Below are 105777 nucleotides of genomic sequence, written 5' to 3' on the forward strand. Positions count from 1 at the left end.
TACATGGAACAAAAAGAAAAACATAGACATTGGTGTTTTCTCCCTGTTGTTTGACAGAGAGCCTTCAAAATAATAGGATGCCAGAACCCAGGATATAGAGCTTTTCTGTGTCTACAAGAAATGAGGACAACAAAGGTGTCTAGTAATAAATACATTTCTCAAATATTGTTAGATGACTTTGGAGCTGGATTAGGAAGTATTCGATTCTAAATCTTTACCAAGCACTTCCACTTATGTCTTATTGATTATGGCCATTGGAGGTTGGGGAAATTTTAATTACTTAAAAAGCCATTTTAATCTGGACACCAAGGCAAGAAAGGGATGCCCATCATCCCTTTCATATCATTTATTTGGGGCAAGGTGGGCATCAGGACTGGGAAGAGGATGGTGGTGGCAGTGGGAGATTGGTTATATATGGGGAGGACTGATCGGATGAGTAAATATATTAAGCATAATGAGAGCCAGGTTTCTCACTGTTGAAGAAGTGAGCTGTGAATATGGGAAAGGGAGGAAAAACTAGAATGAAATCTGTGGATTGGAATTGCATATTGGTGTGATATCATGGTTTTAAGAATTTATAGATATAAATAAAGGTGCAAATGTACACAAATATATATGTACATATATCCATAAGCATAGTCTCTAGATCTGTCCCCTAAGAGAGCCAGGAGTGATGATGATGATGACACCCATGGTGGTGAAAACACACATCTAGTACCCAGAACTTGGTTTCTAAATACCAGGCTTTGCTAAAAGGAACCAAGAATGACAAATGGCTGATTCTAGAGTTGGAGCAGGGAAGGTGTAAGATGTGCTTGGTGTGAAATGCTCTTCAAAAAATGTGAGGAAATGCTCTTCAAAAAATGATGGGGGTCTGGCTGGCATGGCTCAGTGGTTGAGCATGGACCTCTGAACCAGGAGGTCATGGTTAGATTCCCTGTTAGGGCACATGACTGGGTTGCGGGCTTGATCCCCAGTGTGGGGTATGCAGGAGGCAGCCAAGCAATGATTCTCTCTCATCATTGATGTTTATATCTCTCTCTCCCTCTCCCTTCCTCTCTGAAATCAATAAAAATATATTTTTTAAAAATAATGGGGACCTATCAAAAGGACACAGAAGCCAGCTTGAAGTGGATCTCAGTGACTAAGTCTATGACCGCTTGAGCATCAAAATGAATAACTGTAATAATGGATTATAACTCACTGAGTAAAATAGAAAAATATGAGTTCATGCTCATAGAAATAAGTGGAAGTTTGATGAAGAGCAGAGTAAAAGCTGAATAAAGTCTGGAGCTTAGTTGCTAGGAATACACCTATGTTAATTTCTTCTCTTGAAGAAATTATGGACACTGTCAACATTAGGGGAAACTGAGTGAAGAGTAGCTGGGTACTTTCTATACTATCTAGGCAGGTTTTTTTTTTTTTTTTTGTAAATCTAAAAATATCCCTAAATAAATTATATTTCCAAACATATAAAGTCAGTGCTTTCTGGTGCTTACATTTTGCCAGACACTTTACAGCATTCATTGCATTTAATCCTCACAACAACCCCCCCTGCAGAGTGACTCCCAGTTTACAGAGAAGATGAATTAGGTTCTCAGGATCCTGTGCTCAGCAGGTGGTAGAAGTGAGATTTGAGCTCAGGTCTGTCTGACTGGGCCAAATAAATCACACAGCCCCATCTAGCCCCAGATAGGTCCAGTAAAGCAAATAGCTGAATAAGGACAGAAAGAACATCTTGATACCTGAAGAGTAAACATTAAGCAAATGAAATTGAATAGATAATGCTTGCTGTTTCCATTACATTCTGCACCCATGAACAGCAAAACGGGTTTAAAATTTCTTTCAAACACCTGCACAACATTTCAGGAAATAAAAATCCCATCAATTGACCTGATTGATTTTTCTGTTACACTAAGTTCGCCCAATCTTTTTCAGGGTACACCAATGATCGTATAACTTTAATTAGTATACATACTGATTATTTGGGGTTCTGCTTTTTTACTTACCATGATTTCATATACCTGTTTACAGGCATGCATTTAGTTCCCATAGTGATCATTTAAACAACCATATAGTATTACATGAAATGGACAGGATGTAGCTTCTTAACCATCTCCCTGTTGTGGGCACTTGGGATATTTTCAGTGTGTGGCTGATTGGAAAGTGCTGCTATAAACGTCTTTGCACAAATTGCTTGTTACAGTCTTTGGGACTATTGTGAGCAAGGGCATCTATGGGAAGCAGATGAAGGAAATGCACCTGGAATTTTCTTTGTTGTTGTTCCACTTGCTTATGCATTCATTATTTGATTCTTGTATGTGTCCTGACCCAGGATGAACCCACATGCTTTGTGTACCTGGATGATGCTCTAACCAACTGAGCTACCGGGCCAGAGCCTAAGGCCCTGGAATTTTCACTTCTCCTTGGGAAGGTGCTCTTTTTAGAGATTGGCTCTTGGCATCCAGTAATGCAAGAGCAGGAAGAGAAAAAACAGTGGCTGGAGATGGGGATGAGATAAGAGGTGCGACTGGAAAGCTAGGCAGGGACAGATCTTGAGGGGGAGGGGGATTTGGATTCAGTTAGCTTTGAGGCGCTGGTGTTATTTGAGCGACAGAAACAGCTGTCAAGATAGTCACCCAGAGTCAGAGGGCAGGAATCTAGGATGTTATTAGTTGCAGTACACGATGACAATGTGAGATGACAGGGCCTTCTCTGTGCTTCCCCGCCCTGCTCGGCGACCTTGATGGATAGGCAGTGTCAGTTCTAGCATTCCAGGCTGTTGGCTTTGGCTCAGACCAGGTAATGCTAAGAGATGGCGAGCTTTCACGTCCCCTAAATCGCCTCTCTCCCTCTCGACCCCCAGGCACCCCAAATAAACACAACCTAGTTAATCTAAATAAAAAAGTTCTGCAAATGCAGCCTGCGAACAAGTCCCCCAGCTCCAACTAGAAGAGAGATCCTGGAGGCGCAAACCCGTTCCCCAGGGGCCAGAGGCAGACCAGGCTAGCACCCGCCAAGCTCTCAACGACCCCGGACCAGCGCGCGGCCCGCGGAGGCGGAGCCAGGGGGAGGGGCTTGCGCATGCGCGGGGCCTGCCTCCCGGCGAGGGGGTGGGGCGGGCGCCGGGGCGGGTGCTGTGACGTCAGGTGCGCGCGTGGCTCCGGCTGCGCAGGAACAGCTGGTGCCTCTGAAGGCGGCCGGCGAGCGCACGGCCGTGGGGTGCTGGTGGCCCGCCGCGCCACGCTGCGGGAGCCGCCGCCGCCGCCGCCTCGCGCCACTGCACCATGTCCGGCCAGCTGGAGCGTTGCGAGCGCGAGTGGCACGAGCTGGAGGGAGAATTTCAGGAACTGCAGGTAAGGCCGGGCCACCTGGCCCCTCCACTCGGCTACCTGGCGTGCAGTACCTTCCCCTTCCTGCTCCCCCAGCCCGGGTGGTGGGCACCATCAGGGCCCAGGGGTGGCCCTGGCCCGGCCCTGGAGGCTGGTGGTCCGCACGGACCAGCCCCCTCCCATCTCCCAGCACTTCAGTTCTTCTCCCACTTGGGGCGCCCGGGCAAAGCCTCCGTTCCCCCTCCCTCGCACCGGCTCTTTGCTCTGAGCACCTCCGTCGCTGCAGAAAGTTGGTCTGTGGCCTCTGAGGGGAAGTTCCAGGCGTGTCCCTGTGGGGGAGGCCTGCGGGGACAGGTGTATGCTGGGACTCAGCGAGAACAGCCCAGCCCCCACCTCCTCAGGGGTCTCCCCTAACCCCACCCTTCGGCTTTGGGCCGCTCAACTGCCCCTCTGCCCTGGGGAGCAGCCCTCCGCTGCAGCTCTGTTGGGAAGATGTGCTTGGGAGACGTTCACCTTGAACTCATCGGCTCTGCTTCGGGACTAGGGTTCTCTGTTCTCCGCCTTCGGGGCGCTGCTGCAGGCTGACTTCGGCGTGGTGGACGGCATCTGTCAGTTCTGACAGCTGGGTTGCCTCCCTCAGGAGGGTGCCTCACCCTTCTGGCCCAGAGCCTGAGGAGGGCTGGGGTGGGGGCGGAGGCAAGGGAGGCCCCTTGAGAGAACAGCTTTGTGGCCTTGAGGTCCGGGCAGGGGGATTTGTTCCTGAGTCTCTGAGGCCTCAGCCCCCTACCCTGGTGACTGGAGACGCCCCGAGAAACCTTGGGGTTGGCCAAGGGGACTCCTGGACCATTTTTGGGGACGGGGCTGCGCCCTCTGCAGCTACCCTATTGTGTTTGTTTTCTCCGAGTTAGGCTCTGCTTGCCCGAGGTCCTATCACACATCTCTGCGCCCTCCTCCTTGTCCTCAGCCTGAGCAGTGACATTTCCCCTGAGCATGTAGCTTTTGTCTGCAGTTGGCTGGCCTCTTACAGTGTCCAGAGGAGGGGAGAAGTGATTGCCAAGGGTATTGTAATGAGTCCTCCTAGACCTGAGGCAGCAGGTCCGGATGAAGAGAGAGAGGGGTGCTGGAGAGACGGGACAGTTTTAGGCATGAGCAGAGGGTAAGGTACCCAGAACCAGTGGTATCCCTTTCTTCGCTTGTCCAGCGTGTGTGGGTTAGTGCCCTCTCCTTCAGGTCTGGAGCTTGGGTCCCACCCAACTCCCTGGGGACCCTTGTGGGTCCACTGCCATTGAGGAAACTCAGCCACTTTTTTATTATTATTAAATATATTTTATTGATTTTTTACAGAGAGGAAGAGGGATAGAGAGTTAGAAACATCGATGAGAGAGAAACATCGATTCAGCTGCCTCCTGCACACTCCCCACTGGGGATGTGCCCGCAACCAAGGTACATGCCCTTGACCGGAATCGAACCTGGGACCTTTCAGTCCGCAGGTCGATGCTCTATCCACTGGGCCAAACCGGTTAGGGCAACTCAGCCACTTCTTAATGCTTTGTCCTACTGGGCTCTCATGTCATGTCCAGCCTTGGAACCACGGAGGGGGTGTTAGGGTCCGGAGTGGGAGAAGAGGTTTGCTGTGTGGAGCTTTTGTTGTTCATCATTCCTTCCCCTTGTCCTGCCTTAGCCTAGGAGAAGGAGGAGTCTTCACACTTCAGAGCTATGCGATTAATGCAATTAACAGCAATTAGACAGCAAGTCTTGGCAGGCAGAGGTTGCAAAGGAGACAGTTTGATTTGTTGTGTTCTTATTTGGTGTCTCTGGGGCTCAGGTGTGTGAGGGACAGGGAGGCATTGGGCATTAATGCTGGATTTCATCCCTGGGTGCCTGGCAAGGGTTGTAGAAGGGCTCACCTGGTGGAAACTGTGACGTCCCTGCTTCGTTCTTCAGCAGCCGGCCACGGAGTGGACTTGGGGAAGAGGGAGCATCAATTCCCTACCTGACATGAGGGCATAACCCTTGCCCCAGCCCAGATGCACACTGAGGCATTTGGGTGACAGGTTGTGTGGCTGCTTTCACCCCTGCTGGCCACAGGCTTGGGTGGCAGCTTCTGGATCAGAGGTCAGTGATGGATGGAAGGCCACGGAGTCCCCCAGGGGCTGAAGGTGGAAAACACTGTGTCTTCAGTTCATAGATGGGGAGACTGCAGCTTGGGCATACTAATGTAACCGGGGTCACACAGCTTTTTAGTGACAAAGCTGGAGCTAGAGCTTAGTTCTCTAAATGTTCACGTCACATGTATGCCCTTGTGTTGGGAGGCCCCTCTCTGTCGTGTTAAATGGGAGAGCTCTGAACTCCTGAGATGAAAGCCTCTGGAAATACATGTGTAATAAGTAGGGTGTACCTTGTCATCGTGTATGTATTGGACAGACTTTCAGATGAGGCATTTATTGGGGAACAAGAGGGTTACAGCAGGTAGGCAGGTGGACAGAGGGGAACTAGAAAGTTTTTTTCTTTCTTTCTTTTTTTCCCACCAGAAAATCTCGGTCTATCTTAATTTTCCTAATCTACCTCAGAATCTGGGGTTCATGGATTTCATGCTTGCATCTCTCTGATCTCCTTTCTTGGGGCAATGTAGAATATCACTGGGTTTTCCCTTTCCTTCCCTTTTACACTTGAAGGGAGGAAAGAGGAAACCTAACTCAGGCCCTAGAGGATTTGAAAGGTCTTTTGAATTTCTCCCTCCCCCCCAAAAGTCATAATCTCTGGGAATTTCCAGAGGAAAAGATCTGATTTCTTTTGATTGTGGGGCCTCACTGGACTCTGGGGCAAGGTCAGGTCGCTATGGTTATTTTGTTTTTAGCTGTTTGGGATTTCAGCCTTGCTGGTAAATTGAGCGTGGCCCTGTGGCCGGTGGTGTGACCACAGAAGGTCACTTACAGACACGGTGGCAGGTGGTTTAAAGAGCCTTTCCTGCCTTGCCTTACATCACTGGAAACCTGACCTTACCCCTCCCAACAAGGAAGGAGATAGCTAGAAGCGGTATTTCCCTAAACTTTTTTTTTTTTTTTCAGAGAGGAAGGAAGAGGGAGAGAGAGAGAGAGAGAGAGAAACAAACATCAATGATGAGAATCATTGATCAGGTGCCTCCTGCACGCCCCCACTGGGGATTGAGCCCACAACCCAGGCATGTGCCCTTGACCGGAATCGAACCCTGGACCCTTCAGTCTGCAGGCTGACACTCTATCCACTGAGCAAAACCAGCCAGGGCTCTTTCCCTAAACTTGACCTCATAGTAGGTAGACCATTGTAAAGATTTTGGCTTTTGCCCTAGCCAGTTTGGCTCAGTGGATAGAGCGTCAGCCTGCAGACTGAAGGGTCCGGGTTCGATTCCAGTCAAGGGCACATGCCTGGGTTGCTGGCTCAATCCCTGGTGTGTGTGTGTGGGGGGGTGTGCAGGAGGCAGCTGATCAATGATTATCTCTCATCATTGATGTTTTTTTCTCTCTCTCCCTCTCCCTTCCTCTCTGAAATCAATAAAAATATTTTTAAAAACGACTTTGGCTCTTACTACCAATGAAATGGGCATCCCTCTAGCTGCTGTGTATGGAATAGACATCAGGGTGGGGCAGGCTGTAAGCAGGAAGATAGTATTATTTCATTAAATCCCTAAGAAATAGATCCCATTATCACCAATTTACAGAGGACAATAAGTTATACAAAGTTTCCTGGCTTGTAAGTGCTGGAGCCAGGATTCAAACCCAAGTTGTTGAACGCCAGAGTCCGTGTTCTGTAGGTCAGATATTTTCTGGGTTCCTAACATATGGACTCTGAACCCTTCTTGAGATGCTTAGCTCTAGAAGAAAACTTGAACTTGTGAGGTCTCATTTCATTTGCGTGGTTCTTTAAAACAATAGCATTTAGTCAGGACTCTTAGTTGCAAATGACAGAAACCCAATTCTGCTGGTTTAAGCCCAAAAAGGGGTTTATTGGTCATGTATTGGGAAGTCCAGGGACAAACGGCTTCAGGCAAGGCTGGATCCTGGGGCTCCAATGATGGCTCTGTGAGTGTGTCTCTCTGTCTCCTCTTAGTCATCTTTATTCTTAGGAGGCCATTTGCATCTCCCTTTTTGTGGTAAAGATGACCACGGGCGGCTCCAGGCTGACATCTACCATCTACTTAGCAAATCTGAAAAAAAACAACAACAGTGCATCTTTTCCCCAGTAATTCCAGTTAGGAGTCCCAGGGCTGATTCTCATTGGCTGGACTTGAGTCATGTGATTATCCCTTACCAGTCACTGGGGCATTGATTGGCCGTGCCTTGGTTACATGTCTACCCCTGGAGCTCAAACTGCAAATCAGTGCTACTTTAAACCACACGAAATAAGAATAGGGAAGGGGTGGTTTCATGAAGGAAAATAAAAATGCTGGTAGTAAAAACAAGCAAACAAGGGTTGCTAGACAGGCATCTTTGGGGGCTAATAGGAACAGCCTATATTTGTCATTCCCAAACCGTGTCAAGGCTTCCCCATGAAGCTGCAGCAAAGTCACAGGGGTTCTATGGTGTGATTGCATTTGCAAGGGAAACAAGTGACATCTGCCCCACGCCACTTACACTGCTAGCTTGGGGCAGTTCACAATTCTACATTAGGTCACGCTACATTCTTTCTGATGGTGTCCTGTCTTTGTAAAGTTGGATTTTCTGTGCTCTCCGACTAAAATAAAGTGCTATATGAAAAGCAACATGGAACAGGCAGTGATGGCAGCCACGTCTAATTTGATACCAAGGTTTGAGCATTTGTGGGGAGCCAACAGGCACACACATTCCCATTAGTAAATCATTTTGTTTTATTTTGTTTGTTTGTTTTCAGAATGAAAACAAATACTTTTGTCAATTTCAGAGTGTTCTCCCCCCCCCCCCCCCAAAAAAAAAAAGGCTACTAAGTTGTTAGGACATAAATACTTTTTAGTTATTTGGCCCGAGGACTCAGTGGAAAGTTTACTTAGATACTAAGGGTGTGGTAAACCAGAAAAGTTTAGGAACCTTTGTTTTGTTTGTTTTTTAATCCTTACTCGAGGATAATTTTCCATTGATTTTTTAGAGAGAGTGTAAAGAAGGGGGCCAGGGGAGAGAGAAAGAGACACATTGATGTGAGAGAGACACACGATTGGTTGCCTTGTGCATATGCCCCGACTAGGGCTGGAGATTGAACCTACCACCCAGGTACATGCCCTTGACCAAGAATTGAACCCGAGAGCCTTTGGTTTGCGGGCCAGTGCTCTAACCACTGAGAACACCAGCCTGAACAGAACCTTAGTTTTATGTGCTGATGGTGGTGGTGGTTACACAATTGTATATATTTGCCAAAATTCATTGAATTGTACATCTGAAAACTGGCAAATTGATATATAAATTATAACTCAGTAAAGCTGATTTTTAAAAACCAGTACGTAGCCTGTTACCTAGACCTCATCTTCTTGCCCAGTGGTCGGCAAACTCATTAGTCAACAGAGCCAAATATCAACAGTACAACGATGGAAGTTTCTTTTGAGAGCCGAAAACCGACTTCTGTGCATGGGCCACAAAGTTTCAATTGCACTGTACATGTGCGCCCGCACGTGGTATTTTGTGAAAGAGCCACACTCAAGGGGCCAAAGAGCCGCATGTGACTCGCGAGCCGCAGTTGGCCGACCACTGTTCTAGCCCTTTCACCACTGAGTAAACTGAGGTAAAAGAGATTACGAGAAAACTCAGCTAACAAGAGGCAGACTCCTGGTGTGAAGTCATTCTGACTACCTAATGTAATCATTTAGTTCTTACGTTATCCTGCCTTCCAAGTGCCTGATACGCATGCTGACACCTTCAGTTACTGCTCACGTAACAGACATTACTAATCGATCCTTGCACATGACTCAGCATCTTTCCCCATGTAAAGTTGATACAGTTGAGGTGAATTCAACTTGCCAACCTTGGTAGTGTTTCCATGGTGATGAGTCTTAGGTATACTCAGCATCCAGAATCTTTATTTGACATTGATATCTTGGAAAACTTACCACCAGAGAAGGACACAGCTCGCAGGCACCACATTTTGGTGGTGACCATGGCTCTGTTGAAATTTACTAGGTTGTCCATCAGCTCCTGATGCTCCTGGGCCAGAGCCCGATCTGAAAATGCCACGAGATTCCATTGCTGGCAATTCTTGCTTTAAATGTCGACTCATTTCTGGATCCCAGACTTACAACTCAGCCCAAATGCCTTGTGTTAAGAAGGCATCTCCTGGTCTCTCACAGCCGTGCTGGGGCCTGGAATCATTAACCTCTTCTTCCCACTGGAGCCGAGCGCGGGGCCTCAGAGGACAGGAGAGGTGGCGGATCTCGAGTCCTCCAGCAGAAACTCGCTTGTTTGTGTCTTCAGCGCATGGTATGAAAGGAGGGTAATCAGATGTGCAGGAAAGACACTATGGACATCTCAGCTCACAGCGCTAATGTTAGTGCTTCTCTGTCTTTTTTTTTTTTAATCCATTATACGTTTTTATAAGTAATACATATCCACATAGTTAACAATTCAAATAGGAAGTATGTCCAAGAATTTTCACATCACTTGTTTATAACAACTAAAAAATGGATAATTCCACTGAGCCATGGAGTGGGGTGTGAAGAGCAGAATGAAGAAACTTAGAGCTACAAGTATCAATATGGATACATCTTTTAAATAGAAAAGCAACACTGAAATGAAAAGTCGCAGAGAGATATATACACTATGACATGTATAATAAAGTAGAACATTCAGAACATCACTATGTATTACTGATACATATCTTTTTTAAGTTTTTTAAAAAAATCTATTTGTATTGATTTCAGAGGAAGGGAGAGGGAGACAGACATATCAATGATGAGAGAGAATCATTGCTTGGCTGCCTCCTGTATGCCCCCCACTGGGGATGGAGCCTGCAACCCAGGCATGTGCTCCTGACCAGAATGGAACCTGGGACCCTTCAGTCCGCAGGCCGACGCTTTATCCCCTGAGCTAAACCGGCTAGGGTGATACATATCTTTTTTTAAAATTGGTTTTGAGAGAGACAAAGAGAGACAGAGACATACATCAATTGGTTTCCCACTTATTTATGCATTCATTGGTTGCTTCCTGACGAGATTGAACCTGCAACCTTGGTGTATCTGGATGACGCTGTAGCTTCCTGAGCTACCTGGCCAGGGCCCTGATACATACCTTTATAGTACAAATACAAACACTTGCAAGCGAGTGAGATGGGCCAGATTCAGTGTAGTGGAGATTCAGGCAGGGCTCTGGCAAGAAACATCTCTCCCCAAAGGATCTCAGCGAAGAGTTTAAGGAAGGGGGTATTACTGAGGTGTGGCAGTTTAAGTGTGAGGCCTAAAGGGACAGAGGATGGGGTCAGTCACCAGAAGGTGGTCAAAGCTTGTTGCTGGGGAAGGGGAGCCACAGTGCTGGAGCAGAGGTAGTTGAAGGCTGCAGCCAAGCAGGGAGGAGACAGGAGGAACTACACCCCCACCTCTTTCTCCTCCAGCCTTCCAGTCTTCTGTCCTGACCCCCCCCCCCCCCGCCCCCGCCATGGGCCAAACCTCAGTAGGAGGCAGAGTAAGGGAGCCTAGGAAATAGAGTCCAAAAGGGTCAGCAGCAGCACAGAGAAAGACTAAGTTGATCTGGGGTGGGCGTGGGGGGCGGAAATAACCAGCATAGGGTTTGACCTCTTTGGGGAAAGGAGATGGGAATTCCACCTAGAAAGAATACACGCATGCACACACACACACACACACACACACACACACACACACACAGAATACACAAGGGCTTTCAACCTTATGTGCACTATTATTTCTTACAATGAGGGTGAGAATATGAGTGTTAATGTGTTTATTTTCTAGTCTATGATTCTTCTGTCCTTTTTTATATGCCTGAACTATTTCATAAAATGAGCAGGAAACTGGAAAGTAATCAATCAGGACCAAAAGGCTTGTAAAGGAAAACATCTCTCCAGGCTCCGTGTCAGCCATCTGAGGTGATTATGACCATGCAAACATCATTTACGGCAGAATTGAGTCGTGTGCTGTGGTTGTATTTTCTCTCTCGGAGAAATGAGTGTCTTAGCATTCGATTCTTACTGGCAGCGTTTGCCTTATACTTACCTCTTTTCTCCCCCCAGGTTTTGTCAGTACATATTCTAGCAAGCATGTTTCTTTCCTTGGATTGGTCTTGAGCTAGACACTTGGTGGTGGTGTGGTGGTGGTGGTGGTGGTGCGGGGGGTTGGGACTTACTTTGTGCTGCAGCACAGGTCCTTTCTTCCACAGCTGCCTGTCCGCTCTGGTGCCCCAGCACTCTGAGCTATTTTGGGGGTAGTGACTTGATGTGAGAGTCAATCACATTTAAAAAGCTGGAGTTCCCTGCGCCGCGTGCAGAGAACTGACTCCTGGTTTTTGGTGAGTGTCTCCCATGTTCCAATCCACTACTGCCAAATTTAGAAATAAGTAGTGGTTTGGCGGTTTGGCGTATTCTTTAAATGTGAAACATACATTTACCATGTGACCCAGCAATTCCATTCCTAGGTATCTACCCAAGAGAAATGAAAGTATATGTCAACACAAACACTTGTACGTAATACTCACGGTGACATTATTCATCAGAGGCAAAAAAGTGGAAATAACCTAATGTCCAACAACTGGTGAATAGGTAAACAAAATGTGGTAAATCTATACCAAATCTGTATTGCTGAGTAGCACATGCTACAATGTAAATAGATCTCAAAAAGTTATGCTAACTAAAAGAAGCCAGACACAAAACCCACATGTTGTAGGATTCTATTTATATGAAATATCCAGGAAACACAGATCTATAGGGATAGAAGGCAAGTTAGAGGTTGCTAGGAACTGGTGGGAGGGGAGAGTGGGGAGTGAGTGCTGATAGATCCTAGGATCTTATTGGGTGATGAGATGTTCTAAAACTGGATGTGGTGTCTGGCGGGCATGGCTCAGCAGCTGAGCATCGATCTAAGAACCAGGAGGTCACGGTTTGATTCCCGGTCAGGGCACATGCCCAGGTTTTGGGCATGCAGGAGGTAGCCAATCAATGATTCTCTCTCATCATTGATGTTTTTATCTCTCTCCCTTCCTCTCTGAAATCAATGAAAAATAAAAACTGGATGTGGTAATGGTTGTACAACTTGTTAAATGTATAACAATCACTGAATTGTGCACTTAAAATGAGTGAATTTTATGGTATATAAATTACACCTCAATAAAGTTGTTAAAAAAAAATAGTAGTTTAGGTTCTTAGTTTGGTAGAAAACTACCCAATATGGTTGTTCAATGGTCTGCATTTTTTTGGGTGACTAGTTACTGGCTTAATGAAGGATTCATTCAACCAGGCTCCAAGTCCTTGCTTTTGGCATCTTGAAGATGACAGTGTCCTGGGCAAGAGCTCGGTAATAATGAGCCCAAGATTTGTGGCTTCTCCTCTTACCTTGTGTGATTAACCTTGCCCGGAAGGAAAGCTGGGTTCTTTGTCATCTTAATCTAGATTGTCACACTTGCCTCTGAAATGAAGACACTCAAACCAATTGGCAAAGCCAAACAGAACAAATCAGAAGATGTTTACTTATATAATTGAAAGTCAAAGGTGAACTGCCTTCAGGTAGACAGAGTCTGATTCAGGGGCTCAAGAAAAATCATCAGGACTCAGCCTTCATCTACCTACCTTTCTGTCCTGTTTTCCTCTCTCTCGGGTTCATTCTCAGCAGGACAACCCCATTAACTTTGGGCTTACATCCTACTGCCTTCAAAACTAGTACAAAAATTAGTCTCTTTTTTTCAGCAGTTCTGATAAAAGCCCTACGACTGAGTCTCATTGGTTCTAAATGGCCCTCCCTGAATCAACCAGCTGGATTGGGAGGCTGATGATCTGACATGCGAAGCCTGAGTTATATTCTCTGGAGCCCGGGGGCAGGGTCAACCCCAAACCTAGGCAGATCTCATGGACTGAGTTTCCAAACTCGGGGATGGGTCTCCAAAGAAACTATGGGGACATTAACCAGACGGGGGCCTAGCTGCCCAGTTGGCAAACACAACAGAAGTTCTCCATCTGTCAACTAGTGCCATTTGAGGCCACAGGCCAGGATTGGATTGCCTCAGTGTGGTTCATCTGCCCCTGGAAAAAGAATCTCAAAGCACAGGTCCAATGAAGGGCTCGTTGGAGGTACCATCATGTGCGAGGGTAGCTAAGGACTCCAAGGGAAGGCAGCAATTGTATTGCCCCCACGTCCCAGAAGCACCCATGGACAGTGCATCAAGAGACAGCTGTTGTGCCCTGGCCGATGTGGCTTATTTGGTTGAGTCATGTCCAGTGCACCCAGAGGTCATCGGTTCGATTCCCCGTCACGGCACATGCCCAGGTTTCAGCCTCAATCCCCAGTATGGGGCCTGCAGGAGGAAGCTGATGGATGTTTCTCTCTCTCATCAGTGTTTTATTTCTCTCTCTCCCCCTCCCTTGCTGTCTCCCTAAAATCAATAAAAACATATTTAATTTGTTTAAAAAGTAAATGTTGATAGCATTGAGAGTTGGTGAGATGCGGACAACTGTCATATGCTGTGGGTGGGACTGTAAATTGGTACAGCCACTCTGCGGGCAGTTTGCCAAGATCTATTAAAACTAAAAACAAGCCCGTACCCTCTGACTCAGCAATTCCGTTTCTTTTCCCCAGAAAGAATCTTCCCCAGAGAGATACTAGCCTGTGTGCCCAGGGAGGCAGTGCAAGGGTATTAACCAACGGTGCATTGTTGGTTATAGTCAGAGACTGGAAACAACCTAAATATCCAGCAGTAGGGCAATGGCTTAAATAAACCGCAGTGTGTCTACAGCATGAAAAACTGCACAGCACTAAAGAAAAATGAAGTAAATGTATTCTTACCTGGGTAGATTTTCAAGGCATATTATTGAGTAAGAAAAGAAAGTTGTGGAATCGTGTATGTTCTGATACTGTTATATATATATTTTTTAAAAATCAAAAGTATGTGTGTTAGAGTATAAGCTATGCTGTTATAACAGAGAGATCCCCACATAAAAAGGCTGAAATGAGGTATCTTCTTTCTTTCCCACAGAACAGTCCAGAGGGAGGTGTGGTCCAGGGTGAATGGTATTCCAGTTATCTGTCACTGCAGAAAACAGCAATCATTGCTTTTTTGCTCATGGATCTGTGAGTCAGGAATTTAGTTAGGGCATAGTCTGGATAACTTGACTGTGTTCTGATGCCAAGAGGCCGTGGCTGGGAAGACTTGAATAGCTAGCAGTTACTCACATGGCTGGGGCTGGAGTCATCTGGAGGTTTCTTTACCTCTGTGTGCCTGAGCTGGAATGACAAGCAGGTTTGTCATTCCAGTGAGGACTATTTATCAGAGTGTCTGCCTGTGACTGCTCCATGTGATTAGGGTTTCCATACAGCATGGTAGCCTCAGGGTAGTTGAACTTTTTGCTCTAAGAGTGAGTGTTTCAGTAAGACAGAAGCATATGTCTTTCTACGACATGTTCTCAAATTATATAGTGTCACTTTTTTTAAAAAATATATTTTTATTGATTTTAGAGAAGGGAGGAGATAGAAACATCAATGATGACAGAGAATCACCAATCAGCTGCATCCCGCAGGCCCCCCACCAGAGGTCAAGCCCACAACCCGGGCATGTGCCCTTTCACCGGAATCGAACCTGGGACCCCTCAATCCACAAGCCGACGCTCTATCCACTGAGCCAAAACCAGACAGGGCTATATAGTGTCACTTTTGCCATTCTCTCTCTCTCTCTCTCTCTCTCTCTCTCTCTCTCTCTCTCTCTCTCTGTGGTCAAGCCAGCCACAAGCCTACGTATATTTAAGGGGAGAGAACAGAGACCCCCACCTCTCTATGTGAGGATTGCTAAAGGATGGACGATCATATTTTTAAACCATTACAGGTTGGAAGCTCCGTCATATGGAGTCACGTGGGATCCTTGTTGGTTTGGCGAGGGAAGGCACAGTGGGCTTTGCTATTTGTATCATGTAGCTTTCATCTCTGGTTTCAATGTAACAGGACCCGTAGTTGCCATATGCCAGCCAGGGACAGGGAGAGTGCAGGCCAAGCAGTCCCTTATAAAAATGTAATTCAGAACTACTACACATCACTTCTGCTTACATCCCACTGGCTAACTCTTAGTCATACTGCTCCCTCTAGCTGCAAGAGAGGCTGAGGAATGTAGTCTATAGGCCACATGCCTAGCTATAAGTCTGTGGGGTCCTGTTGCTAAAACGCAGCAAAGGAGAATAAATATTAGGGACAATTAGTTTTCGCAAGTGCTTTTTTCATATATATATATGTCTACATATTTATGTGTATATATAGAAATAGGTCTACATAAAATATAGAAATATATAGATACATAGAACAGTCTGGAGGAATACATAGGAAAAGGTCTAGAAGAAACTGGCAACTGTGGTTACTCCTGGGGATGGGGGAGAAGGACAGCGATGTGTTCAAAGCTGACTCCAGCCATAACTGTTGTGTTTTAATGTTTTATAAGGATAATGTCTTCACATTTTACTTTGAAATTAAATATTAATTCAAGCTGAAGAGGGCCTGGTAAGCATCTGGCTGCTGATGTTGTAGTCTTGGTCTTATCTCCCCGTGGTGGCACCCAACCCCAAAGAGTGCCAAGGAGGTCACATGGCTTTTATCTTCCAGGAACCACAGCTGGTGTTGGCCGGACACTCAGTCCAGTGGCCCCACCTTCTTGAGGACTATAGTCAGGCGGTCTCTGCCCCTGGCCTCCCCATGGAGACCCCCTGACTAGACCACAGTAGATGTTGGTTGTAAGTGGATGGCTGTTTTGGGACTGAAGAATTCAAAAGTGATTAAAATCCAGCCTGTCTCTCTCCAGATGGCTTATTATTAACTTCAGCTAGAAAGCTGGTCGCTGTACAATGGGGAAGGCAGGTGGCACCGCCTCCTCTAAGCAGTTAACATTAACCTCACGGACACTGTGTCCCTCCGGATGGGAGACACTGAGGACATAGTGTCACTTGAGTGACATTCTTGCTCCAACAGCATAACCCAGATCCAATCATGAAGAGACAACAGACCAACCCAGGTGGAGGTGACATTCCCCAAAACTAGACTCAGCTCCTTAAAAAACGTGGCTGTCACGAAAGACAAAGGTTGAGGAGCTGTGCTAGACTAAAGGAGGCTAAGGATGCAACCTGTAGTACAAGGCAGGAGACTGAGTCAGGCCAGGATCTGGGGGGAAATTGCCATCAGTGGACAGCTAGCAAGATGTGAGGTCATGGTATTGTGTGGTATCAAGGTTGCATTGTCTGTATTTGATCACTGTACTGAGGATGTAAGAGAATGTCGTCATTCTTAGGAAATGCACAGTGAAGGATTGCGGAGTAAAGAAGCGTGTTGTCTATCTGTAGCTAACTCCCAAATGGGTTAGAAAAGGAGGAGGCATTGCCCTGACCGGTTTGGTTCAGTGGATGGAGCGTCGGACTTCGGACTGAGGGGTCCCAGGTTCGATTCCAGTCAAGGGCATGTACCTTGGTTGCGGGTACATCCCCGGTGGGGTGTGTGCAGGAGGCAGCCGATCGATGTTTCTCTCTCATCGGTGTTTCTAACTATCCCTCTCCCTTCCTCTCTGTAAAAAAATCAATAAAATATATTTTAAAAAAAGAAAAGAAAAGGAGGAGGCAAACTTTTTTGGCCCAAAAGCCAAGTAGTGAGGACTCTAGGCTCTGCAGGCCATATGGTCTCTGTCATAACTACTCACTCTGCTGTTGTAGTTTCCAGAGAGGCCACAGACAATATGCAAATGAACGGGTGTGACTGGGCTCCATTCTGGCTACTGAAATTTCAAATTTCATATACTTTCACGTCACAAAATATTCTTCTGATTTGTTTCAGCCAAGGAAAAACCATTTTAGCTTACTGCCTGTACAAAAATATGGATTTGGTCTGTGGGCTATAAATTCCTGATGCCTGATATTGAAAAAGAACACACACACACACACACACACACACACAAACACACACGGTGAGGGTGGTGGTGGTGCGTAAAGCAAATATGGAAATATGGTGTAATGCTAACAGTTGGTGGATCTGGGTGAAGGGTAGAGGGGAGTTCTTTCTACTCTTCTTAGAATTCTTCTGCAAGTTTGAAGTTATTTAAAAATAAAAAGTTAAGTAGAGATAGGCTTTTCCTCTCTGCGGGGCCAGCAAGGAGCAATTTACGATACTGTTTGAATCCGAGGGACTGAGCCCTCTCGTCTGGGAGCCAAAGGAGACTTGCTCACAGAGTGCTTACGTTGCCCCTAATTGCTATCTACTCACCTCACTTTCTTCACTTCTCCCTTATCTTCTGGCTTACCCTGCATATTTAGGGACCTTCTTGGCAGGCATGGATGAGAATTAGGCTCTGGCCTCACGGTTGGACCATCTCCTTTTTCTCTCCCGCTAATAAATACACTTCTCCTCCAGCCACTTTAGATGTGTCCATTGGATTATTGTATTTAATGTTACAGTTCCCGCCCCTCACAGTGGCTTCTCCAGATTGTTACTGTTTGTCTTAGGTGATCAGATTAGAGGCAAGGGCTTGTTCCCGGCATCTGGCATTACCTGGGGGAGGTGCGTCGTGGCAGCAATGCCGAGAAGTTACTGTGTTCCTCTCTCCCAGCTTTGGGGCAAAGTCTCTTGTATTTCTTGTGGCCTTGTGGCCCTGACGGGTTATTTCCAGGAATGAGGTATTGAGTGCATTGGGGTGACTGTGCCTGGGGTAGGCAGGGTTGGCTGTAAGGGAAGGGGTAGGACCTTTCCTTAGATGATGTGGGAAGAACTCTCTTCATGGCCAGGATCAGAAACCCAACTCATACCGGCCTCACTGAAAAGGAATTTATGAATTCATATAACCAAGAGCATTGAATAGCGTCACACTTAGACGTGGTTAGATCCCAGGGCTGAAATGAGGCTATGAGAATTCTGTCTCTCACCGTGTCTCAGGTCTGTCTTCCTGTTTGGCTTTATTCTTAGGCAGGCTCTCCCCACTCAGCAACCCCGTGCGTACCTGCTATCAGATTAGCAAACCCAGGAGAAAGAGGGCATCTCTACACCAGTACTCCCGGCAGGGTCCCAGGGCTGACTCTCATTGGCCCATTTAAGCCTTGTGTCCATGTTCTGAACCAATCAGTTGCCAAGGGGTTGGAAGATACTGATTGGTCAGGCCTGGATCACATGACTACTCTTGGAATGAGGACGGTCCGCTCTACTGGAACCATCTGGACTAAGAATTGACAAGAAGTGGCCCTTCAAAGTCAGACCTAGTTGCTGTTACCATTAGGAAGGAAGGGACCCGGGCGAGAAAGAAAACAGTAATTCCTTATTACACAAGGGCTGCCCAGTTTTCTAAGCCACAAATTTGATAGTTGTACTTGTATCGTCCTCGCTGTCAAATTGTAAGCTCTGCAATCATGTCCCCTGACACAAACTATGAAAAATGACCTGTTGGTGTTCTCTTCTGCGCCCTGCCCGGGCTGCTCCACCCCTCAGGAAACTCACAGGATCTACAGGCAGAAGTTGGAGGAACTGACTGCGCTCCAGACTTTATGTAGCAGCTCCATCAGCAAGCATAGGACGCGACTGAAGGACCTGAAGCGCACACTCCAGAGGTAGGCGGGGCTGTGATTCAAAGCTCCCCTGGTTCTCAGGGTCAGAAACCCAGCTCAACACTGGCTTGAGTAGAGAATGGAAAAAATTTTAAAAAATATATATTTTTATTGATTTCAGGAAAGAAGGGAGAGGGAGAGGGAGATAGACACATCAATGATGAGAGATGATCATTGATAGGCTTTCTCCTTGTATGCCTCACACTGGGGATCAAGCCTACAACTGGGTCATGTGCCCTGACCAGGAATTGAACTGTGACCTTCTGGTTCATAGGTTGACGCTCAATCCCTGAGCCATGCCAGCCAGGCCTAGAATGGAAATTTTAATGGAAAAAAAACAGAAGTGGTTTTAGGATCCAGGGGTCAAAGGTTGTTTTTAGGAATCTGTTTTTTCTCTCTAAATTCTGCATTTCCCTAGATTGGCTTCACTCTATGGCTAGCCATCCTCTCCTGGTCACTGAGATGGCCAACCAGCAGTGCCAGGCTTATATCCTGCATCCTTTCTTCCTACTTGGCTTGGGCACCCCAGCCTAAGGAGAATTGTCTTTCAGCACAAGTTCTGGGAGCAGTTCTCATTGGCTGGAATTGGTCACGTGCCCATCTTTGAACCAATCAAATCACCAAGACTAGTTAGGCAAGACTAGGTCATATGTTCAGTTTATGGACCTTGGGAATGGGACAGCCCTACTTAAACCACATGGAGGGGGGGGAAGAGGATGACAGGTAGTTCCCCAGAAGAAAACTGTTATAAGAAGTCCTGCTGGGCAGGTAAACATTAACTACCCTTCTCAGGCACGTGGGGGCTCCCTCCACCAGGCTGTCTGATGTAGGGGGTAAGAGGTCTGGCATCCCTGGTGGAGATAAACTTGAGCTGAGGCCAGGATTACATGTTCAGTTCCAGTCCTTGTGTCTCTCTGGTTTCGGAAGTGCTCTCATCCCCCGTAGGCGAACAGGTCCAGTGGATGCTGTGGTCCCTCGGTCAGGCAGACCTCTGAGGCTCTGAGTGGCTTGTCCCAGGTCACTTACATGGGCTTCTGTTCCAGAGTGTGTGGCTCCGGGTCACTTTTCCCCTTCCCTCGTGGACAATTTTTGGGAAGGTTAGTGATTGTAGCCCTAACCTTAGCTGACCATTTGGGAAACGGAGGCCCATTAGTCGTGGGGTAAAGTGTAAATGGTTTAATGCAGTGACATCGCCACTCTTGGAAAAACACACCTTACCGATGGCAGGACTTAAGTCTTTTATATCTGTCGAGGGTTTTTCAGCCTTGGCACCAATGATAATTCTTGGCTGTCGGGGCTGTCCTGTGCATTGTAGAATGTTTAGTTTAGCAGCATTGCTGGCCTCTGCCCACAGATGCCAGTAACACCCTCCACTCTGTCTTGACGACCAAAAAGTTCCCAGACATCGCCATTGAGAACCACTGGGTAGAAGGTTGGCCCCTGAGTTAGGTTCTTACACTGAAGACAACCCCTGCTCCAAGAGTGTCTGTGACTTGTTTTTCTAGTCTTGAAAGACTAACAATTAGACCTTGATTACTTTACTCTTTATGCTGTTTTCTTTTTTTACTTTGTTTTTATTGTTGACACTCCTACAGATGTCCCCATTCCCCGCCCCACCCTTTGCCCACCTCTACCCAGCCCCTTGACTGCTTATACTTTTACTTTTATTATTTTTTATTTATTTATTTTAAAAATATTTTTATTGATTTCAGAGAGGAAGGGAAAAGGAGAGAGAGTTAGAAACATCAATGATGAGAGAGAATCAGTAATCGGTTGCCTCCTGCACGTGCCCCACTGGGGGTTGAGCCTGAAACTGGGCATGTGCCTTGACCGGGAATCGAACTGTGACCTCCTGATTCATAGGTCGAAGCTCAACCACTGAGCCACGCGGGCTTTGCTGGTTATTCTTTTAAAGTGCCATCCTGTCTCCCTCTTAGTAATCTTCAGCTTATTCCTATAGAATAGTGAGCAGAGCTCCAGTCCCTTTGTGTCCCAGCTTAGTTTGAAAAAGACATTGACATATAATTCTTCTCTATTGTAAACTTTCCATTTAGTTTACTCCCCATGATTAAATCAAAGTCATTTGGAAAAAAAGAATAGTGAGAGGAATAATATTGCTCGTAGATTTTCACTGTGCTAAATACTTTAAATTGCACGTACTCATTTACTTGTCGCAGTGGTATTTCCAGAGGTAGGCTTGATATTATTCCTAATTTTTTAGATAAGGAAACTAAGGCAGAGGTTAAAAGACATTCCCAAGGTCACAGGGCTTAGCAGGGAGCCTGCATCAAACCCAGGGAATACAGGTGGAGATTGAGGTTGCGAGAAACATTGAGAGGGAAGAGTGGGAGGGCAGTGGCCAGAGCTTCCAGGTTCTTCCTCCAGGCTGGTAATGCCCCCTGCTTCTCCCATGCCCACACTTCTGACCACAGGTATAAGCGCCGTGCCAGTGTGGAGGAGGCGGCGCTGGTTCAGCAGATAGATGTCACCATCAAGGAGCGGCAGAACATCTTCTTTGACATGGAGGCCTACCTGCCCAAGAAGAATGGGTAGGAGCTGGGAACTTACACACCCCACTCCCCACCCGCTGCTGGGGCAGACACCCAGGGCTAGGACACCTGGTCTGCATGATTCTCACCTTCCCATTGGGGCTTGAGGTGGCGGGGGAAAGGCAGACGTGAGGGCAGGAAAGAGAAGGAGGCTTCCTCACACGTTTCTCCATGAACACTGTGGGTCGGGTACTGACTGGGTGGGGCTGGGAGGGAGCCTGCTGGGGCTGGAAGTGTTTTATTCTTTGATCTGGGTGTTGGTTGCAGGGATGCATAAATATGTAAAAATCCATCATGTTGTATACTTAAGACTTGTGCACTTTTTTTAAAATTGAGTTTTAGAGAGAGAGAGGAAGGGAGAGGGAGAAAGAAGCACCAATTTGCTGTTCCACTTATTTATACATTCATTGGTTGATTCTTATAAAAAAATGTGCCCTGATGGGTTTTGAACCTGCAGCCGTGGTGTGTCTGGTCAATGCTCTAACCCAGTGGTCGGCAAACCGCGGCTCGCGAGCCACATGCGGCTCTTTGGCCCCTTGAGTGTGGCTCTTCCACAAAATACCACGTGGTGCGATTGAAACTTCGTGGCCCATGCGCAGAAGTCGGTTTTCGGCCTGGGCGAGTCTATTTTGAAGAAGTGGTTCTAACGCCGAGCCACACTCAAGGGGCCAAAGAGCCGCATGTGGCTTGCGAGCCGCGGTTTGCTGACCACTGCTCTAACCAATGGAGCTACTCAGCCAAGAGCAAGACTTATGTACTTTTGAAGGTTATGCCTTAATTTTAAAAAGAGCCTGCTTTAAATTGACGTAGATATTGTACATATACCTTCACCTCATTGGCTGGAGCTTAGTCACATGCTCACATTAGTTGCAAGGGAAGCTGGGAAATATGGGGAGAAAAATGGGTCAGTCATGACTGTCATGTGTCACAGTCCTCCCGTTCTCTAGTTAATCATTATTCGCACTCGAAGTGAGGCCCACTGTGCTGCTGAGTTTAGCATCGTATGTCCTGTGTTGGCTTTTCAATGCGTGCCCAGTACGTTTGAATATTTTTGGTTGGGGCTGCACCCAGGGCTTTTAGGGACATGGCGACTTCACAGGTCTTTCCTTCCAGGCTCTACTTGAATCTGGTCCTCGGCAACGTAAGCGTGACCCTCCTCAGCAACCAGGCCAAGTAAGTGTCCCCGACGCCCGCCTGGCCTTACAGAACCCAGGCGTTGAGCTTTCAGTTCAGGAGCGATGGGACCAGGCTGGATTTTTGCACAAAGGAACCAGCGTTAGTAGGTGGTGCTCTGGCTCTTGGCCTCTCTGACTAACCCCCTGGGAAAGGCTTCCTTCATGGGTTCCATATGCTGGGTGGACAGGACTGCCAGTTTCCCGTGAGAAATGGCTCTGCTCCATTTCACGTCTCGTCAGACACTTTTCTCCTGGGAAGCAGACCATTGTGTCCAGCCACAATCTATCAAGTTTCTAGGGAGGTGGAGCCGAGGCGTTTTGGGGGAGGGGACCTTGTCTCGCTCCCTAACTGACGTCACCATTCATTTAAGGTCCAGTCTCTCCTTTAGCGGGATCAGAAGGTCCTAATGGGATGTGGTTGGCAGTATGTCAAGGATCCAATGGGGCAAGGGTCCTGCCCTCAATGGGATGTAGTTACACTACCATAAATGTCGTAATAGTCACGTGACCTTTCCCGGGCATGTCTGTTGCCATAGATTTGCCTACAAGGACGAGTATGAGAAGTTCAAGCTCTACCTGACCATCATCCTGCTCCTGGGGGCTGTGGCCTGTCAATTTGTCCTTCACTACAGGTAACGCAGCGTGGCGGTGGGGGACATGCTGGGGTGAGAGGGGACCGGGAGAGAGGGATCCAGGGTCCCTCCTGCATCCACAGTGTTTGTGTGATGAGGTGTCGATAGAGAAGGGCCATTTCTCATGAGAAATAGCAGTCCTATTCTCCGTAATCCCTCCAATAATATCTACTAAAGGGCTGCTGCAGAGGCCTTAGAGTGCAGTCAAGAAAAAGCCCAGTTTGGCCATGTTCGCACAATGGAATATTATTTGGCCGTAAAAGGAAATGAAGTTTTGACACAGGTTATAGCACAGATGAATCTGGGAAACACTACAGGGTGAGGCAAAAGTGGGTTTACAGTTGTGAGTATGTGAAACACAGAGTTTATTCTTGTGTTGTTATTTATTAATGATGGTGTTATTTTCCATAAGAAAACCGTAAACCTCCATTTGTATGTTAAGTGAAAGAAGCTGGTCACAAAAGGTCACATAGTGTATGATTCCATCTGTGTGAAATGTTGAGAACAGGTCAATCCATAGAGACTGACGCTAGATTAGTGGATCCCGGGGGGGCGGGGGGGGGCAGGTAATGGGAAGGGACTGCAGATGGGTATGGGTTTCTTTGGGAGTGATGAGAATGTTCTGGAATTAGGTAGTAGTGATGGATGCACAACGTTGTGAATACAAAAAAAAAACACCCCACCAAATGTATGCTTTAAAAGGGTGAATTTTATGGTATGTGAATTACATCTCAATTGCAAAAAGAAAGAGAGGGAGGAAGGGAACAAAAAGAAAGAGAGAGGGAATAGGTCACAGAGAACCTTGGTTTGCTCGTGGCGTTGAGACTAACTGGCTGTTACCACAGGCAGGTTCCCTCTGGGGGCCTCCGTCTCCCCGTCTGTACGAGGAGGGTGACACCAGTGCCTACCTCACAGGGTTCTCGCGTGTTAACACTGCACATGGAGGGCTCTGTCCAGCACGTGACACCCAGCAGTGCATTGAGGACAAGGCCAGGGGCTGAAGCCACACTGCCCCGGGGGTTTCTGCCCCAGGGGAGGCGGCCAAGCACATTATTGTCTCACATTTGGCCCAGGTGTTAAGGGTTTATTTCCTAGCAGACGCTTGGCTGGGAGTCCACTTGCTGGTCTGGCCACTTGAATGTCCAAAACAAAGGCTCATTTAGGCCCTGGACCCGTGCCTGCCCGCTGCCTTGGGCCTGGCCCGTTTCCCTGGAGGGCAAAGGCTGCACCATCAGTAATGCCAGCTCACATGCCCCCCTGGAAGGGGGTGAAAGTTCTCCATGAGCAGCCAGGTTCCTATGCTGGGCCCTCTGGGCCCTCAGAGGGCAGACCTGTGGTGTGTTGTGCAGTCAGTTCCAAGGCTCACTGAGGGCCTGGATGTTCCCACTGCTCCCCACCCCTTTCCGTCGTCCTCTCCAAGGGGTGTCGTAACAAGCACCACACGCTGGTGCCTCGGAACAACAGAAACAGATATTCTCCAGTCTGGAGGCCCCAAGTCTGAAATAAGGTGTGGGCGGGACCGGCTCCCCCTGCAGGCGGAGTGCTTCCTTGCTTTTCCAGCTCCTGGTGGTCGCTGGCCGTCTCTCGCATTCCGTTCTGTGGCTTAAAGCTGTTTCACTCCGTTCTCTGCCTCATGTGCCTCAATCTTGCCACGTGGCCTCCTTCCCTGTGTTTTTCTGAGTCTCTCTCATGACCTTCTTAGGAGGATACCAGTGGTTGGATTTAGGGCCCACCCTAATCCAGTGTGACCTCCTCTTAACTAATTACATTTACAAGGACCCTATTTCCGAATAAGGTCATATTCTGAGGTCCTGATGCTTAACCTTTGACAAATAACTTAACCTCGCCCTGCCTTGGTTTCTTCATAGAAAGTGAGGATAACATGCCTGGCTGGCATGGCTCAGTGGCTGAGCATCGACCTATGAACCAGGAGGTCACGGTTTGATTCCCGGTCAGGACATATGCCCTGGTTGCAGGCTTGATCCCCAGTGTGGCCCATGCAGGAGGCAGCCAATCAATGATTCTCTCTCATCGCTGATGTTTCTATCTCTCTCTCCCTCTCCCTTCCTCTCTGAAATCAATAAAAATATATTTTAAAAGAAGAAAAAGAAAGTGAGGAAAACGGGAGCTACCTGGCAGCACGGTAGTGAGGATTAGGTAAGGTACACCTACGCGTTCAGATGTAACCTGGCACACAAGCAGGCGTTATTGCCACCGTTATTTCCCGCTACGCTGGGCAGGCAGGGAAAAGATCTCAGCCCAATATCCTGAGCATCCTGGGAGCAGGAGTTTCTTTCCTTACTTTGCCCCCTTCGGATCATTTCCTTGCCGGGTGCCCCACCCACAGGCCCTTCTGTGGAAGGGAGGCAGGTTGTCGTGGGCTGGGTGATCAGGGCAGGAGGGAAACCTCAGCTAGAGCCTTAAGGGCAGGTAGGATTCAGGTGGAGAGTTGAATAGGGGGGATGAGCATTCTAGGGGGAGAGACACCTCAGAGGCAGACCCCCTCTGCCTTCCCGGGCATCGGGGGGTTCCGGAGGCACCCTGTGTGAGCAGCCCTTGGCCTGGTTCTCTGTTCCGTTGCAGTGGGCCTGGGACAGCCGTCCCTGGTTCTCATGCCTGCTCCCCTCCGGGGGCTGTTTCTCCACACAGGGTAACGGACGAAGTCTTTAACTTCCTACTCGTGTGGTATTATTGCACCCTGACGATTCGGGAGAGTATTCTTATCAGCAACGGCTCAAGGTAAGTGGGGGCCTGGCTTTATCGGGGGGCTTAGGGGCAGCCAAAGGGAACTCTGTCATGGAGGGGAGGCCCGTGAGGGCTGTTACCCTCAGCTGCACTCCCTTCCTCCTTGGGGATCCGTGACATTTCAGACCCAGGGAGGAGGAAAACTGTGCCTGCTACTGCAGCGGCCTCACTTGCCATGCTCAGTCTCTTGTTTACAAGAAACCCCAACTCAATATAACAGGACATTATTTTCTCATATTAAGAAACAGGTCCTTTGGGGCTGACTTCAGGTAAGGCTTAATCCAGGTGCTCAATGTCATCAGGACCCACTTTCTCTCTGTCTCTCACCTCTGCCTTCTTGTGTTGTCAATTCTCAGGTTCTGGGTAGAATTATCAGTTCCAAGCTCACGTCTTTATTTTTAGCTTTCCCAGCAAAATAGGGCACATTCCTCTCTTGCAAGGTGTCTCACTGGGTCCTCTTGGCGTTCATTAGATCATGTGCCCATCTCTGAACCAATCACTGTAGCCAGAGAATGCACTTCTGTGATTGGCTGGGCTTGAGCCTCCTGCCCACCCCTCTAGCTGTCATTGGAAACCTAGAAGCTGAGTGTCAGGAGGGACTGGTTCCCCACAGGAAAACTGGGATGAGGTCACTGGATGGGTGGATGAGTGGATTCTGGTGAGAAGAGTGAGGGTCCCCCACAGGGAGAGGAGTCTCAGGACTCTGTTGAGATCCATGGCTTGCCCTCCCCCTTCAGGACCTGTTTCCCATAGTCCTGATTCCTTTTTGGGGTGGCCATTTGAACCTCTGCACACCATTCTTGTCCCTGTCGTTTCCCAAAACACGAAGGAACAACTTTCCAAACCCTTCCCCCACCCTCCCTCCCAGGGGCTATAAAGAACAGCCAGGAGCGTGTATTTAACTTGGGGCACCTGCCAAACCCTCAAATAATTTGCCACCTTCTCACTTTTCTGCCCAGTGGTCTCTCAGCCGGGCCTTACCCTGAGCGCAGAGCCAGGAGGTAAGGACAGAGGAACGGCGGTTCCTCTGTACACAGCCCTGTAGCATGTAGCCTGTTAGAAACATCAGTGTTTCTCACACTGCACTCATTCCTGTCCCATCCACGCCACTTTTGCCATGTCCTTGTATCACCTAGATCAGTGGTCGGCAAATCGCGGCTCACGAGCCACATGCGACTCACGAGCCGCGGTTTGCCACTCTGTTGACTAATGAGTTTGCCGACCACTGTCATATACTACCCTTTACCTCTTTGCACACAATATGCCACAATTGCCTAATCCTCACAGCTTCCAACTACACAGTAACATTTAGTCTAGTCCAGTGGTCGGCAAACTCATTAGTCAATAGAGCGGCAAACTGCGGCTCGCAAGCCGCAGTTTGCCAACCAATGACCTAGATGATCATTTTCCCACATTTTATTTTTTATTACATTTTAAAATTTTAAAAACTTGCTTTTTAAAGAGAGAGGAAGGGAGAGGGAGAGAGAGAAACGATTTGAGAGTGAAACATCGATCAGCTGCCTCCTTCACGCCCCCCACCAGGGATCGAGCCCACAACCCAGGCATGTGCCCCGACCAGGAATCGAACCTGCAACCTTTCTGTGCGCTAGACGACGCCCAACCAACTGAACCACACCGGTCAGGGCATCATTTTTCCCACATTCTAAATCAGCCGTCTCCTTTTTTTTTTTTTTTTACTTAAATAAATATTTGTTTTAAAAGGAAACTTTATTTCAACACTTTACATGGAAAACCAGCATCAATTACAGGAAAGAGGAAGTAGTGTAAAAATATCTTTTTGTTTTCATTGTCTCATTTATTGAAGGCTCTGGGCCTGAGGCCTGTGGTCTTTCTTATGTGTGTTTGTTCATGTGTAGAAAGGGAGACGAACAGATCTTGAGACGCATTAAAGATATACTAGCATCTAACCGAGACCATCTCCTCGACTTAATCAGGAGAACGGAAAGAGATATCATTCAGTATCATGTAGTGCAGGCATGAGTTGGACGTGCTTGAACTAGTGTTACACTCAAATGTCATCTAAAACTCAGTGATACACACCGCATGCTTTGGGAAACACTGAAGTAGAAAATCTTACCCGATAAGTAACATTCATCGTTTGCCTTAATTTCAGTGAATAGTGGCTTCCTGCTTTTAGGTGTGGTGGGAGGGGAGCCGGGGAGCACTTAGTGGGGAAATGGCCCAGGGCGGTTGGCAGGGCTTCCTGGTTACTAATGATCTTCCTGTACTTCGGTCTCGCCGTCCGTCTTGGAGTCTCACCCTCCTGATGGACCCATAGTAAGAGTGTTCGGGGCATGCTGTGTCTCTGATGGTCACTAATATTTTCGTAAGTTACTCTGGTCAGCTCTTCTTCTAGGGTGATAAGCCGTGGGTGGGAGCAGGACTGAGGGGAGGTCCCTGCAAGTGTGGGGCACTCCAGGAAAACAGGAGGGGACAAAAGGAGGAAGTGAGGTTCCGAAGCCAAGCCTAAATATTTGCCTAACGCTTTTAGCTGGGGCTTTTCCAGGGCTGCTCTGGGCTGCGTGCTCTGATGGGACAGCAGGAAGTGTTGTCGCTGAGCTTGTAATGCAAAGCTTTGCGTGTGGGTCCACGCTGCCCCTCACACTTGGCCCTTACCAGGGAATAGCTGAGAAACCCGTAGCTAAGAGAGCACAGTGAGGAGGAGGGAGGGGTGAGCTCTACCTTTCTCACCTCTGAAGCATCCCAGAGTCAGCTCAGGCGCTCAGCGTTGCTGCCCCATAAATGCCCCACGGTCTTTGTAGGAATGAATTCAGCCCCAGCTCTGTGAGGAGGCAGGGCCCTTGGGGCCTTACCATGTTCTAAGGAGAGGTAGAGCTGAGCCATATGGGCTTCCTGGAGACGGAGCCTCTGTCATCCTGTTCCCCGTTGCACTTGAGACCTGAATTAGAGGCATGGTCAGGGAAGCAGGGCTAGAGAGGTGGGGGAATCCCCCATTGTGGGATGGAGCCACCCTTGCTTTGTGTCTGATGCCTCCCATGTGAGAAGTAACTCATTAGCTGAGTTGGTGCGATAAGCAAGTCAGCTTCCCTTGCAGATTTGCGAATGATTGAAAACCACCTGATAGGAGTAACATGAAGGGGATTTATGGGAGCAGATAAATAGTTCAAGGAGGTAAAAAGGGTTCTATGTGAACAGTCCCTCCTCCTACTCCTTATTCTGTGGTCCCCTGCCCTGGTTCCCAGCAGTCTGATCAGCATCCTACTGGATCAGTAACCCCAGAGTTCCTTTCCTTCACAGATCTAGCTGAAATCTTGAGACAGACTTCTGATTGGCTAGGCTCAGGTCACGTGCTCATCCCTGAGCCAATCACTGTGGCTGGGGGGGCACAGAGCCCTGATTGGCTGGCTTTGGGGCATGTGCCCAGTTATATTACTCAGCTGCACCCAAGCTTCCAGACTGGGAGTAGCGGTGAATTGGTTCCCTGAAAGAAAGCTGAAGCCTGGAACCGGAATGGGGGTGATTGACAGGCAAAACAGCAGATGTCTGGGCCAGTTAGCTCTGGGCCAGAATACATCATGAATCAGGGATCATATTCATTTTTCTGGCTAGCCAGCCCTTGGGCACCTGGCTCTAACAAGCTTTTAAGGCAGAGTGGTAGCTGGCAAGGGAGAGGTCCTCAATGTAGAAGCCATTCCACCAACTGCCCAGATTACAGAAACGGCCTGCAGGTGAATAGTGGCTGGTGCGGCATCCTCTACCCACACGCAGATGTGGCCAAGGTGTCCTGTAGGGGGCTGTGGTCTTCCTGGGCACAGTCCGCAGATATCAGGACTTGAAGTCCCTACGTTCCGGCGGGAGTGCTCCAGGCTTCCTGAGGCGTCTACTGTCAGCCCTGCAAGCATCCTTCCTGTCCAAAACGGGCTCGGAGAGTGGCCGCTCCTGGGTGCAGGCTTCTTTCTGGGGTGACAAGCACGTCCTAAAACTGATGGTGCTGACAGTAGCACAGCTCTGCGAACCTCTGTGTTAAATGGGTGAGTTGTATGGGTCTGAACTGTGTCACAGTGAAAGTGTTCTATAAACACACACGTGCACAAAACCTGCCAGAGCCCTGGGCTGTGCAGATGGACGATGGGGCCGGGGAAGAAGCGACTTCTAGCCTCTCCCGGTGCCATTGAGTGGCAGCTGTCAGCGCTGGGCTGTGGGCACAGCAAGCTGTGAAATGAAAAGCTGCTGCTCAGATAGCTTCTTGCCCAGAGCCTGCGTCTGCTCAGCCACTCCCAGGTGGAGAGGGCATTTCTCCGTAGAGTGTGGAGAGTGGGACAAAGGAGCACGGGACTGGCCAGGACCCAAGGACTTGTGTGTGGCTTGGCAGAGAGCTGGGAAGGTTCCAGAGAGGTTCCCTGGGTGCTCTTCAAGCTAAAAGTCTGAGGGTGTGGCCCACTGCCTTTTCTATCAGAAAACCGGTGCCAGGGCCTCCTAGACTCTGACAGGCAAGACAGGGACACGAAGAGGGAGAGGCGGAACTGAGACGTGAATGGACGTCCTATCTTGTCCCATGAACTCCCGTGGCTCCGGCAACCATCTCCTGTCCCTCTGTGCTGGTGGCATCCAGACCAGCTGTGGCTTTCCCCAGCTGCACCTCCTGGGCATCACTTCATGCATTTCAACATTTATTTAGTTCCTACTGTTTACCTAGCGCTGTTCATGCTAGGAATAAAGGAAAAAGCCTTGTCCTTCACCATAACTAACCTTTGAGGGACCTGATTTCCACCCAGAACTATTATGGGACTGCAAAGAGAAGAAGGGGTGAGGAAGACCCAGTCCCTGCTCTTACGATGTCTACATTCTGGTCAGGAGGTTTTAAGGCCACTTAAACCCCCGTTAGGAGAATGCAAATGGAAATCTTAATGACACACTAATTTTTACCTAACAAGTTGGGCAGAAATTTTAAAATTTGGTTTCAGGCGTTGGTGAGGTTTGGGGAACCAAATAGTCTCCCCTACTGCTGATGGGAGTATGAATTGGGATTGAGATTTGGGGTGGCAACTTCTGAGCCAGTCATCCGCTTCTTGGAGAAGCAGTGCCATCACACCAGGGGACTTCCATGGGTGTCTTGGCAGCACCGAGGCTGGTAGTGACCGTTGAGGAACAACCACATGGACTATGGCGGAGCCACGTCCTGAAAAGCCATGTGGCATTTATGAAGTCAGTGACAGATCTATAGGTGCCAGCCTGGGAATCCAGATGAGAAAGCCAGTTGCAGGATGATTTAGTGAAAAAGAAAGTCTAATCCAGCAGCTCATCCCCCAAGCCAGCAGATCCTCGGGCTCCTCCTCCTCGTGAGCAGTGGTGCCCTGGACCCCAACTTCTCACTTGGCCCCCACCCCAGTGAGGAGAGAGAGAGAGAGAGAGAGAGAGAGAGAGAGAGAGAGAGAGATGGCTTGATACCTACTATGGATGCCTCTGGTGTCCCAGTCACTACAGCCCCATCCTTGGGAGGAAGGAGCCCCCTGCTCCCAGGCTGTTGGCAAAGCACATCCCTGCCACCCTGGGTTCGTTATCTGAGCTCCCAGAGGGGCAGGAAGGGCCAGCAAAGATCCAAGACCATCGCAGGGACTTTGAAGGGCAAAGGTGTTGGGCAAATTCCTCCTAGGCTGCCCCCCGACACACTGGGGAGGGAGTGGTAGCCAGGATCCCTCCCCAGCTGTGGAGTGAGAACCCTGAGCTGCGGGGAGGGGCGGGGCGGGGAACACTGGGTTCTGACAACAGGGTCCCCACAGCTTCTGGACTGGATGGGGTGAAGTCCAGGGCTGGATGAGGGCCTGCAGGGGTCGGAGGAGCAGATTCGCCCAGGGCGTGGGGTGCCAGGGAGCAGCTGCGGCTGGGGCGGTGTGAGATGCTGCACGTGCTGTTGGTGGCTGCAGCTCTGTGTCAGTGTGTGTGTGCTGTTTATTCAGCAAACTTGCTGAGCACCTGCTCTGAGCAGGTGCAGCAACGAACCAGACAGACAGGATCCTTGCGCTTCTGGAGTTGACATCTGAGCGGGGAAGGGGGCTCAGGACACAAAGGAGAAAACAACGATCATTTCAGGCAGCGGTGAGCACCGCGAGGAAGAGGCAGCAGGATGGTGTGACCCAGAGTGGGGCTGTCTGGCTGACTTGGATAAGTAGGTCGGGGAAGGTCTTGGAGGAGGTGACAGACAGAACTTGCATTTGGACCAGGAGGCCTGGAGGCCAAGGCCTGGGAGCAGAGAGCAAGTACAAAAGGCCCTCCCCATCAGTCTGCTCGGCTTCCATGACAAAATACACAGACCGGGCAGCTCAAACAGTGGAAATTCACTTTCTCAGAATCCTGGAAGCTCCGAATCCAAGACCCGGGGGCCAGCGGGTTGGTTTCTCCGGAGGCCTGTCCTTGGCCGGCAGACGTCCCTGTGACCTCACGTGGCCTTTGCTCTGTGCGCACGCACACTCCTCGTGCGTCTCCTCTGCTAAGGACTCCAGTGCTGTTGGATGGGGGCCCATCCTATGACCTCATTTAGCCTTAGTGACCTCTTGAAAGGCTCCACCTCCAAATGTGGTCACATTGGGGGCTAGGGCTTCAACCTGCGAGTTCTGGGGACACACAACTGAGTCCATAACAGGTGCTGAGGTAGCAGTGGTTCCGGGAGGAGAGGACGGGGAGGTGGGCTGTAGCCGTGCTGAGGGGCGGGCTGCATTCTCAGGGTACCTGGAAGCCTCTGTGGGTCTCCTGGCTCATCGATGCGTGGCTTCGTGCGGTTGTGCGACTTTGTAGGACAGGGAAGAGGACAACACGCCCCCCCCCCCACACACACACACACACAGGCTGGGAAGCTGGGAGATGCCTGCGTTTCTCTCCCCGCCTGAGCTTCCCCTTCCCTTGTTCTCCCAGAATTAAAGGCTGGTGGGTGTCGCACCACTACGTGTCCACCTTCCTGTCTGGAGTGATGCTGACCTGGTGAGTGTCGCCTGCCCCGCCCCCCACGCCTCCGCTTGCCCTCCCCAGGGGGCTGTGAAGGGGGACTAGTGGTGGGTGAGGGGCCCAGACGGCTTTCCAAGGCCCTGGCCACGGCTGACTTCGGGGCCAAGAAGGAGAGTGTGAGCTTACAGCAGAGCCCTTGGGAGTTTTCCTGGAAAAGTACCCTCTGCCTGCCAGCTGGGGCAGAGGGGACAGGGGTAAGGCTGGGGCAGAGGGGACAGGGGTAAGGCTGGGGCAGAGGGGACAGGGGTAAGGCTGGGGCAGAGGGGACAGGGGTAAGGCTGGGGCAGTGGGGACAGGGGTAAGGCTGGGGCAGAGGGGACAGGGGTAAGGCTGGGGCAGAGGGGACAGGGGTAAGGCTGGGGCAGAGGGGGCAGGGGTAAGGCTGGGGCAGAGGGGACAGGGGTAAGGCTGGGGCAGAGGGGACAGGGGTAAGGCTGGGGCAGAGGGGACAGGGGTAAGGCTGAGGCAGAGGGGACAGGGGTAAGGCTGGGGCAGAGGGGACAGGGGTAAGGCTGAGGCAGAGGGGACAGGGGTAAGGCTGGGGCAGAGGGGACAGGGGTAAGGCTGAGGCAGAGGGGACAGGGGTAAGGCTGGGGCAGAGGGGACAGGGGTAAGGCTGAGGCAGAGGGGACAGGGGTAAGGCTGGGGCAGAGGGGACAGGGGTAAGGCTGAGGCAGAGGGGACAGGGGTAAGGCTGGGGCAGAGGGGACAGGGGTAAGGCTGAGGCAGAGGGGACAGGGGTAAGGCTGGGGCAGAGGGGACAGGGGTAAGGCTGAGGCAGAGGGGACAGGGGTAAGGCTGGGGCAGAGGGGACAGGGGTAAGGCTGAGGCAGAGGGGACAGGGGTAAGGCTGGAGCACCGGGGATAGGAGCAGGGCTGGGCAGCAGCACAAGGACGAGGCTGTGGCACCGCGGAGTGAGGCCCAGAGGGAGGGGAGACCTGTGGGAACTTAGGCTTCAAAACTACACGCGCTCCCCAGGGACACGGGTGGTTAGAAGGGTGGACGCTGGGATTTGGGTTTAAATGTAAAACCTTTTCTCCTCTCCCAGCGGGAACAGGGTGGGCGGGGTGGGTGTCTGATTTCCCAGCACCCCTCACCTTCTCCCCCACCTCTCTGCAGGCCTAATGGACTAATCTATCAGAAGTTTCGCAGTCAGTTTTTAGCGTTTTCCATATTTCAGAGTGAGTGTCTCTTGCCTACATTCAGGGGAGGGGGCACGGTTCCTCGGTTCCCTGTGGAGGCCCCGTTCCTGGGAGGGGTGTGTCTTTCCTGGAGGGGAGAGGGCACTGGGGGAGGTCCCTGGAAATCCAAAGAGCTACCTGCCCCCAGGTCACCTCCATCTACCCCTCCATCCCCAGCCTCTAGGGACGACCTGCCCCATTGCCCCCCCCAACCCCCCTCCTGGGAGCCCCAGTCACTGCCTCCCTTCTCCCGACCAATCGCCACCTCTGAGAACCCATTGGTGTTGGGGCACTGACTTTGTTTTCCTTAAAATGGAGATATATGTTCTTTCTTCTCATTTAAGAACAGCCCTGGGTTTATATACAATGCACCGTCCCGGGGTCGGGGAGCTTGGATGGTTGGCGACAGGGAGAGCGAATTTTACTTTTCACCGGAGACCTGTTTGTTCCCTTTGAATTTTATACCGTGTGCATATTGCCAACTCAGAAAAATACAACTTAATTTTTAAATAAAACCCCGCTTACGAACAAATACAAATACCTAAAGCTGAGAATGAAAATTATGTACAGTCCCGCCCTTAGGGGTGACCACTGGTAACAGGTCTATGTCCTTTCTACCATTTTTACTCACAAGTACGTATGTGCATAGATACTGCATTCTGTATAGTCCACAAACCCGGGCTCCCTCTGTACATACAGCTTTGCATATAACCTGGGAAACAATTACCATGGGCTTTTTCCGCCTCCGTACAAGCATCCCATTGTATGGAACTGTCTCTTGCTGACCTGGCATCGCACACAGCTCCCAGCCCGGTGCAAGCCTCTTTTGAGTGCCTAATGCATGGCTAGGAAAGCTCTAGAAGTTTCTATTTGAGAGGGGGGGAGGGGTGCGGGTGGGAGAGGGTTGTACCCTCTGGGCAGTGAAGACCCACCCCTTTGCGGTGGAAGTGTCACTCAACCCTCCGCGCGCTGTGCTCCCCCTGCAGGCTGTGTCCAGTTCCTGCAATATTATTACCAGAGCGGCTGCCTCTACCGGCTGCGGGCTCTGGGGGAAAGGAATCATTTGGACCTCACTGTGGGTGCGTAGCCGGCCTGGGGGTGGGGGGACAAGTACTGGCCCCTGCCTGCTCTCCCAGATCTGACCCTGATCCCCCACAGTGGGAGCATGTGCCAGTAAGGACATAACAAACCTCCCACCCGTAAAGCCAGGGCTGCTGGCCTCGACCCACGTTGCTTTTCATAATTCACTGTGGATTCTGTTTTAGTGAAGTGTGGGACCAGCTGTGTGCCCTCAGTGCTGGCTTCTCTCTTATCCTTTTATTTACTTTTATTTATTTTATTTTTTTAAAAAATATATTTTATTGATTTATTACAGTGAGGAAGAGAGAGGGATAGAGAGTTAGAAACATCGATGAGAGAGAAACATCGATCAGCTGCCTCTTGCACACCCCCTACTGGGGATGTGCCCGCAACCAAGGTACATGCCCTTGACCGGAATCGAACCTGGGACCTTTCAGTCCGCAGGCCGACGCTTTATCCACTGAGCCACACCTGTTTCGGCTCTCTTATCCTTTTAAAATGTCTATTTTTTGTCTGTGATTTATAATTAAAAAAAAATATATATATATATATGTTAGCCTAGTGCTGTTGTACATATATGACCGATGTGTAATATATCTACATATAAATATATATAAACATATACACATATACACATTGGGAATGTGTGTGTAACTTTTAAAAATATGTTTTTTGTTTATTTAAAAATATTTTTATTGCTTTCAGAGAGGAAGGGAAAGGGAGAGAAGAATACAAACATCAATGATGAGAATCATTGATCGGCTGCCTCCTGCACGCCCCCTACTGGGGATGGAGCCCTCAGGATGTGCCCTGACCAGGCATTGAACCGTGACCACCTGGTTCATAGGTCAGCACTCAGTCACTGAGCCACACCAGCCGGTGGTGTGTGTGTAACTTTTTACCTCAGAGGGTTGGGTGCCCAATCAGAAAAGCTTGGAGACCTTTCATCTAAGCTCCCAGGGGAAACTATTTTTAATAAAACACTTATCTTTTAAGCTGGTCATTTCTATTGAATTGCTCCACAAAGTAGGCCTGGCTTTGTCAAGATCCATTGAAATGATGCATTTAAAAGTCCACTATAGCCCTAACCGGTTTGGCTCAGTGGCTAGAGCATCAACCTGCGGACTCAAGGGTCCCAGGTTCGATTCCGGTCAAGGGCATGAATCTTGGTTGCAGGCACATACCCAGTAGGGAGTGTGCAGGAGGCAGCTGATGGATGTTTCTCTCTCATCGATGTTTCTAACTCTCTGTCCCTCTCCCTTCCCTTCATCTCTGTAGAGAATCAATAAAATATATTTTTAAAAATAAATAAATAAAAGTCCACTATAAAGTGCAAATTAAAGAAAAATTTAAAAACATAGCCCCTGGCACATCAGCGTTCCGTAAGTGTGGTCAAGCCTGCTTGTCCTTGGTGACTTGAGGCCGAGGTGTCAGGCCTGGTGACAGGCGTTCTGCACGTCCTCTGGGTGATTTTCATCGTGAGCGCTCCCGCGCCTGTAAGAGCTGAGGGCTGTTCCCCCGCGCTGTGTATGTCTGTGCCTGGCTAATCTCGGGGTGACCAGCACGGCCAAGCAGTGGGGGCGGCCGGGTCCCTCACACAGGCCTTCGCCCTCTTCCTCCTCCACAGAGGGATTCCAGTCCTGGATGTGGCGGGGCCTCACCTTCCTCCTGCCTTTCCTGTTCTTTGGCCATGTGAGTGCCCTGGAGTTTGTGGGTGTCCCCTACTCTGGGGTGACCTCTCCCTCATTGCCCCGTTCACCAGCCATCCCCGGGCTGGGCCTCGTGGGTTCCCAGGCTATGGCAGGCCCTGGGTCCAGGGAGCCCAAAGGCAGGGGCCAGAACCAGCCCTCAGGCTACTCTGGCTAAGGGGTCCCCAGTTTCATTTGGGGGTTTCAGTGTCTCAGGGCAGTGGCTACCAGAAGCTGGGGTCCTGGTGCCTCACCCAGGGGTTTCCCATGTGGTGTCCAGGGGAACCGGGACTGAGCAGTGCCCCCCCCCCCCCTCCGCAGTTCTGGCAGCTCTACAATGCAGTCACGCTCTTCAAGCTTTCCAGCCACGAGGAATGCAGAGAATGGCAGGTATGGGTGTGTGTGTGACAGTGTGTGGGGTTGTCCTGGGCAAGAGTGTGTGTGTGTGCGTGGGGGGGGCGGGGGTGGTCCTGGGGAAGGCTGGGCTGGCGTGTGTGTGTGTGTGTGTGTGTGTGTGAGAGAGAGAGAGAGAGAGAGAGAGAGAGGGAGAGAGAGAGAGAGGGAGAGAGAGAGGGTGGTCCTGGGGAAGAGTGTGTGTGGGGTGGTGTGGGGGGTCCTGGGAAGGCTGGGCCGACTTGTGGAAAATTATTTCCTTAGCCGCCTGCCCACTTTGCTCTCCTCCATGGGGCCCAGACTCTGCTGCTGGGCCTAGGAGACTGTGGGAGGGAACCTGGGAGGCCTGGGAGCCCCTCAGGGATGGCTCCCCATTGAACACTCCCCAGGGCCCGGCCTGACCCGAGGACTCAGGTCCTTCACCCAGTTGGCCCAGATGTCTGCCTTCCGCCTGCAAAACCTTGCAGTTTGTGGGTGGCTTGCGCTAAGGGTTCTCGGGCCTGGGGTGGGGTGGCACTCCAGCAGGGAGAGCTGGCACGGCCTGTTCCTCCTTCCCCTCTGAATTCTGTCCCGCCAGGTGTTCGTGTTGGCAATCACGTTCCTGGTCCTCTTCCTGGGCAACTTCCTGACCACCCTCAAAGTGGTGCACACCAAACTCCAGAAGAACAGGAACAAGGCGAAGACGCCGTGAGCCACGGGGCTGCGCCCCCCGAGCCCCGGACTTTGAGACTGCGGGGGTCTCAGTCGGCACCCTCACTGCCGATTCCTCCTCAGCAGTGCCAGTGGTCACTGGCGCAGTGACCTCAGGGGCCAGTGGCCTCCCCGGGAGCAGGGCCAAGGCCCGAGTCCCCGACTGGACAAGAGGAAGGTGACCCCAGCCTGTCCGAGCAGTATTAGCCACCCCTCCCTATTTATGACATATTTAATACCGCGCCCTCCCCACCGCCCTAGAACCTTGGCCCCCGCTGCTCTTGACCGGACTGGGTAATCTTCCTGGGAGAGGCAAAGCCTCAGGGAGTCCCCGTCCCCGGTCCTGGCACTTGAAGCCCTCAGGGTGGGGTGTGGACATGCCTCCTGAGGTTGGACGTGTGACCTGTTACTTAGAGTCCCAGGCGGGGGCGGAAGGAAGGCCCTGGGAGTCCTGTGGGGACCCCCTCCCCAGGCACACGCGTCTGCTGTCGGCTCCCACCCCCTCCCAGCCTCCGTTTCTCTGGGGGGCGGGTATTTAAGTTCTCAGAGAACCGCTGTTGTGCCTTGTGCTCTTTGTGCTTCCCGAGTCCCCTGACTGCTGGTCACCTGGGGAAAGCGGCCCCGCCTGCCTGAGGCCTGGGGTTCTTGGCCCCTGGACCAGCTGGGCCCAAGGCAGGGTTTCTGAGTCACCACCAGAGGGCGCCCCAGCCTCTGCACCATTTGGGTGGTTTGAGGGCGTTACCTGACACTTCCTGCCCCTCAACCCTCAGCCCACCTTCGCGAATTCTTGCAGTGGGGACTCAGAGTGCGACCAAGACCCTCAGCGCTGGCTGGGACTTCAGCCAACCCCCCATCTGCCTCCCTTATTCAGAGGTTCTAGAAATTGGAGGGGGGGGGGTGTCTGAGCAACCTCACTTTGAGGAGGTCACACAGGGCAAGGCTGCTGGTCACCTCGCGGTAGGTTCTGTATTGGCGGGGCGGGTGAAGAAGCCAATGGGTTCGGTTGAATTTTCTGCCCCTTCTCCCACACCTGAGCCTCATCTGCCCTTAACGACTTCCCTACAGATCCTCTTCGACCAGAGGTCATAGCTGGTGTCCACAGCCATGCTGTGGCCCTCAGAGGGGTTTAAAATTTTTAAAACTAGTTACATTTTTAAAAAATGGAATCCACCCCCAGTAGGATTCCACATAAAAACCCAGATCTTGACTTTCCCTAAATAAATGGAAAGACCTGGCAGCATTCCCACAGAACAGCGCTCACCTGGGCTGGCTGCCTGCCTGGAGTGGTGCTTGCTTTCTAGTTTGCTGCAGACCCCGCCACTCCCTCCTATCCCTGCCCTCCTTCACGCTCCACGCCTCCCGTCTGGCCCTTTAAGAACTTGGGTTTGCCCTGGACTCCCGTCGGCAACCTTTTCCTGTGAAGGCCCAGACGGTCTCTGTCACAGTGACTTTAGCCTGCAGTTGTGGGGCAAAAGCAGCCCACGCATAAATGAATGGGCATGACTGTGTTCCAATAAAACTTTATTTCCAAAAACACACAGCGGCTGGATTTTGCTCACAGGCCATAGTTTGCTGACCCCTGTTCTAGACCCTCATTTGTCTACAAGGCCCCGGACTCTGCTGGAACCAGAGGTCCTTGGTCTGAAGGCTCTGGTGGGTCCCCATGGCGGGGCCTCAGGGAACCTAGGTGGGGTGCGGTGGGCTTAGAGGTCTTTCCCTAGCAGGTGACTTCAGAGAAGCTCAGGCTTAGTGGCCACAGCACTGGGCACAGGGCAGGGGGGCAGGTGATACCTGGGGAGCAGGAGCCACCTGAAGCCATCACCCCACCTTCGGTAGCGCTGACTCCAGAGTGAGCTCAGGATCAAGCAGCTGTCAGTCTCTGGGGTACTGGAATCCCCTGGGGCGCTTTTAAAAAAATTCCTGGGTCCCTGAACCCAGACCTTCCAGAAGGAAGTTCCGTAAATCTGCGGTTGGGGGGTCGGTCAGTCAAGTCCGATCTTGAAGGAGGCCGGGGTGGTCTCGGCTCTGGAACATATCCCGGCAGCCGTGGTGGCTGTGAGGGGCGGGGGGGCTAGACGACTCCACGTGGGCCGGGCTGTCCTTCTGCAGACAGGGACTCAGTCTCAGCACTGGCCTGCCCACGATCAGGAGCTGCTGTCACTTCATCTCGAGTTTCCGGCCGTGGGGGTTGTGGGTGAGGAGACCCCGAGCAGGGGCCGGATGGGTGGTCCACGGTGTTTGCTCTGCTTTCTGAGTCTCTTCTCCCCCTGGTCATGTGCACCCAGATCTGGGAAGATGTCGGCCAGGCCAAAGGCTGCTGCTGAAGTCCTCTGTGTGGGGTGGGTGGGGGCGATGCAATTCCCGTGTCCGTGTCCGGGGCTGCGTTCTCCTGATAGGCCTGGTCCCATCCTGGCGGCGCTCCGGGGGAAGGAAGCAGGCGGGAGGATGCAGCCCTGCCTATCTCCCCAGCCCAGGGCCGCGAGGCACTGCCAGACCCACAGCTGCCCACAGACCAGTGGAGCTGGTTGTTTCAAGCACAGGCTTTGAGGACCTACTGGGTGTTTGAAGGGGGACACATGTGGCTGGGGGGAGAGTGCGAAGAGGGCACGCCGGAGTCCTGGGACAAATGCCAGTTCCAGAGCACAGAGACCCAGTCCAGCACCCTCGCCCACCACCACGCAGGCCGCAGCGCCAGAGTTCCGGGTCAGAGTCCCAGCTGGGAAAGGAGAGAGTTCTAGGCCATCCACAGAGTCTTGCCACAGGCTCCAGACACAACTCCAAGTGCCCTTCGTGAGCCGGGGTGGGCAGGATCCCGGGGAGTAGACAGGGCCGGGCCCTGCCAGTCCTGTTCTGAGGGCCGAGGGCCTGCCCGGGGGTCAGAGCAGCAGGCACCACCGGGGCTCTTTCTGCCGCTGCGCCTTCTTCTGGGCGCTGAGGGCCACCTTGGCGGCCTCTTGGAAGACGTCCTCCACGTTCTCCCGAAACTTGGCGGAACATTCCAGGTAGAGGGCGGCTTGTATTTGCTGGCAGGTGTTCAGGCCCTGGGGGAGGAGGAACAGCATTAGATGCGGGGCCTGGAGCATGGGGCGCCTCCTGACACCCCCTGGCGGGCTTGGGGCTGGCTTTGGGGGCTGCGGGGCCTTGGTGTGGGGCCCCTCTTGCTCCCTCCCACCCTCATTCCCAACTCAGGCAGAAACTGGGGGTGAGTCCTGAGAACGGGCTTGTCTGTTGTCTGCCAGGCCTGTGAGGAGAGGTGGGCTTCCTCCCTAGACCTCTCTCCCTTCTGGAAAGCACCATTTAGGCAACGGAGCTTGTCATCAGAATAAAAAATACCAACTTCTAAAACATGTACTTTTATTCACGCTTGTTCCCTTTTATTAAACCTCATTAGATTTGCTTCATGTTCCCTTCCTCCTCCCATGCCTCAGGAGCCACGGGCCTCTCACGAGTTAGGGGAAGGCTGCTTTGGAACAAGGGCCCGCCCCTAGGGTGCCCTCGGTAGACGGGACAGGATGATGGCTAAGGGCCCAGATTCTGGGGCCATAGTGACTGGGACGGCATCCTAGCCTCACTTCAGGTTAGCTGTGTGACCCTGGGCAAGCTGCTTAACCTCTCTGGGTCTCAATTTATCTCCCCCATAAAATGGGGAACACTAACAGTATCTGCCTCAGGGTTATAGGATTAAATAAAGTGCTCGGATATGTGGGCTATCAATATTTTACAGCTATTGTTCTTAGAATCCTGTTTGCTTCCACTGTGCAAAAGGCCACTGAGGCATCCTGCTGCCGAGGCCAAAGGCCTGGGCGTCTCTTTGGCCACGGCTGTGCCGGGGCCTGGGCTCCTGGTGGGGAAGTGGGGGAGGGGCCCGCGCTCACCTGCGTGTAGGTGATGGGCTCCAGCTGGGCCGCCCGCAGCTTCCGCAGCTGCTCCTTGTCCTTCCTCAGGTCCGTCTTGCAGCCAATGAGCACCATGGGGGTCCCACGGCAGAAATGCGTGACCTCGGGGAACCACTGCGGGGGAGAGGCTGGGCATCAGGGCTGGGGCTGGGGCCGGGTCCGAGGCCCCCCACCCCGGGAGGCAGGCCTCACCTTGATGAGGACGTTGTCATAGCTGGTGGGGTTCATGACATCATAGCAGATGAGCACCAGGTGGGTGTTCTGGTAGGAGAGGGGCCGCAGCCGGTCGTAGTCTTCCTGCCCTGAAACCAACCGCAGAGCAGGGAGAGCAGGTGGGGGTCAGGGAGGCGCCCCCTCCTTGTCCACCTGAGTCCCCGGTCTGGGCCCAGAAGGGCCAGGGGTCTGGGGGTCTGCCGGACAAGTGACACCTGCTTGGGCTTCCGTTTTGTTCTGTGGAACAGGTGGCCGCCCGCTGTCCTGGACGGCAGAGGGATGACCTGAGAGCAAACCCAGCAGTGCCCAGAGCTGGGCCTGATCGAGGTAAGTGCGAGCAATTCCTCTGGAGACAGTCACCCCAACCCCCAACCCCCTTACCCCCCTGCCCTGTGCTCAGGCTGAAGTCACATCACCCTCCCTGAAAATAAAGTTAGAGGTGGGTGCCCCCCACAAGCCCGGAGGTGCGTGGCCTCAGGTGAAATTCATCCTGCCATTCTGGCCACCGCTAGGAAGAGGGGGGGACGGCTGGAGATAACAGCAAGCTTCTCACCTGCGCGCACACACACACACACACACCCGCCGGGCACATCAGACTCACCCCAAGGCTGAGCTGGAGCAGCGGTGGGTTTTTTTGTTTGTTTGTTTTAACATATTTTTATTTATTTAATAGGAAGGGAGAGGGAGAGAGAAACATCAATGATGAGAGTCACTGATTGGCTGCCTCCTGCACACCCCACACTGGGGATCGAGCCGGCAACCTGGGCATGTGCCCTGACCGGAATTGAACTGTGACCTGGTCAACCACGCCAGTTGGGCGGGTTTGGATTTTCTTCTTTTAATTTATATTTAAAACTTACAGAAAAATTGCAAAAAACGGCGCAAGAAGGCCCTTACTCAGATGCACTGTTTACATTTGGCCCCACTGCGTTATCTCCATGGAAACACCTTGACCCCCGTTGGGGGCAGGCGTGCACACGGGGCTCCTGCCCGGGAGTAGTTCCTTCTGTGGATTTTCTGAGGACACTCCAAGAACGGGGCGCGCTCACCGGCCACAGCGTCTACCAAACTTGGGAAAGCGGCGGTGAAGCTGTGCCCCAGCCGACCCACTGCCATGCTCCCTTTTACCAAATGTCCTCCGGTATCTCTCCCTAGTCCAGAGGCAGGTGTGCCCGTGCGTCCTGCACGCAGCGGTCACACCGGCATCTTGGGAAAACTCCCGCAGTGAGGGCTCATTGGCAGCCCCCCAGCCACCTCTGCAGAGAGGCAAGGTGACTTCCTTCCATGGACCAGGACACGGAGGCCTGGCCCGGGGAGTCCCCCGCCAGCCCCTCCCTCCAGCCGGCGGGTGACCCCATCTCCCTTCCTGCCAAAGGCCTCTCCACTGAGCACAGGCCACGTCCTGCTTCTGGCCTCCTACTGATGACAGGGCACAGCCACCCCCTTCCCACCGACTCGCTCCGCTGTGCAGGGAATGGCTGCCACAGTTAGGACGACGGCTGGGCCAGGAGGACTGTCCGTGCTGTCACTCAGCCGAAATCCCCCAACACTGGAGCAGGGGCGAGGGGTAGGCAGGACCCAGCGCACGCAGACCCCCTATGCTCACCGCCACAAAGCTGGATAAATCTGCGGAAGACGATGGAGAACTGGCCCAGCGTGCTATCCAGCCCATGCCTGCCCCTTTCTGTCCCAAACTGTCCCCACTCCTAACCTTTGTGCATGTCTGACTAGACCTCTGCTGTCCGATAGGGTAGCCTCTAGCCCCAGGTGGCTATTTAAATTAACATGAAAAATGCAGGTCCTCCATTACGCTAGCTACATTTCAAGTGATGAATTGCCGCTCGGGGCCAGTGGCTTCTGTAACAGACAGCGTAGGTACAGAACGTTTCCATCACCACAGAACGTTCTACTGCACAGCACGGCACCGTCCTCATCCCGGCCACCTCCCCTGCTCCCCTGCTGCCCCTCAATGAATCCCATGCTCCACGCAGCCGCTGGGTGGATCTTAAAACACAAAGACCTGCCTTCTCCCAACTGAAACACCTTCAGCGGCTCCCTATGGCCCTTTAATAAAACCCAAACATCTCCTGTGGTCCAATGACCTGGGCCCACTAGCCCTGACCATCTCCCTCCTCCACACCCCTCACTCACTGAGGTCCAGCCAAGGTGGCCTCCTCTGAAACCCACCGAGCTCTCGGGCCTCAGAGCCTCTGCGCTTGCTGTTCCCCGTGCCTGGAATGCTTTTCCCTCGTTTTCTCCCCATCTTCTTTCTAGCGTTCGGACTGACGGTCCACATTATTTCCTTTTGCCTTCTCTCTACTTCCACGTAATACCACCCCCCGCCCCCTATACCTTATGTACTTTCAGGGTGCTTCTGCCTGTAAATGATTAAAGACACCCTGAAAGCAACCATCTGGCGAGCTAGTCAGGGGACTTAGGAAGATTCCCACTGATACAGAAAGCAGCTGAGTTTCAGGGAAGTGAAGTAACCTACCCCTGGTCACCACATCAGGACCGAGCCAGGACTCCGCCCCGGCTCCTTAAATTCTAAGTCCAGTGTTCCTTCTGCAAAAACGCAGCGACACGCTTTCTTGCTTCTGTGCACACGTAGGTCCTGGGCCTCTACGACGCACACGACGGTTCATAATTGTGGTGTAGCACGCACTCTCCTTCCCTTCCAGACACCTGGCTGGGATGGCCAAGTTGTAAAACGGGGCCTGCTGTGCCCACGTCTCTCTTCATCTTGCCTGGTGCCAAGTCCACCCGCCCTGTGTGTCCACAACCTCTCCTCGTGTGTGTACTGTGTACTGCCCGTCTCCCTGTGGACCGGAGGCCCCCTGAGGGCAGGGCCCACGTCCGTCCTTAAATATTAATTCCTGGTGCCTGGTAGGTGTCCGGTCAGTGTTGGCTGGTTGAAGCTGTTCACCTCTTGTCACGCTGTGGAGACCAGGGCTGAGGTGTGCCGGAAGGTTTGCCAAGTATGGCCGTGATGGTTCCAGCAGTTGATGAGGGCAGAAGTCAGACGCCCTGGGTTGGGGGAGGAAGTCAGGCCAAGCTGGCTCCCCCCAAGACGCTGCCCTCATTGTCACCTCCCCTAGAGGCTCTTCCCCAGGGAGCAGCATGGCTCGGCCCCTCCTTTCCGTCACGTCTCTGCAGAAGGGTCCCCTTTTCCATGAGAATTGCTCCGAAACAGCCTCCTTCCCAGTGGGCCCCACGGCCAGCTGTGGCTTTACTTTTCTTCTGGGTTTTTGTTTGTTTTGTCTCCCCCCCTTCCCCCCCCCCCCCCAGGACAGGAGCCATCTCTGCCTGTGCTACTCTGGCGAGCTCAGTCCCTTGCTGAATGAATGAACAAACGGACGAGTGAGTGAGTGAAGTGCAATGATGATCCCTGAGGTTTTAGGCGTTTGCCAGGTCGCCGCACTTTCATCGCCTCTGCTCATTTAAGCAGCCACCCCGGGAAGTGAGCCTGGCGGGGAGGGTTCTTCCTGTTAGGAGACCACGTGGCTGAGGGGGCATTTTTCAAGGTCAGAGACAGGCTCCCTGGGAGCTGGAGCACCAACTTAGTCCCCAAGCCCAAGGTCAGGTGCCTGCCAAGCCACTCTAAAGGCACCAATTCTCCCAGGAAGCCTTCTCCAGCCTTCCCAACTGGGAACTAACCTCTGGACCTCAGTTTCCTCATCTGTGAAACGGATATGCGAGAAGCAAGTGAGCCTTGTTGACAATAATAATCAAAATGGCCATCTATGCCAGAGCCCTTCACCTGCATTGACTCATCATGCCTCACCATGATCCTAAAGACAGGGCTGTTGCTACCCCATTTCACAGACGCAGAAACTGAAACGCAGAAGACCATGGGGAGGACTATCAGGCACCTCCCGCGCACTCCATCCCAAAGGATAGGGAGCTGGCCTCACCCGACAAACTCCAGCCCTGACCAGGTGAGGTGAAAGCTCCCAACACAGGAATCTCAAGAAGAGAGGGATTCTGGGAGGGGATGGGCAGCCAGCCCAGATCCCAGCTCCTCCTCCGGGCTGCCTTCCTGGCTTCACTGTACCCGGCTCGGCTTTCCCCAGGACTCAGAGTGGGCCTCCACTCTGCAGGTGATAGACTTCCGGGTGCTGTTGACCTCACGTCTCCTTGGGCGGGGCAGAGTGTCCCTGACACCTCCCGTATGAGTCAGGAGGGCCAGGCTGCCCACAGACTCATGTTCCATGTTGGCACCTTCCCTCTCTGGGCCTCAGTTTCCTTATCTGGAAAAGGGGGTGATAACCCTGCCCCTGGTATTGAAAGTAAAGGACTTGTAGGCTGAACAATGCTGGGCAAAGGTGAGGAACCGCTATTATGGTTACTCCTGAAATAGAAACAGGGTCGGGAGGGTGGGTGCGGGGGGAGTGGGTTCTAACCCTGGCTCTTTAGACCCACAAGCTTTATGGGGCCCTCCACCCACAACACCCTCCCCATTTACCCCGGGGAATGCCAAGGCTTAAAGGGGCCAAGTCACCTTCTACGGGCGTACAGGTGTCCCACTCCGGCCTCCGCAGATGGGCCTCAGATGTAAAAAAAAAAAAAAAGCCCCGAGTTTTGTGCGGAAGGAGACGGTTGTTTCAGGCGAGGAAAGGTCTGTGGGGCAGGGAGGAAGCGAGGCTCTCGCCTCACGAGAGGGTGCTTCCTTTGCGGCAGGGAGTCTGGCTGTGGCCGTCACCTTTCTGGGCAGGGGTCTCTGGGGCGTGGCGCTGGACTGAGGGGAGGGAGTCATCGGGCCATGGTGGTCCCCAGATCGGCTGGAGGACATACACGGGGCAGGTGGGTCCCAGCTCTGGCCAGGGCGTTGGTCAGGGGGTGGCTGCAGGCAGCACGAGAAGGGGAAGCTGCCAGAAAAGGAACCCACTCTCACTAGTGCTCCGGTGCCTGCCACCTGCATGTCCTCCCCAGAGACCGGAGCAGCTGGGGCCCGGGCGGTGCCAGCCCGCGGCCGAGAAACGGGTCTGAGGACCCCCCGCTGCGGCTCCCCTCGCCTCCGTGCTCCGGGCTCCTGGACAGCCCTCTGTCCGATTCCCGGTCCGCCCCACACCTTTCCTCGTGTTCTATCTCAGGCTACGAAGGAAGCCACGGCTCCCCACCTCCTGGGCACCCCCCCCCCACCCCATCTCGTGACACCCCAGCCCTGAGCCCCACCCTGCGGCCCAGACAGCTCCGTCTCTGGTTGGTGTCTTAACCTCCCACCTCACCCCCGCTTCCCCCTCCCCTGCCCAGGAAACGTCAGACCTCGCCGCAGCTTCCTGTCTCGGAGGGTGTCGGGCTGCGGGCGAGGCTGACAGGGCCACGGTGCTGCTCGCGGCAAAGGTCAGGCTGCCCAGCCATTCTGAGAACTCGGGCGCCGCTTCCGCCATCGCTCCTGAAGGAGCTCTTAGAGCAAATCCCTTCTTAAAGCAACTAGAAGCTTCCCCGAGCCTTCACACGACAACCTGCCCTGACGTGTGCCTTGAGCATCCTTCTCTGGCCAAGGCCAGGAAGACCTGCAGCGGTCCCTGCGCTGGGTCTGATGGGCAGGCCGTGGGGAAGCAGAGAGGAGACGCCCTGAGGGCAGAGGCAGGAGACACACACTCCCCGGACTCTGCCTGTCCCACCAGCACTCCACCCACACGTGGGGCTAAGGAACCCGCCCCTCCCTGGGTCCCAGACGGAAACGTGTGAAACCAAGTGTCCCCAACACAGTGTGATCTTGACGGCTCTTTGCGGCCACACCCTTGGGAATTCCTCTGAAGCCTTTAGCAGCGGAGGCACATCCCTGTTCTGGGGGCAGCCCCACGGGGCCCTCATCCAACAAGACGGGGAGGTCCTTAGAGGCCTCCGCAGGGGGTGTGGGGGGGTGGGTGCCGGAAGTCAGGAACCCAGGAGAGGTCTGGGGCTGGGACAGCCGGCCCTATCCTGCCACGGTCCAGGTAGAATGAGAGATGCTACTGGCAGCTTGGCAAGGGAGGCAGGGTCCGGATTTTGGCTCCATCCAAGGCCAGCCGGAGACGTCACCTCACACACACCAGGCTTCCTGGGGGAGGGGGCACCTGATGACAGGGTTCCATGAAGCTCACTAAACACTGACTCACAGAGGCTGGGTATCCTGACCTTTGCTCCCCAATGTATTCAGTCCAGAGGCAAAGAGGGAAACTCCCTAAGGGCAGGCAGCCCCCCCTCCCCAACCAGTGCCACTCAAGTCCTCTCATTGGCTGTGCTCCTCCCACCCATCCCCCAGCAACAGGCCTCGGATGGGGAGGCAGGCAGCACACACCCAGGAGGAGCTGCAGGTGACAGAACCTCATCCCGACATTCCCTAGAGCTCGGTTCTCTCCTCAGCGCCCGGTTTCTCCCAGGGAACCAGGAAGGCACAGGATCCTAGAAGGCTCCAAAGCGGAGACCGCGGAATCCCAGAAGCGAAGCGTGGGAGTCAAAACGCGGGTCCACAGGACCCTGGAGCCTCAGGGCTGTCGGCCAAGGGTCTTGGGAGTCACAGGCTCTCATCTGTAGCCCAGAGTATTGTGGAAGCACAGGACCCCGAGATGCAGCCCAGCCCCAGGGCACCCAAACGTGCAGCTCACAGAGCCTTGGGAGACCACAGCAGGGAACACCCATGATTTTCTAGAGACAGGAGAGGAACGAAGCCGTGGGCTCTCAATACATCAGTGCTGGGTGGTGGCCAGGAGCTCATCTCGCCCAAATACCCTCCTTTTACATCCAGACGGGGCGACTGGGGTCCCCTATGCCACCAGGCCACCCCCCCCCCCCCGCCCCCTGGCCCGCACCCTCCAGGAGTGACGGGCTGTCAGGGCCTGGCGGAGGCTGGCGGCCGGGGATGCGGCGGGGATGCCCGGGCGGGGAACCCTCGGGCCGACCCGGACCCTCGGCGCGCAGGCGCACTCACCGGCGGTGTCGTAGAGGTTCAGGGTCACCTCCTTGTTGCCCACCGTGACTCTGACCCTGTACTTCTCGAACACGGAGGGGGCGTAGTGCTGTCGGAGAAGGGGGAGGGCTGGTCCTTAGCGAGCGCGGCGGGGTCCCGGGGTCCGGCTGGACTCCCCACCTCCCACCTTCACCCCATCCGGCTCCGTCCCCCCACCCCCACCCCACACACCCCGCTAGGCGCTGGAATTCCCGAGGGGGCGCCCCGGGGTGGCAGCCGCCTCTCGGCGCGCAGGACGCCAGGGACCTGGGGCCCAGGCTCGGGTGCAGGCTGAGGGCGTCCCTCGCCCCCAGGGGACCCTCGCGCCCCCCCCCTTCCCCATCCTACGCGCCTCCAGCCCCCCACCCTCCGCGGCCTCACCTCGGGGAAGGAGCCTCGGCTGTACACCATGAGCAGCGAGGTCTTGCCGCAGCCGCCGTCGCCCACGATCACGATCTTCAGCTCCTTCCTGCCCGGGCCCGGGGCGGCGGTCGGGGCCGGGGTCGCCGAGGCGTCCATGGCCCGGAGCCGGCTGTACTGGCAGCAGCGCGGGGCTGAGCGCCGGGGCTGAGCTCGCGGGCGGGGCGGGGCCAGGGTAAGCCCCGCCCCCGGGGCGGCACCGCCTCCGTCAGGCAGCCGCCCGGGCCGACCCTCCAGCCTCAGTTTCCTTCCGGCTAGGGTACCAGCCCGCGGCATTCACCCTTCCTTCGCAGGGAACCGAGAAGCGGGATGCTCGGCCGCCAGCGCAGCTCCTACCCGCCCCCCAGCTCATCGCGGCGCGCCCCCCACCGTCCAGCGCCCATCGTTTCCGCCGCTTCTCGTGGGGCACCCCCAATTGGCAGGCTCCGCCTTCTGTCAGGGGCTCTTTGATTGGCCGGCTCGGACCGGGTCTCTTTGATTGACGGGTTGCCAGCACCCTGGTTTGCGGAGCCTGGGTGTCAAGCTTTGGGAGAAGCCCCCAGGCTTTGCCCCGCTCCCGCGGTGTGGCCTGGGGCAGGTGCGCCTCAGACTGTTTCCCCACAGGAGGTAGGTTGGTGGTGCCCGGGAAGGTGCTGGCACGGGAGTTGTGTCTGCCCACCCGGTCTGGGTCTCCGGTGTGGACGCGGGGTGGGGGTGGGGAATAGTGGTTCCGCTTACCTACCCCCCCCACCTCCCTAGGGGCGCAAAGTAGACTTCTGGCGCCCTCTGCCGGGCGACCGCCTGAGCATGGGCGACAGGTGCCCTCATCACGTGGGCGGGAACCTCTTTCTAGCAGGAGCTGGAGGCATTAGCCAAGCCGGACACTGTCGAGGAAGGCCAGGATCATTGGAGACTGATAACCCCTACCTCCACCCAGAAATTTGTTTTACAGCCAGCAGCCACGCGTCTTTCATCCCGAGGATTCTTCCCAATCCTCCCACCCCCTGGCCAAAACGGCTATTTATTATTGAGCACCCCCCCTGCGCAGGTACTGTCGGGCGGGTGGCTGCCATCACCGGTCCTCCATCCCTTCCCTCCCTGCGACCCTGGGCTTTATTTTTACAAGCCAGGCCACTGGGAGGAGTGACAGGGGACCCCTGGAGCAATTGAGTGGCAGGCAGGTTAGGGGCATGGCCAAGTGAGCAAGCAGGGCCTTCCCAGCTGGGGTAGGACCTCTGGGAGATTCCTCCAAGAGGGGCTGGCAGGACTCAGGATCTTCTTGCCCTTACCCCACCCTGAAGATTACCAATTTTCAAGGTCTGAGCAAAGATGAAGTAAACTTTACTTCAGGCAGGAAATTGCCAACCTGGCAATTGCATAAATACAGGGTCGTTTTCAGTGGATGCAAGGCAGGGTCTGACCACCAGAGGGCAGCAGCGACCGCCCGTGGAAACCCCAAAAGAGCCAGAGCTGGGAAGAGGTAAGTTAAAGCCCAGTTTCAGCTTGTTGGGTGGCATCAGTTGGGTCAAGCACCCTCAGAAAAATTTACAGCAACTCATTCATTCTTTTTTTTGCAACACAAGTTTATTGAGAGGAGATTGTGTTCCCACCTGTAAGGAGCTCAGAGGAGGTTGAGAGCTGGCTGGTACGTGAACTAAGCTTGGCAGTGTTGGGAGGGCAGGCCAGATGGGTACCCAGCCTGGGCAAATGCATGGTGGCTGGAAAACCCCAGCAGGTCTGGCAGTGGCTGGGGAGTGAGGATGGAGGCCAGACGCTGTTGTCAAGGTAACCAGGGTTAGCCCACAGAGGGCCTAGCTGTCAGGTTCAAGCAGGGGGCGCTGGACAGAAGGCTCCTGAACTGGCCCAGCCAAAGCTGGACCCTCAAGCTCTCTTCAGAGGAGCTATGATTGGCTGGCGAGGCAGCCTGAGGTTGGCAGGAGAAGAGACCAGGTCCAGACACATGTCAGAAATGACCCCAGGCCCACAGGAGGAGGGGGAGGATGGAAGAGGGTTATGAACGAAGGAAGGAGGACCACTTATCTTTGCAACCTTCTCATCTCAGGCCTGCTGCAGCAGGGACCCTAAAGCAGGGACCCTAAGCGTGTAGGGAGGGCCTGGGGAGCATTCACTTTAAAAGGTCACCCCACTCTTAGCAAACTATGCCACGGAAAACTGGATTAACTGCACAGGCCTGTGGGAGGGCTCCTGACTATCCTCAACATCCTCACTCCTCAGTTTCCACTTTCCATCTGAGAAATGGGGCTGCAATTTTAACTTATGACAGAACACACCACTTACACAAGGCTGAGAGGAAGGGGAGAGGAAGAGTTAGTCTGTCCAGCCCCGTCTGGGTCCAGGCAGAACAGCTGACACTGGTCCCAGCCCACCCGCCCACCCACCCCTGCCTGGCCAAGAGGCTGGCAGAACCCAGCCCTAGCCAGCGCGGAGCGTGTTTGATTTGGACCCAGCTCCAGTGTGGTGTAGGGGCTGGATCTGTAGCTAAAAACATCCAGCAGCCAGGCCAGCTGCTCAGCGCTTCCTCAGAGGTGGCAGGGCCAGGGCAGGCCAGCTGAGGAGCTGGGTACTCCCACAAGCCGGGGGCCCTGCTTCCTTACCTGTGAGATGTTCTGGGGACCCACGTCATTCTTCTCTTATTCACCAGGAATTCCTGAAGAGGTTTGGGAAGACAAGAGAGATACTTTAAACTGGTCCTTGCCACAGACTCCATCCAAGGGGAGCTGGCCAGGTGGCACGTATGGGGTGAACTCACTTGGCCAGCCCAGGGTAGGATGGTTACTGACATGCCCAGGGGGCCTACCTCCCTGGTGCCTCAGCACGTCCCGAGGGGCCACGGCACACCTGAGGGGCCATCCACTCCACGTGAGGCTGAAGACACTGAGCCTTCACAGACTAGACTATTCTCTGAGGTCCCAGAGATGGGCGGTGGCCCGGGGTGCCCTGGGGAGTCACTGCCATACCAAATGCTCCCCCCACAAACCTTCTGAGACTCAGAAGCGGCTCAAAAGGTTATCCGCCCACTTCCTCCTCCTGGTTCACTCGGCGAGACCCCTGACCCCAGCGGAGCAGGGACCTGCCAAGGTCACAGGCCAGCTGGAGACAGCAGTGGACCCAGGTGGCCTTGAGATGGTGGGGTGCCTCTCTCCACAGTCCACGCAGCCGTCTCCACCCAGAGGGTCCAAAAGGTCATAGTCCACGCCGGGCTCTCCGTAGTAGCGGGGCCGGAAGAGGCAGGACCCTGGCGTCCGGTAGTAAGGCAGGTCTGGCTGCCTCCCGGCCTCCGTCGCCAGCGGCACGCCCTTCCGCCCGGCCGGCGTGGCCCTCTCCAGGCCGCCCCGAGGGCTGGACGCCAGGATCGGCCCCGCCCATCGCCCCCTGGGTGACCGGTGGGCGGGGCCGCCCTCTGGGCAAGGAGGAATGACAGCCCGCCCCGCCCCGCCCCGCCCCGCCCTGCCCCAGGAGGTAATGGGGGTGGGGAGGGCGGGCAACACAAAAAATGTAGCAGGGGTGGAGGAGAAGTGGCAGCAGGGAGAAGGTATCCTGAAGAGGATCCTTCCAGGTCATGGGGACACCTCTCCCTTCCAAGAATCACACCCAGACCACAGTTTAGCACCTAATTGCTCCCTAATTGGTCCCAGGGCGGGAGTGGAAGAACTGGCTGTGGCCCTCCAGGCTGCTGCCGTACGGGGAGGGTTTAAACCCTTTATTAACAATCCGAGGCCACAGCAGGTGAAGACCCCTGGCCCGAAAGCCCCGGGGCTCCATCCCCAGGGACACAGGCCGCCCTCAGGCGGCTGCACCGCTGGTGAGGATTGAGAGTTGAGTGGACTCATCAGTGACGGAGCTGAACTTAATTTAAACCAGAGGTCTGAGGGAGGGAAGAGGTTCGTCCACTTTTACAAAGAGCTTTTCCCCTCTCCCCTCAAGCCAGGTGAGAGACGGGTGCAGGTGCGGGGGGGGGGGGGTGCACCCCTGCCCCCAGCAGAGGACAAGATGGACCTGGCCGGCTTATCTGGGACTGGAGAGGCCTGGTAGCCAGAAGGAGAGCCAAGTGCACCGCACGGATTACTTTCCACCAGACTGCTCTCCCGGCTCCCAGCAGTGATGCCAGCAGACAGCTGGCACAGGAGGGAGCCCAAAATAACCCAGACAGCTGGGGCAAGGGGGTGCCATGGACACAGGCGCTGGCTGTTAGTCAAGACACCTGGAACCCCGTCCTGGCTGCCTGTGGTGACCTCATGACCTTGGGGAATTTATACTCCAGTGGGGGGTTGTGACACCCCCCCCCCCCCAAATCATGACTGGTCATGGAGCAGGGGGGCAGGCCACCATCCTGACTCAAACTGCACAGGAGGAAGAATGACACTGCCGCCCAGCCTTCCCACAGGAGCCTTCCCCTTTGCCCGGAGGCTCAGCCACGTGCTCGGGGTGGGCCGGTGGGGGAGGAGCTGGAAGGCAGCCCAGCCTCCACTCCCTCCAGCCACAGCGGAATGGAGGCCGACCAGTGGGAAGCCTCAAAGCGAGGCCGGCCCCCTAAGTCGTACTTAATCCTCCCAACACCCTTTTCGGCATGCATCGTTATCATTTTACACAGGAGACGCGCCCAAGGTCACCAGCTCCGTGGAGAGTCAAGCCCACAGCTGCCTGCCTTAGAGCCTCCCTCGATTAAGCACCGAGATGTGCACAACAAAACCTCAGGTCAAGCTCTACAGGCTCCCCCAGACCTCGGACTAGCTAGCCCTCTCACTGAGGGGTGGGGTGAGAGCGGGCAGGGCTGATCTGACACAGAAGCCAAGCTGGGAGCCAAACGGGGGAGGGGCGGGCAGCTCAATCCGAGGCACCTGGGCCCAAATGGTTCATCAAAGTCATCACCTTCTGGAGACCACATGGGGGAGGGGGCCCAGATCAAGGGCCACACCGTCTCCAGCTGTGGAGCTTCCCGGAGACAAAGCAAGTGGGAAACGGCGTGCACAAAGCTTGTGATGAGAGAATTAGGAAGAGGTGCCATTGTTACAAGGCCAACGACTCTATCTATGCCAAGCACCGAGTTCTCACAACACCCCAGGTGGTACCTGGCCCCAAAAGTTCTCCAAATGTGTTCCCACCTGGTGGAATCAGCACCAGCCCGGGACTTGTTAGAAATGCAAGTTTTGGGGCCCCACCTACTGAATCCGAAGCTCGAGGACAGGCCCAGAGTCAGTTCCACCGTGGGACTGGGCTGTGAGCTAGTTCAGAATCGCCCACCCACCCCACTTTGCAGATGGGCCCTGAGACTGTGCTGCCCGCGCTGGGCAATAGTAGGTGAATAGCTAGCCGGCGCGTGGGACGCTAGAAACGGCTGGTTTGGGTGTGGGGCTGCAAAGGAGATCGTGGGAATTCCCAGGAAGCAGAAGAGGCAAGAAATCTCTTACAGGAAGCTGTCCAGGCCTCAGGTCCCGTGCTTCACCTCCCTGGCAGCCAGACAAGGCAGGAGAAGAGGCCAGCTCAGAGTCACCCCACTCGCCCCGACTGGGGGCAGGAAGGAAGGGACCGGGCAGGGCGGGGCTTCCTGGCAGCCGAGGAGTCTTTCAGAGGCATCCAGGGCCCTCCCCCCACCACAAAACCCCGCAGGGAAACCCTGGCCCGGCCGCCTCTCCCGCGCTACTAAATACGGCAGAGAATCGCCAGCCCCAAACTCCTGACAACAGAAGCTTGACAGGCGGGGACCGATGGGCCCAGCAGGCCGCCGATCTCACACACACAGTCCTACACATCTGTGTGGGGGAGGGGCTGCGGAACCGGCCCGGCCGGTTTGAGGGGTCCGCCCTCCCAGGGCTCCAGGCCAGAGACCCCCCAAATCTCCCTCGCAGGTTGGGAGAGGGCTCACACCTACCTTAGTAGTATTGTCAGAGTCAACTAGGCCTGCTCCTGCTGTCCAGAGGAGGACGGTCCATTCTGGGGGTACCGCGTCTCTGGCCAAGAGCCTGGGGGGTGGGAGGGAGAAGCCGGAGGGTTTGTTAGGGAATTGACGGCCACAAACCAGACAGGATCTCCTGGGCGACAGGGGATCCTTACAAATGTGCCCCCACCCCCCCCCACCCCCTTTCCTAGCTGCCAAGGCGGCCTTACTCTGGAATGGTTAAGGGTGTGTGTGTCCGGGGGTGGGGTGGGGGGAGGGGAGTGTGTGGCTGAGTCACCAGGTTCAGCCCGGGCGACAAGCAGCAGGAGGCGACTCATCTGCATTTCCAAAGGCCCGCCCCGTCCACATCCCCTCCCCCAGCCAGGGCCAGAGCTGTTTACCCAGGAGCCCTCCGCCTGGGGGGCACCCCGGGGAAAGCCAGCTCAGCTTTCCCAGGCCTCTCCCCCCACCCCACCCCCAGCTTCTAGAGCGCCGGGTTGGAGGGCGTGCCCTGCACGACCAGATCCAGCGTCGGTGGCTTCCACGAGGGCCTCACGCCAAAGGGGGCCCCCTGCGCCTTGGGCTCGACTATCAAAGGGCGCTTGCGAGCCAGACCTGGGCGCCGAGGCCCTGGTGTGCCACCTGGGGTCAGGGGGCGGCCTCGAGGCCCGGATCGGCCCCCGTGGCCCTTTGCTACTGGCTCCTGCGCGGGAGGGAGGGAGGGAGGGGAGCCGGGCCTCCTGGTGCCCGCGGGGGCTCTCCGACCCGGGTGCGGGGTTCGAGCCAGCTGCGCAGCCCGAGCTCGACGTCGAGGCCTCCCGGCCAGGGGCGTCCACCGAGGCGGAGGCCTGGAGCGTGGGCGACGGTGCGCCGGCCTCCCCTCCCCCCGGCCGCGCCGCCTCCCCCCCTCCTCCCGCCTGGCGCGCAGCAGCCGCCACCGCCCGAGCCGCGGGCGGCGCGCGAAATGGCGCCGGTCTGTGCGCCTCGCCTCGCCCCGCGGAGGCGAGTGCCGAAGCCCCAAGCTCGCGACGCCCCCAAGCCCGGGGGCCCCCCCCCCGAAACGTTCTCCGCGACTAGCCCCCGGCCCGGGGCTCTGTGTCCTGCGGCCTCTCGGGGTCCGGCCCTGCCGAAGGACCCCCCACCTGCCCCGGGCGCGCAACGACAACGGGAGGAAGGACGAGGAGAGCAGAGCGGCCGCCATGAGCCGCCCGGCCCGGCCCGGCTCAGAACCTGAAAATAAAACTCGTGTTGGGAGGGAGGGAGGGGCGAGCGCGGCCGGGAGAAGCGGCGGCGCCAGGGCTGCAGGCGGCGAGGTGCTGCGTCATGGTGCCAACATGGACGCCGGCCCTTTGTCCTTTGTGGCTCAGGGAGCGCAGGCGCGCCCGGGAGCCCGAGAGCCGGCTTCGGGGTGCCAGACCCCCCCAGCCCAAAGGGAAAAGGGTCCCTAGGCCTGGCGGGGACGTTTCCTCGTCTTCTGAGGACCCCCATCTCCAAAGCACTTCAATTTCTTCTCCCCACCAAGGCTCAGATCTAGAAAAACGAGGGGCGAGCGCAGGCAGCTGCGTGGATGCCCGAGGCCGCTGGGGAGCCTCCTCTCGCCTCCCGGGCAGGAGGGGCACCGGGTCCGAAGAGCCCTCCTCGGCCCCCAACCCCTCCCGGACCCGGCTGTCAAACAAAAAGCGCCACACACCCTCTCCCCTCAGCTCCCACACATTTGCAGCCTTTGGCCTGCTCGAAAAACACATTTCCTCGAAGGGGCAAAAGGCACTTTTTTTTTTTTTTTTTTTTAACTTACCCGTTCAGCCCGGTGCCATGGAGTCTGGAAATCAAGCTGGGCGGAGGGTTGGGAGATTGTTATTGGAAAAAAAAAATCTTTGTGGGAGACTGTTTAGTTGGGAATATTTGGGGAAATGGTGGTGCCTTTTTTTGTTGTTGTTACCTTTTGGTAAGTTACACTCTCATGGCATTTTCTGCTCCTTCCACGTCTGTAAACTTTCCAGGGTTGGGTTGGCAAAAGGCGGCTTCGCTGAGGACTGTTTACTGCTCTGGATATAGCAATGGTGTGACCGTCATTAAGAGACAAAAGGCGAAAACACACAATCAAATCAAACAAAAGGCAAAGAGACACGCGGCCATCCCAACCACCATAGAAAATACCCACGAGTTAACGTTGGTGTTTGGCTCGCACCAGCCAGGACTTGTTTTCCAGTTTTAATCTAGTTTCCTGTGACGGCTTTTCGTCTCCACACAAAGAGAGGTCTTCCCTTTCTCTCACCCACCCCTCCACCCAGACCAGAAAAAAACAGAGCTGTTTTCCTCCAAACAGATCGATTTTCAAAGAAAGTGTCCATGTTACTGGGAAGAAAGCTGACTGGCATTTATTGCTGTAAACATTTCCAAAAGCTTCAAGCTCAAGCCTTAGCTTTATAAAAGCAAAATCGTCTATAAAAGCATTCTTAACTGGCTTATATTAGACAAGAGCGACAAAGACAGACATGCAGATGAAGGTTCAGAAAATTAAGGACATCTCAGCAACATTTAACATGAAAACTGCACTGCGTAAGGACAGAATGGATTGGGTACTTACAACGTAAAAGGTTTTTAAAAACTTAAAAAAGAGTAACAACTGCTTACAGTTATTTTGTTGCTGCCACTTCGCTAGTCCTAAAACTATTACATTTAAAACATTACCTTGTTAAAAAAGAGAGGAGTTAATAAGATGGCCAGGTTTAAGTGTTTAATAGAGGAAACTATATATATTTAAAAATTTATTGTTCAGTTAAGAGAATACAGATTAAGACAGCTCCAAGCTCCCCCCACCACCACCCACCCAAGAAAAAAAAAGAGGAAAAAAAATTAAATATGTCATTTACTTAGTTTTTTTGGAATTCAAAATTGTTAACTGCTGACATTAATGGTGTGCGCTATGACCTAGTTACACAAGACAAAGATGGATTCCAAGTCATAAGGAAAAATCCAGATCTTTTTAAAAAGTCTTCTTCATTCTTCCAATTGTGAGTCCTTTAGCCTGTTGACAAATGTTAAACACAACACTGAGGCGTCCTGAACTGGATGGTGGAGTCAAAGGAAAAGCATTCCCCATTTGCAACAAAGGAAAAACCCACTTGGCCATTTAATTCCATTGCAGAAAAATGGCTCCCCTCATCTGTTGGCCTCTCCTTGGTGTCTGATGAAGGATGTTTTGAGATCAGCGTCTAATAACTCAAGCCCGATAGAAGCCGCGCGCCGATTGGCTGCCGCGCCCTGCCGCCCTGCTCCAGCCAATTACCTACCCACGGCCAAATTACGAACCCCGAAAAGAGCCCCAATATGAAATGCACCACCGCGAAGCCCCAGCGAGGCGGCTCCTCGCCTCGGCCGCCCGGCACGGGAGGCAGAGGGGGCTGCAAACGCGTCCTCGCGAAGCCCGGGAGCCTCGGCGTTGAACTCACAAGATGGAAGCCGCGCGCTGATTGGCCGCCGCCTCTCCCGGACCTTTAATAAAGAAAGGGGAAGGAAAAGATAAATGCAAAAGAGGGGGACTCTCTCCTCTGCTGGTGGCTGGAGGAAGAAGCGGGGGGGGGGGGGGGGGGGGAAGAGAAGCATGTGTTCTGGACAATTACAGGGCTCTGCTCTCCAAAAATAAAAACAGAGCAAAAAGCTTGTATCAGCCAGGTCCAGGCGAGGGCTGCATCCTCCCAGGAATGTGAATGCTAATTTGGTTAAAATCCTGCTTTCCCCTCCCTAGCTCTGCTCCGGGAGGGGGGAGGGGGTCGCCGGGCCGAAGAGGAAGCCGGAGCGGAGATACCTCGATTGCAACTCGTCTTGAGTCGTCTCGCCTCCCCCACCCCACCCCCCCACCCGCCGCAGCTCGAGCGTCCAGACTCACAATTACACCCCAAAACCCCAGCCCTGTCCCCCGAGCCCCCCACGCGCCCACCCCCGGCCTCGGCAGTTTGGAAACAGTTGTGGAGGCCCGAGGCGCACGCCGCGGCTCGAAGGGCAGCCTCAGCCGCGGGAGGTAGAGCCCGGGGAGACCCCCTCCCCCGCCCGCCAAGACCCCCACCTAGGTCCCAGCAGAATAAATAAATTAAAAGGCCTTCCCCTGGGGAGGGGGGAGGCAGTGTGGGAGCGCGCGAGTGAGGGGTGGGGGGCCGCTGGGGCCCAGGCTTTGGCGGCGCAGCTGCCGCTGCCGGGAGAGTGCCTGGGGAAGCGGCGAGGAAGGCGAGGGGAGGAGGAAGAGGAGGAGGAAGAGGAGGAGGGTGAGCGCTCGGGTCGGGCTCCTTAGCGGTGTATTGTGGGATGTGCGGCTACTGGGAGCCGAGCCTCCGCCGCCAGCCGCCTCCGGGGCAGCAGCAGCAGCAGCGGCGGCGGCAGCAGCAGCTCCGGGCCCGGCAGCAGCGGCGGCGGCTCCCCCCTCTCCCGGCCCCCCGTCCGGCAGCCCCGGTCTCGGCTCCCGCGGGGGACACCATGTACTGGCTGGCGGCGCAGGGAGGCCGGCGCCCGGCGGGGATGTAAGCGCGGCTCGGGGAGGGAGAGGCCGCGGCCGGGCAGCCGGGCGGCCCAAGCCCCCAGCCTCGGCCCCGGGCCCCGGCCGGGCGGGCGAGCGGGCGGGCGGGCGGGCGGGCGGAGCCAGGCCTGCCGCGAGCCCCGCGCCCGAGCCGGGCCGAGCGAGCGAGTGCGCGCCACGCCGGGCGGCCGGGCGGCACCATGGGCCGGAGCCCGCGTCCTCCCGGCGCCCGGGGCCCCGCCAGCCTGCACCGGGGGTCCCCGGGAGCCCCTCGCTGTCTCCCCGAGACGGTGGCCGAGCGGGCGGGCTTCTAATTCTCCCGAAAGGGTTATCCTCTCGCTCTATTCTTATTTTGGGGGGAGCCAGCGAGACAGCGCCTTTTGGGGCGCGCTGGTAAGGTGGGAGGGGGTGGGGGCCGGACGATTTGGTTCTTCGGCGAGTGTGTAGAAGCGGCCGCCGCCGCCGCCGCGGCGGAGACGACAACAACTTGCTGGTTTTCAGGTTGGGTTAACGGCATGGAGAACAGTCACCCCCACCACCACCACCAGCAGCCCCCGCCGCAGCCCGGCCCTTCGGGCGAGAGGAGGAACCACCATTGGAGAAGTTACAAGTTGATGATTGACCCGGCTCTGAAAAAGGGACACCATAAACTGTACCGCTACGATGGGCAGCATTTCAGCCTGGCGGTGAGTGGCCGGCGCGCCTCCCCGCCGCCCCTACCCACCCCCAGTCGTGCCCCGGGAGAGGGGTCGAGCGGCCCGGGGACCCCCCGGCCCGACCACCCGGCCAACTGTCAGCCCGGTCCCCGGCCCTAGAGTTTGACAAGTGCCTGGAGAAGGGGGTCTGCCCCCTGACCCTGGGGAGTGGGACCAACCCTCGCCCCCCGCCCCCCCCCCTTCTCCCTATAGATGTCCAGCAACCGCCCGGTGGAAATTGTCGAAGATCCCCGGGTGGTCGGGATCTGGACCAAAAACAAGGAGCTGGAGCTGTCGGTGCCCAAATTCAAGGTAGGACCCCTCCCCCTGCCCCGCGGTCCCTCCTCCCCTCCCCGAGTTCGAAAATAACGCCAGTCCTGCCGGAGCCCAGCCGGATTCCGAGTTCCCGCCGTCCCAGACAGGGAAGTTTTGGCGGGGAGGGGGAGATGGCTGCGAGAGGGGCGTCCCCTCCGAGCTACTGGGAGCAGAATAACCCTGCGGTGAAACTGGAATCAAGGTGCTGATACCACGTCCTGCCCGCCCAGCTGGGGGCTGCGGGTCCCCACCTGGCTCCTGCCCGTCCGGGGGCTTGGCCCCAGGACCCGCCCCCCTTCCCAGCCGTGTGGCTGGAGAGGGACAACTTCCTAGCCCAAGGGGTCGCTCCTGACTCAGCAGCAGGGAGCGGAGGCCAGAATGGAGGGTCGGGGGGAAAGAGAAACTGTTTCTTTTTCCCCTTTCGAACCCGGAGGACTTCCACGTTCCAAACGATTTAATCCTCTGCTTCCCGGGCCCGCCCGCGTGCATTTTTTTCCCCCCCCAATTTTTTTTTTTTTTTTTTTACCCTTCATTGTTTTCAAAGGGCAGGCCAGTGGGGAATGTTGTGTGTTTTCCCCTTCGATTCCAATGCTCTCCAAACTCCCTTCCTCCTCCTCCTCCTCTGCTGCCAGATCGATGAGTTCTACGTGGGCCCGGTGCCTCCGAAGCAGGTGACATTTGCCAAGCTGAACGATAACATCCGCGAAAACTTCCTGAGGGACATGTGCAAGAAGTATGGGGAAGTGGAGGAAGTGGAGATTTTGTACAACCCCAAGACCAAGAAGCACCTGGGCATTGCCAAGGTGGTCTTTGCCACGGTCCGGGGAGCCAAGGAGGCGGTTCAGCACTTGCATAGCACTTCGGTCATGGGCAACATCATCCACGTGGAGCTGGACACCAAAGGTGAGTGGAGCCCGGCTCAGGAGCCGCCCCCGCCTCCCCAGGAGCTCAGGACCTGTCAGTGTGGCCCCTCCCCCTCCCAGAGCCCCTCCTGCATTGTTGGGGCCCCCTCACTCTCCCTTGAATGCCTCTCTACAATCTTTAAAAAAATATTTTTGCCCCCCCCCCCCTCCTGAGGATAGAGTCACGTGGAGCTAAATGTGTTGTCTGTTGCTAGGAGACAAGCTATAATTTACCAAATGTGCGGGTCCTTGGCCACTGTGCCTCTGGGGACCATCCGGAGGCTTCCCCCACCGCGGACACCCAGGAGGGCCCCTCTAGAGCCCAGGTGGCCTGGGCTTAGGCAGTCAGTCCCCAGTGTTGCCCTCTGTGAGGGGAGGAGTCTGGGTTTGTCTATTTGTGGGGGGGGGGGGATGAGGGAGAGCGACCAGGATGCCTTTAAATGCATCAGGAGTATGTCCCTCAACTAAAAGGAGAGTCCTCCAAGGATTCAGGGTGCCCTCCCCCCATGCCACCCCTTCCCCCTGGAAGTGGGAACCAATCTGGGCCCAGAGTGTGGTTTCATTGATAATGTTCCAGATAGTGTGGGGCGGGCTTGCTCTGGGTGCTCTAGGGTTGACACTGTGTCGTCCCTCCTCTCTCTTAAAGAGACAGCAGCACCTCCCCTGCACTGTGTTCACTCCCTGCTGGCTGCTGGGAGCGGCCAGCTGGGGAGGCCACACCTCCCACCCTGTGGGTACCGGGAGGCTCCTACTGAATGCTGGCTTGGAGGGGTGAGCAAGGACTCCAGCTCCCACCAAGACAGAAGGGGCTGAGATCGGTGCCGGGCACTGAGGACCAGCCGGCCCTGTGACCGGGCAGATACTGTCACTGGGTCCAGAGCCCCTCGAGGTCTCTGGGTGGGCTGAGGTGGGCGGCTTCCAGGGGTTTTGTGCGCTACCAGGGCACACAAAACCCAAGACAGAAAGCGCTAAACCTTTATTTTCGCTTTTAATGGTGAATGCATATTGACTGTGTCTCTGAGACCTGGCTGGTTCTGGGTGGGCTCTGTTGTTCCCTAAACTCTGCTGAGCTGTACCTCGTTCTGAGTCTCCTAGGGACACAAATCCAGGTTCCTCTCTAAGCCACAGCCCCCCACACCCCCAGGTCCAATTTCTCAATCTCTGTGAGGGGGGTACAGACCCTTTCAAACCTACATCCCCTTGGGTGGCTGCAGGCCTGAGAATCGAATGTGGAGTCCCCTCCCCATTCGAAGGAGCAGCCCGCTCTCACCAAAATTTCATTTCTGCGAAGAAGAGAAAAAAAAAAAAAAAAGGTGGGGGCCCTCAGAGCTGCCAACTAAGTTTGTATTTCAAGAAAGAGACCAGTAAAGTGTAAAGTGAAGCTCAAAGAATGCGTCTCCTTTGCATATGTAAGCAGCTGCCTCACGGGGCTCTATAAATATCAGAGATCTGGGGCCCCTGTCTATAGAGGCCTCTCTCTGCTGGGAGGGGTGGGGGTGGGGGCTTAGAAGGTCACCAGGCGGGGCTCAGTGGGACCAGCCCCGGAGCTGGGGAGTCTGTTCTGTTTGGAGGGAGAGGCCTGTGGTGTTCACAGGAACCTGGTATTGTAAACTGCTGGTCACCTGGCCCCCAACAGTTAGTTACCCACAAATTGTCCCCTCTCCTCACCACGCGCCGCCAGGCCCTGGCTGTTGAGTGGGAAAGGAAAAGGACAGGACTGGGAAGACCTGGCTCTTTTCTCTGGGTGTCCAGGTGCAGGAAGAGGCTTTGTGTTGGGGGTGGCGTTTCTTTATTTGGGGGAACCCCAGCCCCACCAGGCATTAACTTCTGAGTCTCAGGATGAGAAGAATCATACAACGTAGCAGCTTCATGGAGCAGATAGGGCTCCTGAGAAGGGTGCAGAGAGAGGTGGGAACTGGGTTACACTCACACAGCTTCCCCAGGCGTGGGGTCTCAGGCACAGGGACCCACAAAGGAGCCAGCCTCTGGGGGCTGCCCCGTCGGGGAACCTGGCTGAAGCCCGCCTCCCTTGTCCTTCCACAGGGGAAACCCGAATGCGGTTTTACGAGCTGCTGGTCACGGGCCGGTACACACCCCAGACCCTCCCGGTGGGCGAGCTGGATGCTGTCTCTCCCATCGTGAACGAGGCCCTGCAGGTGGGTTTATCACATCAGTGCCCCCTCTCCCCATCACCAGCTCCCTCGTGTGGCCCCCAGGACCCAGGAGGGAACCGAGCCTGGCCACGCACAGGCTGGGGTTCCCACGGCCCCAGAGCCCGCTCTCCTCGTAGATGCTGCATCCTGTGTCCTGTGCACCCCCCTACCCCTGCTCCCAGAAAGCAGAGTTCAGGTCCCTCTTTCCAGAGCAAGACTGACTCCTCCCCCAGCCCCCGCCTCCCAGGATGCTCACCTGGACCACCCGCACCTGCGGAGATTCCCGTCCCAGCCCTTCCCCAGCACCTGCCCGGCCACCCTCCGGAGTAGCTTTTCCTGAATGAAGAGACCGTTCCCTTGCTGGTCAGCTGGGTTCCTTAGGCACGTTTACCAGGTCATATTATCTCAACCCAAACTCTGGGAGGCCACCCTCTCACTCCCAAGACCATAGTTCTTGCTGCTACCCCTGCCTGGAAGGAGATGGGAAAGGAGATCCCAGTTCTAACCCAGATGTCGGGATCTTCTCTCTTCTCTGCCTCCGGGATTAGGAAAAACCCTCCAGAGTCCCTGAGGATAATTGGCTACCCTGAGAGTAGAGAAAGGTTAGGACCATCCAGACACTCCTCTTCAACCTCCCACGCCCCTAACTTTTACATGTTGCAGTTCTAAAGCGACCAGTTTGGCTCTGAACTCCTGGCAGCCAGAGTGAGAGGGGGACAGATCCCTCCCCCAGTGATCTCACCCCCTCCCCCTCTCTCTCTAGTTGTCTGATGCTCTGAAGCGCCTCAAGGATGGTGGCCTCTCTACCGGCTGTGGCTCTGGCTCCTCCTCCGTCACCCCAAATAGTGGTGGGACACCCTTCTCCCAGGACACTGCGTACTCCAGCTGTCGCCTGGACACACCCAACTCCTATGGGCAGGGCACGCCGCTCACGCCGCGCCTGGGCACCCCCTTCTCGCAGGATTCCAGCTACTCCAGCCGCCAGCCCACACCCTCTTACCTCTTCAGCCAGGACCCCACGGTGACCTTCAAGACCCGGCGCCACGAGAGCAAGTTTACAGATGCCTACAACCGCCGCCACGAGCACCATTATGTCCACAACTCCTCCGCGGTCCCTGTGGTGGCCGGGGCCACGGCCGCCTTCAGGGGCTCCGTGGACCTCCCGTTTGGGGCAGTCAGCAGTGGGGCCGGCGGTGGCCCTCCGTTCAAGGCCCAGCCCCAGGACTCAGCCACGTTTGCCCACACTCCGCCGCCCGCCCAAGCGACCCCCGCTCCCGGAGTCACATTCAAGTCTGCTTTCTCTCCCTATCAGACTCCTGTGCCCCCTTTCCCCCCACCCCCCGAGGAGCCCGCCGCCGCCGCCGCCACCACCGCCACCACCGCCTTTGGGGCCCGTGACAGCGGGGAGTTCCGGAGAGCCCCTGCGCCCCCGCCCCTGCCGCCCACCGAGCCCCGGACCAAGGAGAAGCCGGGCACGCCGCCCGGCCCCCCGCCCCCCGACGCCAACAGCATGGAGCTGGGTGGCCGGCCCACCTTCGGCTGGAGCCCCGAGCCCTGCGACAGCCCGGGCACGCCCACGCTGGAGTCGTCGCCCGCAGGGCTGGAGAAGCCCCACGACAGCCTGGACTCGCGCATCGAGATGCTGCTGAAGGAGCAGCGAACCAAGCTGCCCTTCCTCCCGGAGCAGGACTCGGACACGGAGCTGCAGATGGAGGGCAGCCCCATCTCCTCCTCCTCCTCCCAGCTCTCCCCGCTGGCGCCCTTCGGCACCAACTCCCAGCCCGGCTTCCGAGGCCCCACGCCCCCTTCCTCGCGCCCCTCCAGCACCGGCCTGGAGGACATCAGCCCCACGCCCCTGCCGGACTCGGATGAGGACGACGAGCTTGACCTGGGGCTGGGACCCCGACCCCCACCCGAGCCAGGCCCCCCAGACCCCACCGGTCTTCTGGGCCAGGCGACTGAGGTGACCTTGGACCTGGCTGGAGACAGGACCCCAACCTCAGAGAAGATGGATGAGGTACCACCATGTCTGTCCACCTCTTGTCTGGGATTGGTTTTGTCTGTCTGTGTCTCCCTCCTCACCCCTTTGAAGCATCATCTCCTTGGACAGCTAGCTAAGACATAGAAGCAACAGGGCCAGAGCAGCCAGAAGAGCAGGTCAGTCGGCAGAGAATACAAAAAGGATGCAAGCAGCACGAGGCTGTGATTGAGCCGCTGGTTTGGCTCCTCGGCTCCCTAGTAGCCGAGGCGAGAAGGGAAGCATGACCTAGTTCCGTCGCTCTCCCGGTCAGGAATGGGAAGTCAGGACTTCCCAGGGATCCGTTCCGACTTGATCTTCTTTGGTGGGAGTTCCTCAGGTCCCCGAGAGTATGGGTTGTGGTGACGGTGTGGGCTCCCTGCTCTGTTGGCTGGCTTAGGGATGATCAGGGCTGGTCCCGAGGCTCAGGAAGGTTGGGGCCCTGGAGCCCTGTCTCCTGCTCCCTGGTGCCTCTGGAAAGAAGGGGAACCATGGCGGGCAGGCAGGGAGGGCATAGAAATGTCCCTTCTCCCACTTTCCCTGGCTCCAGTAGTGAAGGAGTTAAGGGTTAGCCCAGGGGGAGGGCCACAGCCCGGAGCAGGCCACGTTGTCCTCACCCTTAGATCCTCTCCTGGGGTCTCATTGCCGAACCTCCAGCTTCAGGATTGGGGGTGGGGTGGGTGCCGCATGCCACATTTCCCTGGAGGCGGGTACTAGGTCATCTTCCTTGACCACTCCTCCCCGTCCTGGAGACCTGAGTTGAACCTGTGGGCCCGACGGGCATGAGCAGCCAGGGGCTTAGACAGAGCACAGTGCCCCTGTGGGTGGCGGGAGGAGGGGTCCCCCGCCCAGGCCCTTTGATTAGGCCGGTTTGGCTGCCTCAGGGAGGAACAGAGGGGAACACGGCCTGCCCAGGAGGGACCACAGGTGGTTGGGGCTCCAGGGGGCCTTCAGGCAGTTCTGGGGAAGTGGTTTCAGGTGCCGCGGAGTCCAAGCCTGGGGAGTTGACAGGTGTGCAGAGGTGGGGGTTGCCAGCCCAGCGGTCCTCCCTTCTTCCCGCCGCTGACCAGCTGGGCAGAGAAGCACAGAGTAGTCGGAGGGTGGGCTTTCCCACCGAGGCACTGTAGGGAAGTGGGGGGAGGCTGAGGCCCAGAGAGCTGGGGTCCTGGATGCCTCAGGACCTCAGCCCAGGGAACCCTGGGAGCACTGATAACCTCCAGGCTGGCCTCGCGCGCCCCCTGCTGGCAGCAGGGAGAGCAGCATCCCGGCTCCTAGGGACTGACCAAGGAGTTGCAACCCGGGCTGCTCTGGGGGCTGGAGAGCTGCGCAGGGAGGCCCGCTTTGAGGGGAGGGGGGCGGTAAAGGGGGGAGATTCCCTTTCTTCACAGAGACTGGTGGTTAAAACTGCAGGCGCCAGGCCTTGAGCCTTGAGCCCCAGCTCTGGCACTCACGGGTTATGTGACCTTAGGGAAGGCACTTTCCCTCTCTGAGTCTCAGTTTCGGTGCCAGTGAAATGGGATGGTGAGGGCACCTGCCTCACACTGGGCCTGAGTGCGGTGCCGCAAGGGAAGCTCCAGGCACAGCCTGGGTTGGTGCAGGTTGGTGCTGGGCGCTCGGGCTGTTTCCTCCGGTTCTGGTTCTCACCCCAGGAGAGGAAGGGCGGAGGGAGGGGCCGACCAGCGCAGATCCCCGTCTCCTTGCGATTGGCCGGCGGGGTTAACCCTCTGCTTGCGGCGCCCTTCTTGCTGGGCGCTGTCCGGGGCTGATCTTCTGGGCGCTGTCCCTGCGTACCAGGCTGAGTCTGCCAGTCGGCTCGCTCTCTCAGCATACCGTGGGGACCCTGGGAGAGAGGGAAAGAGAAGGAGAATAGAGAGGACCTAGCAGAAGCCAGAGCTTTTTGCTGCTGCTGCCATAGATTTGCTATTCCTCTCCACCCGCCACCCCCTCTTTTCTTCTGAGGCCTTCCTCGCCTGTAGGCTGACCTTACCGTCTGCACAGACCTCGTCCCCTCAGCCTTCAAATGCACTCCCAGGCTTGCGACTTACAAAAGGCTCCGTCACAGCCAGGTTCATCCAGGGCAGCTTCTCGCCTCTTGTCCTGACTCAAGAGCCCTTTTCTCCCCACCCCTGCTTGCCTTCTTGCTCCACCCCCACCGTGCAACCCCATGCCCCCCTCCCCCCCCCCCCCCCCCCCGCATCCCAATGTAAACCGGCCCTTGCCCATTTTAGAGCTGGGGTCATCCTCGACTCCCCTGTTCACCTGGGGTGGCTACCAGGTCCCTGGACTCCAGCAACAGCCCCCGCTCTGGGCGGCATCCTGGCTTGAGCCCTGGCCTATTGATGACTGGCTCTGCCTCTTGGGCCAGTGGCTTTCGACTCCCTTGCATGTTTGCTCGCCGGTCAGGAGGGGGGGAGGGGAGCCCCGCATCTCGAGGTCACAGCGCAGATAAGAAATGGGGCGCGTGTGCTCGCTGCAGCGTTACTTACGGTAGCCAGGGTTTGGAAGCAGCCCACGTGGCCCTCAGTCGCTGAGTGCATGGAAAGCTGTGGTGCATTCACACCACTTGCCTGTAAAAAAGAAGGAAATCTCACCTTTGGCAACAGCGTGGGTGGGCCTGGAGAGCATCATGGGAAGTGACATAAGCCAGTCAGGGAAAGACAAGCACCATGTGATTCACTCATATGTGGAATCTAATGAGTAAAATTAACAAACAAAATAGAAACAGGCTCATAGATACAGAGAACAGACTGACCGCTGTCAGAGGGGAGGCGAGTTGGGGGGCTGTGTGACAAAGGTGAAGAGATTAAGCAAAAAAACACCCCAAAATGCAGACAGACACAGACAACAGTATGGTGATTACCAGAGGGAAAGGGGGGTGGGACTTGACTTGGGGTGATGAAACCACAATATAGCATACAGTGGGTGTATTATAGAACTGTATGCCTGAAACCTACATAATCTTATTATCTAAGGTTACCCCAATAAATTCAATTTTAAAAATAAAGGGAGGAAAGAAATGAGACCCAGCCCCACACTGGCCCATCCTGAGTGGCCCATACATCATGAGACTAGATGAAAAGAGTAGTAATTAAGGAAAAATAAAGACATGCCTCCTATTTATGTGCCCTTTGTACTGTTAACCCCCCTGGTCACATGTCACCTTCTCCACCGGCTTTCTCTGCCACAGTGAGGACAGCAGGCTGACCCGGAGCACAGGCTGGGGAGCCACTTCTGGCTCAAATCCTGGCTCCGTCTCTTGCTGGCTGTGTGGCCTTGGGCAAGTTACTGAAGCTCTCTGTGCCCCGTTGCTAACTCAGTAGAAAAGGAGGTAACAGACCTGCTCTGTAGGGCTCTTCTGAGCATTGACTGAGTTAATGTATGTGAAGTGCTTAGAGAGGCGCCAGGCACATGGGGAGAGCTGCAGAGGCGTTAGTTATTAGTATTATCTCCTCTGAATACAAATGGAAACAGAAGCTCTCAAACGGAAACAGACTGTTTTCCTCCTCTCGCCGCATCTCCCTTCCCGGCTTCCTCTTTCTCCGGGACACACGGTGTATTTCACCTCTTCATCCTGATTCCCTTCTGCACCTTCCCTCTCGAGGTCCCGCTCTGGGGGAGCAAGGATTTTTGTCTGTCTTGTTCACCCCTGTGTTGCCAGCACCTAGGACAGTGCTGAGGAAGTGTTTGTAAAATGACTGAGTCCTCAGGATAACCCCATGAGGCAGGTACTGTGACGCCCATTATGCAGGTGGGGACACTGAGGCTTAGAGAGGTGAAGTGACTTGCTAAGGCCACATGGCTGGAGGCCTCTCCTCCAACTTGCCGGTGTTCGGAGGGGGCTCTGAGGCCTGGCTTGGCCCCCCGGGCTCTCGCTCACTGCTGTCTCCCTTTTCTCCGCAGGGCCAGCAGTCCTCGGGGGAGGACATGGAGATCTCAGATGATGAGATGCCCTCAGCCCCTATCACCAGTGCCGACTGTCCCAAGCCCATGGTGGTGACCCCAGGGTCGGCGGCTGTGGGAGGCCCCTCTGTGCTGGCCCCGAACCTGCCGCTGCCCCCACCCCCGGGCTTCCCACCACTGCCCCCACCCCCGCCGCCGCCACCACCACAGCCTGGCTTCCCCATGCCCCCACCTCTGCCGCCCCCGCCGCCCCCACCACCCCCGGCCCACCCAGCCGTGTCGGTGCCCCCGCCACCTCTGCCAGCGCCTCCCGGCGTCCCACCCCCACCCATCCTGCCACCTCTGCCACCCTTCCCGCCCGGGCTGTTCCCCGTGATGCAGGTGGACATGAGCCACGTGCTGGGCGGCCAGTGGGGCGGCATGCCCATGTCCTTCCAGATGCAAACACAGATGCTGAGCCGTCTGATGACTGGCCACGGCGCCTGCCCCTACCCCCCCTTCATGGCTGCTGCGGCCGGGCTGCAGTTTGTCAACCTGCCCCCCTACCGGAGCCCCTTCTCCCTGGGCAACACGGGCCCGGGGCGTGGGCAGCCCTGGCCACCCCTGCCCAAGTTCGACCCATCAGTGCCGCCACCAGGCTACATGCCGCGCCAGGAGGACCCCCACAAGGCCACCGTGGACGGCGTCCTGCTGGTGGTGCTCAAGGAGCTGAAGGCCATCATGAAGCGCGACCTGAACCGCAAGATGGTGGAGGTGGTGGCCTTCCGGGCCTTCGACGAGTGGTGGGACAAGAAGGAGCGGATGGCGAAGGTGGGTGGGCAGCGCAGGGCCCCGGGGTCGTGAGCGGGCAGGCCTGGCCAGCACCCTCTCTTCTCCCAAGACACACGACTGGGAACGCTGCTGTACCCTCAGGGTAGGCCAGCACGCGTGTCGCCGTGAAACGTGTGTGTCAGTAACACCGATGTTTCTGGTGAATTGCAATCTCCGGGGTGTCCCGAGTGGTGGCGCGGCGGCCGGGAGCGGCTGTCAACACTGGAAGGAGGCAGGCTGCTTGGCGGGCCACCCCGGGGAGTCGCCGGCAGCACCCCGCTCATGGTGACCGTCCCCTCTCGCCCCGCAGGCCTCGCTGACCCCGGTGAAGTCGGGCGAGCACAAGGACGAGGACCGGCCGAAGCCCAAGGACCGCATCACCTCGTGCCTGCTGGAGTCGTGGAGCAAGGGCGAGGGCCTGGGCTACGAGGGCCTGGGCCTGGGCATCGGGCTGCGCGGGGCCATCCGCCTGCCCTCCTTCAAGGTCAAGAGGAAGGAGCCCCCGGACACGGCCACGTCCGGAGACCAGAAGCGGCTGCGGCCCTCGACCTCCGTGGACGAGGAAGACGAAGGTCTGTGTCCCCCCCATCTCCCAGCAGGTCCTGGGGTCTCCTCCATCCCGGTCCTCCTCGCCCACCGACACCCTCCCTCCCCACAGAGTCGGAGCGCGAGCGGGACCGGGACATGGTAGACGCCCCCTGTGAGCTCGCCAAGCGGGACCCCAAGGGCGTGGGGGTGCGGCGACGGCCGGCCCGGCCCCTGGAGCTGGACAGCGGCGGGGAGGAGGACGAGAAGGAGTCGCTGTCCGTGTCCTCGTCCTCGTCGGCGTCCTCCTCCTCGGGGTCCTCGACGACCTCACCCTCATCCTCGGCCTCGGACAAGGAGGAGCAGGACAGCACAGAGGAGGAGGAGGAGGAAGAGGAGGAGGAGGAGGAAGCCCCTGGAAGCCAGATCTCCTCCTCCTCCTCCACCTCCTCCACGTCAGATAAGGTGCCATTCGGGGTGGGGAGGCCTGGGGTGCCCAGTGGGCGAGGGGGCCCTGCGCTCACCCCTCCCCCTCTCTCCCCCAGGATGACGACAGCGACGGCCAGGAAGACTCGAAGAACGATGACGAAGACTTGGCCCCGTCGGAGGCGAGTGACAAGGAGGACAGCGACTCGGACGCAGGTGAGCGGGGCCGGCTGTGGCCCCAGGCCCGGCCCAGGGTCCCTCTGCCGGGGCAGAGCCTGAGCATGAGTCACCAGCCCTCTCTGGGCACAGGGTCTCGCCTTTGCAATGTGAACTTCAGGCGCCCTCTCCACACACCCTGCGGTCCTGTTCCTATGAAATGTCCCGAAAGGGACAGTCCCTGGGGCGGGGAAGCAGACCAGTGGTTGCTGGGGCAACTGGTGGGGGACGGGGTAAGAGCTAAAGGGGATGGGTTTCTTCTCGAGCTCATGACAAGGTTTTGGAACTAAGGCAGAGGTTGCACACATTGTAAATGTGCTCAGTACCACAGAATCCTCTGCTTTAAAATGGCCACTTTTCTGTTACGTGGCTGTTACCTCAGTTTAAACAAGTGATGACTAGTTCACACCCATTGCCCCCATGTTTCTGAGGGTCCCCCATGGAGCCCTCTGCTGACGCCTGGCTGGGGTGCAGCAGGAATGACAGGCTCCCTGCCCGTGTCCCCTGCCCAGAGGAGACGGCGAGCATCGCCACCCGCAAGGCTGGAGCTGGATCCTCCAGCGAGAGTTCTGAGTCTTCGGAGTTTGAATCGAGTTCTGAGTCTTCGTCGTCATCCTCGGAGGATGAAGAAGAGCTGGTGGCCGGGGAAGAGGAGGAGGAGGAGGAGGAGGAGGAAGAGGAGGAAGAAGAGGAGGCAACCACAGATGAGAGCATGGCTCCCGCCATTCCCGACGAGAACTTTGAGGAGGATGTGGCCACGAGGGCCCCGGTGATAGAACCCTTGACGGAAGAGGAAGTGGACATCGAGGCTGAGGACGAAGGCCCCGAGGAGCGGACCCCCACGTTGGAAGAGCCGCCCCTGCCTGTGGGTGTGAAAGAGCCCCCCAAGGAGCCAGGTCTGAACCAGGAAGTGGCCAGGCCACTGTCTCCGGAGCCTCCTGCGAAAGACACGGAGGCCCGCCCCCCACCATCCCCGGAGCCCCCCCGAGGTAACTGCCCTGGCCCCCGGGGGGGACTGTGGGGACGGAGGCAGGATGAACCCAGACTCCTCTGGGGAAATCACGAACTTTCCCAAGCCTCAGTTTCCTCACCTGCAAAATGGGATCGATGGGTAATGCCCCCGCCATGGGGTGGGATGGGAGGGTGTGTAATGTGCCAGCACAGAGCCTGGCACCTGCCAGCTCCTCAGAGGGGACAGTGGCTGTCACCGTGCCTCAGTGCCGGTGTTTTCCTTGGTCCGGTAGTCCCATGAGATGCTCCCCCAAAAGAGGGCCAGGCGTGTGGGTGTGAAAGAGCCCCCCAAGGAGCCAGGCAGGTCGGGCAGGCTTTGGGGTGCTGGGCCAGGTGAGAGGGCCGGGAACACTGTCTTGGTAGAGCGGCACGGAGTGTGTTAAGGGCCGGCAGTGCGCTCCACTAGAACTTCCCACCGCGATAGACGTGTTTGCCCTCTGCCCTGTGCAAGCCGGTGGCCACTCGACACCGTGTTGTAAGAGCACTTGAGGTGTGGCGAGGAGCGCAGTGGAACTGAGTTTGTAATGTTACTTGGTTTTAATTGATTTAAACTTAGCCGCGGCGGTTAGTGGTTAGTTCGTACCTCTAACAAGTCCTTAGGAAAGAAGCCCGTTATATTGTGTTTAATTGTGTTATTTGGCCACAGAACCACAGGTCTTTATTGTCACAAGCATTTTATGAAGACTTTGTTGCGTCCCCAGTACTGTTCCAGGTGTTAACAGTGCAGCAGTGGGCCAGACAGACAGAAATATTGGCCCTCGTAGAGCTTTGATTCTAGGGCAAGGTGAAAGATGTTAGAAAACACGGTGTGTGCCAATGGAGATAAACACGTGGAGAAGAGCTTAAAGGCTCTGACAGGTCCTGCACAAGAGAGACTTTTACTCGCTCGCAGAGCCCATTTTCCTGGTTCACGGGACATTCCCCGTCCACGGAACACGCTTCTAAAGACGGGTCAAAGGCTTCCAACCGTGCCTCCGCCTTTGATTTACTTTTTTTAAAAAAATATATTTTATTGATTTTTTTACAGAGAGGAAGGGAGAGGGATAGAGAGTTAGAAACATCGATGAGAGAGAAACATCGACCAGCTGCCTCCTGCACACCCCCCACTGGGGATGTGCCCACAACCAACGTACGTGCCCTTGACCAGGAATCGAACCTGGGACCCTTGAGTCCGCAGGTCGACGCTCTATCCACTGAGCCAAACTGGTTTTGGCTGCCTTTGGTTTACTTTTAACACTTACCCAGCACCTCCTGGGTCCCTGACACTGGGCTGGGGGCTGAGCAGTCCTCAGGGGCTCAGCTGGGGGCACAGTCTTTATTCCCAGGAGAGTCTTGGGGGACTCGGAGCTGTGCGTTGGTCGGGTATCAAGTGCACAGTAGGGCAGGAGAAGTCGGGCGCTCAGGGGTGTTTGCATCAGCTAACAGTGGCCTGGTCTTCACCCATCTCTGCAGGCGAGGACCTGGAGGCGAAGCCCGAGCCCCCTGTGCTGCTCTCCTTACCCCTGCAGCCACCGTTGCTGCCCCCTCGACCGCCCCGGCCACCCAGCCCACCGCCTGAGCCCGAGACCCCAGAACCCCCACACCCGCCCGTCCCTCTGGAGCCTCCCCCTGAAGACCAGCCCCCCCGTACGCCAGGCATTTGTGGCGGCCTGGCCAAGTCGCAGAGCACAGAGACGGTGCCGGCCACCCCAAGCGGGGAGCCCCCGCTGTCGGGGGGCAGCAGCAACCTGTCGCTGAGCTCCCCGCAGGTGCCCGGCAGCCCCTTCTCCTACCCGTCCCAGTCCCCCAGCTTGGGCAGCGGTGGCCTCCCGAGGACCCCCGGCCGGGACTTTAGCTTCACGCCCACCTTCCCCGAGCCCGGCGGGCCCCTGCTCCTGCCCATCTGCCCCCTCCCCACCGGCCGCCGCGATGACCGGCCCGGCCCTCTGCCGTCCCAGGTGCTCCTGGAGACGGGCCTGCCGCTCCCTCTGCCCCTGCCCCTGCCCCTGCCCCTGGCTTTGCCTGTGCCTGTCCTGCGGCCCCAAACTCGGGCCCCTCCCCAACTGCCACCCCTGCTGCCCACCCCTCTGGCCTCCTGCCCGCCCCCCATCAAGAGGAAGCCAGGCCGGCCCCGGCGATCCCCGCCGGCCTTGCTCTCCTTGGATGGGTCCTTGGTCCGGCCACCGGGGGCAGCCGCCCTGGGCAGGGACCTGCTGCTCTTGCCAGGCCAGCCACAGACCCCGGTCTTCCCCAGCACCCACGACCCCCGGGCTGTGACCCTGGACTTCCGGAACACGGGGATCCCAGCCCCCCCTCCACCCCTGCCTCCCCAGCCGCCCCCGCCCCCGCCCCCGCCCCCTGTGGAGCCCACCAAGCTGCCCTTTAAGGAGCTGGAGAACCAGTGGCTCTCGGAGGCCATCCCTCCGGGTCCCCGCGGGCGCGACGAGGTCACCGAGGAGTTCATGGACCTGGCCAAGGTGCGCGGCTCCTGGCGCCGGCCGCCCAAGAAGCGCCACGAGGACCTGGTGGCCGCGGCCTCGCCCGAGCTCTCCCCGCCGCAGCCCCTCTTCCGGCCCCGGACGGAGTTTGAGGAGATGACCATCCTGTACGACATCTGGAACGGTGGCATCGACGAGGAGGACATCCGCTTCTTGTGTGTCACCTACGAGCGGCTGCTGCAGCAGGACAACGGCATGGACTGGCTCAACGACACCCTCTGGGTCTACCATCCTTATATCCTGCCAGACGGGGCCCTCGCCCCCCTCCAAGGCGTCTCCCACGACTCCCGTGGGGGCGGGAGCACAGCCACCGTCACCCGGGAGGCGGTGTCCGTGCCCACGTGGAGTCGGCACTGGCACCTTTAAACACGCCCTCGGGCCAGGCCCAGCTCACCCCAGGGACGGCAGGTCTCACAGCCAGCCACGTGGAGCGACGTGGCGGTGCCACGTAACGGTGGCAGAACCTCGCTCTGGGCTCCCATCACCTAAGTCAATCCAGCAGCCCAGTGAGGTGGGGCTGTTAACCCCATTATGTCTGAGTAGAAGCCAAGGCTCAGAAAGGTTAAGCAACCTGCCCACCGCCACACAGCTACAAAGTAGCAGAGCTGAAATTTAAACCCAAGCAAACGTGGCTCCAGAAAGTGGGCTGTTAACCACAATGCTCCCCTGATAGTCGATGGTTAACAACAGTGTTTTGAGGTTGGAACTCATCTCCCCAGTTCTAGACCAGTGGTTCTCAACCTTCCTAATGCCGCGACCCTTTAATACAGTTCCTCATGTGGTGGTGACCCCCAACCATAAAATTATTTTCGTTGCTACTTCATAACTGTAATTTTGCTACTGTTATGAATTGTAATGTAAATATGTGTTTTCTGATGATCTTAGGCGACCCTGCTAGCGGTTCTCAACCTGTGGGTCACGACCCACAGGTTGAGAACCGCTGCTGTAGAGCCTGAGACCATCGGAAAACACAGGTATTTACATTACGATTCATAACAGTAGCAAAATTACAGTGATGAAGTAGCAACGAAAATAATTTTATGGTTGGGGGTCACCACAACATGAGGAACTGTATTAAAGGGTCGCGGCATTACAAAGGTTGAGAGCCACTGTTCTAAACTGACTTGTTGACTATTTTCTTTGTGTCAGGAACTCTGCTAGGCACCTAAACCTCAGTAGTTATCCAGAGAGGCACCGTTATGAACCCAATTTATAGATGGGGAAACTGAGGCAGAAAGTGGATAATTATAAAACACACCCAGGGCTATGCAACTAGGTACCCCTGACAAGAGCTCTGGCCATCCGTGGAGCTGGCCGGCGGGCCAGGTGGTGTGGTGGTGGGCAGTGAGGTGGATTCTGTAGCCTCCTGGAGATTGGTCTGAGGGTGGAACGGCTGGGCTGGTGGGGTAAGTTGCAGGAGGGGTTTGCCATCAATGTCCACGTGGCCCTTGACCCACACCCACCCACCAGCCTCTCTTCAGCCAAGAAAAAGAAACGGGACGATGACATCCCCGAGCACGTGACAGGCTGTGCCCGCAGCGAGGGCTTCTACACCATCGATAAGAAGGACAAGATCAGATACCTCAACAACACCCGCGCCAGCACAGACGAGCCCCCCACAGACACCCAGGTACTGCCCTCAGGTGCCCAGACACACGAGCCTTCTGGCCTGGGCAGGGGTCCTCCTCGATGGGGTGCAGGCAGGTTGAAGGGTTGTGGCTCACGGGGGGTGTCACCAGTGGCTCCGGTGTGAGTGGCGAGGTGAGGGCGGGAGTGGAGAGCCTCTGAGAGCTTTAGTCAGGGATGTGAGCAGAGCTCAGTTGCGTTTCCAGATGGCTCACTCATTTTTAATACTTTTTAATTTTACTTTTTTATTTTTTTTAATATATTTTTATTGATTTCAGAGAGGAAGGGAGAGGGAGAGGGAGATAGAAACATCAGTGATGAGAGAGAATCATCGATGGGCTGCCTCCTGCACGCCCCACACTGGGGACTGAGTCCGCAATCTGGGCATGAGCCCTGACCAGGAATCGAACCGTGACCTCCTGGTTCATAGGTCGACGCTCAACCACTGAGCCACACCGGCCAGGCCATTCCTTTTTTCAATGAAGCAAATACCTGTGGGGCACGTGCTGTGTTCCAGGCGCTGTCCTGGGCTACAGAACGGTGGACAAAACGACCTTCTTTTCCTCGTGGACCTTACACCCTAAGGGGGATAGGAAATAAGTGAACAAATGGGGGGCCCGGTGGAGACCACAGGAGAGGAGGTTGGGGATTGGTGAGTCGGGGCCAGAGGAGGTGGCACTTGAGCCAGACCTGAGTGAAATAAAGAAACAAGCCGTGTGGTAACGGGGAGACGGCCGAGAAGCAGAGAAAAGCTTCCGTAAGGAGTTGAGCAGAGGGGTCCCCTGGGCCCGGCAGTCCCTGTGGAGAGAACTGGCTTCAGCAGGGAGGGACTCGGCGGGAAGGAAAGGCCAGGTCAGGCCAGGCCAGGCGTCGCCAAAGAGGCTGCAGGGACGAGGTTGGATTTGCATTCTGTATAGGACAAGCCACAGGAGGGATTTGAGAGAGCGGGGGCGGGGACATGGTTCAGCCTGTGATTTCCAAGCTCACACTGGCTGCTGGGGAGAGACTGATTCTAGATGTGCGGGTAGTTGGGCTTGGGTGGCTGTGAGGGGAAAGTGGATACCTATTCAGGAATAGCAGGAATATTAGGATATTGGGATTTGAATGGACAGGACTTGGCTGGATTGGGTATAAGAGACAAGGGAATGGGGTGGGTCTGGCCTGCAGGCCTGGGGAGCTGGACGCCAAGCACTGAGGTGGGAGGGAGGTGGCACCTGCACTTGGGGCATCACCACCGTGGAGTTGCTGATCGCGGGTCCAGCGCACGCGTGTGGGGAGGGGTGCGGCTCCCCGCGCTAAGAGCTGGCTGGATGGTGAGGGCGGCCAGGAGAAGGACGGGATTCGAGGGTGTGGCGGCAGGAGCTATGATTTCAAGTTTTTGGGGAGCTGTGAGGGGCCGTGGTGAGAACCACGGGGGTTGGAGGAAACACCCCCACCATCTTGCAGCGGAGAAGCGGGGATGTTCCAGGTCTCCCCGCTGAGCCGGGCAGGACAGAGGAGTGAAGGGAAAGTGCCGTCTTCTTGAAGACGAGGGGCTTGAGCACGCTCAGATTCTGTCAGGAAGGAGAGGGGACAGTTAGGGTCAGGACAGGCACAGAGAAGCCAGAGCAAGGAAGTTGGGGTGACAGGGACCCAGAATTAGGGTGGGCTCATCAAGGACGCGATGGGGACACGGGTACCATGGTCGGTGGGGCCCTGTTCGCGGGGCGTCCGCTCCCCTTTCCTGACCTGCCGCCCGCCTCCGCCTCCTCGCAGGGCATGAGCATCCCGGCGCAGCCGCATGCCTCCACCCGGGCCGGCTCCGAGCGGCGTTCGGAGCAGCGCCGCCTGCTGTCCTCCTTCACCGGCAGCTGTGACAGCGACCTGCTCAAGTTCAACCAGCTCAAGGTGAGGCCGGGCGATTCGGGCAGCCGGGGGGGGGGGGGGGGGGGGAGGGGGGGGGGCATGGGACCCGAGACCAGGACTCTCACCCTCTCCTTCCCTCCCTCAGTTCCGGAAGAAAAAGCTCAAATTCTGCAAGAGCCACATTCACGACTGGGGCCTGTTCGCCATGGAGCCCATCGCGGCCGACGAGATGGTCATCGAGTACGTGGGCCAGAACATCCGCCAGGTAGGCGCTGCCCTGCGGCCGGGTGTCGGGGTGGGGACGGGAGCGGCCCAGCCCTACTGAGGCCGTTTCCCTGCCAGGTGATCGCAGACATGAGGGAGAAACGCTACGAAGACGAGGGCATCGGGAGCAGCTACATGTTCCGGGTGGACCACGACACCATCATCGACGCCACCAAGTGCGGCAACTTTGCTCGCTTCATTAACCACAGCTGCAACGTGAGTGCCGCCAGGGCGGGGGCGGAGGGAGGCCTCCAGCAGGGAGCCTTTCTCCTCTGAGCTCCAGTCTTCCATCTGTGCAATGGGTACAGGGCGCGGTGGGTGCTGGGAAAGCTCTGGGTCCGTGCTGTCCACAGACACGGGCCGCCCTGTGTAATGCGGGGCACTGACCCGTGGTTGGAGTGACTGAGGAGCTGAGTTTTTAACTCCATTCTTACAGTTCAAACTGAAACACCTCACCTGTGGCTGGTGACCACCCGGGTGGGTCTCGCAGGTCTGGAGTGGGCAGGTGTCCTTGATAGCAAAGGTGTTCCTCACTCTGAAAACAAGACGGGCAGCCTGACTGGTGTGGGCCAGTGGTTGAGCGTCGACCTCTGCACCAGGAGGTCACTGTTCGATTCCCAGTCAGGGCACATGGCCTAGTTGCAGGCTTGGTCCCCAGTAGGGGTGTGCAGGAGGCAGCTGATCAATGATTCTCTCCCTCCCTCCCTCACTCCCTCCCTCCCTCCCCCTTCCGCTCTGAAATCAATAGAAATAAGCAAATAAATAAATAAAAAGCACAGGGAGCTTGGAGCAGGAGGCAGGCCTGCTCCCGGAGAACACCCCCAACTCCGGGTTCGGGTCTCGATGTCACTACTTAGCCAGTGACCATAAGCTACGCACTGAACGTCTCAGCGCCTCAGCTTCCTCATCTGTAAACGGAACGGGGCAGTTCCTCCTGGTAGGTTGTTGGGAGGACCAGGTGTGTCCTGCACGCTGGCCTGCTGAGTGTGCTGACCCAGCGACTTCTCAGCCCTGCTGCCCTCAGGGCGGTGACTTGAGCGTTATCTGGGCTGGTAGGGACTTTCCTGTGATTCTCCTGTGAGGGCTGAGCGACAGGAGGGAATCACCCAGGTGAGGTGGTGCCTGGGGCAAGCGTTCCGTTCAAAGGCCCTGGGGCAGGGAGGGCGAACGCCTGTTTGAGGGTCAGCTGGGGGCAGTGGGGGTTGAGCAGGGTGAGAGCTGAGGCCGGCCGCTGGAAGGTGTGGAGCCATAGGGTGGAAGTGTGTGCTGCCCCTTTGGGAAGGGGTCCCTGGCTGCTGGCTCGGAGTAGACTTTCTCAGAGCGGAGAGGCAGCGGCAGTCCAGGCAGTGGTGATGGGCCCTGGCCGTGGCTCCTGGCCGTGGGTGGGAAGCAGTCAACAGGAAGAGGCGGGCTTTTGGAGACAGAACCCAGCCAGGTGTGGGCCAGATCTGGCCTTGGTGGGGGGGATGCAGGAGGTGGAGGCTTGGGGGACCTGCGTGCATGGTGTAGCGCTCCCCAGAGGTGTCTGCTGGAGCTGCCACAGGCAGACACCAGGCACCATTAGGGTTTCTGGGTCTGGAGCAGGGGCCAGCTAACTTTTGCTGTCATTGGTAAATACATATATATATATTTTTTTAAATATATTTTTTATTGACTTCAGAGAGGAAGGTTGAGGGAGAGATTGAAACATCAGTGATGAGAGAGAATCATTGATCAGCTGCCTCCTGCACGCCCCACACTGGGGACTGAGCCCGCAACCCGGGCATGTGCCCAGACTGGGAATCGAACTGTGACCTCCTGGTTCATAGGTTGACACTCAACCACTGAGCCAGGCCAGCCGGGCCGTAAATATTTTTGGCTTGGTGGCTCAGACCATCTCTTAGCAACTGCTTAACTGCCATTGTAACAAAAGGAGCTCAGACAATATGCAAATGATGGGTGTGGCTGTGTGCCAATAAAACTTTATTTGCTGAAACAGGCAGCTGGGGGCCGGAGTTTGCTGACCCCTTCTCTGGAGCACAGAAGTGAGGCCTGGGCTACAGATACAAATTGGGAGTCACCTGCGTTGCAAATAGAAACGGAAGCCCCGGGAATAACTGATCATTATTTAATAACAGAGGCGGGGGGGGGGAGCGCTGAGGCCCAGAACAGGTGGCAGTGGGCATGGGGGCATAGGGCCAGCACAGGGCTCCGCGTGGGCCCCTGGTGGTAGAGGGCTGCCCTGGGGTCTTCTGCTCACCGTCCCCTCCCGCCCGGCCCACAGCCCAACTGCTACGCCAAGGTGATCACGGTGGAGTCGCAGAAGAAGATCGTCATCTACTCCAAGCAGCACATCAACGTCAACGAGGAGATCACCTACGACTACAAGTTCCCCATCGAGGACGTCAAGATCCCCTGCCTCTGCAACTCCGAGAACTGCCGGGGGACCCTCAACTAGGCCCGGCGCCAGCGAGGACCGGGGCCCGGGCCCGGCCCCGCCTCCCCCCCATTTCAGGTGCTGTCCTCTACCCAGCGGCCACGTCAGGGCCTGGCGCCCCAACACTACCCCCAGGACCCCGGCTCCAGCCCTCAGTGGGAAAGGGCTTCTCTGTCCGTCAGCCTGTGTCTTGTCCCTCGAGGATGTGTGTTCGACGCCACGTGAACGCCTCCGTTCCTGTGTCGCTCTCCCCGGCGCTCCATCTCCCTCTCTCCTGTCTCTTTCCCGTTCTTGTCATCAGCCTCTTCCCGTGAATGCTGCTACGTTGTTTTGTCTTCCCTTTATTTTCTTTCTTGTCAAAAGAAAAGACATTTTAACCGTCGAAATGTGAAGGCAGAATCGGAGAGCGGGGACCCCGGCAGGGGCCGCAGGGGCCTCTGTTTGACGGTGTGTTGACCCACGAGCTGGAGACGCCGGTCCCGGGGGCCGGCCAGGTGCTGCACAGAGGAGGGGTCTGCCGGGGGCTCTGCCCTCAGAACACTATGGAAGGCCCGCCCTCTACCCGTGGACTCCGTGAGAAGAACCTACAGACCCTCAACACCCCCCGCCCCCCGTCTGTCCTTCCCCCAGCAGCCGGGGGGCCACGTTCCAGGCAGAAATTTCCCCCCCAGGCTCTCTGCCACCCCACACCCTGCCACCCCCCGAATCTGGGTTCAATGTTTACTTTCTCATTCGAATGCCAGCAACGAGGGGCCCAGCAGGAGGCCCCGGTGGGGGCTGGTGGGGCACTGGGAAGGGTCTGGTCGACCGTCCCCTGTCCTCCCCTTCACGGGTGAGAGGAGGGCCTCCCAGGGCAGGCGGGGCCCCAGTCTCGCCACTACGGGTGTCCGACCGGGCGTCTGACCGAGGATGCATGTGGACTTTTTCGTTTATAAGCGTCACCTGCTCGCTCCCAGCCCAACTCACCCTAAGACATCAAGCGCATATTTATTTTCAGAGTGAGACGATTTCTCCCAGAGAAAGGAAAATCTTGGAAAAGATTTCAAAATTCAGATCTAAACCTGACAAGGTTTTCTTTTTCTTTTCTTTTTTTTTTTTTTAGCCCCTCCTTCCCCCCATCCCCATCATCCTCTTCAGGGTTCACGTCCATGGACTTTGTTCTCATGCGTGTAGAGAATCCAGCAAAAGGGGAAGGAGGTGTTCGAAGTTCAGATCCCACTTCTGTATATAGGCTGCCGTAAAGGACTTTTTCTCGGGAACATTGTTTCTTGTAGAAACACGTGGGAAGACTTTTTTTGCTCATTTCTTTGTACTTCCAAAAAAAAAAAAAAAACAACAAAAAAAATCACACAAGTCCCCCGCACCCCAGGACGCAGAACAGGCGTGTACATAATTTATGGAAAGTGACCAGGACTCAGCCTCACCGCCGGCACCGCCGCCCACCCGCGAGGGGCCTCTGGTATCTCAGCTTGTGTCAAGCTTGTTATCATGTAAATTCTGTACAAAGAATTGTTATTTTTCTCTTTCTCTCTCTTTTTTTTTTTTGTCGTTGGTGATTTTGTTGTGTGTTTTTTTTTTTCTTTCTTTCAATTTCTTTACCCCAAGCCCTCTCTGTTTGAGACTGTGCCCACCACTTCATCGAGGCCGATGAAATCGGTGGCGCCGAGACACAGAGGGGGAACCTGGGCATAGCGGCGACCTTCTCTCCCATTTGCGGTTTTCTGCCTAATTGTGCAACCGAGGAAATATTTATTTTTCACATGAGGAAATGTGTAGCTTGTAGAGACGGCTGATTTCAGTTACTTGTGCAGCCCCCAAGGGGCTGTCTTTGTCCCCCCCCCCCATAAAGGAAGTGGAGGGGAATGTGGGGAGACCTGGCCTCACCTGCCGTCCCCATGTCCCCAGGAAACCCCGCCCCAACCCTGGAGTGGTTTGTCATGTCCAGAAATGGATTGGCTCGTTTTTCTTTCAACGCCTTCCTTCTCATTGAACAAATCTTTGCTTTGGAAGCGTTGGGGGTTTCTGAACCCCCCCTTACCCATCCCAACTTGCTTCCCTCCCTCTCCCCTCCCCCCTCCCGCAAAGAAAAGAACCCTCACCTTTTAGGGGTGTTTGTGCTTCTAGGCTCTATCCGTATGGAACTTGTTTTGAAGAGAAGTGTTTCCGTTGTGGGTGTGTCTTGCTGTAAATATTTGTTCATATTTTTGTGAATTCAATACTATGTACCATTGTATTATAGTAACTTTTATAAAGCAAACCATAAATATACTGACTTTTCTTACAGATACGCCGTCTCTCTTGCTCTCCTCTCCCTCCTTTCTCTCCTTTCTGTTGGGGCACACCCTGCCCCCGTGGAGGGTGGGCTGGCTGTGCTGGGGGCAGGAGGAGGTCGGTGTGGTATGGTCCACCCAGGCCAGCAGGTCTTAAACTGAGTCACAGCTTTTTAAAAATATATATATATTTTTTTTACTGATTTCAGAGAGGAAAGAAGAGGGAGAGAGAGAAACATCAATGATGAGAGAGAATCATTGATCGGCTGCCTTCTGCATGCCCCACGCTGGGGATCGAGCCCGCAACCCAGGCATGTGCCCCGACCAGGAATCGAACTGTGACCTGGTTCATAGGTCAACACTCAACCACTGAGCTACACTAGCCGGGCAAGTCACAGCTTTTTATAGTTTTCCGTCCAGAACCTTAAAACCTTGGGAATCTAACACTGCTAGTAGTCTGTAATTAAGGAAACTAGATCCAATATCCTACTGCCATGACTAGAACTCAAAAATGTTGGACATTTAAGTAAGGATACAGTGCTCTTGTCTGCATTTGAGGAGGGAGGGGATGGGTAAAACAGGTTGAGAAGAGTGAAATATATGTAGTGTTTGTGGTATTCCAGATAGGTCTCAACTCTGCCCGGTCCAGTGGTGGGGTGACTGAGGGACCCACGAGATTTTTTATTTATTTAAATTATTGTTGAAAGTATTACACATGTCCCCCCCCCCCCCATTGACCTCTCCCTGGCCACTCGCCCCCCCACCCATTTTTAAAAAATTTTACTTTAGAGCCCGGCCAGTGTGGCTCAATGGGTTGAGTGTCTGATTTTGAAGAAAAATGTCCTTCCAAGAGTTTTAGGACTAGTAGCTCCTCTCCCAACTGCGTCATTCTTTTGCAAGGGTCATTCACACTTGAGTGTGAACTAGTGAGGCTGTGGGGACTGGAGCTGCACTGAGGGAAGAGGGTCAGATCCCTCCTACCCGTTCTACCTCAGACCAGACACCATGTCCCATGGTTGCAGAGCAAGAATGCTCCCCCTTAGTCCCTTTGCTAACACCCTCCCCTCTCTGTGCCCAGAAGTTTGGGCTCATCTTTGGAGATCAGAAAGCCGCCAGACAGGAGAAGGCTGCCAAGTGCGGACCCTCAGACCTTTACTCTTGCTGTTCCCTCTTCCTGGGATGCTGTTTTTCCAAATTTTCCCACGCTGGCCCCAAATGTCACCTTTGATGGAAATGAACCCCCCCTCCAGCTTCACCTTCACACAGTCGCACCACCTGCTTTCTTTTTCTTTTTTAATATAGTTTTATTGATTTCAGAGAGGAAGGGAGAGGGAGAGTTAGAAGCATCAATGATGAGAGATAATCATTGATCGGCTGCCTCCTGCACACCCCACCCAGGGAATCGAACCCTCACCTCCTGGTTCATAAGTCAACATTCAACCACTGAGCCACGCCGGCGGGGCCCTGCCTTATTTTCTTGATAGCATTTACCACTTCACCAAACGACACTGTCTTCCCTTCTAGAGTGTGTAAGCCCTCTGCTCCCCCGGGTTCCAGAGTGACCCACCGCGCGGTCCTGTTAGCAAAGCGCCTGCACCCAACCCCTAACCCGGACGCCTCCTGCAGCGCTGCTGCCCCCTGGCGGCCAAACGGCGTCACTGCTCTAGCCTCCCACACAGACACCAAGACACCGCACTGGATCCCGGTCCGCTTTATTACCCTGGGCCGCAGACGAGGGCGTGGTCAGGAGGTGGGCGGAACCCTGGGGGGGGCGGGTCCCAACGAGCTGGTGGGCGGGATCTAGAGGGAATGGCCAGTAAGAGAAGGGCTTGCTGTTCCGAGACTGGGGTGGGCGTGTTCCAGGGCTAGGGGGCGTGGCCCGCCGTGCGCTGGCCGGTGGGCGGGGCCTCGGCAGGTCAGGCGGGACTCGCGGGGTCTACATGCCCCGGACCACTCCGTTGGTCTCCATGTCTGTGAGGTTGCCTCGCAAGTTCTGCTCCTCCTCGAAAGCCTTGAACAGCGCATTGAAGTTGCCGGCTCCAAAACCCTGCAGCAGGAGCGAGGAGGTGAGTTGCGAGTCCAAGAAAGCCAACCAGGCTAACCTGCGTGCCCCCTCGGGCTTGCTGGGGACAGGCGCCCCCTACCTGGTGGTTGTGGCGCTGAATGACCTCCAGGAAGAGTGTGGGCCGGTCCTGCATGGGCTTGGTGAAGATCTGTAAGAGGTAGCCGTTCTCGTCGTAGTCCACCAGGATTTTCAGCTCCTAGGTTGGAGAGAGAGGGCGGGATTACCGGGAGGCCCACCTGCTCCTCTAGCCTGGCACCCTGGGGTCCTTAGAAAGTCCATATAGGAAGGGGCTCCTGCACCCCCTAAGCCAAGAAAAGACCTGTGTCTCCAACAGTTCCAGACAGCTCAAAATAGATCCTCTCAAAATAAATAAGTAAAAATTAGAGAGATCCCCAATTGCATCATGGCTGGCCTGGACCACCTAGTAGCCTCCGCAGCGTTCTCCCTGCTTCTGCTTTTGTGTCTTTACAATCCATCTTCCCCACAGACAGGGAGTTAGACGTGCACTGACCACCAGGGGGCGGGGCAGAACATGGCCAGCGTCGGAGACCCGGCACTGGCAGCGGGTGTTGCTGGCCCGATGGGCCCGGACCAGAACAGGACCGTCAGAGCGGACCGTGGTGGGATGGTGGAGCAGGTGAGCTGGAGGTGCCAGGCCAAGGCGGGTGCGAAGGGAGGCCCCGGCCGGCGGCAGGCAGCCAGGAGAAGGGAGGCCCCAGCCAGCAGCTGGCAGCCGCTAGGGATCCTACCCGTGCATGAATTTTGTGCACTGGGCCTCTAGTATATTACTAAAGTGATTAGAAACCCCCCCCCAAAAAAAGCTACTATGATTTTTGGCCACAGAAGAACAAAATCCAAAGTCCTAAATAGCCTACCCCTGAGACCTAGGCCGTTCGTCCTTTCATCCACTCTAGTCTTTCTGCTCCTCGGGAGCTAGCTCCTGCCTCAGGACCTTTGCACTGCTCTTCCCTCTGCCAGGACTGCTCTCCCCGCCTTTCACATGGCCAACCCCTTCTCAGCACCTAGATTTCACGGAGACGGCACGTCCTCAGAGAAGCTTCCCCCTGACGACCTCCTGTGACGTGGCCCCAGGTCACGCTCTGTCATAGGCTATTCTAACTTTCTGCACGGTACCGACTCTCTCGCTCTCTGATGGTGTTCGTGCAATGTACTTGTCACCTGTTTCCCCACCAGAATGCAAGTCCCATGACGGCAGGGGCCTGGTCTGGCTTCCCTCCGTGTCTGGGTGCCTGGGGCAGGGGAGGGCTTTGGACAGCATTTGTGAGGCGGGCTGACCCAGGAGCCGCTCCAGCCTCACCTCCAGGGCGTCAAGGCTCTCCTTCACCCGGATCTTGGCCGACTTGAGCTTCTCCCGCAGCTGTTTGTAGTACGTGGACGGAACATCCAGGAACTCCATGCCCCTCTCCCTCAGGTGGCGAATCTGTTTTGGAACGGGGTCGAGGTCAGCCTCCTCTGCCAGGCTCAACATCCCTAGCCAGGTGGAGGTGCGGGCCAGGAGGAGGCAGGGTCCCTGTCCTGGCTCCCCCAAACGGCCCGGGTGTGCTGCGACCCCGTCCCCTTCCTCCTCGGGGGCGTGCGGCTCCCCTTAGGAGAGCAGCAGTCATAGCATGTGTGGCGCTCACGGTATACCAGCTCCCGCACTGCCTCGTGACGTCCTGACCGTGGTCTCCTGAGGCACTCGGAGGATATTGTCCCCATGTCATAGCCGGGGAAACCGAGGCATTGATTCTCAACGTCATCACCAGAGGGCCTTTATTAAAATGCCGGCCACGTCACTGCTCTGCGTGCCCCACGGGGTGTCCCACCTCAGAGTGCAAGTCCTCACCATCTGCCCCCACTCCAGCGTGCTAACCTTGGCTCCTGCCCCTCTCTCCTTTGCTCACTCTGTTCCAGCCACATGGTCTTGCTGTTCCCCCAGCCTTCCTCTGCCCTGGCTGTGCCTTCTGCCGGGGGTGCTTTCCCCCAGAGAGTCACATGCTTCTTCCCAATCTGGCCTTCCAACTCTGCATTCTCAAATGTCCCCTTCTCAGGGAGGCCTTTCGTGACCGCCCTGTTTAAATGGTGGCGCCCTACACCCTCCCTCTCCCACTGCCTTGCTGTATTTTCCTCCAGAGCGCTCAATGCCTTCTAACACGTGCACTTGACTTGTTTCGTTTTCTGCCTCCATAGATGGGTCCCAAGTACCTAAAACAGCACCCAGCACATAGTCAGCCCTCAATAAACATCTATGGAGTAAGTGAATGAATGAATGAATGAATGAAGTTGCCAGAGTCACGCAGTGAATTCTTGGTTGGGCTGGGCTTGAATGGGACAGGCCAGGCTCTTGGCCGCTCTGCCACATACAGCCATAGAAGGTATAGGGATAGAGATCAATCAAAGGACTTGTATGCATGCATATAAGCCTAACCAATGGACACAGACAACAGGGGGGTGAGGGCATGAGTGGGGAGGTGGGGGGCAATGGAGGGATAAGGACACATATGTAATACCTTAATCAATAAAGAAATTAAAAAAAAAATAGGAATAGGGAGGGCCCAGCCTCCCCAGGGGCTGGAGCCGTAGACTAAGGATATTTAATTTGGCTCCAAGGACCTAATCCCTCTGGACCTAATATCCTCCTTTTCAAGGTGAGACAACGAAAGCCCAGAGAGGGAGGTTGAATCCCCCAGAGAAACACAGCAAGTCCCTGGCAGAACTGGGAAGAGAATGCAGGCTTCCTGTTAACTCTGGCACCTGCTGTGACTAAGGCCCAGAATGTGGTTCTGAAGAGAGATGAACTCTGCGGATTGAGAATGTGCCTGCACACGAGGGGCAGGGACCAGCAGGGGCTCCGTCAGCCCTCGGGGCCGGTGAACGGGGGGCTGCACTGCCCCCCGCTTTCCTTTTTGCAGGGATTGGCCCTGGAGCTGCGTCAGAGGTGGGCCAGGGCCAGGGGCGGGCCTCTCACCGCGGTGATGATGTCTTGGGTCTTGAGAGCGATGTGCTGGACCCCCGCGCCCCCGTTGTAGTCCACGTATTCCTGCGGGAGGGCAACCAGGACACCCCTGTCACTGGCCCCGTCCCCACCGGGGCCCTCACACCTCTTCCCTGCGTTCTCCTCCCCCGGGCCGGCCCCACCTGGATCTGGGACTTCTTCCTGCCCGGCGCCGGCTCGTTGATGGGCATCTTGATGGATTCCTCGTAATTGGCCACCACGATGGAGCGCAGGGAGCTGTACTCCGTGTGCACCTGCGTGTCGTCCACGGACCAGAAGCGGTGGAACTGCAGGTTATTCAGGTACCTGCGGGTGGCCGGGCGGGCACGTCGGCTCTGGGACGGGCCGGGCCCCTATCCCACCTTCCAGAATCTGCTCCCTGAGCACGCTCCGAGAAGGAGCGCCGTTCCCGCCACACACATCACAGATTTGCACCTTTGTCCTGACCGTCTCCCGTCGGGCGGGAGTACAGTCCTGTAACCAGATCCTTATGGTAAAGCAGAGCCTCCACAGCAAGTGCTTTGAGCAGGGCTCTTGCTCCTAATTTGCACAAGGGTGCTGCTTGGGTGGGGGCAGGCTTCCTCCCAGCCTCCACCTGTGGGTCACTTTGGGCCTTTTTTTTCTTTTTTTCAAAATATATTTTATTGATTTTTTTACAGAGAGGAAGGGAGAGGGATGGAGAGTTAGAAACATCGATGAGTGAGAAACATCGATCAGCTGCCTCCTGCACACCTCCTACTGGGGATGTGCCCGCAACCAAGGTACATGCCCTTGACCGGAATCGAACCTGGGACCCTTCAGTCCGCAGGCCGATGCTCTATCCACTGAGCCAAACCGGTCAGGGCCACTTTGGGCCTTAAATCCTCTGGTCTCCATGGGGACGGTTTTACAGGGAACAAGCCTCAAGCGAACTTTCTAGCACCTGGCGCTCTGGGCCCCACGCTGGTGTCCTGGGACAAGGACATGGGGGCGCGGGTCTTTGCGGGGAGGGCCTGGGCCAGGCACTCACCAATCCGAGGCGGACAGCATCTCCTGATCGGGCTGGTTCCCTACGATGTGGTCGATGACCTCGAGGTTGCTCTGGGGCCTGGGAGAGGGACTCGGTTAAAGGCTGAAAGTCACTCCCTAAATCTGCTCTCCTTCCCTCTGGCTCCTCGGCGACGATAACAGCTCCCTGTTGCGTGGCACCCACTACAGGCATCTTATTTGTGTCGGCTCACACGCCTTTACTAGCCCCGTTTTACAGGTGAAGAAACTGAGGTGTAGAGAAATAAAGTGACTTGCCAAGGTTAAGTAGCTGTGAAGTGACAGAGCTGGGACTTGAACCCAGGCCGGCTGGTTCCAGAGCCCATGTTCTTAGGCTCTGTGCTGCCTCTCCAAGCCACCCGTGGGGACCCTCAGGAGCTCCCCAGCAGGCTCGCAACGCTCCACCCCTGCAGAGAAGCCCAGAGGAGGGGAGCATTGTCCCCCCTCCCCCCCCCCCGCCCCCGTCCCAGGAGCACTCACAGCTTGGAGAGTGCGGGGTCCCTGTTTGTCGTGGGCTCGAACCCGGGCAGGAAGAAGCCGGTGTAGTTCATCTTCTCCACCAGGGTGTGCGTCGTGTCCCCATACTACGGGCGGAAAACAGGCTGGCTGAGCCCCTGCACTCCCTTCCCCGCTGAGGCCAGGCCGAGTTCCATGGCGCCAGCACAGCCCCGGGTCCCAGCCCGGGAGGATCCTAACCTGCCGTGTGCTCTTGGACAAGTCACTTCCTCTTTCTGAAATGACTTGCCGTCTGTCATTAGGGGATTTCTTTGACCCTGTGTGTCCCACAGACCAGAGGGTCTGCGAGGGCGGGGACACTTGTTCAACGCCATGTCGTCAGCACCTAGGTCAGTGCCTGGTGCCACAGACAGCTGTGACTAAGTGAAGAATGGCGAGGGCGTTGGATCAGACCACACCGAAGGCGCTGTCGATCGGAACCATCTTTCAGGTGTGTTTAATCCTGAGAAGGGAGGGCTGTGGTTGACTCTGTGTGACCATAACACAGGTGCGGAACACACACTTGGTGATCGTTGCTTGAGTGTCTGTGCCAGCCACCCTTGTGCTAAGGGCTGTACACCCATGACCTCATTTAACCTTGACCCTAGGGGGCTTACAGGTGAAGAAACTGAGGCGCACAAAGGTTAAGCAGTGCGTCTCAGATCACACAGAGGGTCCAACCCCAGTCCTTGCTCGTTTAAATGTGGCCACAGAGAGGTGAGGTGATTTGCCCAAAGTCACACAGCTCGCGCAGGGGTGCGGCTTCCCCAGACCCCGCCTGAAGCTTCCATCCCCAGGACGTCACCCCCTGGGGAGGAAGGGAAGTGTGTGTGTGGGGGTAGGGGGGTGGCAGGTAGCGCTCATCGGCCTCTGCACCTGGGCAGGCACTACAGGTGATCAGACTCCGGGGAGAAGGCTGTGCTTTGAAACGCAGGGGGCATGAGGAGTCTGGGCGGGGGCGGGGGATCCCGGCATCTTAGTGGGTGCGGATGGCAGGAGGGTGGGGGCACCGAAGTTTACTCACCGTCTGCAGCACAGCAAACTTCACCTTCCCAAACTTATCTTGCTCCACCCAGGGCTCCCGGATGATTTTGGCGCCCCGTTGCCGGGCTTTCTGCAGGGGAGATGGGCGGGGCGAGGTGGTGAGGGCTGGACCCTCCGGGAGCGCTTGCAGGCTGCTCCTGCTGGATCACCTCTGCGGGGTCCAGCCCCGGGCAAGAGCCCTGGCCAGCTTCTGCACTTGGCCCTGGTACCCATGCCTCATGCCCGTTTGGCAGATTGGGAAACGGAGGCCCAGGCCCAGGGTTGATTCTATGGGAGACAAACCCAGTTGGGGGTGGGGGTGGGGGTCTGTCTGCTCTCCTAACTCACTCTGTGGCCCTTTCCCCTCTCCAGCCCTCCGTTTCCCCATCTGTAAAAAGGGGGGTTCCATAAGGAGAATCTGAGCTGGCATTAACTGAGCACCGATGATGTGTCAGACCTCTGCCAGGTGCCTTACACACATAATTCATGTATGTATGTAGCAAAACCTACCTTACTGCGTGTCTATGCTTGTCACATGTGAGGCACTGCTGTAGGTATTAACCTCTTTTATCCTCACAGTGACATTATACGAAAGGTACTCTTATTGTCTCCATTTTATAGGTGAGGAAATTGAGGCACAGAGAAGTTAAGCCACTTGCCCGAGGTCACACAGCAAGTAAGATTCAGGCCCAGGCAGTCTGCCTCTGGGATCTGGGATCTGAACCTCTAAACTGCCTCTCGAGTGAAGGGTTTGGTCTAGAGTCGTGCTCAAGAAATGGCCACTGTGCCCGGCTGGTGTGGCTCAGTGGTTGAGTGTCGGCCTATGAACCAGGAGGTCACGGTTCAATTCCCGGTCAGGGCACATGCCCGGGTTGCAGGCTCGATCCTCAGTGTGGGGCATGCAGGAGGCAGCTGATCAATGATTCCCTCTCATCACTGATGTTTCTATCTCCCTCTCCCTCTGCCTTCTTTTCTGAAATCAATTTAAAAAAAAAAAAAAAGAGGAAGAAATGGGCACTGTGATCTCATTGCCCCTTTGAGAGCTCAGTGAGGTAGGGGTGCTGTGGTTACCCTCATTTTATAGTTGTGGAAACTGAGGCTCAGAGAGAGGACACGCAGTTAGGCCAGAGCGTCACTGGAAGTCAAGCGTGTGTCCCTCAACACAGCGGTGTCCTCCAGGCCTGACTGACGGGTCCCTGTGGGGACAGAGGCCGGGCCTCACCTGCACTATGTAGTCACAGTCTTCCACCTCGAACGCGATGTCCTTCACTCCGTCCCCGTGTTTCACCAGGTGATCGCCCATCTCTGTGGCCGCAGGGGGTGGAGGTGGTGTTGGAGTCACGGCCCCCTCACCTGTGCTCCCAGCCTGCTGGGCGCCATCTCCTTCTAGGCTGAGGCCCCCTCCCTGACCCCTGACCCCTGACCCCACCCATGATACCAGGTCTCCAGCCCCCTGGCACCTCGAACCCCTCGGGGGTCCCCTCACCTTTGTTCCAGGGGTTGAGAGCGGAGGAGAAAACAAACACAATCTAGGACACAGAGGAGCAGGCGGGTGAGCTGTGGCCCTGGGGACCCCCACCCCTCCTCCCTGCTCGCCACCGACACCCCTGGTGGGGGCAAAAGGAACCAGAGTAGCCCCCCAGCCAGGGCCCGGCCCTGGGTTGCAGTCCCTGCTCTGCCTTAGTGCATCCCCTGGTCCTGAAGGACTGGGGCTTCTCGTGTGCCAGCCACCCCTGGGGGCCTCGGGGGCTCAGTCTTCTCGCTCTGAGGCCTGAGGCCTCTGCCAGTTTTTCCTGAACATCCGTGAGGCCCGCATCGGAGAAGGAGGTGAAACTAAGGAGGTCCCTGTTGCGTGTGGTACCGAGGTGCCTGGTGGAGGGGTCAGGGCGGGGTGGGGGTGGGAGGCCGCACGCAGCTCATGCTCCCCTCGACAAGCCAGGCACCCGGGAAGAGGCCTGGGTCAGCTTGGAGAAAGGGCCTCCTGGTCTACCTCACCCAAAGGCGCGAGAGTCTCGGGGAGCTCAGAGAGCAGCAGGAAGAGGGGTGGGCCTCCTGGTGGGTGGGAGTCCGGCGGGGGGACTCACCTGCCCTTGTTTGACCACGTGGCTGACCACCTCCCTGGACCCGGTCTCCAGGCCCTTGTAGGCGAGCGGCTTAAAGCCCATCTTGCTGCAGTAGAAGGACGCGGCCTGCATCACAGAGCAGCTGTGAGAGCCCAGGGGCCGTCTCGGGGGCCCACGAGAGCTCCATTCCCCTCAGCTGCTCGGCCCCATGGCCCCAGGGCAGAGTCCCTCCTGGGGAGAAAGGCTGCCCTCTGACCCCTCCTGACCTCAGATAAGATTCCTGCTGGGGTCCGGCCCTGACTGTGTCAATAGGACCCAGAGTATCTGTCCTTCCAGCCGGTCCCAGCACTGGCCCTGATCCTCCCCTCCCGGGGGCCAATCACAGGCTCAGCTGGAGTCCTCCCCGGTCCCCGAGGCCCTCCCGCCTGCCCGCCCTCTGCCCACTCCAGGGCCTCGCCCAGGCCTCTACCTGCTTGGCATTGCCAACCCAGAAGGTCACAGAGTGGAAGTGGAGGAATCGGCCTCTCTCGGGCTGAGAAGGAGAGAGGGGGTGAGACTGAGTGCCTGGAGGTGGGTCACCTCCCTGGTCCGCCCCCTTGACCTCCAGCCTTGCCAAGGTGCAAAGCCGGTTTCTCATGCAGAACTTCGGCTCCTGGGGGGGGGGGGGGGCAGGATTGGGAAGGCCCTCAGGAGGCCTGCCCAGCTTTCACAGAGGGAAATAGCTGATGCTACAGCAGCACAGATTTCAGCTGGACCTTAGGAAGAACTTCCAGGCAGGGTCAAGAGATGGACAGGAATTTAGGAAGAGGCAGACATTTTTCTCAGGAAGGCGAGGTTGAGTCCAGCACAGTCTGGGGGCCAGAGGTGACCTTGAGAGAGCATCCTGGGCATCACAAACCCGTCTGCTTATTCCTCTTCTTTTTTTCAACCCTCGCCCGAGGATATTTTTTCCATTGATTTTTATTTTTATTTTTTTTAAAATATATATTTTTTATTGATTTCAGAGAGGAAGGGAGCGGGATAGAGAGATAGAAACATCAATGATGAGAGGGAATCATTGATTGGCTGCCGCCTGCACACCCTACACCGGGGATCGAGCCCGCAACCTGGGCATGTGCCCTGACCAGGAATCAAATCGTGACCCCCTGGTTCATAGGTCGACACTCAACCACTGAGCCACGCTGGCCCTGGGCTCCATTGATTTTTAGAGAAAGGGAGGGAAGAAGGTGGCGGGGGGAGGGAGGGAGAGAGAGAGAGAGAAAGAGAGAGAGAGAGAGAGAGAGAGAGAGAGGGAGAGAGGAAAATCAATGTTGTTGCCTCCCGCAAGCGCCCCGACGAGGGCTGGGGATCTAGCCTGCAACCCTTAGGTGCCTGAGCAGGTGCTCTAACCACTGAGCACACCGGCCAGGGCCTTATTCCTCTTCTGAGGTTTGCTGACACCCCAGTCTCCCCGGGCCCCGGTCCACATTTCCCCTTCTGCTTACCTTCTCTCCTCTGTTGGTGTAAGATGTCTAAGAAGAAAGAAAAGGACAGTAAGGCTCGGAAATTCAGCCACACGGTGTTTCTGGAAGTCTCCCTGCGGGTCGTGCCCCCTGGGGAGGCTGCCATGGCCCTGGGCAGGCACTTACCATGATGGGTCTTGGTCAGGGCTTCCTGCTGGGAAGACTGGGACAAGAGGCCGGGAGGAGTGCTGGGCAGAGGTATTTAACACCCAGCAGGTCCCGCCTCTGGCCTCTTGGTCTTCCTGGGGGGCAGGGGGAGGAGCTGATTCCAAGCCTGGAAGCTCGTTGGCCTGGGAGCCTGCGATCCAGTGGCCTCCCTGGACAGGGCAGGGCCGCCAGGTCTGGAGAGGGGGAGTGACTGGCCCAGGGCCACTAGGCAGTGGCCAGGGCAAGGAGCCAAGGGCACATTCTTTCTAGGACCACGGGCTTGGACTGTGACCTCTGCCCTCCAGAACCTAAAGCTCAGAAGCCAAGGCCAGCTGGAGTGCAGTGCTGGCCCCAGAATTCTTGTTCAGGGAGAGTGGGAGGGGGGATCAGGAAGTAGTCCCGAAGCCCCATTTGCAGGACAAGCGTGGGGTTCACATTCGGGTCAAAGGGTTGCATCCATTGGATTCCACAGTGGTTAGAGGCCCGGGTGTGGGGTTCAAGCCCTGGAGCTGCTGCATCCTGTGTGACTGATGGAAGACACCAAGCCCCTCTGAGCCTCCGTCTCCCCATCTGTAAAATGAGAGCGTGAACGGTGTGGTGGGGATGAAGTGCGATAGAGCCCACGTCTTTGAGGAGAACCTGGTGCACAGCAGGGGCTTTGTTAATGGTGGTTATGATTAGTTGTGTTTCTTTGGAGTTTGGGGGGGCTGATGGAGAATGGGGTGGGGCCTTGGTGTTGCCACAGCCTGAGTCTGGGGATAGAGGTTATGGCTCTGCCCCTGGCCCAGGTTCTCAGTATCTCCAGGTGGTGGGGAGGCCTCGCTTTCCCGGAGGATGGAGTGTGAGTGGCTGAGCCTTCTCTGCAGGGAACCGACTTGATGAACTCTCCGGGGGACGATTCCAAGTCGTTGCCTGGAAACGCTTTTTCCAGCCCGGACACCGACCGACTTTGTCCATGACTGGGCTACGACTCTCTTGCCTTTTGGCTCCCAAAAGGTCCTACATCGTCTTCACAAAAACACTCAGAGAAACAGATCATCCTGGCTAGTAATGACCTCAAGGATCACCTGGCACAACGTTTCGATGTTCCAGATGAGAAAAACCGACAAATAGCAAGCCCGTGCTGGGCTCCTCCCCACGAGCTCTGGGCCCGGTGAGCGCAGAGGTCCAAGGTCCAGCCCGTGTGCTCCTGACGTGGGAGCCCGTCCCACCGCCAGACCCCTCCTCCCTGCCTTTCTCGGTTTTCTTCTGTTGTTGTTATTTTTTAAATCCTCACCCGAGGATATTTTTTTTCCCCATCAATTTTTTTTTTTTTTTTTTTTTTTAGGGAGAGTGAAAGGGAAGGGGAGAGACAGAGAGAGAAACCTCAATGTGAGAGAGACACATCCATGGGTTGCCTCCCGCACGTGCCCAGCTGATCAGCCCGATCGACCAGGGCCAGGGATTGAGCCTGCAACCGTGGAACATGCCCTTGACCGGAATCGAACCCGAGACCCTTCGGTCCGAGGGCCAATGCTCCAACCACTGAGCCTGAGAAAGGAAATTTCTCTTCTGGTCATCCTACCCTGACCACATCCTTGGTTCCTGTGATCTTGTTTGCTCATCTCCTGACCACATCCTTGATTCCTGTAATCTCGCTTAACCATCAGTCAACCACCCAAACTAGAAAGCTCCCTGAATGACCAGAAGCTTAGTCCATATATGAGAGACAAAGGAGCCAGTGGGGGGGAGGGGCGGCGGGGATAAAAGGCCAGGCCCCACTGCTGTTTGGGGCTCAGCCTCTGGAGGTGACCCCGCGGAGCCAGCACCGTGCGGGACAAACAGTCCTTTTCTGAACCTCCGAGTGTGTATGGTTTGTCGCTTCCCGCCAGCCTGATTTCTGCCACGACAAGCCAAACTGGCTAGGCCCTTTCTCTGTTTCCTGGGCAGAGCTGGAGGCAGGCAAGGCGGTCCCTCCTCCTTACTCTGCCCCTCCTGGCACCAGCCTGCCCTCCGTCCATCGCACCCCCCTGCCCCGGGTCTAAGTTTCCAACTGAGAAACCCAGAGAGAAAGGAGGGCCAGAGCGGAGCTCACAGGCCAGCAGGTTCCACCGAGGCAGAGGGCATCCCTGGGCCTAGACCACTGGGACACGCGGTGCGCTGGATGCTGAGCGCCTGCGTCCCTCTGGGAGTCTGGGATTGCAGTGCATGCTGTGCAGCGGGTGCCATGAGACCTGCGTCCAATGAAAACCCTGAGCTCTGGGGCTCAGGAGTCCCTGGCAGAGGGCATTTCACAACCCCCCCTTTTTTTCCCCCATTTTTTAAATTAAGGTATTATATGTGTACATATTTGTTTGTTTTTCCATTTTTTAATTAAGGTATTATATGTGTACATATTTGTTTTTTTTTTATTTGTTTTTTTATTAAGGTATTACAGATTTCACAACCCCTTGCTGGAGGAATGCCGTGTGTCCCGTGTGACTGCCTGAGAGGGGACCCTCAGCACTTGCCCTGGTTTCCTCTGGACGGGCCCCCCTGTGCCTGTTCCCTAGGCCGGCTTTACTGGTTTTTATTTGTGTGTGTGTGTTTTTAAAAAAATATTTTTCATTGATTTCAGAGAGGAAGGGAGAGGGAGAGAGAGAGAGAAACATCAATGATGAGAGAGAAGCATTGATCGGCTGCCTTCTGCTCGCCCCACACTGGGGATTAAGCCCTCAACCCGGGCATGTGCCCTGACCGGGAATCGAACCCTGACCTCCTGGTTCATAGGTCAACACTCAACCACTGAGCTATGCCGGCCAGGCGCTGTGGTGGTTTTTTGTTTTGTTTTGTTTTTTGCTGCAATACGCCTTAGCTACGAGGAGGACTGTATGCTGGCTCCCCAGCCCACCATCAAACCCGGGCTGGGCTCGGCGACCCCGGCACGGTGGTGGCAGCAGTGGGATTGGGCCCTGGGCCCTGGCTCACTGAAAGATGGCAGGAGCGCTGTTTGGGGAAGGAAAGGATGAAGGGGCAAGCGCTGTCCTCCCGGAGGCCTGGAGGTGCCATTCCCAGCTCTGCAAACACTGGCCTCTGTTCCTCAGACCTTGGCCCGGGTGGCCTGGGCCCTGAGCTCCGTTCTGAAGACCTTGCCGCGTGCTCGGCGGCACCTGCCCAGGGGCCTGGGGGCGGCGTGCAGGGCCTCCTTGAATGGACGACACCCCGCTGATGCCTGCGGGGCTGCGGCGTGACCGTGGGGAGACAGCAGCCTGAGCTGCGGCTGCATCTGCGGTGAGAGGTGCAGACCGCCTCTGGGGTGTGACGATGGAGGGGGCCTGGGGCCAGTCCACTAGCCGGATCCCTTGGCCCATGCTGGCTAAAACCGGGGGGAGCCAGTGTCCCGGTGCCTTTGCGTGTGGTTCTCTCCTCTGGGTGGGAAGGGAAAGGGCCCAAGCATTCCCAAAGGTGGGCTTTGGGGGACCCCAAATGTCCAAAGTTCGCATTATTCTCTCCTTCCAGTGGGAGGGGGAACGGTTAAAGCCGTTTTCAGAGCCGGAGCAAGGCTTTGGAGAAATCACAGGGGGGGAAGAGCCAGCAGGGGGAGGGGGGGTCCAGTTGCTGCGGCCCCCTCCCCCCATAAATGCTGAATTCGCGGCTAGGGGTTTAAGTACATTTGCAATGAAAATAAAGGGGGAGGGGTTTGTTGCAACATGGCTTTGTGTTTTATAGCTGCCACATCTGGGCATATGGTTAGAATTGGCGTCCGATGTCAGGGGCTTCTTATTTCATAAGTGCCAGAGGGCTCCTCACCGTCGGGAGAGCTGGAGGGTGAAGTGTCCCGGACACACACACACCCCTGCATTTCGCCGTGTGGGCACCTAGAAATGTAAGCGTTCATGTCCCTCCGAGGCTTTATCTTTGAGGCGATGGGGAGCTGTTGAGGCGTTTATAACAGAGTTGCAATATCATCAGGACTTTAAAAGCTTCTCCGATTGAGGTCAGCGTAGGGAGGAGAGCTGAGCAGGAAACTCAGCTGTGTGTAGTGCTGTGCTTGGACCGAGTGGCCCAGTGGCCTGTTTGTGATTCATATTATATTCGGGGGCCGTAAATAAGCCAAGAGGCTTTAGTTCATCTGGAAATTGGACCTAAAAGCAGCCAAACAGCCCTGGGCTCTGCTTCCTAGAATCTGTAACTACAGGACCTCGCCCCGCTCTCCCCCCACTCCCCTTAGACAGAACTAAGGAGGGTTCAGAGGCACAAGCCTATGAATAGAATGTCCCTGTCTCCTGCCAGGCCCCACAGCCCTCCCACCCAGGACTGAGAAATTAACTGGGGGCTTGGAGGGGTGAGGGCTGGCCCGGGTGCCCAGCTGTTATCAGGGCTCATGCAGCAGGGCAGGGCCAGCTGGGTGAAGCTGAACTTTATCTCCCGGGGCACAGAGCCCAGGTGCCCGAGCTGGGGGGTGACAGGCAGCTGTATCAACAGACACGAGGGTCCAGAGAGTCGATGGCTCTTTCTCTCCCATCTGGCTTCCTCCTTCCTTTCATCGATGTGGATCCCTAAAAACATCTTGCACCCCATGCCGAAACCGGTTTGGCTCAGTGGATAGAGCGTTGGCCTGCAGACTGAAAGGTCCCAGGTTCGATTCCGGTCAAGGGCATGTACCTGGGTTATGGGCACATCCCCGGTAGGGGGTGTGCAGGAGGCAGCTGGTAGATATTTCTCTCTCATCGATGTTTCTAGCTCTCTATCTCTCTCCCTTCCTCTCTGTAAAAAATCAATAAAATATATTTAAAAAAAAAAATCTTGCACCCCAAGCTCTGTCCCAGCCTCTGCTTCTGGAGAACCCATTCCGTGACAACCCCTTATAACCTGGGGTGGACGGCCTCTCTCCCGCCCTGGCATGCCATTGTCCACTGGTAACTTTTACACTCTCAACTTACTGTTATTTCTCCAGTTTACAGATGAGGAAACTGAGACTGTGGTTAGAAAACGCTGAGCCAGAACCTGGATCCGGACCATCTTTGTCACTGTTTGCGGCTGTCCCAATAGAACCGATCCTTTCTCTTACGGTCCCATAGGGGACCATGTATATGAAGGTGTGATCCGAACTTTATCCCCTTTTAAAGTCTAAAACAGGTAGTCACGGAGATGTCAAGTACAGCACAGGGAATATAGTCAACAATATTGTAATAACTACGGTGCCAAGTGAGTACTAGGATTATCACTTTGTAAAGTATATAAGTGTCTAACCACTGTGCTGTACACCTGAAACTAATATCAAATAATATTGGATGTCAATTGTAATTGAAAAATAAAAATGATGGAGTAATTGGCTGTGGAAGTTAGTTTACCTGCCTGCTTTAAAAATAAAAAGTCTAGCCCTGGCCAGTTTTGCTCAGTGGGTAGCGTGTTTGCCTGTGGACCAAAGGGTCCTGGGTTCGAATTCGGTCAAGGACACAGACCTCAATTGCAGGCTTGATCTCCGGCCCCGGTCAGGATGCATGTGGAAGGCAACCAATCCATGTGTCTCTCTTATGCTGATGTTTCTCTCTCTCTGTCTCTCACCCTCCCTTACACTCTCTCTAAAAAAAAAAAAAGAAAAAAAAAAAAGAAAAGAAAAGAAAAATCAATGGAAAAAATGTCCTTGGGTGAGGATTAACAAAAATAAAAAAATAAAAAGTCGCCCTAGCCGGTTTGGCTCAGTGGATAGAGCGTTGGCCTGCGGACTCAAGGGTCCCAAGTTCAATTCCAGTCAGGGGCATGTACCTTGGTTGTGGACATATGCCCAGTAGGGAGTGTGCAGGAGGCAGCTGATTGATGTTTCTCTCTCATCGATGTTCCTGACTCTCTATCCTTCTCCCTTCCTCCCTGTAAAGAATCAATAAAATATATATTAAATAAATAAATAGATAAATAAAAATTAAAAAGTCTAGAGCAGGTCCTGGCAAGCATTTTCTTTAGCACAACATAGTAAATACTTCAGGCTTTGGGGCCCATTCAGCCTCTACTACAACTAACTATTCAACCCTGTTGTTGTATGAAAATGAATCGGCATGTCTGTGTGCCAATAAAACTTTATTTACAAAAACAGGCGGTGAGAAAAAAGAGACAGGAGTCCACATCTGAACCAAAGGCCAATAGTCTGCCCACCCCTGCCTAGACAAACAGTAAAACAAATGAACAAATGAAGCCTTGATTTGTAGCATTTGAATTCTGTGGTGTAAATACTCCCTATAGCCAAGTTCAGGCTACCAAGGTGAGGTCACTGAGTTTGGGTTTGAGAATGGCATGTGCAGTAACGTGGAACACCGATGGAATACACAAGAGCACAGGTAATAGTAAGCCGTAGTAAAACAACGAGGAAGGGAGGAGATTTGAGTACTTATTCCTTTGTGTTTAATACAGTTTGTTTAATTGTAAGCTTATATTATTTAATTTGTTGTTTCTTTTTCATTCAACCTCTACTATAATTTAATTTTAAGTAATGCTAGTGTTTTTAAAAATATGGTTCTCAGACTTCCCGGGGAGGGAATTAATAATGGGCTCTTCTGAGCCAGTAGGAGGGGCTCCACTCTCTGCTTGCCTGAGGTTTAGGGGGTGGAACCCTCCAGGACTGGTGTGGAGGCTGAGCAACTGCTGTGACATCGAGGTCCAGGGCACATCAAAGGGTTTTTTCTGTCCTCCCGGCCAAACTACCATCACGTCAGTACCATTATCACTTGCATAAGCCGGAGATGGAATTACTCAAGGCCAAGCATTGATCCCTTCCAGAAAGAACCTGTGTCCTCCCCACCCAGAGTCCCCAAGCTTTCAAACGTCTCCCACCCTTCACTGCGGAGCACTGACTTCCACTCTTCACAGGGTAACAGGGTAATTAGCTTTGGCCTCAGGTTTGCCGAGTTGCCTTCAATATATTGCTTAACCTCTCTGAACCTCCCTTCCCCACTTCTGAATATTAGGAGAGCTGTGGTAGCAGAGTCTCTGTCGTCTACAGGGATAGGAATGACTGTGTCCAACGCTTTGCATTTAACATAACCCCAGGAGGTAGGTATTATTATGATGCCCATTTTACAGTTCAGAAAACTGAGGCTCAGAGAAGCTAAGTGGTTCATACTGGTAAGTGGTGGAGTTGAGATTCATTCCCTCTTATTCCCCGTCCAAGTTTCTCTTATTTTTTCTGGTGTGTCTCATGCCCCTGGAGACTTTCAGGATTTTAACAAATGAAAAGGGTCTGAGAGGCCCTTATTCAGGGACTTGAATCCCAAATGCTCCAGGAACCCCGGAGAGAGATATAGAAGAGCTAGAGAGCCAGGTGGGGTTGTGGAGTTTAGACTCACACTTTGTCAGTTAGGCCAACGATGACTCAGCTTCAGCCAGTTGTTGCCTGTGGGGATACGGGCCAAGTTTGGTCAGATATTGATCAAAAGAAGCTGGAGCTTTGTGCGAGGCAGCAGTTTAGGTGTTTACCTATGCCGCCATCTTGGTTTCTCCTCAAGAAGCTGGAGCTTTGAGTTTTTATATAAAATCCATTGACTGAAAAATTGTATTGTTTTAAATTCTATTTATATGAAATATCCAGGATAGGCAAATCCATAGAGACAAAAATGTAGATTGGTGGTGGCCAGGGGCTGGGGGTGGGGGTGGAGGTGGGGGAGGAACGGGGAGTGACTGCTCATTGGGCACAGGGTTCCTTTTTGGGGTGACGAAAATGTTTTGGAACTAGATAAAGGTGGTGGTTGCACAACATTGTAAATAAATTAAATGCCACTGAATTGTTCACTTTAAATAAATGGTTAATTTTATGTTGCCTGAATCTCATCTCAGTTTTAAAAGCTGGACTGGCTTTAAAATGTTCATCATTTTGTGTGTATTTTGAAGTTGGGTAGTAGTATTTCTACTCGAGATTAATATACATGAAAAAGTGCAGAAAGTACACAACTATGAGTTTTTCACAAAATGAACGTACCTTGTTTAACTAGCTCAGATCGGTGTTTTATTTTATTCTTTTTAAAAAACATATTTTATTGATTTTTTACAGAGAGAGGAAGGGAGAGGGATAGAGAGTTAGAAACATCGATGAGAGAGAAACATCAATCAGCTGCCTCCTGCACACCTCCTACTGGGGATGTGCCCGCAACCAAGGTACATGCCCTTGACCGGAATCAAACCTGGGACCTTTCAGTCTGCAGGCCAAGGCTCTATTTCCTGAGCCAAACTGGTCGGGGCTTATTTTATTCTTTATAACAGAATTAATACAAGTTGTTAGGGGGGGGAGAGAAAATACACATAATTAAAAGTAAAAAATAAAGAGAGAGAGAGAGAGAGAGAGAGAGAGAGAGAGAGAGAGAGAGAAAAGGGGGAAAAGAAAATGCAGGAAACAAACCCATCCATTATCCTTCATCTATCGGCAACCACCATGGACAGTTTGGCCATATCCACCCAGACTACCTTCTTTTTAAAAAAGTTATTTATTGAATTTATTGGAGAGACATGGGTTAATAAAATTATATAGGTTTCAGGTGTACAATTCTACAGACCACCTTCTAAAAACATATAAACATGTACAGATATGATACTTTTCTGCAACATGTTGTCATCACATATACTTGTAAGCTCTTTCCATGGTGAGAAATACTATGTCCATCGTGTTTGTGTGTGTGTATCTCCTCGAAAGTACCGGCCACTGTGCTGGGTGTCCTGTTTGTCCCTCCAAGTCCCTCCCCCGCTGCCCCACTCTGTGCCCAGGCCCCTTTGCCCTCAGCCAGCCGGAGGCTCAGGCAGGAGTGAGAGGAGGTGAGAGGAGGGAGAAGAGGGCTCTTCCCTGCCCAGCTCCCTCTCCGCCAGATGTTTGGGCCACAGTGTCCCTCTACTGAAGGCCACACTCCTACTGGATGGCTATACCCTCTCTAGGTTCTGAAACTACTCCTGCCCCTGGGGTGGGGTCTGACCCCTACGGTCGCCAGTCCCAGGTGGTTTTATCATCCCTTATTTGCTCCCTTAAACTTGCCCGTGACTGTGTAAATAGCCCTTACATTACCTTGCTGGTTCGATTCCAGGGCACATGCCTGGGTTTCAGGCTCCATCCCCTGGTTGAGGCCATGCAGGAGGCAGCCAATCAATGTTTTGCTCTCACATAGATGTTTCTGTCTCCCCACCCTCCTTCTTTTCTCTCTTAAAAAAAAATCAATAAAATATTTTTAAATAGCCTTCTGAGTGTGTCAGCTATTTTGTGATGGGCTCTTGAACTGATTCAGTAACTAATTTAAAATTCTAAAGCAGTTCTTAGTGAGCCAACTGCCACAAACCTACCATCAATTTGGACCTTGAAGTCCAGCCCATTGAGTTATAGATGCAGGAACAGAGGGTAATTGCCTTGCCAGTCTGCTGGCTCCTAGGCCAGGGTGGAGAGGGAATATGGAAAGTGTGCTGAGTCCTGCCCTAACCGGTTTGGCTCAGTGGATAGAGCGTCAGCCTGCGGACTGAAGGGTCCCAGGTTCGATTCCGGTCAAGGGCATGTACCTTGGTTGCGGGCGCATACCTGGTGGGGAGTGTGCAGGAGGCAGCTGATCGATGTTTCTAGCTCTCTATCCCTCTCCCTTCCTCTCTGTAAAAAATCAATAAAATATATATATTTTTAAAAAAGAAAGTGTGCTGAGTCCTGAAGGCAGGCAGTATGAATTATGACTGACCAGGTCTCCCTGGGGTGGCTCTAGCTTCCTGACTCTATTTCCCAATTCTGGGTCTCTTGGCCTCTGTCTGCCTCTGAAATGGAAATGAGCAAGATATGTGTGTTTGGAAGAGGCAAATATCAGTTCTTTGAGATCTTGGCAGCTTTGTGAAACAAAGGCTTGGTGGGTGGTCTGTTTCCTCCCCCCCAAGCCCCCCACAGGTAAGATGAACCCCAGAACAGCTGGAATGGGGAAAGAGCAAGGGTTGTTCTCTTAGCCTGTCCCTTAGAATCCTGTTAAACGCTGGCTCAGTCCAACATTTGAAGATAAGCCTCAGCCAGCATCCTTTGAGTCCTCAATGGGTAGACACACAGATAAACACACGCATTTACAATACCAGGGGGAAATGGCAGCTTTGGGTGGGTTGGGGAACGATTCCCAGGGGAGGTCATGTTTGTGCGGATCTTGAAGGAGGAGCTGACCTCAGCCCGGCCTGAGATGAGGCTCTAGAGAAGGGAGGAACAGGTGCTAAGACCCGGTGCTGAAAGAGACGAAGCAATAAATGTGCCAGGAACTTCTAGAACAGTGGTTCTCAACCTTCCTAATGCCGCGACCCTTTAATACAGTTCCTCAGGTTGTGGTGACCCCCAACCATAAAATTATTTCCGTTGCTACTTCATAACTGTAATTTTGCTACTGTTATGAATCACAATGTAAATATCTGTGTTTTCCGATGGTCTTAGGCGACCCTGCTAGCGGTTCTCAACCTGTGGGTCATGACCCGCTGCTGTAGAGCCTGAGACCATCGGAAAACACAGGTATTTACATTACGATTCATAATGTAAAGGACCTAGATGAAATACAGGGCGGGACTTGGAGGGACAAACAGGACACCCAGCACAGGGTAGATTCTAGGAGATTGCCTAGCACGCAGGTGTATTTCACAAGGCTGACCTTTTGGGAGAGT

The 105777-nt window shown here is 55.1% G+C and overlaps 4 protein-coding genes and 1 long non-coding RNA gene across 5 annotated transcripts; 2 read left to right on the forward strand and 3 right to left on the reverse strand.

Annotated features, from left to right (window-relative positions):
• The first annotated feature begins 3160 nt into the window (after positions 1-3160).
• On the forward strand, positions 3161-39685 carry TMEM120B (transmembrane protein 120B). Its single transcript, XM_079762267.1, has 12 exons — positions 3161-3356; positions 18919-19037; positions 21467-21583; positions 22697-22756; positions 23295-23390; positions 26040-26129; positions 33027-33092; positions 34237-34298; positions 35285-35377; positions 37006-37070; positions 37388-37456; positions 38037-39685. The coding sequence occupies exons 1-12, from the start codon at positions 3288-3290 to the stop codon at positions 38148-38150; spliced, it is 1020 nt and encodes a 339-aa protein (XP_079618393.1). The 5' UTR covers positions 3161-3287; the 3' UTR covers positions 38151-39685.
• Positions 39686-39831: 146 nt separating this feature from the next.
• On the reverse strand, positions 39832-50475 carry RHOF (ras homolog family member F, filopodia associated). The gene is made up of 5 exons (XM_079762272.1): positions 49574-50475; positions 49175-49262; positions 42238-42347; positions 42025-42159; positions 39832-41190 (listed from the first exon to the last, which is right to left on the reverse strand). Exons 1-5 carry the CDS (start codon positions 49886-49888, stop codon positions 41026-41028), a joined length of 813 nt encoding a protein of 270 aa, XP_079618398.1. The 5' UTR covers positions 49889-50475; the 3' UTR covers positions 39832-41025.
• Positions 50476-50510: 35 nt separating this feature from the next.
• On the reverse strand, positions 50511-58746 carry LOC307093929. The gene is made up of 3 exons (XR_013813016.1): positions 58361-58746; positions 57427-57532; positions 50511-55572 (listed from the first exon to the last, which is right to left on the reverse strand). It is a non-coding gene; the product is annotated as an uncharacterized lncRNA (long non-coding RNA).
• A 1034-nt stretch (positions 58747-59780) lies between these two features.
• On the forward strand, positions 59781-83124 carry SETD1B (SET domain containing 1B, histone lysine methyltransferase). The gene is made up of 17 exons (XM_079762242.1): positions 59781-60001; positions 60499-60683; positions 60906-61004; positions 61640-61910; positions 63953-64065; positions 64826-66079; positions 69980-70789; positions 71100-71361; positions 71448-71779; positions 71860-71956; positions 72469-72945; positions 74420-75679; positions 76908-77074; positions 78826-78957; positions 79061-79180; positions 79258-79395; positions 81443-83124. The coding sequence occupies exons 2-17, from the start codon at positions 60513-60515 to the stop codon at positions 81614-81616; spliced, it is 5877 nt and encodes a 1958-aa protein (XP_079618368.1). The 5' UTR covers positions 59781-60001; positions 60499-60512; the 3' UTR covers positions 81617-83124.
• A 2379-nt stretch (positions 83125-85503) lies between these two features.
• On the reverse strand, positions 85504-95547 carry HPD (4-hydroxyphenylpyruvate dioxygenase). Its single transcript, XM_079762231.1, has 14 exons — positions 95161-95547; positions 95017-95043; positions 94002-94064; positions 93554-93658; positions 92956-92998; positions 92692-92774; positions 91471-91560; positions 90432-90535; positions 89935-90012; positions 89069-89231; positions 88899-88970; positions 87249-87371; positions 86010-86126; positions 85504-85912 (listed from the first exon to the last, which is right to left on the reverse strand). Exons 1-14 carry the CDS (start codon positions 95161-95163, stop codon positions 85802-85804), a joined length of 1182 nt encoding a protein of 393 aa, XP_079618357.1. The 5' UTR covers positions 95164-95547; the 3' UTR covers positions 85504-85801.
• Between the last annotated feature and the right edge of the window lie 10230 nt (positions 95548-105777).

The sequence above is a fragment of the Cnephaeus nilssonii genome (assembly GCF_951640355.1).
Source record: "Cnephaeus nilssonii genome assembly, chromosome: 22".
In the NCBI taxonomy this organism is placed as follows: Eukaryota; Metazoa; Chordata; class Mammalia; order Chiroptera; family Vespertilionidae; genus Cnephaeus; species Cnephaeus nilssonii.

Excerpts from the sequence above, each read along its gene's own strand:
- TMEM120B (XM_079762267.1), top strand. The coding sequence starts at position 3,288 with ATGTCCGGCCAGCTGGAGCGTTGCGAGCGCGAGTGGCACGAGCTGGAG. Across the intron at positions 23,391-26,039 it reads CAATTTGTCCTTCACTACAG|GGTAACGGACGAAGTCTTTA; the intron begins GTAACGCAGCGT and ends TTCTCCACACAG. Across the intron at positions 37,457-38,036 it reads AGGAATGCAGAGAATGGCAG|GTGTTCGTGTTGGCAATCAC; the intron begins GTATGGGTGTGT and ends CTGTCCCGCCAG.
- SETD1B (XM_079762242.1), top strand. The coding sequence starts at position 60,513 with ATGGAGAACAGTCACCCCCACCACCACCACCAGCAGCCCCCGCCGCAG. Across the intron at positions 61,911-63,952 it reads CGTGGAGCTGGACACCAAAG|GGGAAACCCGAATGCGGTTT; the intron begins GTGAGTGGAGCC and ends GTCCTTCCACAG. Across the intron at positions 75,680-76,907 it reads CCTCTGGGTCTACCATCCTT|CCACCAGCCTCTCTTCAGCC; the intron begins ATATCCTGCCAG and ends ACCCACACCCAC.
- RHOF (XM_079762272.1), bottom strand. The coding sequence starts at position 49,888 with ATGCCGCGGGCTGGTACCCTAGCCGGAAGGAAACTGAGGCTGGAGGGT. Across the intron at positions 49,263-49,573 it reads GCCGAGGCTCCTTCCCCGAG|CACTACGCCCCCTCCGTGTT; the intron begins GTGAGGCCGCGG and ends CTTCTCCGACAG. Across the intron at positions 42,348-49,174 it reads GAACCTCTACGACACCGCCG|GGCAGGAAGACTACGACCGG; the intron begins GTGAGTGCGCCT and ends GGTTGGTTTCAG.
- HPD (XM_079762231.1), bottom strand. Across the intron at positions 92,999-93,553 it reads ACGTGGTCAAACAAGGGCAG|ATTGTGTTTGTTTTCTCCTC; the intron begins GTGAGTCCCCCC and ends TCTGTGTCCTAG. Across the intron at positions 90,013-90,431 it reads GACCCCGCACTCTCCAAGCT|GCCCCAGAGCAACCTCGAGG; the intron begins GTGAGTGCTCCT and ends TCCCTCTCCCAG.